Source organism: Dermacentor variabilis, chromosome 1, assembly GCF_050947875.1.
Source record: "Dermacentor variabilis isolate Ectoservices chromosome 1, ASM5094787v1, whole genome shotgun sequence".
Lineage (NCBI taxonomy): Eukaryota > Metazoa > Arthropoda > Arachnida > Ixodida > Ixodidae > Dermacentor > Dermacentor variabilis.
In genome coordinates, this window is record NC_134568.1 from 246,972,230 (window position 1) to 247,079,841 (window position 107,612).

The 107,612-nt window shown below is 44.0% G+C and overlaps 1 protein-coding gene across 1 annotated transcript; it reads right to left on the reverse strand.

The window, feature by feature from the left end:
* Positions 1-24,752: 24,752 nt before the first annotated feature.
* Positions 24,753-105,550, reverse strand: LOC142560555 (nucleolar protein 9). The gene is made up of 11 exons (XM_075672759.1): positions 105,077-105,550; positions 101,516-101,757; positions 93,673-93,843; positions 91,573-91,744; positions 78,273-78,380; positions 71,744-71,882; positions 65,960-66,152; positions 42,050-42,178; positions 41,505-41,681; positions 36,451-36,594; positions 24,753-25,036 (listed from the first exon to the last, which is right to left on the reverse strand). The coding sequence occupies exons 1-11, from the start codon at positions 105,321-105,323 to the stop codon at positions 24,770-24,772; spliced, it is 1,989 nt and encodes a 662-aa protein (XP_075528874.1). The 5' UTR covers positions 105,324-105,550; the 3' UTR covers positions 24,753-24,769.
* Positions 105,551-107,612: the final 2,062 nt, after the last annotated feature.

The window sequence follows — 107,612 nt, forward strand, 5'->3', positions numbered from 1 at the left end:
CCGCATCACTAACAAGGCACTCCGCAACCTAGATACCCCCTCCCTCGGAAGCCCTTACTGACCTCCTCAATACACATTGGCAGGCTGGCACTCTCCCTTCCTCAGTCAGTATAAGCCGCTGGACTCTTCACATTCTAATAAAACATGCTCCATAATTTCCTTAGCTTTACCGCAGCAAGCACATGCTTCTTGTTCCTTCTTATACCTCCACCAACACTTATGGCGCCACCTTCAGGCCCATAACTATCTTACTCCCGCACATCTTGCCCTCCTCCACTTCGGGACACACTCGCCGGCCTGCCGCTTATGTGACAGCTCCCGTGCCGATTTACTCGCGTCTTATTCTCCTGCCCGGCACACTTGCCCCCTGCCTTTTGGCACCTAACCAGTCCACAGCAGTGGGAGGCTGCTTTGTCCAGCGCCGAGACGGATATCCAACTTCAGCTGGTGAACTGGGTGGAGGACGTCGTGACTAGGCGGCCTGGACGCCACAACCGGCAGCCTGATGGCTGCCTGACTACGCTGCTTTTTAATATTTTTTTTTACTTTTGGCCTTCTCATCAATAAAAGTTTTTCACCACCACCACCGGCTATCGCAAAACTTTGGTTCCGTGAAGCTTCACTTACCGTGGGAAGAAGGCACCTCAGGTCACAGTCTCAATGAATCTAAATGCGGAGTCAGAAATGACATTCTGCCTCCTCGCCGGCGCGCTGTCGTAGTGATGCGCGGCCATCCGAAGTTTGTTCAATAAAGCACGATTCCTCAAGCCACAGCAAGAATATGTGTTTGTGCTCATAAACTCCAAATGGATCACAAATGGGTCGGTGTGTCGTACATGTCTCCAGTGCGTTCTTGCAGTGCAGTGAGAATGCGCACTTTTTTTTTGTATCGTCTGACGTCTAGCTCACAAGACCGTCTGAGAGCCCCAGGAAGCCCAAGCAGAGAAAAGCAAGTAGAAGGTAGCGATAAAGGTGAGCTTTCTTTAAAAAACATGCAAGAACTGGGCAGCGGCTTGTACCTGTGGTTGATGAGAACAGTTCAGTTGGCTGGCCTTGTAAGGCATGTTTATATTTTCATAAAAGCCGGTAAAAGCAGCCAATTCGACCTCATGGCCCAATTTGCGAAGTTCATTATGAACTTCTTTTAACACGACTTCGGCAACGGTAATGCAATGAGACATGGCAATTGTTTAGTATTGCTGCGGAGTGTGCGCATCCGAGCAGCTCGGTTGCATGCAGCGCGGCGTGGTTTCACGAGAAATGTAAACAAGAGAGGAGAGCTGGCCCGATAGGCGGAGTAACGCCATGAGCAACGCCAACTTCCGGCTTCTTAGCTTCACAAAGAGTGACGTCAGGGCCTATCCTGAGTTTCCTTCCTCCATGGGGTCGCGTTACAAAAGCAAAATGGGGCCATCAGCGCCATTTTATTCACGTCGCGTCTACGTCACGCATCGAAGAAAATAGCGGAATGTCCAGATAGCGCCCAAGTAGGGTGGCTAGCCACCCTAGCACAGGGGCGCTATTCTGGACCCAAAGGGTGTAAACTTTTTTAAGAGTACACTCTTAAAACAGTTGCGACCTTTGGGGTGTATATTTGTCCCACAACGATAATCGTCATTTGCCTTGCTTGCGTTTCCTTTCTTGAAAACTCTGCGCTCACTACTTTCCTGTCGTGAATGCTAGTGTCACGGTGATAACGCGCAAGCCGTTCATGACTTGGAAGTACTGGACTCGCAGCGTTAAAGAAAGGAAATACACTACACTCTTAAAACACATTACACCCTTTGGGGCTTACCTTATCCCACAACGATAATCAGTGTGACACAGCATTCTGTACAGGAAAGTAGCGAGCGCAGAGTTTTCAAGAAAGGAAATGCAAGCAAGGCAGATGTCGATTATTGTTGTGGGACAAATATACACACCAAAGGGTGTAACTGTAGGTGTTTTAAGAGTGTGTCATGTCTCACAACGATAATCATCATCTGCCTTGCTTGCGTTTCCGTTATTGAAAACCCTGCGCTCGCTATACTTTCCTGTCAAGAATGCTGTAAAGGCAAGAGCCTTTCTGGAATAAAGAGCAGGCTTCGTCATTGGGGACGGACAAGCCTTGAGATAGAAACACAATGCGTCAACTCGATGATCTTCAGGTTTTTCTTTTGCATTTCTTCGATCGTGCCCATCCACCGCATTCCACATCGCACGAGTGCTCCTCCTAACCTCTTTCTCGCTGTGCACCTGGTATTTCATGGTCATGAATGGCATGCTTATTTTTAGTGTGACATGGCTTTCTTGACAGGAAAGTATAGCAAGCGCAGAGCATTACAGAAAATTTTGTTGAAAAACTAATTAAAAATAAATTCTTGGGCGTTACGTATGAGAGCCAACAGTATGAGAGTTTGTTGGCTATGTGTGAGAGCCAACAAACACAGCCGTAGCAACCTTTGTGCCCGTTCCTTATCGTCATTTGCTGGGTGAGCATCACAGAAGCCTGTCTCCATAGGGCTTGTATAAAAGAATGGAAGCTATGATAAATGCTTCACTGCTACATGCTGCTACTATCAAACATTGTCCTTGTGCTTTGGTTCATCACTGATCTTGCACCCAACCCAGAAAACAAAGGAAGCCATGGCCCCAACCAGCCACTACCCCTTGCTTGTGCACAAATCTTTCTTTCTGAGCATCTATACAAGCTATGAATAAACCAATATAGCGAGACTAGATGGTGTCCAAATCCATCCTCTAGTAGAGTTATTGCAAAGGCTCCCTTTGGAGCCACATACAGCAACTCTTGGCAACACATTGAAGCAGTGCCATGCCAGCTCACACTAGCCAAAGAGGAGGAAAGGCTTGCGGTGTGCCCTTTCCTTCTCATCTGATGAAAAGGCCTATAGACCCTTTTGTTGTTTACAAACATAAGCCCTGGACAGCTTCCGGTTTTGCTCACTGACATAGCCCGCTAAATGTAGCAAGCAAGAAAGGCATTGTTGGCGTTATAGAGTAGCAGGAGTGCATTAAAATCTAAGCCTGTACATTTTCAACACTTTTCCTCTGTACATAATGACAATTTTACAAATCAAAGTTGCCATTAGTTATACGAAAAATTTTATGTATTAGTCTTGAGGCGTAATGTGCATGTATTTTATCCCAAACTTAAAAGTAAACTTTCTGCTCAGTGAAACAAATTAAAAACAAGCTTTGTGTTTCAGCGCAGTATACTGCTAAGGCCTGTGACTGGAAGTTTCTTGAGTCTGCACTCTCACTGCTCTTATCGTGTGAGCGAAACCGTCTATAGTCAGGGCAACAATGGCAATTTTTATTAGGACAGTGCAATAGAACTCGTTAGGCAAAGCTTGGCACAGTTGGTACCCGCAGTGGTTGCTCAGTGGCTATGGTGTTAGACTGCTGAGCACGAGGTCGCGGGATCGAATCCCAGCCACGGTGGCCGCATTTCTATGGGGGCAAAGTGTGAAAACACCCGTGCACTTAGATTTAGGTGCACGTTAAAGAACCCCAGGTGGTCGAAATTTCCGGAGTCCTCCACTACGGCGTGCCTCATAATCAGAAGATGGTTTTGGCACGTAAAAACCCCATAATTTAATTAATGCCACAGTTGGTGTCAGATAGAAATCAGTGATAATATTTAACCTCACCAAGTTTGGGCATTGCAAACACACAAGTGCAACTGCCTGCAATGCACAAATAGCTTAGTATCAACATAACAGCTCGGAGATCCCTGTGTAATGAAGGGCACACAAGACCATCACCGGAAGTATGCTGTACAGCAAGATGGAAGAGAGAAAAAAGGAGGCAGGATTTGTGACATTAAGTGGGCCCTCAGCTCTTACATGGGAGATGGCAAGGAAAGAATGTGACTTGCCAGCATCGAGACAATGCGAGAGAGAGAGCCTCTACTGTTGAGAGTGTAGCTCACCTCCTCACCCCATCGCTTCGCAAGATTGAATTTGCTTCCACCTCCAGTATTACTAAACGCATTTCAGAAATCCATAATGCACCTTGGATAGTGCCTTACAACGTCCAGTGTATAAGCAAAATTTCTGACATGGCGTAATGAGGGCCCTGTAGCAGGTGTCAGTTCTTATAGATGTGCAAGTACAAACTTTTCTGGTATAGTACAGTAAAGGAGCCCTGCATTTTAATTTTAACATTAATGTTTTCCTTACCACTAGAAATGGGCTCATTTTTGGTGCTTCAATGTTTTCACATACTATTTCAAGATGCATTAGTCGGAACTTATACTGTGATGCATGAAATTGTATCCTGAACTTCTGTAAGTTAAATAACACAAAAAAAAAGGTTCACATGTAATAGCGCAGAAATCAGCCACCCATGCTATGTGGGAAAGCCGAGGCTTATGTGAAAACAGGTAATTAAGCACCTGTTGTGCAAGGAGCATTTGTTTTTACTAACTGCAGCAAGCACATGTTTTCATTTTTACTGCATTCTTTAGGCTCTCGAAGCACCAGCTGTCAGATTGGGGGGCATTCACAAGCCTTCTCATACATTTATTATGTTCAAACAGTTTTTCTGTGCAAGCAAGCTGGTCTAGTGTGCCTTGAGTTGGCACTGGAGCCTTTTGTATACAGTCTATGCTCGTTACAGTGGACCCGCGTACAACAGTCTTTCGGATATAATGGACCATATATTAGCCTTAGTTTGTTCTACCTATTTTATTAATGCAATGAAGTTTGCTTTTAATGGACCGTGCTACAACGGACTATTGGCTACATCAGACGAAATTAGTGGCAAGAGAGAGAAAGGTTTAATGATGCAAAATGCAGAGAGGTCAGCCTGAGGTACATTCCTCTAGCCAGCTACTCTGCATTGGGGGAAGAGGAAGAGGGAAAGAAAAAGGGAAGAAAAAGGTGTGTGATGGGTGATAATGACGAGGAAAGATGTAAAGAATATAGTAAGCAATTTGGACTACTTAAAGCCTATAGTCCAGGCCTGTGCTTTTCAAAAAATAAAGTAAGGCCTGGATGGCCTTAAAACTTGATTTAACATCTGGCCAAGGGCCTAAAATAACGTCCTCTGACAGCGGCGGGCTGCTGAGGCACGTAAGGACATTGTTCAACTTTTGACGCTCTTCCACGCACTGAGGGCAGTCACACAGCACATGACCTATAGTCTCTTTTGCATTGCACAGCTCACAGCCTCAAAACTTGGTGCATCGCATGACGTGCACGTACCCACGCGCTGGCACAGCAATCGAGGTTGAGGAGCCGCAACGTCTCGGTATCGGAGGACTACTGTCGGGCGACAAGAACCGCACGCAAGATGCTGCACAATTATACCAAATTGTTGCCTGGTAGAATTTCTTTTCGGCTTCGTTATGACAAGCTTATTGTTAACCACAAAAAATATGCTTATGATGCTAGCACAAGGGAGGTTCGTGAAACTACTGCTCATATTCGCGCCGATGGCAGCACAGCCCACAACGAAGATAAGACTCACTCTTTTCCTGGTCACAGCCGCAACCCTCATGCTTGTTGATCTTCTAATGCTGCACCTCTGTCACATGCACCGACATCTAATGCTACTTCTTAACAATCAGCGAAGGGAAGTGGCCGTGGAAAAGCATTGGGTGTTATCTCTGTGCTGTATACTAACATCTGTAGTATCATGAAGAAGCGGGACGCTCTCAAGGATCTTATCGATTCCTGTGACGCCGAAGTGATCGCTATAACCAAGACATGGTTGAATTCTAATATCCGTGACGGTGAAATTTATACTATTTCCAAGTCATTGTAAATTTATCGTCACAATCGAGAAGGAAGACAGGGCAATGGCACTTTGCTTGCCATTTCAAAAAGTTTCAAGTCTTTCATTAACCTGATGTCTACGTTAGAAGTGATATAGGGTGGGCTCATTGCTAACAATAATATTCATGTCTTTGGAGTCTGTTATTGGCCCAGGAGATATGGACATTAGCTTTGTTCACGAGTTTCACGATAACATTAATGCAGTTATAATGCAGCACCCACCAGCATCAGTAACTATTCTAGGTGACTTTAATTATCCTTCCATAATGTGGGCGTCATCCTTAACACAAGTCATGCCATTTTCTTCTAACAGCCAATGTTTCCTTGATACCTGCACCCTTTTCAATTCAGATGGTGACTATTCCAACTCGTGTTACCAGTACTTCATCACACATTCTCGACTTGATCCTCACAACAATGCCCCGAAACTATTCATTCACTATCCTCCCGTCCTGATCTTAGCAATCACTGCCTGTTACACTTTTATATAAACATCAGCACGCCTGTTCCTACCAAGGAACGCAAGGTAATCTACGACTACAATGCCGCAAACTTCGAAGCAATTAACCACAAACTGCCTATCTTTTTTGACACTTACATGATTTTGATCATAGAACCACAAAGGAAAACTAGGACCTCTTTGTTAGCAAAATTTATGAACTTACAAGAATGTTTATTCCTCAGAAGTTCACACCTAAGCTGTTCCACACCCTGGTTAATACATTCTTGAAGCAACTTTCAAACAACAAGAAACAGTTGCTTTGCAGTGCAAAATTTCAAGGTAGTAATGAGTGTTGGCGTGCTAACAAATCTGCTACACAGGTTTATTCATTAACAGTTTCATATGTTAAAGCTAACTTTCTATCAAATACTCTGCCTTCAATGCTTGTCAGTAACCCGAGGAAGTTTTGGAAAACTAACGAATACTAACGGCAGTGAAATTGTGCTTGTTGACACTGATGGCCTTGCCGTACCTGCAGGGATGTGTGCAACACTTTTGAATGAAAACTTTATGCGCAATTTTTCAGTTTTGTCTACTAGCATGCCTGTTTTTTTGCGTATGCACAATTATTTGCCAATGTCTCCAATAAAGATTGAAGCTCCTGGCATTGTAAAACTGATTGAATCACTCCCAATGTCATCTGTTGTGGTGTTGACAGTGTTAATTCAAGATTTCTTAAAGAAGCAAAACTATGCTCCTCTCTTTTCTTGTGCAAATATTTCAACAGTCTTTGGATCAAGGTGTGGCGCCTTGTGCTTGGAAAGAGGCAAAGGTGGTTCCACTACATAAATCAGGAAGCAAACAATCCGTCATTAATTACCGACCTATTTCACTCACTTGTATACCATGTAATATTCTGAAGCATATAATCTTCTCTAATCTGGTCACCTCCCTAGAATCAAACTCCTTCTTTAGCAAGTCACAGCATGGATTTAGGAAATCATTCTAGTGCGAAACGCAGTTGCTCTGCTTTACCCATTCCTTACACACCATTCTAGATTGTGGTTCTTGGGTCGATTGTATGGTTTTGGACTTTTCTGAGGCTTATGACAAGATTAACTACCACCTATTACTCTCCAAGCTTAGGAGCCTAAACATAGACAGCAGAATTCTAACTTGGATTGAGTTATTTTTAACTAATTGCTTACAGTATGTTGTTGCCAATAATTCTACCTCACCGTCATCACCTGTTACCTTCGGCATGCCCCAAGGCTCTGTATTGGGTCCTTTTCCTCCTCTATATTAATAATTTACTCAGTTGTGTAAGCTCTTCAGTTCATCTCTTCGCAGATGACTGTGTTGTTTACCGCAAAATTTCAAGTAACCTAGACGTTAGTTCTCTGTAAACTGATATCTCTAATATTGCTCATTGGTGCAGAACTTGGCACATGGAACTAAACACAAACAAATGCAAAGTTTTACGCGTTTCATGCACTAGCATACCTTCTGTTACCTATACCCTAAATAAAGCTACTCTAGACTCTGGTGCTTCTTATAAATACTTAAAGATTCATATAACATCTGATCTCAGCTGGAACCATCACATTAACACGTTATTAGCAATGGCAACTGCATGCTAAGACACCAACGATGAAACTTTAGTTGTGTTTCTGTAAGTGTGAAACCAATAATGTATAAAACACTGGTGCGCCCAAAACTTGAACACGCATGCTCTATTTGGGACTCCTCTCAATCGCACTTAATTTATTCTCTTGAGATAATACAGAATAACACAGTACGTTTTATATTCACTAACTACCACCGCACTAGTAGTATCACATTGATGAAACACACCCTTTCCTTGCAGTCACTTGTTTCACGTTGCAAAGCATGTCATATTATGCTTTTCCATAAGATATAGTACTATAATCCAGTTTTGAAAGCTAAATTTATTACGACCCCATCTTATCATTCAGTCCACTTGGATCATCACCACAAAGTACACGTTACTACTTGCCGCACTGCACTAACACTTTTTTATTCTTTTGTCCCACACACATCCAATGACTGGAACCACCTTCCCTCCGATTTCGTTTCCATTTCAAATCATGACTTATTTTGAGCAACCATACACAATTACATATATAATGATGCATTAGTGTGTGTGTGTGTGTGTGTGTGTGTGTGTGTGTGTGTGTGTGTGTGTGTGTGTGTGTGTGTGTGTGTGTATGTGTGTGTTAATTTTTTATATATATATACGCTGTTTTTCGCGTTCTACCTTTACTCCAACTTTCTGTTGTGTTAACCTAACATCGTTTCCTTATATGTATTGTAGATGTTATTAGAAGTGACATTTTGTATTGTAATTTCATGTACCTCACTCCCCTCTGTAATACTTTGTGTGCTTGAGGGTAAAATAAATAAATAAATAAATAAATAAATAAATAAATAAATAAAAGACTGTGCATAAGACTGGAAAAGCTGCTTTGAATTTTGGGTGGTAGCCTAAATTTTATGGTAGGGTCCAATATTTGGAGTCGTCTGTGGCGGTTATTCAGATTGTCCCAGTGCTTTTTTGTCTCTGTTTGGATGACACTTGAGAGGAGACAGTTGGCGTCCGCCCTTGAAAAAGGAATCGTAAGCAGTGGCTCTGGTTCTTTGAGCGCCTTCTTCGCTTCGGCATCGGCCAGTTGATTGCCGTGTACAGGCGCAGCCACTGCTAGGGGGAACACAGAGCCCAAGGAATCGCTCCGCAGAGTGCTCCACAAGCGGTGCCTCATGCTGTCTTGCGGCGCAGGCGCAATCAAAGCAATTGGCGAAAAGCCCGGGGAGTCGTCTGCTATGGTGAGTCGTCTGCTAAGACTTCACGGGGCGCCAGTAGTGGCACTTTGCAGAGCGCTGTCACAGGCTCTCACGTTCCCGCTAGCAGTGGCCGCGCCTGTACTTCAGTGAATAGGAACCCGCTGAAATGTAATGTGGTGGCCATTCTCTTCTGCTAGAGTGTATAGCTTGGCAGTCTGAAGAGCCAATACTCTGTAAGAGCTTTCTTTCATTACAACTCTAAATCTGCAGAGCTGATTTCGTGACACGTACTAAAGACTGACCATACTTGAGCAGGCTGTCGCAAAATATAGTGCCTCTCTGATTGCCACTAGTTTTGTGGTTGTTGATGTCTTCTTGTTTTGCAAACGAAACCGCCAAATGACTTCATGCGCAGGCACGATGAAAGCCGCACCAGACGCATATGACGAGACCGATCTGTCTATATATACGTTCACCAATGAGCCATATTCTTTTGAGATATATTCAAGTGTTAGGTGTCCGAGGCCCACGGTAGGTATTTGCGATTTTCTAGAAATTCCTGGAATTGAGAGATGTATTCGTATTTTGGACATTACCCATGGGGACATACGTGGAAGGTCATCAGGGGCAAAGTATGATGGTACAGTAGATTCTTGGCATTTACTGGCTCTTGAAAAAGTGGAGTCCAGCCGTATGTTGGGAAGTGTTGATAAGGGGTGGCGTCGGTGACGGCACAGCAGCCGCAAGAATAGTCGCAGGGGTTCGTATCATCCTCAGTTGTACCATAAATTAAGGTGCAACGTGGAACCCCCAATTATGTTCTTAGCATCTATGCCTGAGCACTTTCCAGCGTACGAAAACATGGCGGGCTCATGCCTGATAAAATTGGGAGACTATACCGAATGTAGCTCATATAGAGAGCCTGGTACAGCCAGTAGCGAATGCTCAGATAGGCCCCACTTCATACCGGCCAGAAAGAGAAAAACTTGAGCAAGTCCAGTTAATTTCTTCTGTAACATTGCCAAATGCTTCAACCACGAAACGCCGCGGTCAGTGACAACGCCCAGGTACCTATGGTAGGTCACATATGGAATGACATTGCCGTTGATAATAATCGGATACTAACACATAAGCTTTTGTGTGAGCGCTATTGCAGCACACTTATATGTGGCCGGTTGCAGTCCTTAGCACTGCAGGTACCGAGTCGCAAAGGAAACAGCTCACTGCAATCTTGCACAAAGTTGCGGTCGTGCGACCCCAGACGCCTATATGCATGTCATCGGTGTAGGTACTGATGCATACTGTATCATGAATTATTTCTGCAAGGCTAATAAGGCCAACATTGAAAAGCGTCGGGCTGAGCACTCCTCCTTGAGGCACTCCGCGGACAACAACGTGCCTTCTCATTTCACCATCATTAGTGGACATGAAGACTGTGCGATTATCTAGGTAGTTTATTACAATCCATATGTAGAGACAGCCGCCGATACCCAAATGAATGAGTGAATCAAGAATCGCTTCGTGCAGTACATTGTCATAGGCACCATTAATATCTAGGAAAACTGCTCCTACAAGTCGGCGCCTCCTTTTTTCGGGTTCGATCGTGGACACGAGATCAATGACCCCATTAGCACTGTGCTCAGACCATCCACGTCTAAATCCTGTCATCATTTCAGGATAAAGCTAATCCTTTTCCATGAGCCACTTTAATCTAGTTAGCACCATCCGTTCCATCACATTACCGACACAGCTAGCTAAAGCCACTGGTTGTTAAGATGACAGTTCATAAGGCGGTTTTCCTGGCTTTAGGTAGGGCCACCAAAAGGCTGGTTTTCTATTGCTTCGAAAATTTACTGGACAACCACATTGCATTATAGTACGACAGCAGGACTTTCCGTCCTTCCATGCCAAGGTGGCGCAGAGGAGTATATGAGATACCATCAGGTCCAGGTGCAGAGGATCATCTCGCAGCAGCAAGTGCAGCGCCCAATTCCGGCATCGTGAAAGGAAGGTCAAGACGAGCATCTTTAGGAGGTGGTGCGGGTCAATCCAATGTGAGATATGTTGAAATATCTGTACTCATAACTCTCTTACAGAAGTCCTCAGTGACCTGCACTTCCATCGCAGATAAGTGAAGTGAGAGCACAGAAAGGATGTTTTTGCTGAGGAGGGGCACAAAGACTTCGTGCTGTCTGCCAGATCCTAGAAAGTGGCTTACGAGGATCCAGCAATGAACAGAAGGTCCTCCATCATTGCTTTCCCATTTTTTTAAGGTGACGCCATATTTTTCGTTGAGCTCGTTGACATAAGAAAAGGTCTAACGAAGATTTAGTTTGCATACACTTCCTTTCCGCTTGATGACGGATCGCGCAGTGCCATCCATACTCGATATCAATTGTAGTTCTTGATGTAGGTGCACTGATAAACTTTGTTGTCTTCTGCACTGACAATGCAATAATCTCCTCTATATCAGATGGTGAGGTGATGTCTCCACAATGCTCTTCTACACTCTGCCCCGGGATACTCTCAGTGGGCATGCCAGCTGGTCATCTGTCAGAGCCATTACCAACCCGTTCATGTTGTTCACACAGATTCTTCTATCTGCTGCAACAGCGATGGCCAGTGCTCTTCAAGACACGACCGGCAGCGTCACCCCTGCACTCCCCCCTTTCTTGCCCTGTGGAGACTGCACAAGCAGACCGCTGCCACACCTGGATTCTTGGTCAAGCCTTCACCGGAAACCAGCGCACCCAACTTCCGTTCCATCCGACTACTTAACACTCTCCTGCCCCAGGATACTTTCAGTGAGCACACCAGCTGGTCATCCGTTAGAGCCATTACCAACCCGTTAATGTTGTTCATGCAGGTTAGTAACACATACTCCTCCGTGAAAACCTCTCACCGCTGTCTTGTCCAGCTGGCATGCCCTTCCAGCATTAGTACTGTATGCATGTACGTGAAAACATTTTTGCTCTGCTAGCTGCTGCTTATTGGGGATAAAATAAAAAAAAAGCAAAAGAATACTACCAACAAATAGCACTAAAAATTTCCTTGTCTCATCCCCAGGAAAGTTCTGGCAGCATTTATTGCCAAAAAAAGAAAGTTGCACCCAAACTCTGCATTGGTGATACCTTTTTAACCGACAGTGCCGAAATCGCAGATGCACTCAACCAATACTTCTGCCCAGTGTTTACGCGTGATGACGGTATCAGCCCATAGTTCCCTAGCTGTGACCACATTCTGCCAATAGGTGACGTCAGATTTACTGAGGAAGGTGTGTTAGCACTTACGCTTAACCTCGATGCTAAAAAATCGGCCAGAGCTGATGGAATCCCGAATGCGTTTCTTTCCCAGTACACCTAGTGGTGTTCAAAGTATTTAACCTTAATATTCGCGAAATCACTGTCATGCGCAGAAATCCTAGCCAATTGGAAGTGGGCAAAAGTCAACCCCATACCAAAAACCGAAAATCCATCTCTCCTCACATCATACAGGCCAATATCTTTACTCTGCACATGCGCAAAATCCCTTGAACACATAATTTTAAAACACATTTGCACCTTTCTAAATGAAAATGCAATAATTGAAGCAAAATAATGGTTTCCGACCAGGCTTATCGAACGTAACTCAGCTCGTAGAAACAGTTCATGACTTAGCAACAGCCCTAGATAGACAAGGCCAAATTGACTTAATATTTTTCGATTTTGAAAAAGCATTTAACCGCATCTCTCACTTCAAATTACTGCTTAAACTAAAACCCATTTTAAAAAACGACACCTTAGTTAACTGGATTGAAGCATACCTCTCATTACGGAAACAATGTGTTCAACAGTGCAAAATGTAGGCGGGACAGGAGAAGAGAAGACAACACAAGTGCTGTTAACACCAGGATGGAAAACCAGCAAGCCCAAGCTGCTATTCTAATATGTTCAAGTCAACGATGCAGCTTTGACACCCGCAACTGTACTCGGGCATTCTACAAGGATCAGTATTAGGGCCACTCTTCTTTCTCGTATTTTTAAATGACGTCATCAATGACACATATGCATCAAGATAAAGCTTTTTGCAGATGACTGCATCTTATATAACGAAATACGCAATTCAAATGATCAGGAAGTCTTAAACACCTAGCTGTCATCATCATCATCATTTATTATTCCCTTAAGGGTCCCTTCGGGGACATTACATAAGGGGGGGGGGGGGTAAGAGCGATGTAAAAGTGCCATACATCAGCTCAAAAAAAAAAAATGCAAACAAAGGCAACAGAAAAATAAATAATAAACTGTAGAAAACATCAGGTATAAACAGAACAATGAAAATATCTCAAACTGAGTAGCAATAAATTAAAAGAAAAGTGTACACATAAGTGTGAAACATGCTAAACATAGGTGGCAAAAAAGAATAGAAGGAAAAATAGGCGATGACACAAGCAAGTCGGATTGCTGGGAGAGGAAACGTGAGGAAAAGTGGCTATTTTGGGTTGAAATGGTCTGATAGTAACTGTCTAAATTTGGAGGGATTTGACTTTAAAACCACGGCTTCGGGAAGATTGTTCCATTCTTTTATGGCGATGGGGAGGAAGGATTTGTTGAAGGCGTTGGAAGAACCATGCAAACGCTGTATGCTAAGGGAGTTAAACAAACGGTGAGATGAGCGTATCGCAGCATGTAATAAGTTCTCGCGCAGTGCAGGAAAGTTAAAGTATAATTTGTGAAAAAGACAGAGCATTGCAAGTTTCCGACGGAGTGCTAGTGGTTCGTGTCCGAGAGTCAATTTCATGTCAGTAACGCTGTGCCAAGGTGAGTACTGGGAAGTTATGAAGCGGGCTGCCCGGTTCTGAATGGCTTCGAGCGACTGAATCAAGTAAACCTGGTGAGGGTTTCATATGGCTGAGGCATACTCCATTTTAGAGTGGACGTATGTTTCGTATGCTAGTTGCCTGATGGATGGAGGGGACATAGCCAGAGATCTTCGGATGAAACCAAGTGTTTTGGAAGTGTTAGCACAGAGTTTCGTGATATGGTCCACCCAAGTTAGCTTGTTAGTTATTTCGACTCCTAGGTACCTGTATGAGTTTGTTACTGATAACGCCGTGGAGTTCAGCGAGTACGGGAAAAGGGTAGTGGAAAGTTTACGTGAAATGTGCATGCATTTACATTTTGAAATCTTAAGCTGCATAAGCCAGTCAGAACACCATTTCTGGATTTTGTTTAGGTCATCTTGTAATGATTCCTGGTCGGTATTATTGGAGATGCGGCGATAAATGACGCAATCGTCCGCAAAAAGATGGACGGATGATGAAATCCCAGATGGCAGGTCGTTGATGAAAATTAGGAAGAGAAGCGGAGCAAGAACGGAACTCTGGGGAACTCCAGAGATAATGTCAGTAGTTTTAGACGCATGGCTGGCGATGACGGCGAACTGTGAGCGCTTAGTTAAAAAGCAGCAAATCCAGGATAAGACATGAGGGTCGAGTGATAAGCATGCAAGTTTACACAATAGACGTTGGTGAGGAACGCGGTCAAATGCTTTTGAAAAATCTAAGTAGATGACGTCTGTTTGGAATGAAGAATCTAAATTAAGGTGAAGATCGGTTGTAAATTCGAAAAGTTGGGTTTCGCACGAGAAGCCTGCCCTGAAACCATGCTGTTTGGGAGAGAAGAAGGAATTGTGATCGAGGTGATTCGCAATATGGGAGTAGAGTACATGTTCGAAGAGCTTGCATGAGATGCATGTTAATGACGTGGGACGATAATTAGAGGGGTCAGCACGGTCGCCAACCTTGCTTGATTTCCAGTCATCCGGAATTTGACTGGTATTGAGGGACTGGGCGAAGATGAGTTGCAGGATTTGGCTTGTGAAATGTTTCGTGCCTTTAAGTATTTTAGCAGGAATGTTATCAAGTCCAGGTGAAGTGGATGACTTGAGGTTATCGATGAGCTTTGAAATTTCTTCAGATGTGATGGTTACGGGTGGCATTGGAATAAAATTTAGGCTCAGTAAAGTAATGCTCTTATCCACTGGCTCGTGGGTGAAAACTGAGGTGAAGTAGGAATTCATCGTGTCTGATCACTCGCAAAGCAGAACGTCTATGCCGTCTTGTCTTTTTAAAGATATGTTATAGGAGCTGTTCTTGTTGGGCTGTAGTAAATTCCAAAATTTCTTGGGGTTAACACGCAATATTTCTAGAAGATCGTGACTGTAGAATTTTCTTTTGGATGACCGCAATAATCTAGTGTATTCGCGAAGGATGCCGAAGTATTTTTCCCATTTTACAGGTGATTTAAAGTTCTTGGCATTACGGAAGAGGCGCTTCTTTTTTCATGATAGCTTACGCAGCGAGTTAGAATACCATGGCTTTGTGGCATCGCTGCGGATGCAGATGAGTGGGACGTAGGCATCTATGAGCGATAAGATTTTGTGCTTAAAAAGACACCAATTTTCGTTCACAGATCTGGTAGCCATGGACGCATGAAAGGTGGTGAAAAAGTGTTCGAGGTCGGAGTTTATGCTCGCGAAGTCAGTCTTACTAGCTGTAATCACGGATGTATTTGATGGACGGTTGATGGGGGGAGACTTCAATCATCAGGTTAAAGAACAAGAGATTGCGGTCACTCAGCCCACTGCAACATGAAAAGGATTGGATTAGCTCAGCACTGGAAACAAGAATGAGGTCAAGAATATTTGAGCCTCGTGTTGGCTTGTTTACTGCTTGGAAAAGGTTTGAAGTGAGGACCATTTCAAGGAAATTTTTAGATTGGCGAGATGACGCAGTAAGAGCCTCCCAGTCGATGTCCGGGTAGTTAAAATCACCGCAAAGTATTAGATTGGCATGAGAAAATTGGGATTACAAGTCTTGGACTACAGAGTGAAGGTCCGTAATAAAAGAATGATCCGTGTCAGGTGCTCGATAACATACAATTAGTATATTGGTACAAGAGGGAAGGAAAATTTTCAGACACATTATTTCACTGTGGCTGCTTATCTCGAGTAAAGTGGATGAATAAGTTGAATTCACAAGAGTAAGAATGCCGCCTCCGCGGCGATCTACTCGATCTTGCCTGTAGATATGAAAGGACCGGTTGCTGTGGAGCAATTCTGAATCGTTAATATCAGGTGTTAGCCAAGATTCAGTAAATAAAGCGATGTCAGTTCTATGGTCTTCGAGGACGGCCTCAACTGTTTCTTTTTTTGGCAGGTAGCTTCTTATATTTGTCAGTAGGACAGAAATTTTGTTAGTTTTAGCTGTGCGCAGGCATTCTGACCTGCGGCAGGGAAGTGTCGCAAGGCACCTGCGTTAACCGCTATGAATGAAGTTCTACAACAGCATCTGTTTCGGCGTTGTAAGTGAAAAGTTTTCTGCCGATAACCAACTTATCAAAGTGGATCTTAAATGAAGCGTTAGTTTGTTGGCCATAAGAAAAAGCTTTTTCCGAGCCAGCCGAACTTTAGCTGAGTAATCCTCACGAACTGAGAATGGGGTTTCTTTAAGTTTCTGTCCTGCAACAAGAATTCTTGATTTATCTTTGAAGTGTGCAAGCTTAACTATGATTGGGCAGTTTTTACCTAACTGGAAACGACCTAGACGGTGTGCACGTTCAATATCTTGGCTACCAATTGTAATACCTAAGTGTTCGGAACAGAAGGAAGTAATGTGGGCCTCAGACTGGTCCCAGCTTTCGCCCAGTTCGTCCTGAAGTCCGAAGAACTATAGGTTTGTGATTTCGGCACTGTCGGTTTCAGCACTGTCTATAATACAAACACGGTGCGCAAAATGGCAGATGACTATTAATCTCAAAAAGACTGTTGCAATGACCATTACTCGAAAAAAAAAAAAAAATCCCTTAACTTTTACTTATAGCATCAACAACCAGTCTTTATCTGTCGTGTCTACATACAAATACTTGGGAGTAATAATTACATCAGATCTTAGGTGGAAAGAGCATGTAACATACATTTATAATAAAGCAATGAAGAAACTAGGCTTTTTAAGGCGGTCAGTAGGAAACGCTTCACCTGAAATAAAACTTTTAGCATATAAAACATTTATCCGACCCATCCTAGAGTATGCTGTGATTGTCTGGGGTCCACACACACAAACCTTCTCAAATATCTCGCTAGAATTGAGAAAGTCCAAAGAAAATCAGCTAGGTTTATTTTCAATTTGTACAGCTGGTGCACGGCCCCATAATCTCTTCTAGAAGCTGCAGAACTGGAAAACCTTGCAACAAGGCATTACCGTGACAGAATGAAATTTTTCTACTTAACCTATAACAGTCACTTAGGAATAGATAAAACATTATATATTCTACCGGCTAGCTACCGCTACACATGGTCTTATCACAACAAAAAGGTTAGAGATCTTTCCTGCAGAACCAACGCACTTAAAAAGTCATTCTTACAGCGCACGGTTTCCAAATGGAATGCATTACCTGCCACAGTTGTTCACTGCCCAACGGTTTTATCATTTCTTCCTGCACTTGTGAATAAACCATAGCATTCATCCCCTATCTCTGCCCGTCAAATCATGTTGATCAAAAGATTTTTCTTGTGCTGTTTATTATGCAGTTTACTGTTCAGTGTCTGCTATCTTGTTTGCCATTTCTGTTCTGTTACAAATGCCCACTCCCGCCTAAAGCCTGGTAACAAGGCTGGCAGTACTTGTAAAATATAATATAATGTAGAGAATGTCAACTAATCAGTGCAGCATACAGCAGACGCAGTTGATTGCACAAACTACTTCATCTGTACATATGTTGGTATATGACTGCTGCCATGTGTTTCTACGTGTGAGCACCAATTAACTGACAGAGGGCAGGAGGCTCCGAGATACAATAGTGAGGCCTAAGCAACTGCCGTAGGAAGTGACGCGGATGTAGGTGGGAGACCCATCGTTGATGACAGTCAGACCTTCAGTGTCTATGAAATCCATCAAGTTCTTACTACTACAGTTCGTTGCAGCACTTCCTCAGTAAGGATGGTGAGCATTGAAGTCTCCAATAACAACTTGAGGGCCTGGAGAATCTTGTAACTCAGTCGATAGGTAGGAGAGGTCAAGTCTTTGTGTAGGAGGTATGTAGGCACCGATGATTGAAAACACCTGTATCTTAAGTTTTAATGTCACACACACATACTCAAAGCTGTCATGTGGAGTGACCATATGCCTAAAAGACGTCATGTCGTTGCGTATACACATCAACACTTTGCTCTTATGCCCATCTTCACGTGACCACAGCTGGACATATCCAAAAAGGCGAAATGGTGATGTGAGATTTGGCTTGCATATCACAATCACTGGAAAGTGGTATATGAAAACCTGTTGCCTAAAGTCAGATATGAGGCCACTTGGACCTCGAGCATTCCATTACATTATAAAAGAATGATGCATCTTCTGTTGCAATGTCCCGTGTTTTATTGTCAGAGCCATGATTGCCACCCTTATTTTAGAGCCGTTAATAGCGGCTCCATAGCATCTAACGCCTTCACGACAGATACTGCAGTTGGCATTGCCAACCCGGAGAGCAATATTCGCATTGTATTTACTAGCTGTTTAAGCATGGGGCCTATCACCTTTTCATTTGCAAGCTTTTTATTACCCTCTTGGCTTTTGGGGAACGCCGAAGAAATATCTCCGCCTGATGCCCTTTGAGGTAGCGAAGGCCACTCAGCTGAAGAGGTTGAACGCATGTTGGAGGACGCTTCATTCCTTGGCAGGCGTGGAGGTACTCGGGGAAACGTACCTTGTGTGTGTAGGCCTTTCTCTGTGGCATGTTTTGCAGCCAAGGACACAAAGGAAGTGCCTCTTTCAACTTGGACTTACTCTGGGAGCAGTGACACCATGGCCGCAACCGGCGCCTTTTCTTGCGGAAGGAATCGGCAACCTCCTCCTGCATGGAGTTCTCTCCGACCATTTCTCTCAGAATTTGTCTTTCCTCTGGCACTTTGGGGCAATCCTTGGATGTCACTTCATGGGCTCCGAAGCAGTTTGCACATTTCAGGGCTTCAGCCTCACAGGATTCTATCTGATGAGTACCACCACATCTTCGGCACGATGCAGGATTCCTACACAGAGCACTTAGGTGGCCCAGTCTGAAACACTTTTGACACTGTACCGGTCGTGGCTCATATGGTCATACAGAGTGCCTCACATACCCTACTTTGATCGATGCTGGCAAAGGGTCCGACTCGAAGAACAACTTTATGCACTGGGAGTGGCTGAATCGGTGGATGTCAAGGATTCGCACTGTCATTGATAGTAGAGATCGCAGGTCTTCATCCTTGATGTCAGTGTCCATGTCTTATACAACACCAGTGCAGGTGTCCTTTCTGTACGCTAGGAATGAGCGAACTGCAATGTTGCTAACCGCTTACAAATAGCTTTCAAAGCCTCCAATACTGCTTGAGAACTGACATCCACCGTCAGAATGTTATTCCAAGCATTAATGCAGATCTCTTTCACATGTCCGGAAGCTATTCGATTGAAATATTCGGTCAGCTATTGCCTGTTCAACAAATTCGTATTTGCTCCTGCTATAGTCGGCGTGTAGCCAACGAAGAAGACCCGTTCGCCACATCTGCTTTTATGAGTGGAATCACTGCCTGTTGATGTCCTGTAAAGCTTGCGCTTCAAGTGGCAAGATTGGACTAGTGTGTAATCACTGTCCGAGTCCATTTCTGCTGCTATTGAGTTGTCAGATGAGTCGGGAAGCCTATAATCTGTTATGTCACGGTTTCCCAAGGGCTGGGCTTATGCCGTAGGACTCACCTTGTCAGAAGGGCGCGGAGGTTCTCCGTTCCCCATCCCGGAGGACGACATCTTCGGTGAAGCTTCTGATAGCTAGAATTCACACAACTTCAAAGAACCACAAAACAAGTACGTTCGTTCCGTGCTTCCAAAATTAGTGGCAATTTTTCCTGTGTCGACACGGCAAAAGGATGTTTTATACGCCCGATTTTGAAATTAGCGGTAATTTTTTAAAAGATCGCCCGTATAAAACATACTTTTGCCATGTCGACACGGGCTGACAACTGACTTGCGAGGGTCAGCCGATGATCGCAGCTCAATATTGCGCGTGTGAGGGAGGAAAGCGGGGCGGAAACATGCCGTCTTCTAATGTGCACGAGGCACAGGGAGGGGGGGTCGAGCGGCTGCTACTTGCGGCCACCATATCTTGAAAGCGATCTGCGATGTGGACGAAGGGTGCACCTGCGCGGGCTTCATTTTCAAAGCGATCTGTGATGTGGTCAAAGTGCGCCCAGTGCCGGTAGCTTTGTATGCTCTGTGCTTTCGAAGCTAGAGAAAGCACGAAGGTCAATGCGCTTGCTGCTGCTGCCGCGCTTATTTTGCTTAATTTGCTATCGCAATCGATGCTTCGCCTTTTGGGCGAAACTGCGACTTTTTTTGCTTGTTTTTTTTTTTTACTTTGTACGTTCGTCACTCACTCTTTGCAATAAAGTTGTGATACATTGCGACGAAAGTTTCGAAAGTGACATGTTTCGGATATTACGGACTTCGGATAAAACAGACGTCTTTTGTCGGATTATCAGGGTCCGTTGTAACGAGAGTCGACTGTAGTGCCTGTAAAGTGCTGTAATGTACAGTGTTGCACAGTATTGTACAGTAATGAATAAGGTCATTTTCACAGGCAGTGTTCAAAAAGTAAGAGATTAGATTGCTAGTCAAGCCTCTGCTGAAGGTCAGTCTTAGATTGACTGCGTGCTCTCGTGCGAGTGAAAACTCCCACACTGGGAAAGGTTGCTCATAAAAGTTGTGCATACATGGTTGACATGCTGGTGGATAAAAGCAACCCATGACGTGAACAAATAAAGTTGTACTTGATATTAGTCGAACACAGTAATCAAGACAACATGCACTCCTGAGCAAGTACTGATGTTTGAGGCATTGTTAGAGCAGTGCAGACATTGGATTGCAAAATTAGACCACCCGACATAAGCTGCTGTGATTTAAAAATTATATCACCGCATCAACCAGACCGCAAATTTTGCATTATCTTATTGCAGAAGTGCTGGAGGCTAGTATCAATGATGCCACCTATAGAAGTTTTATTTTTACAGACTCCTTAATGTTCCAAAAATTGTTAAATGTTAAATCTGACCAATAGTGAAAGTGCAGTTGTCATTTTATATGGTGCACGACATTGCTTGTGAAAGAATTCCAACAGTAATGTTTAACAATGTGTCAAAAGGCTGTTGATCAAATTGATTTCCTCGGGCCCAGTAAGGAAAGGGTTAAAAGAAGATTTTGTGCTTACTGTTTCACTTTGGCTGGATTTCACAGCAGGATCACATCTTTTAGTCTGCACCATTCAATTATGCACTAAGGATCTTTGATATCACCTAGCAGATTCTCAATCTTTGACCAACATTTAATGACAAACATGTATGTTGAGTCTTTAAGCCACGAGCTAGCAAACCACTCCTGGCATACAATTCTTCACACCCGAAGTTGGTCAAGCATGGTATTGTTAACCTGTGTTTCACAAATGCTGTATCAAAGTCCTGTCGTCATGTTGCTGATTCTAGTCTACAAGAACAAGCAGCTCAGCTAATGTTGGCAGGCTACTCACCGCAGGTGCTTGTCTCAGTCGTAAGTAATATATTAAAGAAAGCACAGAACCCAGAAGGCGTCCCTGTGAACACCTTTAGGTCATTGTGAAAGTAATTTTTTTGGCACTGGAAATGCTAAACCGCCTGTGCTGGCTAAATGACCCTGCCTATGAAAAACCAGGAGGGTGCCAGTACAAGCACCAGAGCCTTTTCATTCCTCACACACAAGGAGTGGTTTACAGTGTACCACTGTCATGTAGCCGAAACTAGATCAGCCAGGCCGCTGTGTAAATGATGTTAGAGAGCACAAGCAATACATTATGTATTACACAGGTAGGCACCTGTCAACTCATTGCAATTACTGGTTGCTTACTGCTTTTTTGAAACTGCAGCATGATCAGCTCCATGATCTCCTGCAGCATGATCAGATGAGACAAAAGCCACAATCGGCGAACGTGCCAAGTGTGTCAGTACGCCATCAGCATTGTTGTTGGAAGAAAAATTTGGTCCTTAAACTCCGCATTAAGGTAGATGGTGCATGTCACACGGCTGTACGATGATGTATTACATGAACACATGTAATTTCGAATAAACATCAGTTGCTAGAGCACTCCCATGTGTCCTTGTGTGCCTGTCTTTGTCCTTGTCTTCTAAGTGCACCTTATACAGCAATAAATTTAATATTATTGCGAAGTTTGAGTGAAAACAAAGCAGGGCAAGCACAAAAATATTTTGAAGTTGTTGGACTAAAAATGCAAGTCATTGTACAGCACATTTTGCGAGATGATACAAATCTATTCTGCTGCACATTTCACAGCCACATACCTCTTAAGTTATGCAGGGTTCATACAGGTCTCAGAGACAGAAATTCAAGAACTTTCAAGGCCCTGTCAAAGCTATTTAAAGGGTGCACAGTGGCATCACATGCAGCAATTTTTTACAATAACAACGCTTCTAAAACACTACAGCTAGCTTAGAGATACCGAAGTTGGTAAAATTGGCACTTTGTCATATGGAAACTGAACCTTTTATGCAAATAAGTACAGTCACCAACATATTGTTCTTGCACGGAAGGGGCCGTAAAACTTTTTGCATCATTGTGCAACTGGAAAAATAAATGAATTTCATGATGAAAAAGACTTTTTTTTTTTTTTCATTTGTGAGTCCACAATCAAAGATGTGCTTTCACGCTATGTCGATGGTGTCTTTACATTAACGGTAGGAAACGAAGCCTGACAAGCTTTCAAGTCCACTGTGCCACGGCGGCTGATAGCATCACCTGCACTGGGATGACTTTGCACCTGCCATAGATTAACTTCAAAGGTAAAGCATGGCCGTGTGAAAAAGAAAAAGCGAGCTGCCGCACTCACTTTTGTGACGTACACCCAATGCGGCAGAATTTCACCGCGTCGCCAGCCTCACACGCCTGTCTCCCTTCCACCCTTTTGAAACACAAGTCCAACAGCACCGACAGAGGAATGGTGGAAGGGAAAAAAAAATTAAATTTGAACCTGGAACTGCCAACCAAACAAATGGTAGCCACAGCAGCCTTTTGTTTTCAGGTCAGCTTACAGAAATTATTGTTTAAACATTACTTAAAAGAGAAGGAGTGCACAATGTGAATTTTGATGGGGTGTTTGTCTCAACATATGTCACCAAAACAAGAAATAATATTTACAGTTCTGCAGTGTGGTATAGGCTTAATATGGCAAGTCAGTTCAGTATAAGCCCATGATGTGGAACAAGGTTCAGGTGCAGAAAGGTATTTTCAACTTAGGTTTCATTCAAATGCATATATGTATGTGTATATACAGGGTAACAAATTAAGGGAAAATGAGACATTCACCCAATCGTAGCAATTGCTACAAAGGAAACCCATACGGGTTCCTAAAAAGAAAAGCCTTGCAGCTGAAGAAAAATTTGTCCTGGTCCGGGACTTGAGCCTAGGACCACCGCCTTTCCGGAGCAGCCGCTCTACCATCTGAGCTAACCAGGCGGCTAGCAGATGAAAGGGCCAAGTCGAATCTGTCAACAACTCGAAGCAAAGGCAAGAGTTTGATGTAATAGTTCTACGGAAACCCGCAAAGTGGAGAGAAGTAATTAAGGGAAAATGAGAGATCCACCCAATCGTAGCAAGTGCTACGATTGGGTAGATGTATATATATATATATATATATATATATATATATATATATATATATATATATATATATATATATATATATATATATATATATATATATCCCGTTGCCGCTGTCATGCTATCGACAGTGCATACATGGCCTGCGCTTGGAAGGTTGAAATGTCTCCAGAGATGTGCCTTGCATTTGGCTGCTAAAACAATGAAGTCAAGTTGACACACCATTATGCTTCGCTCAACTGACCCTGCAGTGGAGTTAGAGCAGTCATCTGCCTTCTGCTGCTGGCATGAGTGTTGTAAACAAACATGCATTAGCGCTCCTGCTCAGCAGCTGTGTGCAGTGCATACCACACCTAGGTGCATACACTGGTCCAAGCAGAACGGACACTCAACATCAAGCTAAATATATCTAATCCTTTCAAAGGGCACTGACAGCCGACGACGGTTTTCCGTCGGTCTCAACTCTTGCACTATCTAGAGGTGATGGCTGCAAGGCCATCGCCTTGAACTGGCAACTCATGATGCCAGCATTGAGAGATGCTTAGTATCTGCCGGGGTGCCGTTTCTGCTGCGCAGAAGCAGGTGCCTTGTGTGCTGCATTGCCAACACATTGTCCCCACTTATTGTTCACACCGTTTCAGGAGCTTGACTGCAAGGCTAAACTTTGCTATCACTTTCAGTCTTTTTCCCTTCTAGCAAAACTGCCAATTTTTTTCTTTTACGACTTGTTACAGATCCTCAGAATTAAAGAAAACCAAAGTGTCCCTGGCAAGCAAGGTGGTAACAAAAACTCACACCTGAGCAAAATTTTATTCCCACTATAGCATGTCACCCACAATAACAATGCAAGCACTGACAGTGTTTTCACAGTGCTTATCTACTTTAAGCACAATTAGGGTACTTGTTTTTTTAGAATTTTTATTCTTGCTTACAGTTTTTGCAACCTAACCCAGTGCTTTTGCATGTTATGTTTTAATGACCTATGATTATTGTGTGGGTTTTGATAGTAAGTTGCAAAATATTTTATGATCGACGGGTTTATTTTTCTTTCAGGATGTCTTGGAAAAGAAGAGATGTCTTCTTGCTAGTCTTCTGCAGTTCAGTCCAATCATTTCGGCGATGAATGAAGTGATAAAGACAAAGCTTCTTGGAGACTAATTTCCCACATATGGAGGCTGCAAGGGCACTCTCTTTGTCAGAAAGTTCTTCTGCAATGTCTGTTTTTTGTGCTATATTTGCAATGTCCCATAAGTTCATGACAAAACAACTGCCATACTTGTCCATTGCAAGGCTTGCATATTGACCCTGAAAAAATGCAAAACAGATGTGAACATGCAGTGACAGCACAGAGTGTGTGCGCCTCTGACATGCCATATTATGAATGACTCATATTTATTTGCATAATGATTGCACCCCCCACATTGGCCACCAAAAATACTTTTTTTCCTTCGAGTAATCCCTGCACTTTCAAAAATTGCTGCAGTGGCTGTCGTCTGCTTGTTCCAGCTGGTATAACTGCACATGGCAGCCCTTGACATTTAGCAATTAGTTTAGCAAACAGAGGGTCTTTAACCCGCAGTGGTTGCAAAGTGGATATGGTGTTGGGCTGCTGAGCACAAGGTCGTGGAGTTGAATCCCGGCCACGGTGGCCGCATTTTGATGGGGGCGAAATGCAAAAACACCCGTGTACTTAGATTTAGGTGCACGTTAAAGAACCCCAGGGGGTCAAAATTTCCGGAGTCCTCCACTACGGCGTGCCTCATAATCAGAAAGTGGTCTTGGCACGTAAAACCCCATAATTTTTTTTTTAGAGGGTCTTTACAGTTCCCACTTGTGTAGAACCTTGCTTTACCTATGTAACAGTCCAAAGTGAAAATATAATTTGGGAACATCTTTCATCTCAGCAATAAACTTGTGGATTATTATTTTACACCATTATTACTGCTGTTTCAAGTTGAAGCTGTTTTGTGGCATTTATGGGTTGTTAAGTCTCTGTATTTCTATTAAGGTGATATAAAATATATAATGCGCATACAGCTGAAAACCTTTATAACACATGTAATGTTTGGAACCATAAATATTTCCCTTATACAGTCACTAGTGCACCACTGCAGCCCCTCAGAAGTGCTTCTCTGAACAATGCCAATTTTTGTGTTCCTCGTACAGGGTGAGATGCTGTTTCTTTTGTAGTGGGCTGTGAAAGAACATTGGGGCACGGAATATTTGGGCATGGAAAGTTGTAACTGAAATGCATTGCACAGGAACCAGTGCTAAATAACACAGCTGTACATGAAATGCATAGAGGCAAAATTATAGAATTACAGGCAGCCTGCTTCCACACAATGTCTTTTCTATGCCTTTGGAAGCTGTTGCACATACAGATGTAGAGTGCAGCATCATCACACCGTTGCAAGACTTTCTTGCAGATGCAGTTGTATGCCTATTTAGTGCAAAAATTCAATGAGTGATAATTTTTCTTGGGCACATGTGTTGGAGCTTAATCAGAACAAGTCACAGTCCCAGGCGAAATTTTTTTTTTTTTAAGAATCCAGTTGAGAAGATGATTGTGTAAGAAAAACAGTTTGAGAGCAAGATTGACATGGTAATTCAGACTGCACATTCTGTGCTTATGTATGCACCTTCTTCAGATAGCTAGTGTTTTGCCTTTTTAAGTATGTGTCTGTCTAAGTATGTTAAAAATAAGTTGGCAAAACATGGATGAGACATGCAATTTATTTTGTTAAAGGGACACTAAAGGCAAACACTAAGTCGACATGGGCTGTTTAAATATCATTCCAGAAACGTCGCAATGCTTGTTTCGTTCTAAGAAAGACTCAGTTTCAGAGAACATTGCACTTGAAGGGTCCGGATACCTTTATGGCCATTCAAATCTCCCACCACCCAATTAGGGAGTGGTGATGTTGCATACGCCACTACTGTCCTTTGCTGTCGTCGGTGAGTAAAATGGCGCCTGACAGATGGCGGTAGGGTTTAGTAGACAAAATGTAAATGTGCAGCCAAGCATGGATAACAGAGCCAAGACAGAGCTGTGGATTTACCATTGCATCTGCTTTTGGTGAAGTTGCGTGGACTGTTCGGGCATCCTGCGACATCACATGGAAGTGGAATTCTCTGCTACTTGCAGTTAGTGCGAGTTTCGCGAGCCAGAAAAATCAGCAGAACTGTGCAATTACGAAACTACTGGAACACGAAAGCGCAGGTGGCACAGAGACGAGTGAAAACTAAACCTTTTGACCGCCCACGCCAATGAGTTCTTTGTTCTAAAAATTAAATAGAACTGGACATGTACAATTTTCTTCCGTCTTACAATCCAATACAATGATGTTTTTATAAAGAGTGGTTGAATACTAGTTACAGAATATAAATGAGGAGTGCCTTCATTATCGGGCAAGTACTTGAACATCCTGGGGGAGTCTCTAATCATGTTGCCTCAATTTCTCGATTACTTAGGCTCTGTTCGTGATAATATTGAAGGTTTAGAGATTCTTGAGCACTAGTGCATCACTCTATCTTGACTTACTATTTGCCTTTAGTGTCCCTTTACGCATACAATTCACTGTAAACTTTTCTTTTTAGCAGTGTTCACAATACACGTAGAAGACAGAAAACTGGCCAGGCCATACTTTCCCCTACATTGTGTGGGTCATTTCATAGTACGGTTGCCTGAATGTACACTGGTATGATCCTAAAGTAACAGATGTAAAAATTAAATGATTAGAAAAGTATAGACAGTGTCAAGATGCAATTTACCCAGAAAATCATAGAATCTTTTTGTTTTATAATTAATAATACAACTTCCAAAATATTTACATTGGTGGTGCTTTAGTAGTCCCAAAGCTCTGTCACAGTTTATACACAGTTCGGCCCATTGGTGGCAAATGTAACTGATCTTGCAATAATTTTTTCATTGAAAAAATATCCTGTATTTCTGTGAATTTCTGTGAAAACAGCATCATACTACTTTTTATACTTTTCAAATGAGTGAATTTGTAATTTTTTTGTAATTTTTGGATCACGTGGTACAGTCACACTCCTAAGCTTGGAGTACATGGGAGCGCATGGCTAATTGTATGCACCGTCTGGCGGCGCGGTGGTGCCTGCTGTCGAGAGTGTTGCAGTGTGAATGGACGTCCATCCTTACTCACTGGCCTGCTCATTTGCTCGCTCCGTGTCAACGAGTGTGCCGTTAACCCTAAATTGCGGCAGCTTCTGCCAATAGTGAACGGTGAAGCAGCGGCGTGGCAGCGATTCCTGATGAATGGCACGTGTTGGCGCAGAGTGAGCAAACGAGCAGGCTAGCGAGTAAGGATGGACACACATGTGTACTGCAACATTCCAACACCCTCGACAGCAGGCATCAGGCCACCACGTGGTGCTGCACATGAAATTTGCCCTGCGCTCCCATGGTCTACAAACTTATGTACATGACTGCACATAAGTAATATGTGCAGATAAGTTTTTTGGAATAAGGCGATTCCTTTAGAAGCATGTCAGTAGTGGTGGATGTCAGAGGACAGATGAGATCAAATTAATAAGCAAGTTGACTAACCACCTAATAAATTTTTTAACTTCACATTTAGGTGGCTCATTGTGAGAGGGAAAATGAAGCCAGCTGCCCACACACACTGTATCTCCATTCGTAATCGGTAAAAATGCCACAGCCCTCAGACCTGTGGCATGATGGAGTGTGGCTCACCAAGCTCGTGAAACCAAAACTTTGAGAATGACAAGCGCATAGCTGTACCCTTGAGCAGACATCACTGGGAATATGAATGAATGTTTGGTTTTTATTGGCGCAAGGGCCAGGTATGGCCAAAGAGCGCCAAGCCAGTGTTGATGAATTCGCAATGTGGTTATGAGTTCAATGAGGTTGATGTGACGTGGCTGTAAAGGGGCCTTAAAAATAGTCGCTCTAGAGTGCGTAAAATCTATCTGTTATAAGATTATGTCGATGATAATGACATGTTCTATGAGCAATAAAATCCATCGTGAGAGAATGATGCATTATAAAAGATATGTGAGATAGTAAAATTACCTGGAGCACTACTGCCTCGCCAGAGCCCTTGAAACACAAGGGCCTGGAGGCATGTGCTATACAGTATGACTATCACAGCGGCATCCTCTCAAGAGAGGAAGCGCTACGAATGTATAGGACTAATAACGTGTAGGACAACATCTCTGAGAAAACCTAGGACACTGTTTGTATTAAAAAGCGGTTCTGGACCGAGAAACATTACAGGATGAAGAGGAATCTGTTGGCGGTATGCTAAGGAAAAATGTCTCCTTATCTCAGATTCGGCTTTCCGACACTCCAGGAGGACGTGGAGCACGGTCAGCCTGTCCCCGCATCTGCCACAGGTTGGAGGGTCATTTCCGGTGCGTAGAAAATTATGGGTGCCAAACGTGTGTCCTATTCTGAGACGACAGAATAGGACATCTGTCCGGCGTGATTTTATTGCAGAAGGCCAGAACCCTAATTGTGGCTTTATTACGTGCAGCTTATTATTTGTTTCCCTGTCCCATAGGCGTTGCCAGTAGTTTCGCAGTTTCGTACGCAAGAAGGGCCTTAGATCTGTGACAGGGACTGCAGCAGTAGGATGAACAGAATACGATGCAATTGATGTGGCCATCTGGTCCGCCAGAACGTTACCTTCGATGCCCCTATGACCCGGCACCCAGCATATGATGACATGCTGGTTACATATGTACGCTTTACATAGGACGGAATATAGTTCATTGATTACTGGATTTTTGTGCTTACAAAATGACATCAATGCCTTCACAGCGCTTAGGGAGTCCGTATATATAACAGATTTTTTGAGTTTTGTTTTCCTTATATGCTTTACAGCCGACAGTAGTGCGTAGGCCTCAGCCGTAAAGATGCTTGTTTCCGGATGCATTACATCAGATACCGAGAAGGATGGGCCGACGGCTGCATAGGACACCCCCTCGCGTGACTTCGATGCGTCTGTGTAGAACTCCGTGCAGGAGTGTTTGTATTGGAGTTCCCGGAAATGCATATGGATTTCAATCTCTGCAGCGTGTTTTGTAACTTGCATGAAAGATATGTCGCATTGTATCATCTGCCACTCCCAAGGAGGCAGCAGCTTAGCTGGAGGCATTAGGCGATGTTTGAGGATTGGGACATCCATTTCAACACTAAGCTCCCTCACACGAAGTGAGAAGGGCTGTCTTACAGAGGAACGATTACGAAAGAGTGTATCATATGTCATATCGTTAAGGGTATTAAAACACGGATGTTCAGGGTTAGAGTGGACTTTCAGGAAATATGTTTGGCTGATGTATGTTCTCTGGAGATGGAGTGACCACTCATTTGATTTGACATACAAACTTTCAATGGGACTTGTTCTGAAAGCGCCAGTGGCCAGTCGAATTCCTAAATGGTGAACCGGATCTAGCATCTTTAGCGCGCTCGGGGCTGCAGAATGGTAAATCACGGCACCGTAGTCCAATCGTGACCGAATGAGGCTTTTGTGAAGATTCATCAAACATTTTCTGTCGCTGCCCCATGTTGTATGGGATAAAAGTTTCAGTAAGTTCATTGTTTTTAAGCATTTCACCTTGAGATACTTTATCTGTGGAATAAATGTCAGTTTAGAGTCAAGTATGATACCTAAGAACTTGTGTTCTTTGTACACAGGGATTTGCTGGCCATACATTTCAATATTGGGATCTGCAACGGGGCCTCTCTTTCTTGAGAAAAGCACACAAGAACTTTTGTTTGGGTTCACTTTAAATCTGTTTTCGTCTGCACATTTAGATACTTTGTTCAAGCCCTGTTGTACTTGCCTCTCACACACTGCAAGGTTGCAGGATTTGAAGCCTATTTGTATATCATCTATGTAAACAGAATAAAAAATGGCTGGTGGTAATGAAGCACGAAGGCTGTTCATTTTCATGATAAAGAGTGTGCAACTAAGCACACCTCCTTGGGGTACACCATTTTCTTGTATGAAAGGTCGCGACAGTACATTGCCGATTTTTCACGTGGAAGGTACGTTTGGACAGATAGCTTTCTATTATGTTTAGCATATTTCCACGGATGCCCATCCCCGACAAGTCTCGCAAGATCCCGTATCGCCACGTCGTGTTGTACGCCTTCTCCATGTCGAGGAATATCGGTAAGAAGAACTGTTTATGTACAAATGCATTGCGGATATTTGCTTCAATGCATACAAGGTGATCAGTTGTGGACCGCCCTTCTCTAAAGCCACACTGATAGGGATCAAGCATATTATTCAGTTCAAGGAAATGTATTAGTCTACGATTAATCATTTTTTCGAATAGCTTACAAAGACAACTTGTTAGAGCTATCGGGCGATAACTTGCCACCAAGGAAGGGTCTTTACCCAGCTTCAAGACGGGAATAACAATAGCTTCCTTCCATGAGGATGGGAGGTATCCGGCAGCCCAGATAGAGTTGAAAAGTGCCAGAAGTGTCATTTGTGTGTCTTCATGCAAGTTTTTAATCATGTCATAGATGATTCTGTCAGCTCCCGGTGCAGAGCTTCTACATGTGCTCAATGCAGCTTTAAGCTCGGCAATATTAAAAGGACGGTTATATGGTTCATCTGGATGGCATTTACGATCAAGTGTCTTAAGTTCAGCTAATTGTTTATATTTGAGGAATGATTTTGTGTAATGTGTGGAGCTTGATACTTGTTCGAAGTGTTCGCCCAGAGCGTTCGCCTGGTCCTCCAAGGTAGTCCCTTGGTCGTCCACTAAGGGCAGAGGGTGGATTTGTTGCCCCTTTATCTTTCGTACGCCATTCCATACTTTGGACTCTTGGGTGTAGGAAGTGATGCCCGAGAGAAACCTCTCCCAGCTAGCCCTCCTTGCCTGTCTCCGTGTGCGCCTTCTTTGTGACTTTGCGAGCTTAAATTCTATGAGATTTTCTGCTGTCGGGGAGCGACGCAGCAAACCCCACGCTTTGTTTTGTTTCTTTCGTGCCAGTCTACACTGTTCATTCCACCAGGGTACCAGTCTTTTACAAGAGAGACCTTGTGTTTGGGGAATGAACATTTCAGCTGCGTCGATTATAAAACAAGTAAAATATGCTACTGCATTGTCTAAGTTGAAATCAGTGATAAAATCTCGTGATAAGTAAGTTGCTTCCTTAAAATCATTCCATTCAGCGGAGACTAGTTTCCATCGGGGTGTATGTAGGGGGCATTCATATTGAGGCGTTGACTTTAACATTACAGGGAAGTGGTCACTTCCATAGGGATCTTTTATTACGTGCCATTGCAAGTCCGGGTAAATTGAAGCCGAGCCAATAGACAGGTCTATTGATGAATATGAATTATTATGAATATTATAATAAGTTGGCTCCTTCTTGTTGAAGAGGCATGCACCGGAGTTCACAAGAAAATTTTCGATGAAACGACCTCTCACGTCACATCGCGAGGACCCCCACATGGTGTGGTGTGCATTAAAATCGCCTGCGAGTATATAAGGGTGCGGAAGCTGGTCAATTAGTTTATAAAAATAACTTTTTTTCCCGATGAAAGTTAGGCGGTATGTATATGCAACATACAGTGATCAATTTATTAAAAAGAATCGCCCGAATTGACACTGCCTCAAGGGGCGTCTCAAGGGCGACCTGGTGACAAGCTACGGACTTGTCTACAACTATTGCTACACCGCCAGACGAGGTATTCACCTCGTTGCGGTCTTTACGGTAGATGGCGTAATGACAAAGAAAGTTTGTTTGTGTGCATTTAAGATGTGTCTCCTGAACACACAGCACCTTTGGGTTATGTTTGTGTAAGAGTTCTTTAATGTCATCGAGGTTGTGCATAAGACCTCTAACGTTCCAGTGTATTATTTGTGTAGCCATATTGTTCGTGTTTTTATGCTGTGTGTCAAGAGGAGTTAAGTTGGAGAGATGACTTATGGAGCCGTTTCAGGCCCCGTGATTATGGTACGGGTTTTGTCTTTTTTGGAGTGGTCGCGAGACTCGCGCTGCTCCCGAAGCGCTGGATGCGCCTTCTGGCTCGGGGTTGTGTCCATCGAGTCCTGGGAGCCGCTGGACTTCCACTCACTAGAGCGGGGTGTTTTCAGGGTAGGCCTTGCCTCGAAAAGCAGAGCCTTGGAGGCCACCAACCCAGAGGTCGATGGGCCCTCCTTAAGAGACGGCGCAGCAGCGCTCGCTACTGTCGCCTGGGGGGCTGAGGACACTGCCGTGGCCACACTCTTTGTGGGCCGGGCTGATGCCCCAGTCTGCTGCGGTGCTGCCCCCCTACGCGCCGCACCAGCATACCCTGCGGTATGGAGGAAAGAAATACGCTTTCGCGCTTCTTGAAAAGAAATGTTCTCCTTGATCTTTAATGTGATGATTTCCTTTTCCTTCTTCCAAGAGGGACATGACCGAGAGTATGCAGGGTGGTCACCCTCGCAGTTTGCGCAGCGGTGTGCCTTGGTACAATTATCGGCAGGGCGTTCGTTTGAAGCGCACTTTGCACATGTGGTACGGCCCCGGCAGCTCTGAGAGCCGTGACCAAATCGCTGGCACTTAAAGCAGCGCCGCGGGTTCGGAATGTAGGGTCTTAGTTTTATTTTCATATAGCCTGTTTCAATATACTCTGGTAAAGTGCTTGTGCAGAATGTCAAAATTAGGTGTTTAGTTGGGATCTCTTTGTCATCCCGCCTGATCTTTATTCTTTGGACATTTGTCACGTGCTGTTCCTTCCAGCCTTCAAGCAGCTCGGTTTCACTCAGATCAAGGAGATCTTGTTCAGATACGACTCCGCGTGTGCTGTTCAAAGAACGATGCGGATTTATCGAGACGGGGGTACTATTAATTTCAACAAGTCCAGATAGATTCTCGTACTGTTTCTTGTCATTAACTTCGAGCAACAGATGACTGCTGGCCATTTTCGTGACCTTGTAGCCGGGACCTAGTTTCTCAGTAAGAGACTTTGCGACAACAAATGGTGATAGGGTTCTTGCTGTTTTATCAGGGTTTCCACAACTTAAGACATGGTACTTTGGATAAATTTCTTTGGTCTGCCCAAAAAGTTTCAGGGAGTCATCGGTGCGCCCTCTCTTGGAAAGAGGGCGATCAGGGAGTCGGGGGAATGATGAAAAAGCCATCAAAATAAATATCACTTCGGTAACTATGCCAGCCGCCCACCACCGAGCCCAACAAGGGGACGCTACGAAGTCCAAAAGCTACGAAGACGCCAGCTGTACATAGTCACTATAACCTAATATACGATACCCAAGGTTGGATAACTACACCAGGTTAACCCTCGCCACCTGGAAGTCTGGAAATAAGAAGAAGCGAAGAGAAGACAGGAAAGATTGAAAGTGAGAGAGAAAGACGAAGATTGAAGAGAAGGACAGGAAAAGGTGACTGCCGATTTCCTCCAGGTGGGTCAGTCTGGAGGTGCCGTCTATGTGAAGCCGAGGCCAAAGAGGTGTGTTGCCTCCACCGGGGGGCCTTAAAGGTCCAAACACCCAGCATCGGCTCAACCGCCAGGATCCTCTTTTCCCCAGACACGGCTAAGCCGCGCACGGCTACACGCGGGAGGTTCCAACCCTCGTGTGCTCGGGTACGTGGTGTCGCAACACACCAAACGCCTGCTGATGCAGACGCCCCTGCGGGGCATCACTGGGAGGTGTCACTGAGCAGCCAAAGCCAGCTATAAAACTTGAGATGGCATAGTAGCAACACAGAGAGCTGGACCTGTTAGTGCATGCTTAATTGGAAAAAGCAGCAACCAACACAGTACACAAAGAAAAAGAACATGACAAGCTCGTATCCTTTTCCTCTGTGTGCCGTGTTCACAACTGTTCTTTTTCTTTCTAATTAAATGATACGGCATGTACTGGCAGCTTCTTTGAAATTTCCCAATTGCAACAATGCGCCTTGTTATGATACTTCAAGACTTCTTAGTAAATTTTTTTAGTTGAGTGGCCAATTTACTTAAACACGCAAAAATTGAGCTTTGAGCACATATCTAGATCTGAAGTTGCAATATGAAATCACTGCCTCTCAGCCCATCCCATTAACATTGACCACAATTTTGCCAAGGCTTGCATGACGTGAAAAAAAAAAGTGTAGGGCCAGTGCAGTGTCGCTTGCTCCGAAGCATTCCGAAACAATATGCTGCCACGCCGAGATTGTGCATGCCTACAGCTGTGAGAGTGCCCCAGCAGAAACTTACACCCTGGAAGTAGCTCCTGGATTCTTCAGTCGGCAGGTTTTGTTAGCAATTCTCTCACTCGTGCAATAAAAACAGCACGATCAAGAGCACACCCGCAGAAAATATACCAAGCTAACTACCAAGACGCACATGCAAGAGCGAAACCATGCATGGTGACGTCATATTTCTGGCTCCTGCAATCACTTCTGGCACTTGCAGTACACAAAAGCATGATGTTCAAGATTAGCTTTCATTATTTTGAGGGAGCTGTCACTGGAGGTGTGGCTTCGTTTTGTCACCTATTAGTGTTGCCCGACTGCTGTATGGTATAACCGTGATATAAAAAATGTAAATACAAATTTTCTAATACACAGAGTACACTAAAATTTTTTGCCAACTTACTGTGGGACACATACAGTTCAACATGTAATGCACAATTCAAGCTTAAAAATTTGGTGTCATGGCCCCTTTCTTTGTGTATTATGCCACCAACAGCTCCTAAGAAAGTTATTTCAAAAACCCTATTTTAATATATTACTCAATGTCTTTGTTGAAACACCCTGTACGCACACAAAGACATCACTAATTATAAGCACAGACAGCGCCAATATATTGAAGGGAACACTAGATTTGTAACCCACAGCAACAGTCTAGTGGCTATGGAGTTGTACTGCAGAGCTCGATGTTGCAAGTCCGATCCTGGCTGCAGCAGCTGCATTTCGATGGGGGAAAAATGCAAAAACGTCTGTGTACTGTTCATTGGGTACACATTAAAGAACCCCAGGTGGTCAAAATTAATCAGAAGTCCACCATTACGGTTTGTCTCATAATCAGATGGTGATTTTGGTATGTAAAACTGCTAAATTTTTTTTGCCAGATTTGTGTAATTTCCTCATTATTATGCTGAAATCAGAAAAGTGGCCCGAAGCATATTCTTCATCACAAGAACAAAGTTGAGAGGTGTCAGAGAGTCAGTATCGAACTCGCATGTCTGCAGGAATCTGAAACTAACTGAAAGCAGATCAAGTGTCCCCTTTCACATTTGGTGCACAGTGCACACAGTGAACGAAGAGTGTTAAAGGCCTCTGAACACAGTATCTATGCAGGGCAATAGAATACCACTTGGTATGGGTGAGGGAATATATCTAGTACAGATAAGAGAGAAAAAAGAAGTTAATCCATTTGTCCACCAAAACTGGTATGATAACCTTGTTAACCCTTTACCCTGAAATATAACACAACAGTAACCAACAGTTAAAAAAAAAAGGAAAGCGACTGCCCGCACTGTAGAAGCTTCATAAAGCACAATGCATCGAGGTTATCAGCAACTGTTATAAGGGCTTGTTGCCCTACAAAAGTCTATATGATATAACAAACAGTATTGTTATCAGTGCAATGGTTAAGTATAATACCGGTTATAATGGGTGATGAAAAGCAGCATAGCAGAAACAGCAAGGACAAACAAGGGAGTTGGAATGCAGGAAAGCAGTGGGGAACAAAGCTGATTATTAGGCACAAAATACCCACCTTAAGCATTCTAATAAGTTCTTCCTTGCTTGTTTTCTTCACATGATCACTTTGCACAAATGCATCCAGTACACGGGAGCCACACGGACAACCGGCGATTGCTTTCAACGCTTGGGAGCCCATATTTAACAGACTTTGTGAAACCTGTAGAAATAAGTAAAATTCAAGAGATATTTTTAGCTGATACATTAGCATAAGGACAAGTAAGAGAAAAAAAAACAAGGTCAGAGACATCAGCATCAACCTTTTCTGTGAGTTTTCATGCATTTCTTTTCTTTTTAAAAGGCAACTCTGGCAACATTTGTTATTTTGTCAGAGAAGTGGTTGTTTCTGATTCATTTGTGCCTCCTGTCCCATGTAAGAAAATTAAATTTACATAAAATGCAGAAATGACAAAGTAAAAACACATGCACACACTAAAACCAAAACATGGTCCTACAGAAAGCTGCTTCTCGTGACACAAGCTGTGACATTAAAACAGGTATGCACTGGAAAGAGTGCAAGTTGTGGGATGCTGACAGCGCAACTTAAATACTTTTTAACGGATTCTCCACAGGTTGCTTTCAGATAAGACCAAACAAAGGTGGCCACTCTAGATATATACCATGCTCAATATTTTTGTATGAATGAGGCCTGCAGTTAATGTGACCTTGAAAAAAAAAAAAAATATCATATTCATTACATTACAGAGTACAAAAGATAAAAGTTGCATTTACACATTCTGCTAGGTTTGCAATGTTTGACAATGCATAACTTGAAATGTGCTCTGACAAGAAATTTGGAACATTTTTAAGGGTCTCTATGCGTAGCGCATTCCAATTCAACAAATCTTGAAGGCTGTCGATTACTTACATCTTTGCTGACGCATAGAGTTGTTGACAAAGTGGGCTTAGACAGTTTTTAACTTTCTATCTCTTAAGTATTAGTATTTTTTAGCTTACTGCGGATGCCCGAAAAAAAAAAAAAAAAAACCACGACATACCTGGTTGCGCGCCGTGATTGCAGTGCTCCCAAACTGTGCGCGTACAAATGAACATAGCATTTAGCAGCACGTGCTGCCGCTTAAAAGGTGACAGGGCAGTGACGAAGGCGTTGGCTGCGTGATTTACGCCAGCGATGTGCTTCCCTCGCGGCGGTTCATGATAGTGATAAGCAGATGCAGTGACAGCACACCCCGCTAAATTCTATGTCGTTCGTTTATGTGCGGAAGGCTTGGGAGCAGTGCAATCACGATATGCAAGTAGGCATGTCATGTGGTGTTTTTGTATTTCGTGGGCATCCCACAGTAAGCTGAAAAATACAAATACTTAATAGGTAGAAAGTCAGAAACTGTTTATTCGGACGTTTTGCAAACCGCTCTGCAACTTTCTAATTGGAATTTTTTTTCCTAGTTTTGTTGCTTCAGAAGTTGGTTAATTAATCTTGACCAATGATCTAATTAGGCAAAAAATATAGCATGACACACTACATACAAAAGTGAGCAACAAGCATTTCGTCGCATTGTCTTAGAGTGCATCGGCATATTTTTAAACTCTGGTTAAAGTTAGCTGAAACACCCTGTAGATCTTCATCATCTTAGCACCAAACCATAACTTCGGTTGCCAACATATGGAGAAAAGAAAGCTTGACACCTGATGAAATGGCGCTGCTTAGACCTAAGCTATTATTAAAAGTTTGTTACTGGCTCGTGCAGTAATGGGCGGCAAGCCATCTTGAAAAACCTGCCATTAATATGTTCCTACAAGTGGCTCATCAGCGATTGGTCCTGATCTTCAGACCATCATGTGCATGACTTGGTCTGAAGGCTGTAGGAGCGGTGTTTGGATCCACATATGCCCAGCTGGCAACTACCACAACCATGTATACCAAGTTCATCTGTGCACTTACTATATGATTGCACAGAGTCACTAGCAGACTGCAAAGAACATCAATTCCTTTCGGCAAATATGTTGCACTATTTGTTACCTGCCACTGAATGCAGCATTGCTATATTTATGTAACTCATTATAAGCAAAGTGAACTCCAATGTCAACTTTGCTAATAACCAATCAAACATTTGATTGTTTTCACTATGGGACCTGCTCCTGTACAATATCATACCCACCTTTGTACATGCATTTTACCAGAATAAACTTCAAACTTCAAATCTTTCGATCTGGTTCTCCAGCCTGTTCATCAGCCTTGTATGCATATCGAAAAATGTGAAGCACAAATTTTAAAGGGACACTAAAGTGAAACAATGAATAAGTTTAGGCTGATGAAGTAGTGTTTGAAAACTCTGTTGTCGGTGATTTCGCAATGACAGGTTGATTACTAAAAGTGAAAATGAAGATCACAGTTTCATTATTCAAATTTTGCGCCGCTACCTGCACGCCTGTACGTCTGCGTGACGTCACAAATTTCAAAGTAATTTTTTGCAATCAGGTGGGGTTGGCTCAGTAAAAATTCCCAAAACTTGCCACACTCAGTCTTTTGCTCAGTCAACAGTCAACGTCAGACTTTCCTGAGTCCCTAGGGGCTGCGAAAACGTCCGAAAAAATCGGGCACTCCAAAAAAAAAAAAAATAAATGCATGCCTTTTACTGCCCCCAAGAGCTCAAATCGCCACAGGCACGTTCGAAATAACTCTGAAGGCCTGCCAGTACACTGATTAGGCGTATCGGTGCTCGTACTGTGATAGGAGCCGACGGGTACACGCGCGTATAATTAAGAAATACATACCGTGTCCCGTGACAATTGCCTCTTACCACTCTTGGTATGCTTCACCGCAATACTTCGCGTATGCTTCAACGCGTAACATTGGTGTATTGAGGCAAAGCTTACTTTCGGAAACCGGTATTATGCAACGCGTCGTGCTTTCCGAACTTCGAAGCCATTGGCGAGTATTGCAAAGGCGGATTGCTAACAGCGGCACCGAACAGCAAGAAGCTTGGTAGCGAACGTTGAAGTTGTTAGGCCTAGCGTTGCCGTCCGATTTTCCGGACAAAAGTCCGGAAAATCGGACGGCGAAGGGTTGTTGCGATCAAAATTTCAAACGTTCTTATACATTGATTCTATGGGGTACCGTGGTGGTGCCGCGAAGGCGTCAGAATTATCAGGCATGTCCAAAAATCGGGCGTCCGGAAAATCCGTCGTTGACTAACCCTACTGAAAACATTACATTGCCGTGAAAACGCGAAAATGCCACACTTTTGCGCAGTTGGCGCAAATGGCACTTGAGTAACAATAAAATTCAAACAGCGCTAAACTAACGGGACCAGAAAGAGGAGGAGACAAACACGGCGCTGGTCCCGTTCGTTTAGCGCTGTTCGAATTTTATTGTTACCATGCAACACCAACTCGCCCAATCCGCTGCCCTTCGGCACTTGAGTGGCTGCAGCCAGGAGCAGGCAAGTCTAGCAAAATGGTGCAAATGGCGCATTTGGAGCACCGCTGCACCACTACAACTGCTGAGCGGGGTATGCAATATTTTATTGCTTAGGAGTAATGCTAGTAATTGGAGTAATTGTAATCTTGACAACATGCTACCGCCTATAGCGGTGCAACAACAACGTTGAAATAAGTTGCTAGGCTGGTTATTTTATATACGAAACGCTAGGGAAGTCACTCCCCACGTCGCAGGCTGCCATCGGCGCGGCAGCTTGCGCAACAGTAATCTTTGCCAGGAAACGTATGCGGGGAGCGCTACGTTCTTCTTATTGTTTCAGGAGCACCTTATCAATTTTGTGGTTCTGACGATTGATTGTTTTGTGCTTGTTCTTTATTGAAACTTATGCTGTTATGTATGTTGTAGGCGTGATTCCAAAGAATGCTGACTGCTTGAAGCCTCTGCCTTACGTGGGTACAAGCCACTGTTCCTAGCCCTGCACTGCCGCCGGGATCGGCCCACAATTTTGCTGACGGATGCAGAAACGAAAAATGCCGACCAACTACAGGCTAACAGTTTTGCTGTAAAACACAGCACCGAACAGTAAGAAGCTTAGTAGCGAACGTCTAAGTATATAGGCCCAGCGTTGCCGCGGTGGTGGCTACAACTGCCAGAGGATCTGCGCGCGAGAGCGCCGGTTCGAGGCGGCGAGATAACCAAATTGCAGCGGTCCGGTAAGCAAAAGATCCGGAAATTCTTACGCCGAAATTTTTTCCGTCCGAAACTTCACTTTTTTATACAGACTCTATGAGGGACGCGCCGGTACCACGAAGGCGTCCGAAAAATTGGGTATCCGGAAAAGCGGTCGTTGACTGTACTTGACCTTTACCACTAGATAATTACCTAGGCCATAGCAGACATCGTCAAAATCCATGACGTCATGGCAGGCTGGTGCTGGAACTTCAAGGCGGCGTCGCCACTCACCTTTTGTTTTTACCCCTTTTGTAGCCTACCAAGCAATTTCTCGCGGTAAGAGGTGTTTTTGGAATTGTGGAAGGGCGATTTACTAATACAGAAGAAATCATTTTACAGTGAAGCTGTATATAGCTACCCTCTGGCGGTTGTCAATGTCCGCCCGTCTACACGTCGCGCCGACACTAAAAAATTTTCGTCTCTAGTTACTCGCGAATGCTCTGTAGCTCTCAATCTAATATAGGTATCTTGGAAAAAATTATATTGAAATTGGTTGCTAAGACGACTATCATTACACCGAGTTTCCTTTACTTGTCATAATTAGTTAGTTCACAGTAAAATTGTAAATGTTACAGAGTGAGTATGGTTACAGAAAACAGCCGTAACTCCCGTTTTATCAAAACTATCCTGAAACAACTTATATGACAATTAGCCACTAAGACGACTGTAACGTTACGCCAAGTTTCATCTACTTTTCATAATTACGTAGTTCACAGTGAAGTTGTAAATATTGTGGAATTCCCGTCTGCTGTCAATACGTGGGCTCCTACATGAGGGAAATAGACAGCCCCATCTTTGTAATAAATAATAATAATAATATACATAGATACGGCAATTGAGGTAAAACACATGACAGCTTGCTGGTCGTCCTTCATCACAGAGTGGAAAGGCTGATGAATTTTTCTATTTAGTGTCCCTTTAAATCAAGAGAATACCTTTTGAGTCTTCCCAAAACGAAGTAAATGCTGCAACAGCAGGCTCCCCTGGTAGACTACTGATGTCCCTTGCTGTGCCTTATCAAACTCTTCATATCTCTTCATATAAAGAATGAGAGGTGTCAGGAAGGGGTGCCGGTCCTCTGGATCCGCACAGTGCAGAGTTGTCATCAAAGCCTGAATGCAGCATAAGGACAGAGCAGGGACAACAAAAGTTCGTACATAGGTTGGTACAGTTAATAATTTGCAATACTCTTAGCATAAAAGACACAAGCTTTAAATGAGTAGTAATGCTGGTAAATGACAGTTGCAAAAGCCAAGAGTCAAGGTAGTCTAGTATGCATTCAAAAATTGCTAGCCCAGACCATCTGTCCCCACATGGCAGTGAGAGCTAAGTGCACAAAGAAACATAAATGCCAAGTGACATTTCTATCATAAAAAATGTTATACAAAGTGGTGTATGCACTTGTATGAGCAGGTTACTGCTACATGAAGTGGCCTTAGCACCTGCATCACACAACATGAAATTTAATATCTTCTCTTACCTTAACAAACCTTGCTTGGTTCACAGAGTGAGTTTTGCAGGCAGCAGCAATGCACACTAGCATTGACATTTGACCATGGTCAAAGAGTGAATCAAATCCTGGTTCCAATTCTTCATACATTTCTTGAAACTGCAACACAAACATTGTAAGCAATTAGGTGTTGCACAATGCACATACACTTAGCACTTCAATTCCAGTTTGTATGTACTGTACAATGATTTAAGTTGCTATATGATAAAGGCCTGCTCCATTTCTTATGGCACCACAGTTCTGCTTGATGCTACTGGCAATCATGAGTGAGGTTAACATTTTCTCAACAGCACAGTGTTAAAAAAAAAAGGGTGTGATCATCTCTGTAAAATGTTTGGAAACCAATGCAGACCTCATTAAAATTCCACTATACATGTCATAAAACCATTAACTTTTTCAGCATCAGTGACATGCGAGTACGTTTCCGTGTTTCTGTCCCCGCCACGATTCTGACGTACCCTTACGTTGGTCACTCTCTCCTCTCGGATGTGCGCTGTACACGAAGCTGGCAAGCTCTGAGGTGGTTTCACCTCTCTGTTGCATATTTTCTCCTCTCTCTGGCTTTGCTCGGCATGGGTTTTTGTTAGAGGCTCTGGAACGCACCCCATGTGGGCATGGTTGTGCCATGCGGAGAGCGTCCGCAGATGGGAGGGTTGGCTCCCTGACTTAGTATGACGATACGATGACGATTCTCTGTTCAAATATTCACGCTATAGTGCAAGGCCACTACTCTTGCACGTTTCTGCCAACTTTCGTATGTTTACCCAGTCGACTTCCGTTAATCTGACCTGGACGGTACCAACAAAATTGATTGAATTCTATGGCGAGTCGAATTAAACAAGGAAACGCCAAAATACACACCTGATGTATTTCTCAGTATTTGCCCTATTCTAACACATCCTCAAATCAAATGCGTGCCCACTTTATATGTGTATTAAGTATAAAATAACATAGGAATTACATCAAAGCTCCTAAACGAGGTAAAAATCTAATGCACACCAGACTTTTTAGCGAGAAATATTGTTGCACAACGGTGGCTTATTTTTTAAAAGTCGGCTCCGCCGCAATACACTTCTGTTATATGGTAAGGTATACAACCATTGCAAAGGTGGTTTTGGTCTCGTGTCCGATTGCACTGCGCAGGCAATTTTCTGCCCAATTTTCTTTTAAAAAATATTTTGAAACAATGAAAGAAAGACAGGCATCAGAATCAGGTAAATACCGTAACAAGACATTGTACGCTATGGTTATTGCTTGAAAATCTTCGTAGGGAGGGCAGAAAATAGGTGTTTTTGACGGGAGATCATGTGTATTCAATGTATTCCCTGTCCCCTAAGCTTCGCCGAGACAGACACTCCCACTAAAGGGGTCACTAAAGGGGTCAGGTGCATGTGTACTGGCTGGTCAAGTTCAACTTATCCAGCGAAGGCCAATTTTAGGCTCGAAATATATTACCGAAAAATTCACTGATGTCATAATCTCGGCCACAGAATACGCAATACCCCAGTCATCCGGTATTGTGCGCAAAAAGCTAAATCCTTGGTGGACAAACGAGTGTACTTGTTCAAAATAGGCGCTGGCTGAGACCTTCAAACGGGATCGAATTAACCGAAAAATCAAATTAACCAGAGTTGAATTAACGGAAGTCTACTGTAGAAGGCTTTTCTCTCTCTCCCACTGTCCTCGCTACGGTGCGCCTCCTTTCCAGTCACAAGAATGCTCTTTTCGTCTTTTTCTAGGATGGCCCTGCCCTCTGTCATCGCTTTCATCTGTTGCCTTCTTTGCGTTGTTTGATCACTTTCAAATAAACAAAAGCACTTCTTCCTTGACCATGGCAACATGACCTCTTTGATATGGCTGCTTGCGCATTACCTTCAACTGTTGACTGTTGCGGCAGTTCTTCAGACTCTGAATACAGAAAGCTCGGACTGAAGAGGTCTCAGCGCGTTGTCCAAGGAAGAAGAAACTTGACTGCTTCCAATTCTGACACTCGGACCGTAAAAAAGTACCGAGAACAATGATGTTTTTGAGCCTGCAGCGCATTTCATTTCTTTTGTTAGATAGGAATGTGAAGACCACACCATGAGATCATTTGCCATTATTCGTGTCATTTTTTCCCTTCTGTATGACCAAAAATAAACCGTTGTGTTTGTATGACAATATCTGAGGGAGAGGAAAAAAAAAAAAGAAAATGCAACACTCAGGGTGCAATACCTCTGAAAAAGCTAACATTGAAAGGGTTAAAGTGTTTTGGGGTGGCTTTGATATGAGAGGTCACGCAAGCCAAGGGGAAAAAATAAGAGTAAAGACGTTTTCATTATGAAGAGCTGATAGGGACAATGCATTGCATCAGTGCACAACTAAATTATAGAATATTGAGTTGCACTGGCACTGCAGCCTTTATTTTGTATGTCACGATTTAGTATACATATGCATACTAGATGTTGTTCCTTAAATCAAAACAGACAGTAAAAATCGCCTGAAGCATATAGCACAATTCCTTTACATCAGACAGATTACTTGAAGCTGGAAATTACAATGCAACAAATGACACTGTGATGTTAGTGCATGCCCAATTACAAAATTGAAGTGGAGTAGTAATAAGGCCACATTTATAGTATAATCTCAGTGATACATCACGCCTGACACAAATTTCAGGATGATCATCTTTCAAAAGTCCCGGCCCAAGTCCATTAGCTTACAATGTGCTAAATTTCTAATGTTGTGAGCCACTTTTCTGGCAACACTAGTCGTTGTCAGACCATCAGAACGACCCCGCAGATGTGCTGGTTGCACTCCTGTTGCCAGGGCGATCATCACTGCACCTTGACTCAACCCCTGTGCAATCGCCCGCCCACCTCTTTCTCTCCCCCCAGCCAAAAAGATTTTGCTTGGTGCAGTATCATAAAACTTGTTGGCCATTTTCAGACACCTTGCAACTTTATGAGGAGCTGACAATCACACACAACCCAGTCTTGCCACATCAGCAAGATCGATGGCCTTATCTCTCTATTTCATGCCTTCTGTCTTTGGTGCCCAATGACAATTCGAAAAATTTTAACCTTTGCACCTGTTTTCCCTCAAGATTGGTCATATGACATCTAACCCCTACCTACAACAGCAAAGGGGCATCCTACAAGCAGCAGTGCTATACCCAACACTGTTCAACTTAGCAATGTGTCGCCTACACAGAGCTCTACTACCAGATATATGTTACGCACTGTACGCTGATTAAATAACCATATGGATCAGCAAAGGCTCTCCGGGGCAAATAAAGGACACTTTGCTACATGCACTCAATACAGCTCAAGTGGGTGCTGCGAGCATTGGCTTGGAGTGCTCCCCAGAGAAGCCGAGCTGCTGCTTGGCCACAACATGTGCTGGAGAACCCCACTCCACCATGCTACACAACAAAGGACATTACATTCCACAAAGATATCAAATCAAAGTATTAAGCCTACATGTGCAGCGAGATGTAGGGGATGTAGAGACTATTCACTTGCTACAGCAGGATGAGCGAAGCATTTCCAATTGCCACCGAGGGCTTCATGAGACAGAGATGTTGCAGCTGCATGATGCCTTACTCGCATCTTGCCTACACTATCCCATGCCGTACATTACATCACAAAGGCACATCACAACAAGTTGGACACCCACATTTGTAAGGCCACCAAATTTGCAATGGGGTGCCGACCAACACAAGTTCTGTGCTGCTAGACAAGGCAGGTAACCATAACACTCTAGATGTACAGCACCCACAAACACAGGCAGGAAATTAGACTGAACAGGACATCAGGCAGGAGAATCCTGCAGACACTGGGTTTCGAACCTGACAACACCCCACTGCACGCTACAAGCACGCTCGGCAAAAATGCCCGAGCACTTCTCACAATAGGCCCCATACGAAAGCACATGGAGCCCCAATAAAAGAAAGAACGCAGAGGACAGTGCACTACGTACTGCAGCAAGTACATTCAATGAGCCAACACCCGTACATACCTATACACTGATGCTGCCATCAACAGATCAGCAGCCTTAGCCGTTATCGATCACCACCATACAATCAAATGCAGACCATTAAGAAGACGGAACCACAGTGTGCCGAGCTGGCCGCCATCATTAAGGCAACTGAATTCACCCCAATCACCGTAAAGAAATCCATCATATATTTACAGATTCAATGAAAGCCTGCCAGATATTTCAGAGTGGACAACTTCCCAAAGGTTACTGTCAGGCAATCCACAAACACCTGCACCTTCCTAATGAAGTGATCTCAATACCGGGGTATGCGGGAATGAAGGGGCTAACCTGCTCTCCTGAGAAGCACTGCATCGGGTGAGCAGGCTCCCGCAATGCACACACTAGCAACATAGAGAGAAGTCAGAAGATGATTTCGAACTCTCAGCCCACACCTCACCAGACAACAGGGCACAGTCATTCACCAAGCACAAACACCCTACATACACCAGCTAGACAACATCTTATATGGACAAGAACGGCACCGAGAGCGGCGCTGCTGCGCCGGCGTTGAGAGCGCCGCACGCGAAGCAAAATTCTATTAGCGGTGGGTTCCCCTCTCCCATCTCTCGTTCGCACCGCCTTGATTGCCTCCTGCACCGCGCGTGTTTGGGCACGCTTCGTGCCGCGCGCGGTGTGTGCCTGCGTGTGTGCGCGTGGACATTTGATTCGAAGGGCGATGTACAGTCTGTTTCACATTTAGGGGGAAACTCGGAGCGCATTGCATCGCGATGCGGCGAGCGCTTGAGTCAGGCAGCGGCAGTAGCTCGCGCAGGTGCTCGAGGGGCGGGATCTTGAACGGCGTCGTCTGCTACGGCGGCGCGCGCTGGCTGCATTGTCGGGAAACCGTCTGCTGTCAGTTGCAGGGCGCCGATCTCATCGTTACCGCGTGAAATGAGCCGGTATTCTTTACTCAGCGTTGTGCGACGCCCACTGATACGCCTCGAAGGTAAGTTCATCGCTGCAGGGCAGTCATAGACGACGTACTCATTCCATACATTCTTGACGGCCCGTTTCTGGAGGGCGACTATATATCCTAACGCGATAGGTCGCCGATCCACACTGCTCGTGTTGTGCAAGAACTGCTGGAAGAGCGCGCAGTCACTCTCTTGGAGTGGTCGCCTCAATCCCCGGGCGCCAACATTTAAAATGCCTGGGGCTCGTTGAAAGTATCGCTGCCGTACCACCCCTCTATCAGTCGCCCGAGGATAGGCTTCAATCCACCATCGTAAGCGACTGAGACGTGCTGCGAAAGAACACATCTCTGATCAAGTCATTTTTCACTTCACTGCCTTCCAGGATGAGCGCTGTCATCGCTGTCGCTGGGGACATGACGAGATACTAACTGAAGTTCCGAGCGTGAAGTGTCCGATTCCCCGCCGGCGGGCAGGGTCTGTCTGGTGTAGTGAATGATTGTAGAGAAAAATCACATCCAGCTCATTGTCTTAACCTAAAACGTTCCTTTAATAGTATCCGATTGTTTCATCGCGTTCGACCCCCATAGTTATCACTGTTGAGTGCTTTGTTTTCCTTTCAAGTCAAACAAAGACTCAGCACGTTGCGCGCACATCTTGGTGCATCTTGTCGCTGCTTATTATGGTAGCACACACAGTGAAGAAATATACGTGCATGCGCTCAGTACCCCACCCTTTCGAAAGAAAAAAACGAAGCATGCTGTCAAAAGAAGTTTGTGGAACTCCATTATCGGTAATGAAGGCTCAGAGTTCGGCGCCCTACAACGTTTAGTAAAGAATATCAGCTCAGTTCCCGCAGTACCGATGAAATCGGTACATTGCCCCTCACGCTTCCCGACAATGCGGCCAGCGCGCGCCGCCGTAGCAGACGACGCAGATCACGACTCCGCCCCTCGAGCGTCTGCGCCTTCTCGAGCTGCTGCCGCCGGACGACTTCATTGCTTGCCGCATCGCGATGCAATACGTTCCGAGTTTTCCCCTAAGTGTGAAACAGACTGTAGACTCTTCTATTTGCCTTTAAGAAGATCGGTACGCTTGAAGATTATTTTTATGGCTGCAATGCGGCGAAAGGGCAGCGTCTGCTTAACCATGTAAGTGACGCTGAGCAGGTAATTGGAAACGACATCGTATGTGCCGCCGGAAAAATCGTCAGCACATACGATGCGGCACACACGAGCTAAAGTCATTTTTGCAGTTTCTAACAATATGTTTGCTACAAATCCGTGTTGTCTCTGATGGCGACAACGGACTTCCATCGACACTGTGCGGAAATAAACAAAATATATCGCTGCATAGCACAAGCACGACATGCGCACACAACTTGAACTAGTACGTCCCCTACAATATGGAATAGAGACAGCAATGTAGACAGCTTGGCCATATTTTAACAGTGCTCAAGAGACGGAAGTTGAAAGTATTAGTAATCATTCCTGCTTCAGCAATGCCGGCGCGGCCAAGACGCGGGCGTTTATCGCCCAGTAACTCGATCGACCGGTGCAGTGGTGAAGCGGGAATGAACTCCGGTCATGTTCAATGCATCGTGCACACCTTCAATTCCTCAGCACACGTGAACTTCGGCCACTGCTAGCGCATACAACAAAAGTGGTTTCCATTCTTGAGCAGCGCACACACAAACGAAACACGAGAAAGAAGACAGGACAAGCGCTCGTCGAACAACTTAAAGTTTTTATATGAATAAAAGGATTATGTACCGAGTAATTCTTAAATTCATGTAGGTTACATATAAAAACCGTCATACACTCAGGAGTGATCAATGAACGAGCTCGCTTCGTTTGCCAGTTGTTTACTTCGCTCGGCGCACCGCAGTAATCCATGTCTGTCGTCTGCTTTTCTCGTACCATTTTCTTGTGAATCGGCAGAATTTCACTGGTGACATCAACCCTTTCATGTTTACATTGCTGTCGCGACAGTTAACAACACAATAATAATTTCCGGTCATCCGAAGAGGCGCCGTCGAAAACAAGAGACGTCTCGCGCGCAGCGCGAACTGAACGCGCGCGCGATCGTGAAGGGAAGCGACGGCGGAAACCTACACCCGTTGGAGGTGAAATCGTTCCGCCAGGGGAGAAACGAGCGCTGGCGTCTAGGATGAAACTTGGCGTGCGGTCGTCCATGGGGACAAGTAACACAGCCTCTGCAACAGTGCAGAGTCCAGCGGGCTCCTGGACTGAGGGGGCCCAGTTCATGACAAACATCTTTTTTTATAAATGAAGTTAACTACTACTAGTACTGATACAGTAGAGCCTCACCGACACGTTCCGGTTATGTACATTTTCCCGGTGCCAACGTTTGCAATCGAGAACACAAAAAATCACCCAATAGAGTTCCACTCATATTTTTACAGGTTCACACGTTCCCAGAAAACACGATTTTCGGCACCAACGCTCAGTACATTGCCAAACTGTGATCGTACGATACGTTTTCCGGCTGCTAGATCCCATGTGAAAAGAAAATGCGTGTGGTGCGCGCACAATCGAGAACAGTCGTGCACTAACTTTCTCATTTCGGTACAGTAAAACCTGAAACAGATCATAATGGCGAAGTATTCTTTCGCCGTTTGCCTCCGTTCTGTGACAAATATTTATGTAAATAATTGAATTAATGAAGATACAACTTTGTTTACTGAATTACCCATTGAGACCTCAGTGTCTCTGCATGTGGCCGCACGAATCCAGAATTTTATCCTAGTATTTGAGTCATTTTGGCTTCCGATAAGTTCACAAAACTTATGACTTCGGACAAACGAGAGGATAACTCCATCAAAACAAGCCGACACCAGCAGCGCAGCATCAACGTCAAAACAAGGTGAATATTTCATCTAAACAATTTATTAATGAATGCCACTGACTTAAACTGAAAAAAAAATATTTTACATGATATCTTTCTTCGTGTTTATAAGGAAAGGGGGCTGAAGGTATTAATTTTTTAAAAGAAAACACGGTCTAAAATCGGTCCTTCTTCTGGATTGCGATGTTCCCTTGCGATAACTTGAAAATGACGAGCCGCTGCTTTTGAGTTGGCCCTGTACGTTCTCAACGAGAGTTATTGTATGCTCCTTGCTAAGGTCAGGTGAAAATGACAACGCAAAAAGTGACTCATGAATCCGAGAATATAACTGAAAAGTCATTTTTCGCCGTTCAAAAAACCATACCCGCTTAAACAGTAGTTTCGTTTTAAAAGTAGTAAAATCAAATTCCCGACTCAGCGGCCATTGAAAATAATGTGTTTTGTATCCGCATAAACTGTACCAGCTTATTGCGTACGTATCGGTTAACATGTAATGTTTCCACTTTTCGGCGCGCAAACATGGCAGTGCGTCGTCTCCATCGGGCGGCCCAGCAGAACAACAAGCCTCATAGTCGGAACAACGGCCTCCAAGCGTCCTGTGCGTTTGCGCGTGAAGCCACATCAACATCGTGTCGGCGCCGTGCCAGAGGGTGTTGTGGCATTGTGAAACCAAGGGCTCGCGTCATGCCGAAGCTCGGATAAAAAAGACGCCGGGTGCCCAGCATAGAAGAAAAATTAGGCATTGTTCGTGCCATCGAACGCAACACTAAGAAGTCGGCGCTGGCACGTGGCAGGGATCTGCTGTTGACTACGGTGTGTGGCATTTGGAATACGAAGAAGTTGCTCGGCAGCACTGCTGTGACCGCGAAGAGATGTCGGCTATGAGGTTCGACTTTTCACCATCGTTGCAGAAGTGTCGACTAGCGTCAGTGATGAGGACGACACAGAAAGCGACAGCACGGGCAATTCAGACCTAACAGTGGCATATGCTGCGCGTTATGTCAGCCTCACGAATGCAATCGTCGCGACGAGAACAGCACCCCGCAATGAAACCGGCGCCCCATGACTTCTGCAGCACTACCGCACACATGCATGGAGAATATGTAACGCCAACGAGGAATCTTCCATGCGAGTGTTTGCCGAGAAGAGGAGGCTGGCTGAAAAGCTGGCTTGCAGCTTCAGTAAGTTTGAGGCCACTGTCGTCGCTGCTAGGTTGCCGCGGCATCAAACGAAAATAACACTTTTGTCGCGCCAAGTTAATAAATACTGCATGTTTTTTTTTTCCCTTTCATCGCACTTTCTCTGAGTTCCATTTTTGACAGGTAAGTGGGCGATCTCATGCTATTTTGGTTAAGCAGTACCAGCGTTTAGTACATACTTTTTCCAAGCTCCAGTCAACTACGGTTTAACGAGATTTCACTGTATCAGCAAATTTTCTCCGGGGTCATCACACGTAGAAGTGACAGCTATCACTACCAATCCTATTGTGATAAGCATTTTCGCCTATCTGTTTAACAGCGCAGGGTGCTGTCTGGAGCGTAGTGCGCTTTTAATAGGCGATAACCGAAACACGCCGCTATTCCCTGCTGCAGACTGCGATCGTATACGTTTTCCGGCCGCTAGATCCCATGTGAACAAGAAAAGGTGCAAGGCGCGCGATCGAGAACGGTATATAGCCGCCAGTCTCTGTGAAAACGACGGTGTGCAGTTTCTTATTCCGGTACCAGCAAATCTCCTCCTGGATTGTCGCACACCGCATTCACTGCTATCGCCACCAAACCTATTGCGATAAGCCATTGGTAACGTACTGCATGCTTTTAGTAGGCGATAATCCAAATGCGCCTCCGTTCCCTGCTGCAGGCGGCATGATTTGGGCATTGCATTTCACTTCGGTGGCATCCGGCGTCGCCCACCAGCTCGATTTCGTTTCGGTTTCCCATCGCCCTCTCAAAACACCACGCAATAGGAAAACAACAAAACGCGTCTCAGGCCGCCGGAGCACCACCAGGCCAACGCGCCAGCGTTTTCTGCCGCAACGATACGCGCGACGCATTACGTAGATGTCAACAGTAGATGAGTGTCAAATTTTTTTTTATCCGGATCGTATGTTTTTCTTGCGGTTTTTTCCCAAAACGTATAAATGTGGTTCTACTGTGCTACTTTGCACCCGTCAGATCGCATGATATGAAGTAGCTTCCCTACTACAAAGAAAAGTAAACATATTCCCTTATCTTGCGCAAATCATGTCCTTACCACCATCGAGCAGCAGCAAGGATGCAGCAACGAAAGAAACTCGAGATAACCAGGCAGATCTTGAAATGCTGGCCTCGGAACATACAAAGTGCACAGCTTGCTGCTGCCAAAATGTGCACGAAACAAGTGCACCAGTGATTCAATTCAGGTCAGCCAATAAGAGCGATCCCTGTGCGCCAAGTGAATGCCACAATGAATTGCGACACTAGCTTTCCCTATGCATGTTCACTTTTGTTGCTTTTAATTCTGGATAGAGAAATACAGTGCTGCGACTATTTGAGTCTCTGATCTCTCGTGTCTACGGCGATACCAAGATGGCAGCACTGTGTCATCGGAAAGCAGCACTCACACTATCAGTGGTGCAATAGCACCTCCCGAAGCCCGATTTTCTTCCCAATTTCAAAGACAACACACTAAAAATGTGCAATTTTCTCAAATACTGGTACACGTTCCTTCAAAATATTTCAGCACGAGATAAAGGAAGGTTTTAGAATTGCAGAGGAAAAAAAATATGTTGAGCAAGCAGCCATTTCATTGCCGCATTCTCCCTTAGTTTCCCTATCTTAAAATTTTTTTGGGGTTATGTGAATCTTTGCACAGTTTTGAGAGATCTGTATCTCAAAGAATCTGTATTTAGCAGAAGTCCTGTGCTCAGCACCAGTTTTAAGAAACATAGCATCGGTTCTCGCCACAAGTGCATTGATATTGCAGTTTTAACTTGACAGGACTGTGGAAGAATGCAGCACTGATAAGTGCATGTAATGAAATTCCAGCTTTGAAGAAGCCCTTCTCTAGGAAAATCAGGTATCAAATGAACTAGACAAATAGATTACTTTCATGAAGGCTTCAGCCTGCTTGAAAGTGAAGCCTCCCTTCTACACATAGCGCACTCAATGCTGCACAAGCACATTTATCTGCACCAGCATCCACAAGTCCTTTCAATTAACTCTCTCAGCTACAGCTTTGTCCTGCCGTGTACCCTAGTAGGACAGGGGTGCCATAATACCTTTTCTCACTTTGCTATCTCAATAGCAGCTGTAGGTCACTGTCATGCAACATTTTGCAGCACTCTCTCCCTCCTTCAGTCCTGCTTGCCCCTCTCATAAAGAGCTGCACACTAACATCTGGTTAAACTGCCAGTCTTCAATATTACAAGTGAGTTATGAGTGCACCACTAACCAGCTCTTTTCGAGCTTCTGCAGTTAGACATCTTTTACAAAGTAAACAATGACTACATTGATAGGAGTGATTGCATGTAATCCCCTATTTCTGCTCTGCTACCGGGCACCTGCTGTCACACATGTAAGAAACTTAACCCGATCTCCAAGTCCCACTTACTACAGAAATAAGCACAGGCTTCAGAGCTTTTCTGTCTTGTTTAACATCTGGTACACCATTCTAGGTACCCGTAATTTACATGTGAAAGGTCTGCTACATACAAATATAAAATCCACTTACCGTGATAAACTACATTCCTCAATATTTCTCACCTTTTATTTTGCACCAGAAAATCACTCTATCCCTGAGTGAAGACTGCACACTGCCCACATGCAACCAATATAAGGTTAGTGGGTGCTAGAATGAGCCAGCTAGCATACAGAAATGGGGCTAAAACACCGCAACTGAGAACCTGCCCAACTGTAAAGACTATGAGATACAGTCTCCAAGATTACAGATACAAATGAAGAAATCACTGCAACTTCTTCAATCACTGCACAGACATCTCCAAGCTACATCACACATTCCACAGCATGGAAAGAAAATGAAAATGGCAGACAGCTGCAGAGAACATCCCTCTGGTGCTCTAAATAACGTCTGATAAAATGGCAATACTAGCTGGTGAAATGTTTTCACTGCAACCACTGCAAATAACATACAGGGTGTCTACCAAGTTGACATTGCCAAATTTTCTGAGTTTTCCAGGTTTTCCCTGAGTGCCTTTGTAAAATTCGCGAATGACAGATAACTTTGTTTTATGTCAAGACGGGCTGGACACGCATGTTAAAAAATAAAAAAAAGACTTCATCCAGTTTGAATACTAAGGAGTAGTGTTTATTTTATCCAAAAAGAAAACAGAAGGAACGGGTTAATAAAATGCGCAGTGAATAAAATATCTTCGAAAAAATGGTAAAGCCCATTGCAAATTGAGTTGAACATTTGCAAATACAAATAAAAAAAGATGCATAGAAAAGCAAATATTTTGAATATGAGCTGCTTCTATCAAGTGATAGCAAGCTCATTGGTATGAGACGAACTTTGTCACATGTGAGATTCTCTCTCAGCAGCTGGAAAGTCAACCTCAACTGTTCTGACATACTCTCAGCCTGCGCACAATGCCTCAGTGTTGCATTTCACTGCTTTAAAGAGTTTATTTTGGTTTGAATGAGGGACACCTGCATCTCGGCATCAGCCAACACTTTGTTTCTTGAGCTCAAGCTCCTTCACAGAAGCGGCAGCACACTTCCTTTTCTGTTCATCCCTCAATGCGTCTGTCCTTCGGGTTCTCGTCGTCCTTCCGCCGCGCGTTCACCCCGCAGACCATTTGAAGCATCCTCTTGCCTCTTGGTCTGTTGTACAATCGACGTCCAATTATTCGGACTTCCTACTGGCAGCGAAAACGCCCGAAAATATGAATGCATCTCTTTTACTGCCCTTAAAGGGACAATAAAGACAAATACTGAGTCAAGCTAAAATGATAGATTAGGGCTCGAGAATCTGCAAGGCGTCAATATTATCGCTAACAGAACCTTAATAATCGGGAAATCGAAGTAAATGCAGGACATGATTAGAGACTCCCCCGGGACATTCAAGCACTTGCCCGATGACTAAAGCACTCCCGAGTTAAATTCTGTCACTAGCACCCAACTACTCGTTGCAAAAAAACGTCGTATTGTATTATGAGATAAAATATAATGCTACTTGTCCAGTCCCATTTTATGTTTAGGCACAGAACGTCAAAAAGCTTAATCGCGAACGTCAAAGCAGCTAGGCCTAGTGTTGCGGCGTTAGTGGCTACGGCTGCCAGCGGATCTGCGTGCGAGAGCACCGGTTCGAGGCAGCGAGATAATCAAAATGGTGGCAGTGGTGGCTTTGATTAATGCCATTTCGGACCTGCGGTCACGGCAAAAAGTCCGGAAAATCTGACAGCAAATGGTTTTTGCGTCCGAATTTTCAGACATTCTTATATGTTGACTCTATGAGGTATGTGGTGGTGCCGCGACGCCATCCAAGTTATCGGGCATGTCCCAAAAATCAGGCGCCGACTGTACACACTGCTAACTCATCCAGCCGACGACATGGCGTCAAAGTCGATTCGTTACAATTCCTCTCTGTTACCCGAGCGAGCATTAGTGCGACTTCCGTTCCCTTTCAATAACGACTAATTTTCCCTGATAGAAGCAGAAATTCCCAGAGTTTTCGTCGAGTACTTCAAGACTATTCAAAATCCCCGAGAATTCCCGGTTGGTAGACACCCTGAACATAACTCTCCAACTCCAAAGATGAAGTGACCATGGATCCAATTTATCAAAGCAGAACTGAGAACAGCTATCTTCAACTTAAAGACAAACAGTGCCCCACGACCTGATGGCATTGGATACACAGCAATACAATTCCAGAACAGCAGAAGGATTAACTTCTCGTTAGAATAAGCAGATATGGACCACTGGCAATATTATGGATGATTGGAGACTTTCGTGAGTAATTCCCATTCCAAAACCTGGCAATAAACCTGAACAGTTCATGAGCCTAAGACCCATCTTTTTAATGTCAAACCTCTGCACAGTCATGGTACTCTGGTGCATCGAGTGGACACTCAAGTCAACCAATACACTGCGTTATATGCTATTGGGTTTCCTAAGGCTCCTTAGCCTCCAAGGAGCACTGCTGTTAATTTCTGAACAGGCTGTCAAAGCCAAAGACAGTGGTGGGACAGCCATTTCACCTATCGGTGCAGGTCCTGGCACAGGGAAAAAGCCGATTTCGTGCAGCAGCAAGCACATTTGGCACAGGGTTCAATGCACATGTGCTTACCATATACCATGCAAATTTTAACTGATATAGTCGACATGTTGTGGAGACAGGTTTGACAGAGGCTTACCCTGCAAGCACAGTGAAGCAGGGACGTGATGCTCTTCCGCACCGCGACGCATGGCCAGGTTTGTTGATATGGCGCAGAGAAGGCACCACAGACAGATTGTCAACAAACACGTGTTTAATAATCTAGCATACAACACAGTGCGTCAGCCACTGCTTGTGGGCAAAGGCTCACCACAAGACCGATCGAGTATGCGCGCCTGCACCGAACATGACCTCATGCAATATACTCATGTCATGCCGGGCACATTAGGGAGCTTTAGAATAAGAAAAAAAAAAAAGCTTGAGTGCCACTGCACATGCGCAGTGGTGTGTCAGCGACGCTATTTCACCAAAATAGCGCAGTGACCCAAGCTCGACACGAAAGCTTCACGTCAACGAACATGGCAATACTCATCGAAGTGCGGGCTCTCACAGTGTACCGTATTTACACGATTGTAAGTCGACCCCTTTTTTAAAATTTGAAAGTCTGAAGTTGGGGGGTCGACTTACAATCGAAACCAAAACATGGCCCCGCCAAAAAAAGCCATATTAACGAGGGCTACAACGTAGTTACAATTTTATGTTTGCTCTATGGCCCTACCCGTATCTTTTCGCTATCCCGCGTGTTTGTTCGCTTTTCGGAAGGGTTTTTCAACATTTTTGAGAGTCTTACAGTGCATGCAACACTCATGAGGGGGTGTCGATAGGTGATAAAAGCGCCGCTGTTCCCATTTGCGGCGGCACCCTCAGAACGGCGGCGCTTGCGGGGAGTATCGGTAATTCATGGAAGAGCATACACCGCTCGCGGGTTTCTCTTTCTTTGTTTAAAAGCATTGGTTTGACTAACTTCTTGACGCGCTCCACTTCGGCTACTTCTACGCTTCCCCAGTCGTCACGAGTGCTGCAGGCCCACCAATCTTTCGGCACTCGTTCACAGCAGCGTTCAAGAGGGCTGCCATCCTTTACGCCAAAGAAACAAATCACTGCGCAGCGGGCCGCAATTTCGATGTTTCTAAACGGGTGGTGCGAGAGTGGCGACTGCAGCGAAGCGAAATTTTCACCCTGTGGCGGCAAGTGAGAAATTTCCCACGTGCCGAAGTCTAGACGCTTTCCGGAGCTGTAGGCTAAGCTTGCGGCGTACGTCGCTGAAATGCATGATCGGTCCCTGCCAGTGAAGTGCGACGTGGTCATGAAATAAGCCCGGACCTCCGCCTGAATTTTAAGGTTCTGCTCCGCCGTGAGTACAACGAGTGGCTGGCGGCAGAAGACTGCGAAATTACGCCAACCGGACCTGTCAAAAGAGCCTCCCTGACGGCTGCGTGTGGTTGGGTGCATTTGGCGTGGGCTGCTGTTCTGCACGATGACCTGGTGCGGTCGTTTGCCAAATTTGAAATTTCGCTGGACCACGACGCGCTGTGGGACCGCAGCAACGATGACGATGGCAGCACTAGTGAAGACGAGTAGTCCAATGACCATGTCAGCTACTAATAAATTTTCGTTATCGAATGCGCTCTCGGGTTTTTTTTTTTTTTTTTCCGGTCTAGCGTTATGGGGGGGTCGACTTACATTCGAGTCGACTTACAGTCGTGTAAATACGGTACGTACCACATTCAACCTCATTCGACAATATCATTGTTAACTATGCACCACACGCGATTCTGATCACAGAGACTATTTTGCAAAACCCTGTTATCACCCATAAACATTACATGCTTGGGCGCAGGCTCGGTGCAAATTTTCGCCAAAATGCCGTTTGGTGCAGGATCGTGCAAAGGCCCATGCTCGGTGCAATTTGGTGTACCGTATTTACTCGAATCTAACGTTTGGTGTACTGCATTTACTCGAATCTAACGTGCACTTCTTTTTCTGATAAAACAGGTCCAAAAATTGCATGCTCGTTAGAATCGAGCACAACCCTGAATCTGCGTTACCATATTGCTATCGGCATTTCAAAATGGCTGCCTTATACGCGCTTCGAGCCTAGCTGCCGTAACTTTTTCCATGTGCTGCAGTACATGTGCTTAGGCAATGCTTCCTTTGGCTTAGGTTAGTGCACCGTCTGTCTTCCCATTTTCTGCAATTGCTCTAACAGCATGGAAGTGCCGACTGCAAAGACATGCCAAGTTGATCACAATGCTGCAATTAAAATGAAAGCAATCACATGAGCGGAGACGGACGGATATCGGGCCGCATCACGGGCGTTCGGAGTTCCCGAAACTTGCGTGCAGGACTGGCGCAAACAGGAGAGGCGTTCTACACCAGCGGCTGTTACGTACGGCACGGCCGCGCGGCCCCTATCTTGAAAGCGATCTGCGGTGGAGACAAGAATCTACGCATCTAGGCACACTGCACTGAGGGTAAATTCCCTCACTCCTGCTACCGCACTTGCTCACACCAGTGTTTAAAGAGTTTCCGCAGTCATTGAGTGAGACGTGTTCATGCTTGTGTGCGTGTGACACCATGCTTGTTAATTTAGTTACTAGTAAGCAAATGTTTAAAAGATTATACGTATAGCTGTCTACTAATTTGCTATCGTAATCGATGCTTCACCTTACGCACGAAACTGCGACTTTTTTTATTTATTGCAACTTTAGTGCATAGGGAGTAAATCTTCGTTTTTTTTTTCCAAATGAGAGAAAGTAGCATTTCTGTATGAAAGAGTGAGGTGGGTGGTACTGTAAACGACTTTTCTTTGTTTAGGTCACTGCAAACGGGTGTGCGCTACAATCGAGGAAGGTTTTTTCCCCTTTTTTTGGTCACAAAAACGGGTGCATGTTACAATCGAGGGCGCATTAGAATCGAGTAAATACAATAGTTGGTGCAGCTGTTCCACCACTGTAACGATCATCGTGGCAATCAATCCCAAGAAGGCTTTTGATGTAGGTGCTCATGCTATGGCCATAAAATGGGCAAAAAGCTAAGTAATCACTGTAAAACACTACATTTCATTCGCAACTTCCTGAAGGATAGGAAATTTTAGGTGAAGGTCGGAAATACTCTAGGCACACTAACACGAAATAATACAGGTGTGCCACAAGGCTCTGTCTTGTCACCAACTCAATTCATTCTGGTAATAACAGACCTTCCATTTCAAATGGCCCAAGCAGAAGACAGAATTTGCAATCTACGTAGATGATATCACCATCTGGACAACCCAAAGCTCCCTCACACAACATGCAGAATAAACACAAGAGGCTCTGGACATAAATAAAATTCCTCAGCCAGTCAGGTATGGCACGGAAACCAGAGAAATTGGCCAGCATTATCATAGGAGACAAGATCGACATCACAAACTATAAAAGATTGCAAGCCCCCCTCTGACTAGCACGACAAACAAGGACATGAATGGGCAGCCCTCGTGTCCTTGACCTGCTTATTGAATAAGACAGAGCCAACGCATGGGCCAAGCAAACGTAGCATGACTGAACCAGAGAAATAAATACAGTAAAAGCTCGTTAATTTGAAATTTCGGATAATTCAAAGTAGCCGCTGCGGTCCGTCCAACAATGTATTGAAAGCAATATGTAATGCATCCCACTAATTCCCCACTGAAATCCACACCGCTACCGATAATTCGAACTCCCCGCCATAGTAGATAAGGAGAGTGCTAGTGCGTGGAAGCACGTTGGCGATGCTGGCGTCGCCACACAGTTTCGCTCTTTCCATCTGCGGCCCTTTGTTTAGCCACAAATGGAGAGACACGTTTGTGCCTGGCCAGGCATGGTCAACACCTCTGTTGCAGGTCGCTTCTTTCCCTCTCTCAAGACCTCCAAGATAAAAACACGGACGTGGCACTGCATGCATTTTTTCTTCGTCTTTTTCATGTTACATCTTGGAAGCTATGCTCTTTCTCTACAAGGTGTTCTGCCAAGATGTGGCACCAGGTAATGTCTGAAATATAGCGGCCATGACGTTTATCAGCACCTTGCAGTACCAAAAAGCATTTCCTGAGTACATTTTAGAGCCAAGCTCTTGTTCCTGTGGCGAACACTGGCGACGTACAGGCACGTTTAAGTCCAACGTCTCAGGCGCGTGTCGCTTGTGGCCAATTGCACTACACTGCTTGCGCTGCACCAGCCGAAATACTGTCCCCTCTAGACTTCGGCGTGTGAGCCGTCAGCTGCTCTCTTCGGAGCATGCATAGAACGATCCCCAACCTGCGCGCCGCTTTGAACACTGTGAATGGCACTTTGCGACCGTTGGCGAAGCGGCTTGAGCACCTTTTTTCTCAGCGCCATTCATTGATGGTCGGCGCGATGAACACGCGGATGGAGCAAGAATCAACTCGACGTCAAACTATGTTGGTCGCGTCCGGTTACATTGGCAGCACCAGTGCTTCAAACTATAGACGTAGCATGTGCTCACGCTACGTCGGACCTTAACTGAGCGATTTTTTCTGACTTTTATTTGTTAGAATTTCGTATAATTCGAATTTTCGTAGCATTTTCACGGAATTCGAATTAACGAGCTTTTACTGTACAGTTAAACCTCAATATGATGAAGTAGGTAAAGTCAGCAATTTGCTTCATTATACTGAAATTTCACTGTATTGAAATTTGCCCTTTTATGTAAATAGCACAGTCATCAATAGATTTTTCTTAAATGGAAAGGGGCCGCAGAATTTTCCGAATTATCAGGCAATCAAAAAAAGCAAATTTGAATGAGAAAACAATTCATTTTGATGAATTTGGAATCGTCGACCAATGGTACGGTTTCATGCTACATCAACGATATTTTCACATCGGCGGTACGAATTAAGCGAAGACAGCCACACTTTCGCATGCACTCTGCCCTCGCGACTGATAGTGTCGCCCGCACTGGGACAACACTATCGTTAAAAGCGCTGGCAGCGAATGCTCCATCTGCCTCTTGCTCCAACGAGGCACCGAAACTAGATTACGCAACCTCCAATACAAAATGCGCGAGACGACAGCTTACATGATACTGTGCCATCTCGACACGCCCACTCTGCACACACGGCAGTTTACCTCTGAAGCAGGGTGCACGGCTGCATATACACTCAGCTGCACTTACAGCCATGCACAGCCACGGCCGAGACGCACGCCAGAAATTACAATGTGCGCCAACTACCCCCCCCACTCCCCCAATCAGTCCCTCACATGCGCTTGATTGCGTTACCACGAGCTCACTCCCCTCCCCCTCGTTCCCTTTGCTCGCGCGGGAAGGCGGGACTTGTGAAGCCATCATCATTCTTGCCTCACTCTCGTACACTTTCACTAGCACCTAAAGCTCAAAGCGTACGGGCAGCGATAGGATGTTATCGCACTTGGATTTTATACGGAATACTACATGATGCGGCTCCACTTCGGCAGTTGCTCTTGTCGCGCCGTGCGCAATTTGAGAGGTGTGTTTGCAAGCAGTCGCTTGTAATTCAATCATTTTCCCATGTGCGCCCGAGGAAGTTTCCATTAATTGTCTCGGAATTCCTTTGAGGCAGAAGTGAAATTTCGTTATATTGGAATCTTTGTTATATCGAGGTTCTAAATACATGGTTTTCTATGGACAAGAGGTTATGAAAAGCTAAATACTTCGTTATATCGAGAATTTCGTTATATTGAAGTTCGTTATATCAAGGTCTACCTGTAATGCCAAAATCTTCGGGAACGAATGAAGACATACTCCTAACTATCATGAATGCAGTGCAGTAAAGCCTCGTTAACCTGTACCCGCTTTAACAGTAGTTTCGTTTTAAAAGTAGTAAAGTCAAATCCATGACTCAGCAGCCATTGAATGTAAGGCATTTTGTATCGGCATAAACCGTATCAGCTTATTGTGTACATATTGGTTAACACGTAGTGTTTCCACTTTTCATTGCGCAATCACGGTGGTGCGTCGTCCCCATTGGGTGGCCCATCAGAACAAGCCTCAGAGATCGGAGCAATGGCCTCTAAGCGCCCTGTGCATCTGCGCATGAAGCCACATCAACATCATTTCGGCATCGTGCAAGCAAGGACTGGCCTCATGAAGAAGCTGGGATAAAAAAAACACTGGGTGCTCAGCATAGAAAATTAGGCATCGTTCGTGCCATTGAACGTGGCACGAAAAAGTCGGTGCTGGCACACGGCAGGGACCTATCGTTGACTACAGTGTGTGGCATTTGGAATGCGAAGAAGTTGCATGGCAGCGCTGTTGTGACCGCAGAAAAATGTTCGCTACGAGGTTCGACTTTTCGTCATCATTGCCTCTGTTGCCGAAGTGTGGCCTAACGACAGTGATGAGGATGACACGGAAAGCGACAGCACACAGCAATAGCTGTGCGTTACGTCCGCCACATGAATGCAATCGTGACGACAACAGCACCCTACAATGAAAAAGGCGCTCCACCCTACGGCGTTAGTGCATGGAGAATATGCAACACCAGCGAGGAATCCGCCATGCGAGTGTTTGCCAACAAGAGGGGGCTAGCTGAAAAGGTGGGTCGCAGCTGCTAGGTTGCGGCGGCATCAAATGAAAATAACGAGACTTTTGTCGCACAAAGTGAATGAATCACAACCTCCTATATAAACTTTATAGAGGAGGTCGTGGGATACATTTTTGCATTTTCATCACACTCTCTCTGAGTTCCATTTTTGACAGGTAAGTGGGTGATCTCATGCTATTTCGATTAAGCAGTACTACCATTTAGTACATACTTTTCAGAGCTCCAGTCAACTACGGTTTAACAAGGTTTCACTGTACTTGTGTCTAAGGTGCTTATCGTATGAACTAGCAAAGGCTCACCGCAAGCCAGCACAGGGTTCGCACAGGTTTCAGCGACAAAAATTCAAAGATATTCAAAGATTTTCAATGCCCCGGCAAAATTTTTTAGATGATGCAGACCGGCATCTCATGTAGCAATTTTTTTTACTACTACAACGTTTCCAGAACATTATACATTGCTTTATTGCACTAGAGATACAAAATTATATTGCAAATGTTTAGCATTCAGCCTTGATCACTTCAAGTTTCTAACAACGTGCAAAGGAAGCAGCATGAACATTAGAAGGGAACCAGCACCAAGAGCCAGTGTTTCCCTCTTGCCCACCATGGTGTTTTCCAGTTCTGCACAAGTTGTATGAAGAAGCGGAAGGCGCATACACTCGCGCCAGCTTTAAGTTTTTATTGTGATGGCAATTATATGGACACTCCAAGCGCACTTTTGCCATCACCTTGATGTTCTGTATAAATTCCAAGGGCGATAATACCATCGCCGTGCATTGTATGCTGTATGTGCGAGTCAAAGCACATGAGGGAAACTGACGATTGCGGCTAAATCTAGCGTGCATGTGGGCACGAAGAAAGCGGAGAGCAAACACATCGTTTTCCATCATGCAGAAGGCCGTGGGGAGATGGGCGGGAGGGAGGGGCGGCATTGTGCTCCAGTAGCAACTGCGTATTTCACGACCAGGCGCTAGGGGAACTGACGATCGCGGCTCAATCTCGTGCGCCATGTATGAAGGCAAGCAGGGAGGCAGTGTGGGAGAGAGGGATGGCTTCGACTCCGCCAACAAGTGTGTACTCTGGATGGTCGCGCGTACCGTATCTCGAAAGTGATGTGCAGATGGATCATACCTTCATGCACGCTGTGTTCTCACCGCTCCTGCGTTGAAGTGATGCACCACACGAAGGTCACTTCACTCAGTGCTGCTTCCGTGCTTGCTCACACCAGCATTTTGACAGCAAGTGCCCATGCTCATCAAGTGTAATGTTTTTGTGTTTGCTTGTGGGAGCTGACACCATGGTTGTTAATTCAGTTAGTAAGCCAATGTTTCCAGGTTTATACAGCTGATAAAACTACTATCCTTATTTCGTATAGATGTGTGCTAATTTGCTGTCGCAATCGATGCTTCACCTTGCGAGTGAAACTGCGACTTTTTTATAGATACCATTCTTACTAAAATGAGAAGTTTGCCAGGTCCACATTAATCCACAATAGAAAGCGGGTCACATAATCAATCTTAGGCTGTATTACTCAAGAAATTCAAGGGGGGAAAAAAATTCAGGACTTTAAAAACCTTGAAAACATACTTTTCAATTTCAAGGGTTTCCAATGGTTTCAAGAACCTGTGCGCATCTGAAGCAGCTTACCATAAAACGTCTGAACAGACAGGCAACAGGAGTACTAATGGACCTGTTGAGCTTTCCCATGCCTGAACATTTTTATCAGCAGGACAAACGAACAAGCTCCACGACAGAGCAGAAACAACACACAAAGCCCAAATCCTTCAGGAAAGCACTGCACCAGGTTGATAGACACTCTGAAGCCTAGGATATGACCTTTTCAGACATCTGCTTCCTACAAAAATTCCACCTTGGGACCACCAAAACTTGACTGGTCACTGGCCCATGCGATGAAACATGGAAGTGAATAATCTATCCATAAGAAGCCATAAGATGACATGCAGCTGCCAAGCACGCGAAGGAGATTGCCAATTACTGAGACACGAAAAAAATTGTTAAAGCTACAGTCAAACCTCGATATAACGAAATCAGTAAAATTGGAACATAACTTCGTTATAACGAAATTTCATTATATTGAAGGTCGACCTCTTACGCAAATAAGTAGTCGCTGACGGATTTTACTTACACAAAAGGGGCTGTAAAATTTTCTGAATTATTGGGCAGTTGGAAAAAACTAATTTCAATGAGAGAAAGAACTAATTTTATTGAACCTGAGAGTCAGTGACCAAAGCTACGGTTTCATGCCATGTCAATATGTTCACAATGGCGGTACAAAGCAAAGCCTGCAAAGCTTTCGCGGAGGTAAAGGGGAGTGAACGTTTCATCTGCCTCTCGCTTCAACGCGTCTTCGAAATTCGTTTACGCGACATTCTGTACTAAATGGGCGAGAAGGCAGCACACATGAAACCATGGCTCTCTCAGCTCGCCCTTAGCCTTGGCACCCGCCGCAGACTACCTCCAAGCCGCCAAGATAGGGAGCGTGGGCCGCACATGCACTCAGCGATAACCACGGCCAGGCTAGAGGAGGAGACGCGTGCTCCTCCGTGCACTTGTCTGGCACAGCTCTGCTCAAAGAATATAACCATGAAGAGTACAGCAAAAAGGCAAAAGCACAATGAAACACAACAAAGCCTGCTACCAGAAGAGTCAAATCTGATTCCACAAGGATACGAAAAGGCAGTTAGGATACTGTGCAGACTGAAAATGGGCATGGCCCTCACTCTGGCAAGGTCAGCACTCTTCTACAAAAGCAAAAGCTCCACAATAGCTTCCTCACAGACAGTTACATAGTACAATTCAAGATGCAGCAGTGGAGCACAAGCTGACACTTTCCACCTCTCTGGGATTGCCTATAGTTCATGAGGCATCAAGAGGAAAGCACGCTGAAGCTTCTTGCATCACTATGGCCAGCAAATTTTCAGCAGTAGATAAGGCCCAGTGGGGAACCACAGCACAGAAAATTAATCTTAGATTCCTGTATGGAATATTTCCAAGAACCACCACTGCTGATGTGCTTTTAACTGCAACCCCTCCCGAGAATCCCATCCCATTCCCTTTCTCCCCAAATACCAGCAGGGAGAGTACCAACAGGGGAAAGTTGTACCCATATGTAAAAAAATAAAACGTTTTGACCACCACCATGGAGTTGTCATTAGGCACAATAAAGGTGATTTCATAATGAAAAGGCAATGAGTCTTTTGTGTTTCATGGACTGAACTGAAGTTTAAAAAACAAAAAAGAGAAATGACTGATTCTCTTCACTGTCTTGCATATATGGTGTTCAACAAACCTGCTCTGATGATGTAGCATACTCGATGACACGCTGTGCACAAAATGTAGATACAGGATGAAGTGACATCTGAAGTAGGATGCCGGAAATGTGATTGTTCCATAATTTAGTAAAAGTCTTAGCAGAGCAACGCTTCAGCAGTTCCTCCACTGTGAATGAAGCACTTGGGTCCAAAAATGCAGGTGGTAACACCCTACAAATGAAAAAAAAGACAGGCTGGTCAGCACTCTCCATTTAGTTGCACTGCAATGCGTCACTGGCAGCACCACAAAAATAAAACCTTGCAAGCATGCACAAAGGAGTGCATTCCGAAATCTGAACTGATGAGAAGGAATCACTGCAGCAATCATTTGTATGTAACCTTATTTTCTTCATACAACCAACAGCAACTGTAATTAATCAGTTTAAGAGACCGGTTAATTAACTTAACACACCTTCATTACCGCAGCATCAAACATTAAATTTTTCTGTCCCTACACTTTTGCTGCAACCATCTCTGAACTCTGCTAGAAGGCAAACATCAGAAATGCCTTTAAAATCTGTCAAGGAGTAAATGCATTAACAGAATGCAGTTATAAATCACTTATCTACACTTGATCTTTGAAACGACAATCAAATTACACGCCATCAAGCGTCAAATAATTAGGGCTGTGTGAATAGTCTATATTTTTTAAGATTCAATTGATTATTATGCTATCTGATTATCACTTCGGTTCAGACATCAGTACTAGGAATTTTCGAAGTATTCAAAGCAAATATAAATTTTAAAAGAATATAAATTGTAAAACGTGCAACCGACACTTTTTGCATCAGTGAGCAAGTCGCATGTTTGTAAAAGCTCATAGCCAGGAGAAGCCAACAACAGAGACTTCGTTTACAGTTGGAAATTTATTTTAAGAACTTGCTCACTTATTCAAACATCCCTGCAGCACCTCCACCTTCTTTATTGAACCAATGTATAATGGTGACAAACGTTTTGAATGCCGTACAGTGTCTTGCTAGATTTGTCAAACTTATCTGCGTGCATTTGGTCAGAAATATGGCAGCTGTTCAACTACAACAACATCTTCAACCAGGTGATAAGCCCAGTTTCAAATGATTTCGACATACGGTAGCCTCTGTGCAAAATTTTCTGCTTGAAATACAGGTCAATGCGTCACAAAGAGCTAGCAAAAACTTTTTCATATGGAAACTGACAAAAAAAAAGCGCTGCCATTATTGCCCGGTGGAAGTGACGTACAGTGAAGAATGTGGAGAACCAGTGCCCGTGCTGTCTGCTTTCCTTGCTCGTACAGTAACAGCTTGTTTATTCGAATTCTGTGGGGATGCTACAAAAATTCGAATTATACAAAATTCGAACAAATGAAAGTTGGAAAAAAAATCACTCAGTTAGGGTGCATATATAGTCAGACGTGGCATGAGCACGCGCGCACACATGCTACATCACGTTGGTGTGAACAACATCTATACTTCGAATCACTGGCGCAGCCAACGTAACCGGACGCAGCCAACGTGGTCCGACGTGCCCGACATCGAGATGGCTCTTGATCTATCCGCGTGTTCGTTGCGCTGACTGGCGTGGAGAAAAAAAAAATGTTGCAGTTATGGCTGAAAAGCGAAGCATCGATTGCAATAGCAAATTAGTAGATAGCTATACATAGTAAAGATAGTAGCTTTATTGGCCATATAAACTTGTAAACATTCCCTTACTAACTTAATTGACAAGCACAATGCCACGCGCCTACAAGTAAGCATAGACACATCTCGCTCGATGACCGCGGAAACTCGCTGAAAAACGCAGGAGGAAACGCAGCAGTGGCAGCGAGTGAATTGACCTTCGTACGGCTCTCGCTTCAACACGAACTAAATGTAGAAAGTACATCGAATACGAAGCTACCCGCACAATGAGCACTCTGCAAACATTGCAGATCGCTTTGAATATGAGGCCCATGCGGGCGTGTACTTTGGCCACGCCATAAGCAGCAGCCACAGCAGCCGCCGGAGAAGAACGCCCCCCCTCCTTCGCCTCACCCCGTGCCTCGCGCGCAACAGGAGAGGGTGCACTCCGCGCAGCCTTCCTCACTCACACAAGCGAGATTGACCTGCATTTGCTGGCTCACCCCCGCACGCTTTCGCTCGTATACAAAGTACCCGGCGCGCAGTGACAGTGTTATCGTCCTTGCCACTGATGGAAAAATCAAAGCTGCACGGCCCACGCAGCAATGCCAACGTCACCAACGTGCTCCTGCGCACTAGCACTTTCCCCATCCACGACGGCGCAGAGTTCGAATTATCGGTGGCGGTGCGAATTTCAGTGTGAATTAGTGGGATGCATTACATATTCGTTTCAATACAGTATTGAACAGACTGCGACGGCTACTTCAAGTTATCCAAAATTTCAAATTAACGAGTTGTGAATTAACTAGCTTTACTGTATTCCATTCCGGTGTATCAGTTAGCACATCTCGCACGTCTGCTAGCCACAGAGAATGTGAAGTATTCTCCGAGTCCAGCTGGTTTTCTACGCTCAACAGCAGGGCCTCGATGCATTCTGCCTCCACTCAAAGAAGAGCGCATTGGGGTGGCCAAGCTAGGCTGGCTTAAGGCGAATGCAATCCACGCATGGCGCAGTTACGTTACATGGGCGAAAATTGGATGCTCTAGTCTAGTGTGGCTGGTGCGGGAATAGAACATGTCCTACCGCACGCAGGAGCAGCTGGAACCAGATGCATCGCGCGCTAGCTTGGCTGACCAGCAGCATGCTGTTCGGATTCACTGAAGAGAGCGTGTTGCGTTTGCGCCTTCGACAAAGAAGCACTCGCCGCACACTTGTCCGCTAGCGTTGCAGCAACAACTGATCGCTGTGCTGCTGCAGGTCACGTTTAAAGCACAACATAAAATTCTAGCAATCTTAGCATTTCCGGCACGACGTATCTGACTTCACCAGCCGCTACCTGACACGCTGGAAGTGCCGGACTCATTGACCGATCAAACCAATCAGACAACTACCACCATCTGTAGCAAAGGATGATAAGTAGCTGAGGCTTGTCATAGCCGGGCTAGAGGGGCTCGGTGTTAAGTGCGCACAAACTCATGGGCAGACAGGCCGGACTGCGGCTGCGACGAAGGTCGGCCCATTTCGTTCTGGCGGCATTGCCAGTTGGTTCATTATCCTATGGCAGTGCATTCCTGCATCGCTTGCTGGCCCATCTACACCATGGCTGCCGCATCGCGTTCTCCTTCATGACAAATGTAGCACGCAATTCCTGTTAGTTTCTGGCGCTATGTCAGAAAGGCTTTTGTTCGTCTACTTCAACGCATCCGATGAGAGATGCGCGAAGTGCTGAAGATGATGCACTATCGGAAATGACCGTTCGAGAATATCGACCCTGAATACAACTTCCCTTTGGTTTTCATGCGCCTTTGCGGCTTATAGCACTCATAGTCATCCCGAGAAAGAATTTGCCAAGCAGATCTTGATGGGTAAGTGACTGCTGCTGAAATGTAGCTTGTGCAGCTTTGTCAACCGCAGTTTGCGTGCTTCGTGTGCGTTGGCTGGTCTGCGTCGCACTTGCCTGCTGCACCGCAGTGCAAACTTGCACTCTGAAAGCTGGGACAGAAAAGATGTGTTCGGCCTTCCTCTACTCGGATGTTGTGCATACTGCACAGCCATCACTTGTGTTCGAGTACACATTCGAGCACCCGATGGCCACAAAACACATTGGCATTCTTGCAACAGCTCAAATCATGAGCGCAACAGGGAGAGCGCACATACAGAGAAACGTCCGTCAACTTGCAAATGGTGACTAAGCAATGCGCCTGGCTGCCTAGGCACAACATGGCGCAACAGAGGGATGAACAGTTGCGTACGGTTTTTAAATATTTGCCATATCCGCATCACTACTGCTTTGCCACGAGGTGTATGCCTCGTCTCCATAGGCACTATTTAATAGCTGCTAATAACAAAATTAGGCAATTACCAGCCCTGTGGATTTGCCAAGATTACTTTGAGAGTATACGCTAGACATTTATAGTCAATTTAGCCGAGGTGAAATTCCGTCACAGTTGGCCTTTAAGTAAGTTTGCACCATTCAGGTTGACCTTCGTATTCTTTCTTTTGTTGGTCAAGTGGTTCCTTTGCTTTCCATGAGCCATATGGCTGAAGCAAATAGATTGCTTCGACTTGGAACCAAGCTGCAACTTTAACTGCTGACACACAGTGAAGTAGTGCTGGTTAAGCCTCAGCATATAGCCAACGGAGTGTGGCCGAACTGAAAATTCATCACTGGCCAGTGTGTGGTGGGTTGCAAACCATCACAAGAATTTTGCCACTCATTGAATGAGTCATCAACGATTGGGCCGTGAGATCATATGCACGTGCAAATGAGGGCCATAGAAGTGCTTGGGTCCGCGACTGACAATTACAGTGACCATGCTTACCAACTTTGTCTGTGTGCTTCCTGAATAAAATGAGTTAAGCTCACATGTAGGCAGAAAGCACTGAGAAGAATTTGCAAAATACAGCCTCAACTGCTGCCATTGCAGTCAAGGTCACACATCTTTGCAATGTGATGATGCACAAATGCAAGACGCACCCACAGCCTGAAGTACCACAAAATTGAAAGTAAACTGAACCACAAAAAATTTGTAAATTCATTTTCTGTATTGCTGGCACTGTAAAAAAAGTTGAACTTGCATTTTTGCATAAAAATATCAGAAGCAGCACTATGAAAATAAATTGATTCAGCAATGAAAATGCTTTCACTTTTGCTAGTGAAGAGCCCTTTTTTTTTTTTATTTGGAAACTTCCGACTGTTGCATCAAAGTTTTATGCAAATACCACAACTATTAAAACTATCTGCCACCACTATTACTATTTGCTTCAACTTTAGTTTTAACCAAAAATTTGACATTGCACAAGTCTACAAGTAATGAACGCCACAGATCACAAATGTGTCACGCTCTGCAGAATAGTGTAAAACAACAGCTCAATAAAATGCTTTCATTCAAAACTTCAATTTTTTTAATAAGCAAATAAGTGAAAAATAGCAAGAATAGAATGCCAAGAAAGCCCATATTTCAACACAAATATGGTAAACTACCCTTGGTGATGCCATTCTTGCCTTTACTTGCTCTCAGAGAATAGAAAAGGCAGTACACATCTCAACAGTTTACTAAATCTGGTTGTTGTAAACTGAGCACATGTCTAAGTTCAAATGCAAGTGACAAATTTTATACCCTATGCCCACCCACCCCATCTATTGCAAATCTCTAAAACCAACAATTATATTTCCAATGATTTATCTTATTCAACCCTTAGTGCGAGAGATGTTAAAGGGGGATGGGTTACAAGATGAAAAATGTGAAACAAAAATGTGGCGAGTCTGACTCACTGCATTTTAACTCGAATTTGCTACTAAGATTTTTTACTGTTCGTCAGTAAATGCCAAGAACTTCCCTTGAAGCTTTAAAGCCTTGCAACTAAGTTGATGCACCTGAGTTGCCTTGCCAAGTCACCTCAGCATAATATGTTTTGAAAAGCCAGCTTTCTGTAAGTTGAATAAAGAGTGCAAACCTTGCGTTGTATCAACATAAGCAAAACTTCCAAAAATTTTCTCCCTGAGCTGTAACTGCTTGATCAAGCATGTAAGCACATATTAACGTTTCAAAGCAAATGTTTTCAGCCACACTATGTACACCATCCAGCTGTACAACACAAGACAAAGACACAAATGTTGTTTCACTGAATGCAGTCAAGTAAATGTAGAATAACAAAATGTATACCTTTCATCATTTGGTACTTGTGAGAAAACAGCCTTGGCAATATGCTTCACAAATACAGATAGCAATTTTGGATTCTTCAATTGTAGTATCATAATCAAGGCTTGCAAAATCATTGACGCTACGTTGTTGGCCATGATATCTGTAAGATAAAGTAATTATTACCATCTTCTAACGAAAGCACATAAACATAAAAGCACAAAGGAAATATCTTGATCATAGTTCTTTGCCATATTCTTAGCAAATTAATTCAGCTGCTCAATAAGGTTGGTTCCCCGCAGAGTCAATGGCAATCACAACTGTCCGTGCAAGGCTGAAAAGGAACAAGAAAGTCTGATTCTTCCATAATGTGCTGTTCCACTGATTACTAACACTGACGTCTATTCAGTGTGGCATTTGCTGTGAATTATAAGTATTTAGAAGTAATTGCATGGTCCTGTGTTGAGAAGCTAAGTCTTGAGGTCCAGTAGAGTAAAGAAAAAGAAAGAAGATGCGTTAATGTAGATTCAGTCATGCCCTTCTGCCTGTCCTGCTTCAGTGCAGTGTTCACAAGTCTGTAGAAGATGGATAATTACACCAGTGAACCATGCTGGGACTTTTCAAAATATGGAAGCTTCAGCATGTCAACCGGTAATTTGTCAAAATGTGCATTATTCTAAAGAGGCATTTTGCATACAACCTGAAATCCAACCGTGCCAGTAGTGCCAGTTTGTGGGAATGTAGCACACAAAAGGTACAATGACATTTATACAACTTTTCCAGCGCATTCTACTTCATACAACATGGAACACTTTTCAGAAATCATTCAGCAACCTCCTAGTATTTATTTACATTAAAAGATGCCACACTCAGATACATGTGGGTTTTTAGCATCTTGTGGTTCAGCTATAATGGATTCTTGTACCACCAAAAAACTGCCAGTTTACAACTCTTTTTTGCAAATTCATGAGTCTTTAGCACAATTTTTGGCATAACTATGGCAACACCAACTACCATTTGAAAATTCAACTACTCTACTGAATGCTTTATGAGGCATTTGTACTAGACATTATTTCTGTACAAGTGAACAATTGCAACTATGGCATCGCTCATGCATGAGAGTGTTGAAGTTTTGTGCAAGGTATGCTTACTACAATGGTTTCAACATGGCTAAGGACACAGAGGCCACATGCAATGTTGTCTGCATTGTGCTGTGAAATGCAGGATCAGCTTCCTGAGGCTTAATGACTTAAAATGGCAGTCAAAACAATGTATAAAGTCAAAACAATGTATAACAATCCAAAGAGAAACAACCTATTGGTTATAACAACAATGTTTCACTCATACTACTAATTAAAGAAGCACCCCACTGAAATCAAGTCCAGATATATTGACTACCTTTCAAAGCATTGTACTGATACAACGAACGATTCTTCACTGGTTCTTAGAAAACAGATGAGGCCATTGGAAAACAAAAGTGCAAGGAATTTCCTCAGGAGCTCCAGAAAAACTCGCATGACACTAGGTCATTTAATAATCAGTGCAAGAATTGCAGAAGAGAGAAACATAGCCCCAAATTCTGTCCCCTGTGTAAGTTTTGCACTGTTCATCAAAAGTTTAGCTATACCAGCAAGCCCAAACTTCCACCTTTTAAGCCATTTGCTCAATGAACACATTTCATGAAGTACGAGGAAATGAACAAGGTGAGGGTTTAAAACAAATAAAATACAAGGGTAAAAAAACATTCCTGCCATATTTTACAACATGAAAGTATGAGCCTTAATGGCAGTGAATTACTTGATGCAGACCTATTACCTTTCATTCACATATAAACCATTATTGGGTCACAAATGTGAGCACTGAGAGAAGTTTCTTTAACCTTCATAGCATTGCCTACTACACATGAAACAGAGTTACAATGTACTGACACTGTGACTGTGAAGTAAAAAATCAAAAAGTTATTTAATTGACCCTTACTAATCAATAAAACATATTAAATACTACAGGCTGCTTCAGAAGGTTGCCAACATGCAGCTAGTTTCATCCCCCTCTCCCTTAACCTCCCCCTTTTCTTCCCCCTCTCTCTGGCTTCATTCACACAAAAGGCTTCCCTTATATATATATATATATATATATATATATATATATATATATATATATATATATATATCGCTCTGTGTTAGTTAGGACACACCGTGCACAGAGGCATGACATACACCAATGAAAGTTCTTAATGAAAGTTCTCTCGCAACCAAAACCTAAAATTTGTGGTGCGTCCTCCCACGACTACTGCTATTCACTTCTCAACAACACTGAGACATAAACTAGGTGTTGTAGGCATCAGGGGCGTACCCCCCCCTCCCCCCCCAATTTTTTCGTGCTCTCATGCGCCGCCGACCAAAACAACCCCTGGCGAAGGAAATCATGCTGGATTTTGTCTAAAATGTCCTTTTCATGCTTGAAAAGACATTTCAGAGCGAACATTGCGAAATCGGGCTGGATTTCGCGGCAACGCCCATGCACCAGGAGCCTTATATCGTAACGCAAGGACCCCCATCCGAGCACAGTTTCAAGGGCATTTTGATGGCGAGCGGGCTTGTTGCGACATCTCGCGGAGGCCGCGGAATCTACGGAACACATGGATTTCAATTCCATAACTTTATGGCCATAAAGTTCCCATAAACATTTGATGTGAAAGTGCATTGACATTTCCAAAGTCGTGCTTTACATTTTCAATTACGTAACTTTGTAGGTTTAATGTTGTTATAAACATTTAACGCCAAAAGTGCACTGACTTTTCTAAAGTCATACGTTGAACCATACAATGAGATAAGCCAAATCAAAACACTACCAGACAAGTTGACAAAGCACGCAGCGAGGTCTGATGAGACGAAGCGTTGTGGTGGTTCATTTGTGCCATCATGTAACAGAAAAGAATATCAACATTTTTTTTCACCTGCACCAAAGCAACCATGTCAAGACACTACAGCCAGCAGAGGGTAACTACGTTGTTATTTATTTTTCTACTTTTACTTTTATTCGTGAGCACACATTGAGCCTCTTCATTTTTCTTCTCATTTTTTTTTTCTCGCTACCCGCGGGCTGCCGGAACCAGTCAGAGCGCTTGCATTTTTGTCGTGTTGCCCCGACGACCGCGTGGCATACTTCAATGCGTGTTCATTTTTCTCTGGCCGAATGGATTTTTGCCTGAAAGAGTTTTGGACACTTTCTGGCTAGCAGACGAGAAAAAGAAACAATGCATTGGTGCTCGCCACCATCATTGCGGGGACTCGACGAATTGCGACGTGTTCACTTGAGCGCAACCTCTCAGGAAAGTCTTGTCTCGCTGGTGTAGGATAACTGAGCAGTATGCTTATGGTTCTCTGTGGACCAGGCATCTCCCTTTGTCTTTGACATCCCTTTGGTAGCCACATCAGGTGCCCAACATAGGCATTCGATTGTGGCCAACAAGCTTTCCTATGCATTTTTTTCATTTCGGTGCCTCCACCCACAAAAGAAAAAAAAAAAAGACATTGTTGCGGCGGAGCGAGTTGTCACGTGGTGAAAGTTCGATTTTGTTACTTCTTCATCTGCAGAAACTAATGGGCCATGGGACGCTTCAGTTGCCGGATACTCTTATTATATTATTGCGATAGAAATTATATGGACACTCCAGGCGCATTCCTGCCGTCGCCGTCATGTTCCGTATAAAGTTCAAGGGCGATAACTTTGTGACCACGCGCCACATGCTGCATATGCGAGTGAAAACGTTGGGGGGGGGCATGGGTGAGCCGACGATGGTGGCTGTCTTGTGTGCACAAGGGAGAAAAGCGAGGAGAAAGCGCGCCACTTCCTGTTGCACGCAGTACATCAGGGGGAGTGGAGGGAGGGGGGGGGGGGCTGTGATCTGTGTTTGCATAACGTTTATTTGCCTTGTTTGACACATTACATACAGTGACTTTTTCTTATATAAGTAGATTTATTGGAGATTCATACGTATATTTAAATATCTTGTTGCGAAGTTTTGTGTATACGCGTGCAGTGAACTTTGTTTCCAGTGACACTTTTTTGCCCTTTATCAAGCTGTATCTTCGCATTTGTAGATTCCATTGATTCCATGTCCTTTAATGCTCTCATATGCTGGGTTGAACATGGTTGCATGACATAATGGGTGCTCCAAAAGTTGAACAGTGTGGCGTCATGAGGTTTTTGACAACTGAAGCTGTTTCCTAAAAAGAAATTAGTTGCCGTATGGCTGCCGTGTACATTGAACATTGCATTTCATTGGCCACTGTGAGGCATTGGAGGAAACGGTTCAAAGGACATGAAAGTTTAAAAGACGATCCAAGACCAAGCCAAAGCCATTGTGCAATAACCCCAACACAATTGCAAAGGCTGATTAGACAAGAATAGGGGATAAGCATCGATGAATTGGCAGGGCGTGTGAACATCAGTCACGGTCCGGGTCACACCATAATTCATGAACATCTCGGTTATTGGCTCTTGTGTGCTCAACGGATACCCAAGACTTAGAACCACTGCCAGAAGACCACCATGGCGCTGCTTTGACTGATATGATCCGCTATCACAATGAGGGTGACAACTTCTTGTCTGCAATTATCAGCAGGGACGAATCATGGTGCCACTATTACGAGCCTGAAACACGACGGCAATGCTTACAGTGGAAACATTCCCCAGTGAAAGCAAAGGCCGTCATTTCCGCCGGAAAGGTGTTGTTGACTTTTTTTTTCGATTGTCAGAGGCCATTTTTGATCGAATTTGCTAAACCTGGAGAAACTATCAATTGTTTCCGATATTGCAAAACATCGGATCAGCTGCATGTCACAATCAAGAACAAACGAAGTGGAAAATTGAGGAATGGAATCATTTCGCTCCACAACAATGCCCGTCCCCATGTCGCTGAAGTGGTTAACACAACACTAGCAAAGTTTCAGTGAGAAACGCAGCAACATCTGCCATACAGTCCAGACATGTCGCCTTGAGACTTCCATATTTTGGGTCATTTGAAAACACAGCTCAAGGGAACCAGATTCGTGTCAGACGATGATGTGAAAGGGTCAGTCAGACTTTTTGAAGCAGCAACCCAAAGAGTTTTATCAGACGGGAATCACACAACTCGTTAATCAGTGTGACAAATGTCTAAATGCTCATGTAGATTACTTTTAAATAAAGTACCCCATTTGTCATATATTTGCAATGGCTCACTTTCATTTGACTCGCCTTCGTATATTTTGCAGAACTCCTGCTTTTTATATGTGCTCTTTGTTGCGACTATAATTTTGGCGTAATTACTCACAATACACGATCTATGACAGCTGCTCCTGTGAAATACATTGTAACAAAGCACAGCGTCATTGAGATTTTTCCCTGGTCGTTGTATATGTACAAAAATGTAAACAAGGTTTTTGAATGAGAGAGAGGCAGGGAGGTTAACAACATTGCTTTAAAATATTTGTCCTCAACTTCTTCCTTTCATGGCCTTTACATTTTCCATATCAGCGGCAAGCACTGCTTTGCTGGTTTCAAAGTGATATAGTTCTTAAGTTCGAGTGATACTTTCTCATTAAATAGACAGAAAACATGTAAGCACTAATATAGGTTATTTCGGGCCCAATTTTTGAGACATACTAGTATATTCTTTTATGAAAAATACATATTTTACTTGTCTTGAAAGTGCATAGCGTTCAAGAATTCGTTTGCAGCATCTTTGGCAATGACAATGCAGTTATTATTAACGTATTTCAATCCTCAACAAATTCTATAAGGAGGAGGCAGAGCTGAAACATGAGCCCCCCCCCCCCCCCACACACACACAATTTCTGGCTACGCCACTGGTAGGCAGGCATGAAAGATTTTATTTCACAAGTAGAGATGTGGCTTATAGTTATCATGCACACAGCAATTGAAAGCAATCACATTCGTACTTAGGCTTAAATACCTGAATGATTACGTACAGGATGTTGGGCAGTCTGTAGGAAATATTCAGAAGACATTCTGAAACAAGTCTCCCGCAATAAGAAATTATTGCAGTTATATTGTACGGCATCAACATGAAATAATAGCTAAGAGAAAACATTTTATTCAGGAACAACCCCACATGTATCTTAAAGGTGTCCCACACTTCAGCTAAACTTTAAAAATATGCCAATGCCACGTAGCTGGACAGAACCCGGGCAATGTTGTCTGCCGTCGCTTGGAGATACTCAGATTACTTTTTGCACCCTGCCTAATTACATAATTAGATTAAAAGTTTCAATGAGAAAATTGTAGAGCAACATGATAAACTCCCAACACAGCTGTCTGTTGCTCAATATACATGCTACATAAAAGAGTTTTTCTGAGCGTGAAAGAAGCCCGCGAATACACGCAAAGCGCCTCGAGCAGTAAGTCACGAGGCAATTTTTCATTCATTTTCTTTTCCACCTCTGTAACCACTCCTGCAAGGGCCGGTTGGGCCTGCAGTATGTTCAAATAAAATAAAAATCACAAGAAATACAGAAGGCACCACTGTTTATATATAAAATGCACTTACCTAACATGTCAAACTGTGTTTTTATAGTTTCAACATATATTCCAAAGAGTTCATCATATTCTTCAGGAACATCAACAACTTCAACTGCATTCTTTTGTGCCTCTGTTCCTAAGCAAAAAAAAGCCAAAGAAAAATGCATTCCATAAATCCTACTGCATTCTTTACATTAGGCCTGGTTCACTGCAACAGCTAAAACAAATTCCAGGTACTATTAAAAGCAGAATAACATTGAAATATGATAACGAAATTCTTTGTTTAATCTTAGGTATTGCTACATGGTCAATAGCATACTCACGAGATGAACAGTGTTTGCTTTAAAAAGCCCCTCACCAGGTCTGGCCATTTTGAGACAACAAGCACCGTGTATGCAATGCGTGCTAACGATCGTGTCTACTAAGTATTACATCCCTATGTGTCGCGGAAAGAACTTAAATTTAAAACCAAACGCCATTTGCTCTTCTCCTCACTGGTGCCGCGCTCCCAGCCAGAGAGTCGATGTCTATCATGCAAGTGCACCTATGTATGTGGCAGTGCTGTGACGTCAGTCATAATGACATGTGACTTCGAGAATTATTCAAGGCAACACCAGTTATTTGTTTAATCTGTTGCTTGAATATATGAAATACAATTTAGATAAGTAACAAAACATACAAACCAAATGTCTGCATGTTTTTGTTTTCCTTTATACCGTGCCAAGAGAGATGTACTTCCGTTCCGTCTGCTTGTTCCCATGTCGTGCAGTCGCGTCCGCAGAGAATGAAACTGTCATTTTCTACTCTGTTTCTAGCGCCGCAATCGTGCCCTTTCATCCTCTCACGCCTGTCTCACTGCTCGTGATTGTGACACTAACTTATACAGCTAATCAGGTGCTCTCGTGCAGAGCGTGCAAAATTGTTTGCAGTGCGAATCGAGCAACCACAACAGCTCGCGCGCAAGACTGTCACCAGAAGTGTGCCACTCAGCAAAAACACGAAAGAGAGAGAGAAAAAAAAGAAGGCAGGGCCCGTGACGTATTCATCACACAATGCTCCAGCTCTAGTGTGGGAGAGCGCAGGGAAGGAATTTCACTTGCGGAGGCAGGCTAGGCGGGGCAAGTGGAGAGAGTCTATGTTGGAGGTGACGCTCGCCCCTTGAAATCATGGTTTCCTGGTACTTCATACATTTATATCTCTGCTATTAATGAACTAATCTTAAATATTCTCGGAGTAAAACACTCCTTAGAGGGCACATAATTTCCAGCATATAACCAAAATTTGCTATGAGGCCTGGTGATGGGCCCTTAAAGTGAACATTTGATAAACTGAATAATGGTCAACTCTTAAACCAGTGCGAATTTTTATTACACTTTTGAGAACCACTTAACTCACTGCAATTAAGATACTCTGTGATTACCATAGTGTAAATGGAAAGAAAGTTATGCTTATCATATTGAGCAAATGAGTGACACTTCAAGAAAACTACCATTTCAGATATACTTTATATATATATTTATTCTTTGTTAATACATATCCATAGTATAAGTTAGGAAAACTGCTATTTGAAAAGTAACTTACATATATTGTTACATGGTTAAAAACAGTCAGACGTATATTTACAGGATATTTACAATAACTGTAGCAGCTGACAAGATGGTAGATAGTACGTGAAGTCCAGAGCGTCGTCTTCTTCCGACCAAGCTGAAAACATCTTCTTCGTCAGCGTGTCACATGACCCCCGGCGGCTGATGCATCGGCTCGGTGCTGGTTAGAAGGTGGGCGAGTGATACAACTTAAGACGCGCAACGTGGACCGGGTCGGAGCGATGCTGAGCCATGGTTGGCTCAAGAGGGGCGATTTCGTTCATGACGTCAGTTACTTGATGCAAGACATGGTAAGGGCCAGAGTAGCGTGAAAGTAACTTCTCCGGGAGGCCAACGCGTTGCGACGGTGACCAAAGGAGAACCAGGGCGCTCGGTGTGTAATGCACGTCATGATGGCAGGCATCATATAAGTGCCACTGATTGTCCTGCGACTCCGCAACTCGACGTCGGGCAATATGGCGTGCTTCTTGTGCTTTGAGAATGGCTTCACTGGCGTACTCGAATGTGGAATACAGACTAGCAGACAGAACGATGTCGAAAGGTAGCGTAGGGTTGCGGCCACACAAGAGGAAGAATGGAGAGAAGCCTGTGGTATTATGGCGAGACGAATTATAGGTGAAAGTAACGAATGGCAGCGCAACGTCCCAGTCGCGATAGTCAGCAGAGACATACATGGACAGCATGTCAGTAAGGGTGCAGTTAAGATGCTCGGTTAGACCGTTCGTTTGTGGATGGTAAGCAGTAGCAAGTTTGTGTTTAGTCACGCACGAGTGTAGAATGTCATTGACAACTTTAGAAAGAAAGTAGCAGCCTCGGTCGGTGGGGAGCTGTCGAGGGGCACCGTGGTGAAGGATGACATTCTCCAGGAGGAAGTAGGCGACATCAGTTGCACAGCTTGTCGGAAGAGCCTGTGTGATTGCATATCGGGTGGCGTAGTCTGTTGCTACAGCAATCCACTTGTTTCCCAAAGCAGGCGTAGGAAAAGGGCGTAAAAGGAATGGTTCTGATGGTACGTCAAGTGGTTGAAGGCGACCAGCAGGGAGTGTGGTCGGCTTTTTGCGTCATTGACAAAGGTCACACGCAGCGACATAACGGCAGACGTCACGGTATAGACCAGGTCAAAAGAAGCGCCACAGAATGCGGTCATAAGTCCGTGACACACCAAGGTGACCAGCAGTCGGTACATCATGAAGCTGGGCGGGTACGGTCTGACGCAGATGCTCAGGCAAAACGAAGAGTCGGGCAGGGCCATCCGGGTGCATGTTAGAGCGGTTCAATATACCATCTTGGAGTTCAAACATGCGAAGAGAAGGATCGGGCGTCATTAAAGTGAGCCGTTGAATAAGGTCTTGTAAGGAGGCGTCCTGACGTTGTTCGGCTCCAATATCGCGAAAAGCAGCCAGAGAGAGAACGGTGACAGGTATGCCAGCCGCAGAAACGTCAGGAGGGTCGACAGGATGGCACGACAAGCAGTCCGCATCTTGATGTAACCTGCCAGTCTTGTGTACAACTGAATAGTTGTATTCTTGAAGGCACAGAGCCCAGCGGCCAAGGCGCCCTGAAGGATCTTTGAGGGACGAAAGCCAACACAGAGTGTGGTGATCAGTGATGACGGTGAATTGGCGGCCGTACAAATAGGGGCAAAATTTACCCACTGCCCAAATGAGTGCCAGACACTTGCGTTCGGTGATAGAATAATTGTGCTCAGCAGAGGAAAGAAGGCGGCTGGCGTAGGCAATAACATGCTCTCGCCCTTGTTGTTTCTGTGCCAAGATAGCTCTAATACCGTGACCACTGGCATCGGTACGGACTTCTGTTGGAGCTGAAGAATCAAAGTGAGTGAGAATGGGCGGGGACGTAAGCAGCCCAATCAGCTCGGTGAAAGCACCAGCTTGCTCAGGGCCCCAAATTAATGCAGTGTCTTTCTTGAGGAGCTGATTGACAGGGCGCGCAACATTCGCAAAATTTCAGACAAACCGAAGGAAGTAGGAGCAAAGGCCCAAGAAGCTGCGAACATCCTTGGCACATGTTGGCACGGGAAAGTCTTGAACTGCCCGTATTTTATCATGATCAGGGCATACACCAGAAGAATCGACGAGATGCCCGAACACAGAAATTTCACGACGACCGAAGTGGCTCTTGGACGAATTTATTTGTAGCCCCGCCAGGTGGAAAACAAATAGGATCGTCAAGAGGCGTTCGAGGTGTGTTGCAAAAGTCGGAGAAAAAACTATCACGTCGTCCAGGTAACAGAGGCAGATGGACCACTTGAAACCATGTAGGAGGGCGTCCATCATTCGTTCAAATGTGGCCGGGGCATTACATAAACCAAAAGGCATCACTTTGAACTGATACAGGCCATCGGGAGTAATAAAAGCTGTCTTCTCGCGGTCCATGGTATCGACGGCAATTTGCCAGTAGCCGGAGCGAAGGTCGATGGATGAAAAATATTGTGCTCCATGCAGGCAATCCAGCGCATCGTCAATGTGTGGTCGTGGATAGACGTCCCTCTTTGTTACCTTGTTGAGGTGTCGATAATCCACACAAAATCGCCAACTGTTGTCCTTCTTTTTAACTAGTACAACATGGGATGCCCATGGGCTGCAAGAAGGTTCGATGATGTCTCAAGAAAGCATCTTGTCAACTTTATGTTGGATGATGTGTCGCAGTAGGCGAGATGCGGTAGGGTCGCCAATGGATTGGGCTCGCATCACCGGTGTTTATTCAATGTTTTACAACAGATGTTTGTCCTAGAGGGCACTCTCCAAGGTTGAATATGTCCCAGTATGAGGCAAGGAGGCAACGCAGTTCTTGAGCCCGCTGGGGCGGAAGGTTGGGAGCAATCATTTTTGTTAGGGCATTAAAGTCTGAAGGGATGGGAGCGAAGCAAGAGTTGAACACGAGCAGCTGTCACAAGTTAAAGCCGAAATGTGGTAGTCTCTGACTGGCGTTATTTGCACCAGGGATATTCCGCGTGGGAGTAATTGTGTGTAAAGTCCAAAGTTCACAAGCGGAAGGCAGGACATGTTGTCCGAAATGGTAATGACGGTGTGAGGAAAAGCGACATTATGCGAGAGCAGGACATCCGGATTAGGGGATACGATGTAGTCACTGTCTAGTACAGGTGGAACGGGTGAAACACCTACATAGGTAACAGCACAGTGAGGGAGGTGAACATGCTTTGTGGAACACAGCCGTATCGGAGCACTATCGGGAGGTTCAACAGCAGCAGGTAGAGCGAGTTGCACAACACCAGCACAACAGTCTATCAAAGCGGAATATGTAGACAGAAAGTCGAAGCCCAGGATGAGGTTGTGAGGGTAGTGCTCTAGAACATAAAATAAAACAAAGTATGATGTCCGGCGGCACTCACGCGAACCGGACACATGCCAATAACGGCTGGTGTTCCACCGTCGGCGACTAGGACCACAGGTGACGGGGCAGGAGTGAGGACTTTCTTGAGACGATTCCGAAGCTGAGCATTCATCACAGATACGTGCGCGCCAGTGTCAATCAGAGCCGTAACAGGTACACCATCCACGTTCACTTTAATGAGGTTCCGATGTGTGGGCAAGGTCAGAAGAAGATTTTGACATCGGGCCCGTTTGGCAGCATCACCTCCAGGTGCTGCACCCATTAGTTTTCCGGAAGGGTGCGCCAGAAGGAGCTGGGGTACGGTGATCGATGAAATGGGGGCGATCAGGGTAGCGGTGACGTGGCGAAGGAGAGCGGCTGGAGTGGATAGGAAGAGAAGTGTCGCCAGAATTTACTGGCTGCGTTTGTGGGGGGGAACTGAGAAGCAGCATGAGGGCCGTGGGATGGGAGGTAGGGCCAGGGGGTCGAATTCCACAAAAACCGGCAGTGACGTGAAATATGGCCGATACGGCCACAAGTGAAGCATAGAGGCTTGTCATCAGGAGTGCGCCATTCGGCCGGGTTGCAATACTGCGTTGGGGCATTCAGGCTGCGGGTGTGTATGGCAGTGCTGAGTGGAGTGTAGTCAGGCCGTTTAACTGAGCAGACGTTGGTCAAGCCAACGTTGGCCAATTCTTGGCGCATGATGGACTGGATCAATGAGACGGTCGCCTGGCAATTGTCGGGGCCATGGGTTGGGGTTGTGACAGGAGATGCGGCTTCTATTTCACGTCGGATGATATGTAGGATGTCATGAGAGCAATTGGGCTGGGCAGACTGCGGAGGTCTTCGCAGGTGGACATAGCAGCCGTGTTGGGAAGGCGGTGAAATGGCTGGGCAATGTGACGACTCTTGGCTTCTTCAAACCGCCAGCATTCGATAATAACGGCTTGCACAGTGGAAGAATTCTTGAAAACAAGGAGGTGGAAGGCATCATCTACTATGCCCTTAATGATGTGTGCAACCTTATCAGGTTCGGACATCTTCGGGTCCACTTTGCGGCACGTCTTGATGTACGTGAGGTAGGATTCAGTGCACGTCTGGACATGCAAAGCGAGGCCTTTTTGGGCGGCGCGCTGACGTCCAACACGCTTGCCAAACAAATCCTTGAGCTTCTGTTTACAAATGCCCCAGCTAGTAAGTTCCTCCTCGTGGGTCTGAAACCAAACGCGTGCCATGCCGTGAGGTAAAATACTAATTTAGTGAGCATGATGGTCTCATCCCAGTGGTTGCTGGCACTCACCCGCTCATATAGTTGAAGCCAGTCTTCAACATCAGTGTCGCTGGTGCCAGAAAAGGTTCCTGGGTCGTGGGGTTGTGCTAGAATGATGGTGGGCATGGGTGCCGACAGGCCCGAAGCATCCTCACCTTCAGCTGGCATTGTAGATGCAGCCAAGGAGCGCCCGTTGCGTATATCCGTCTTGATAATGATCCCACAACCTCCACTAAAAATGTTACGGGGTTAAAAACAGTCAGACGTATATTTACAGTATATTTACAATAACTGTAGCAGCTGACAAGATGGTAGACAGCGCACTAAGTCCAGAGCGTCGTCTTCTTCCGACCAAGCTGAAAACATCTTCTTCGTCAGCCTGTCACAATATGTATATTTTTTGTTAACAGATGTCCTTAGCAGCAGATGTCCTTAGCATGGTAAAGGGCACCCAAATGCCAGTTTGTGCCTTTTTTATTTTGTATAAGTTGCATCACTTGATAACTGAGTGTCTTCTTTCATTGTATTACAGAGATCTGGATTTTGTTTTTCTCTTTTATATGTACTTCAATTTCTGAATTGAAGTACATAGTCTTATTCCTCACAATACTTTAGTCTGTAAGCAAGCTTGAAAGGAGGCTCTGGCAATGCAGTATGGAAACTATAGTATTCCTAGAGACTTAGTTTGACCAAACAGTGCAAATGCCCCCTAAATAATGAAGTACTATTTATAGACTGCACAGCACATCATTTTATTTTCAGGGTAATACTGAACCATCTGAGGCCCCTGCTGCATAGGGTGGGTCACCTTCAACCATGGAGAAAGAACAACAACGGGTAATACTATTGGCCAGCGCCAGTGTGAGCGGGAGTCATAATAATGTCACACTGGGTTAAGAGGAGGCGTGCAGCTTCAGACGTGCTATCGCCGGTTGGGGAACGGAGGCGTGGCCGCTCCTTGCAGCACCCCAAGGAACTAGTTTTGTTGTCCCTCATCTGTTAATGGCCACTTGCACTAGGTTGTCGGATGCCGCCAATAAAGCTTTACGCCAGCTGGGTTTCATCATCATCATCATCATCATCATCAGCAGCAGCAGCAGCATCAGCCTGGCTACGCCCACAGCAGGGCAAAGGCCTCTCCCATACTTCTCCAACTACCCCGGTCATGTACTAATTGTGGCCTAACTTTCTGCCGCCCTCTGCTACGCTTCCCTTCCCTTGGAATCCATTCCGTAACTCTTAATGACCATTGGTTATCTTCCCTCCTCATTACGTGTCCTGCCCGTGCCCATTTCTTTTTCTTAATTTCAACTAAGATATCATTAACTCGCGTTTGTTCCCTCACCCAATCTGCTCTTTTCTTATCCCTTAACATTACACCTATCATTCTTCTTTCCATAGCTCATTGTGTCGTCCTCAATTTAAGTAGAACCCTTTTCGTAAGCCTCCAGGTTTCTGCCCCGTACGTGATTACTGGTAAGACACAGCTGTTATAAACTTCTCTCTTGAGGGATAATGGCAACCTGCTGTTCATGATCTGAGAATGCCTGCCAAACGCACCCCAGCCCATTCTTATTCTTCTGATTATTTCAGTCTCATGATCCGGATCCGCAGTCACTACCTGTCCTAAGTAGATGTATTCCCTTACCACTTCCAGTGCCTCACTACCTGTCGTAAACTGCTGTTCTCTTCCGAGACTGTTAAATATTACTTTAGTTTTCTGCAGATTAATTTTTAGACCCACCCTTCGGCTTTGCCTCTCGAGGTCAGTGAGCATGCATTGCATTTGGCCCCCTGAGTTACTAAGCAAGGCAATATCATCAGCAAATCGGAAGTTCCTAAGGTATTCTCCATTAACTCTTATCCCCAATTCTTCCCAATCCAGGTCTCTGAATACCTCCTGTAAACACGCTATAAATAGCATTGGAGAGATCGTATCTCCCTGCCTGACGCCTTTCTTTATTGGGATTTTGTTGCTTTCTTTATGGAGGACTACGGTGGCTGTGGAGCCGCTATAGATATCTTTAAGTATTTTTACATACGGCTCGTCTACACCCTGATTCCGCAATGCCTCCATGACTGCTGAGGTTTCGACTGAATCAAACGCTTTCTCGTAATCAATGAAAGCTATATATAAAGGTTGGTTATATTCTGCACATTTTTCTATCACCTGATTGATAGTGTGAATATGGTCTATTGTTGAGTAGTCTTTACGGAATCCTGCCTGGTCCTTTGGTTGACAGAAGTCTAAGGTGTTCCTGATTCTATTTGCAATTACCTTAGTAAGTACTTTGTAGGCAACGGACAGTAAGCTGATCGGTCTATAATTTTTCAAGACTTTGGCATCCCCTTTCTTATGGATTAGGATTATGTTAGCATTTTTCCAAGATTCCGGTACGCTCGAAGTCAAGAGGCATTGCGTATACAGGGTGGCCAGTTTCTCTAGAACAATCTGCCCACCATCCTTCAACAAATCTGCTGTTACCTGATCCTCCCCAGCTGCCTTCCCCCTTTGCATAGCTCCTGAGGCTTTCTTTACTTCTTCTGGCGTTACCTGTGGGATTTCGAATTCCTCTAGACTATTCTCTCTTCTACTATCGTCGTGGGTGCCACTGGTACTGTATAAATCTCTATAGAACTCCTCAGCCACTTGAACTATCTCATCCATATAAGTAATGATATCGCCGGTTTTGTCTCTTAACGCATACATCTGATTCTTGCCAATTCCTAGTTTCTTCTTCACTGCTTTTAGGCATCCTCCGTTCCTGAGAGCATGTTCAATTCTATCCATATTATACTTCCTTATGTCAGCTGTCTTATGCTTGTTGATTAACTTCGAAAGTTCTGCCAGTTCTCTTCTAGCTGTAGGGTTAGAGGCTTTCATACATTGGCGTTTCTTGATCAGCTCTTTCGTCTGCTGTGATAGCTTACTGGTATCCTGTCTAACGGAGTTACCACTGACTTCTATCGCACACTCCTTAATGATGCCCACAAGATTGTTGTTCATTGCTTCAACACTAAGGTCGTCTTCCTGAGTTAAAGCTGAATACCTGTTCTGTAGCTTGATCTGGAATTCCTCTATTTTCCCTCTTACCGCTAACTAATTTATCGGCTTCTTATGTACCAGTTTCTTCCGTTCCCTCCTCAGGTGTAGGCTAATTCGAGTTCTTACCATCCTATGGTCACTGCAGCGCACCTTGCTGAGCACGTCCACATCTTGTATGATGCCAGGGTTAGCGCAGAGTATGAAGTCTATTTCATTTCTAGTCTCGCCGTTCGAGCTCCTCCACGTCCACTTTCGGCTATCCCGCTTGCGGAAGAAGGTATTCATTATCTGCATATTATTCTGCTCCGCAAACTCTACTAATAACTCTCTCCTGCTATTCGTAGAGCCTATGCCATATTCCCCCACTGACTTGTCTGCAGCCTGCTTCTTGCCTACCCTGGCATTGCAGTCGCCCATCAGTATAGTGTATTTTGTTTTGACTTTACCCATCGCCGATTCCACGTCTTCATAGAAGCTTTTGACTTCCTGGTCATCATCATGACTGGATGTAGGGGCGTAGACCTGTACAACCTTCATTTTGTACCTCTTATTAAGTTTCACAACAAGACCTGCCACCCTCTCGTTAATGCTATAGAATTCCTGCTGGTTACGAGCTATATTCTTATTAATCAGGAATCCTACTCCTAGTTCTCGTCTCTCCGCTAAGCCCCGGTAGCACAGGACGTGCCCGCTTATTAGCACTGTATACACTTCTTTTGGCCTCCTAACTTCACTGAGCCCTATTATATCCCATTTACTGCCCTCTAATTCCTCCAATAGCACTGCTAGGAAAAAAAAAACCTGTCGACAATTTTAGTACCAATGTTTGTTCCAAGATATATATTTAGGATCACATGCTTTTTATGCACCAATGAGAGCAAGGAACTAGCATACTTGAAAGAGCAGAAGATCTGCATTTGTAGCCAGGTGCGTATAGAAAACTGCGCTTGGTGCTTTTCAAATTTTTAGACATAACAAAAGACAAGAATTTGTTCTATTTTATTAACATGCACCATAAAAAATTTCGATCAGACTATGCGATACCTAGCTACTGTGCGGGGAAGCAATATTTAATATTCCTGCAGCACATTTGGGCAGACATCAGAGCGAACGGAGTCTGCCACTCACTTCGAGCAGTCACAATCATCACCTAAGTTCTGTAGTTCCTCTATTGTTCCTCTGCATGTAAGTGTTCACTATGTAAGCATTCTCTAATAATCGACGATGGGGCGCCCATGCTTTGTCTCAAAGTTTAGCAATGGATAAAAGTCCTGCGCAGAAAACGTTCAAGTTTTCACATCTTCAAATAACCCTCAACGTCTGCAAGAATGGACGTGAGTATTGGAAGAGAATCGAAAACTGAGAACAAGCGACTACGTCTGCGAAGAGCATTTCCCAGCAAAATGGTCAGCAAGTGTAAATACTACACTGAGCTTGAAGGCGCAGTCCTTCCTAACCAGCTGAAAAAGTCCTTGTTGCTCCCTAGGGCAGTATCTTCCCTTTTTCCAAAAGTGTCACCTGACTTGTGCCCAGCAAAGAAACCAAGCGGGCTGCAAGATCCTTAAGATTACCGGTAAAAGCAGTGCCAAACGAGTGAAGGTGGACAGTACTCGTTACGAGTACTGTTACGAGTTAGCGTACTCGAGCTATAGCTACCTAATGCAAGGGCAGCGCTCTGGCATCAAGGAGTTGTGTAAGAGCAGACAACAAGAGTGGGACCTGCGCTTCCTGCATCACACGGATCCACTGCATCGCTTTGACGAACCGTCAAGTGACCATACGTCAGGTGTCCGCCGCATCACAGTTCTGTTGCCGTTTGGTAGGTGGCGTTGTCACGGCGTCCGCCATCATGCTCCTGCGTTACACCATGGCTGCTGATATGAAAAAAAGGTGCTGCCTGCCACATGCATCGAAAACGCTGTCATCTGCTGCGGTGCCCCCAGTGTCTGGGATCAGCATAGAAAATGCATAAGGAACTGGCTTCGAACGTCATCACCTATGGAAACCGATGCATCCCGTCCCCCCGACCGCTAGCGCCGTTCGGCCCAGCCAAGCGACCAAGAATACAACTAAGGCTAAGACATTCGCTCCTATTGCAGCCCGCCTGACGTGACAGGCCGCATCTTTCTTTTTTTTTATCCAGTGGCCATGGTGACACTATGAGGACGCTGGTAAGAGTTGAGTTACGCCTCTTAAGTTATTCTTTCCCTATGCCTTCAACACAGCTAGGCTCAGTAGCAAATGGTTTGAGCTTTCACCTCTCTTATCAACTTTGCAGCTGTCAAATGCCATTGCCTGTGTTCATAATTTGCTTGCTTTAGTTGCTTGTTCAAGAGGATTTCTGGACATCCTAGCTCGAAGTTCTAAAGTACTCTCTTGATGTTGCATGCATTGTTGGTAAACTATATCTGGCAAAGCCAAGGCTACTGCCAAGGTCTCCATCGTTATCAGAGATGCAAATGTAGATTTCAGCCACCTCTTCAGTATTAAAGCATTGATTGACTTGGTATTTCCATTTCGTGTCTCTAGGCAAGAGCAACATGTAAAGAGTTATTTATTCAGACCAAAAGTTACTTCATTTTGCTTATTTTATGGCTTATTTTTACACTTCACTCCATTGATAACCCTTCTAAAGCTTTTTCAACCAATTTGCTTTATGTTTTAAGTGTGAAAACGTAGAACCATTGCCGGGCCAAGTCAATGTCATCTTCACTTTCCGAATCATCGCTTTCAGTAGAAGAAGTGATGAGAAGGCTATCATCATCCTCTTCACTCGAAGGACAAAAGTCTAGTGCAACACTTTCACTCTCACTGTCAGAGTCGAGAAGCCGCTTTCCTTTGCACAAGCGACTCATGTGCATGCTGTCAGTGGCAGACGCCATCATTCTAAATGTGCCAAAAGGTTCAAAAAGCTGGTGATTCCAAAAATGCAGCCTTTGAATGCTGACAAAATGCTGCCATCTATGTAGTAAAACAAAAAACGTATATGCAGACAAGCGAAATAATATATGATCACCATGGTGGGCAGTAACTGACATATACATGTTGCCACATGACTTTGCAATGAGACATTAACATGCAAACAATGAAGTCGCACTCAGAGGACAAGCTGTTTGTAATGCAATACAGGCCATGGCAGTCACTCCAGTGACAATTTAGAAATTGCACACTGCTGACTGTGTGTCACATATGGAGAAGTATAGCAGCAGCAGCAGCACTACCTTCTTCAAGTCTACCGGTCTACAAATTCACTGGATCGTATATTATTTAACAGATATGTCATGCAAAGGTGGGGTTGAGAAAACAGTCTTTCCTAGCCCACTAGCAAAATAGGTATTAACACTTTGGGTGCTGAGTGCTTTTCCAAAGTGCAAGGAATTCAATTTCTGTCCAAGCAACATATTAGTAGGCTTTAAATTTAAATGTTATTTATTGGCAGCATGTTGCTAAGCATTTTGTGCTTTTTTATTCTGAAAATTAAAGAAGAATTAAGGCATGCTAATGAACAATTTTAATTAGGATAAGTGTTTCTTGGGCAACATGCCAATGTGGTCTTCTAATTGTCGTCACTGTCCATTAAAGACACCTTGTAATCAACACCAAGTACCTTTAAATCAGAGTTCATAAGAAGTTCTTGAATTTCTGAATTGTTAAAAACATGCTGGCTTTTTGTACTGGTCCACAATGTCATAAAATGAAAGAGGCAAGTCAGACTGACAGTCGATAAGCTTTGTAACACCATCTGTTGAACAAAAAGAAAACCTACCATAAAATTTCAGTTTAACCAACTTCTGAGTAGATGACACAACCAGTCTACAGATGTTTCACATTCGTGAATTATCTCAGGTGCAGCCAGCGGTGTGCACCAGCAGTCAGACGAGTATACTTTGGCACAGCACTTAAAGGGTTAATACTATGCCTTAGCTAATAATTTTATTTAATTCTACAGTTTCTACAACTAAATGAAACCAATGAATGTAGAAAAAGAGTCTTCAAACTAGCAGCAGCTAAATGTCAGGATATTGGAGATAAGAAAAAGTCAGCATACTTGTCCTCCGTCTCTTTTGGCTGGTTTGGTGTCGTGAAAGATGTCGCTCCACATAGCATCCTCCCAAAACTTGAACAACGCTGCGAGTTACATGTGCAGGCATCCCACTGAAGAGAAACTCTTTAATATTTTCTAAGCAGAAGCGTCCTATAGCAAGTACCCAAGATACAACCTGAAAATAGTAAAAGCGGCAGTGTTTCTTAAAGTACATGTAGAAGTGAATTCACTATGCAGTCAAGGTCAGAGTGCTGCTGAAAGACATATGGGCAAAAACAGGGAAGCAAATGATCAGGGTGGGATTCTTCCTTGTGAGGTTAAAAATAAAAACAGGCAGAGTATGATTTCATTCTTAAGTTGTAGTTGTAGTCATAGTCTACCTGGTTCAAAAAGGGCAAGCCTAATCTTTAACAGTCTTTCCACCACAGAGTTGGCACAATGGTCACAGAGCAAGAACAATTATATTAGGAGGAGATGACACTTATTACTGCCAAGCAAAAGATAAAAAAAAAAGATTGTTTTCAGAGTTTTCAACACCGTGGCAGTGTACTTTTTAAGGGGGCTCTGTAAAACCCCTGCTTGCCTTTAAATTTCAGTATCTTGTGACTTTCCACCATCTATATTGAATCACAATGGCTGCTATGGCACCACTGACTATGGGAGTGACAAATGGCAAAATGTGTTTGCAGATGGCTAGGTGAGTTTTGCAGCTATATTGCATGTGCTGTGCTGGGCCTGACTGAGCATTTTTCCAAAAAAGAAAGGAGAGGGATAATGGGGTGGAGCCAAGAAACAGCTGTGTTGGTAAAAGGCATAGCAGAACCACTTTAAGATTCCAAACAGTGCAAATAAACTTCCTGGTGAGCCACAGAAGCTGCATTTTCATCCCAGCAGGATGTTGTGCTGGCAAACTGCAAAGTCAGTTTTCTCCTAACTTGGATAAACAATTCCCGAGACAGGGTGCCTACCAAGTTGACATCTCTAAAAGCACTTCTTGTTGGGCTAGTTGGTAGCTATTCATTATAAAATATGAAGACGCCAAATAAACAGACACACACAAGAGAAGAAAACGGAACAGAACGCCACTCGCAACTGTTTTATTTACAGAACGCAGGCACATATATACTATCAGTCAACACATGCGCACAGAGCAAACATTCATTCACGCATCTAATCAAACATTCATGACGCACCACGCTCAAGAAACCTCATCTCAGCCTTATATAATGATATCGAAGTATCGCTAACGCACAAGCTGCCTTTCTTGCCTATGTGATAGGCTTCAACCAGTTCCCTTGCTCTAGTATCTTTACTTCGGACAAGAATCCGCACATCTGAAAAACGTGGTTCACAAGAGTGTGTTGAATTGTTGAGCAAATGAAAGAGGGCCCAAATTTGCCTAAGCACATCGGGACCTGTCCCTCACGCTCTTGTGAACCACGTTTTTCAGATGTGCGGATTCTTCATGTAGGGCTTCAAACAAGAACACAGCCTTGTTTGATGCCTTATATTCACAGAATAACACGTCGAAAAATGTGTTATTTTTTTTTTTCTACTTGCAAGCAATATTTACATGGAAATTTTTTGGAATTGTACAAAACGTGGGCACTTGACATTCCTTAGAGAATGTGACAGTGTCAGAGCAGTGTGCCACTTCATGACACCAATATAAAGGGTGTGGAATAAATGTTTATTGTATGCCGCAAACTTAACTGCACGTCTACATAACTGACTTGCTCGTCGAGAGTAATTTGCAATGAGAGAACTCATCACAAATCAAATATATAGTAAATACTATAAGTCGTAGGAGTCAGTTGTAATTCAAGTTGCGACTGACTTGCTCAACAGGCATCATCTGTGATGGGGGCACTGCTGCGCTACAGTGGGCAACCCATGAATCACCTAGATTCTGAGCATACCTAAGGCTCCCATAATAATTGTTTGCCATGTCATGTAGATGTGTCACACCACAACAGTATGTAATAATCTGTGATAAGCCCCAATACTTAAGTGCAAATGAGAACAAGGCCTGATAGATAATAAATTTCAATTTCTGCAGCTCTCATTATAACACGTGTAGTACACTTGACATAATGAACATACCATGTCATGACCGCTTGCCAGACTCTTCATATTTGAATTGTCAATGTCCAGCAAGTTGTCTTGAGAAGTACCCAAGCATTTCTTGCCTCCTACAGCCCCGTTCTTTGCAGTATTGTCACCATGTTTACTGATAGCTTCAGTATACTTGAACTCCTCCTCAAATGCAGTGTACTGCAAGGCCAAACATTAAATAAGCCATGTTATTGGAAAGCAAGCAAACAAGTGAAGTTAAATGCCAAAGAAAGAAAGGCCACCACTAGACTTCCTTGGCATTTGAAGTCTTTTTCATTCAATTAGCACTGGCTATTAACTGCACTGAGAAGTATGACCTTACTTTCAGGATCACCCCCCATGGTGGCATAGTGGCTTTGGAGTTGCACAGCTGAGCCCGAGGGCGCCAGATTGAATCCCGGCAGTGGTGGTTGCATTTTGATGGGGGCAAAATGCAATAACACCTGTGCATTGGGGTGCACGTTAAAAACTCCAGGTGGTCAAAATTAATCCAGAGCCCCCAACTACAGTGTGCATCATAATCATATCGTGGTTTTGGCATGTAATCCCAGAATCTATTTATTTTATTTACTTCCAGGATCCTTGACACTGAAAGTATCCACTACAATTACATATGACAACTAATTCTCCAGGTGATATTTTATTTTTTAAATCATGCCTCGGCAAAATATAGCAAGTAAAGGTAGGCAACAGCACTGATTCATTTAGCCACTCCATTTTTCACTCTGCTGGCCATGCACTGGTACTGAACTTCTGAATGTCAACAACACTGCATGACTACCAGTGAGCCAATATAATGCAACAATTCTTGTTGCCCAATTATACTCCATTCCGGTCAACCACTGCTCCAGAGTAACCAACTATGGTAGTTAATAACATAGGTAGTACACTGCTGAGGCTAATATGACACATGAAAAGGAATAGAGTGGGAACAGAATCCCTATGATGATCTGGCCCTGCTCATGCCACATGTACACCTGCCCACATAATTTTTCAGAATGCAAAAGCTGCTAAAAAAGCTTGAATACTACTTTGTTAGATAAATGTGCACCCTGTACACAACTCATGGCTGCATTCTGTCTGCACTTGAGTGCATGGCCTATGAAGTGGACTTTTTAACTGCAGGCTTTACACTTAGACCATGAAATGCCTGAGCAGTTTCCATGTTCCAAAAACTTTTGTTTCGGCAGGTGTACAACTGGCCAAATCTGTAACTAAGCTACACAAGCGCCAAGTTTTCTGTGTTCCAGCACGTTACAACAGGGATCTGGCTGTTGTACCTGTGCAGTGAACGTAAATGTTAGAGAGAGGAGTATAATGATAACAAAAGTATAAAAAACAATGGCTTGGTCACAGCTGTAATTTTTACAATTGCCCCACTTTCTATTTTGCCACAACTTCCAATATACAAACTTGGTCATGTGTACTATGACAAAAGCTACAATGTTATTTGACTATTGTTTGAGTTACACAGAATATATTTGAGCAAAACGTGAACAAGGTGAATGCAGGAGCCAATGTTTCGACAAGTGGACTTGTCTTCATCAAGGCAACGTATGCCTTCCTCACCACAGTATATATAGGTGGGATTCTTCTAAAGAGGAGAGGGTGTAAGGCGGGAGGGTGCGGCAACGAGGGAAGGTGTGAAGGAAGGGAAGACATGCTAACACACCTTCCCACGTTGCGACACGCTAACAATAACAAAATACATTTTCATTACTGCATTACTTCTAGTCCTAAGATGATTGTCGTAACTGCCATTTTCCTGCTAATTGCTTGCCTAGATTTCCTTTTTTTTCCTTTCGCTCTCAAAGTGTATATGTTTAAGCGTATCTCTTCACACAACTTTAAAATTTCTTGACGCGTTAAGTGTTATCTTTCAGTTCGCTCCTATTTCATGTATAACTGGTTACTTACATGTTCTTCACTGCTAGTATCGTGTTAATTAACTGTCATGTGAAAAATTGCATTTTTCTTCCTAATCTCAGCTTCCTTCTTATATTGACATTCTTGGGCAATTGTTTTCTTTTTCTTCCTTTTTTTTTCAATTAACTGTTCTGCCTAGATGCGTACTGATATACATGTATACTGTATCGCCCAACTGCCACACTCTCAAATGAGAGTAGCAGTATTGTAAATACATAAAAATAAATATACATTAGATGAGTGTATCTCTATAGATGATCAAGGTGTTTTAAACACATACAATAAGAGCAGACGAATTCACGAAGACTTTTTCCCCAACATCTCGGCCGAAATTTAGCCTTCGTCATATATATACACACACACACACACACAAACACACACACACACACAGTCGAATTTCGATAATTTGAACTCGTGAAAGAAGTTCGAATTAAAGGAAGCTAATTTAATGGAGGACTTTCCTGCATTACCGCATGTGCACTGAGCTAACACATAAGTGAGAAGTTCACAAGATTAGTTCACACGTATCTACAAATTACAGTCTCTTATTAGACGTATCGGTGCTCGTACTGTAATAGGAGGCGGCGGATGCATGCGCGTATAATAAAAGGAAACGTATGTCCCATGAAAATTGCCCCTTCGAACTTTTGGTATGCTTCACCGCTTACGATGCTGTATTGGGGCGAAGTTGACTTTCGGGAACCAACATTATGCATTGCGCTGTGCTTTCCGCACTCCGAAGACATTGGCGAAAATTACAAAGGCGGAGACGGCGCTATTGCTAACAGCGGCGAATTGTTTCAATGAAAAACACGGCACCGAACAGCAAGAAGCTTGGTAGCGAACGTCGAAGTAGCTAAGGCCTAGTGTTGCCGTGGTGTGGCTACGGCTATGGTGCCTAGAAGGGGGCAGTGTGACGGGCGGGAGCCGGCGGGGCGCACAGAGGAGCGATAAAAGTTGTAGATGGCGCTACTTGCAGCTGGTGTGCAGCTTTCGCGGCTTTTGAAGGGGGTGGCACGCAGCAGCTAGCACGCACGTCAGTTCACTTTGCGTCGCGTTTGAATTTTTAATGTGATGCGCGATGCAAACAGAGATGCATTATTCGCAACAGAGAATGCATTATTCGCAACAGGGAGGAGAGAATGAAAAGATGCGTTATTCGCAACACCGGAACGCACAAATGTTTAGCCATGCGATTTAAAAAAGGAGGAAGATCAGATTTGAAGACCACTCTCGACGAGTTGGTTCTTACTAAAACACTTCGTGTTAGTGCAAGCGAATGTGAACCACGAACACAAACAACCCGAAACGCCGACTTTCATTCTTTTTTTCATTCGCTCATCTGCCGCAAATATAGTCATTGGGCGCAGAGAATATCGTGCACGCAAACGGACAAAAACAACGCTGGGTCTGCGTGCAATAAACCGAGGAATAGCATCACCACGTTGTTCAGTTCACCATTAAAAGGTATCTGTATAGCGCAAAAAAAAAAAAATCAAGGACACAAGAAGAAACGAAGACGTCTTCGTTTTTTCTTGTGTCCTTGTTTTGTTGCGCTATACAGATACCTTTCAATGATGACTGACCAACAAGCCTATATAGCTACCCTCGTCGAGTTCAGTTCACCCTCCGCGTCCACATGCGCCAGAAACATGTTCTTTACAAAACTTTACATTGTAAAAAAAATTAGGTAGATATGTGGGCGCTTTTGCGAACCTCAACACACCCTAACTATTGTTACAGGGATGTTGGGAGTATATAAAGACTGTATTTACAATATATATACAGGATGAGTCGGAGTAGTTAAGATGGTTGACCACCAACAACACGTAGCAGTCACCGTCTCACGATCTTCTTCCTCCTCTTTCTTCTTTCATCCTTCTGTAACACTATTTTCTATCCCTGCGTTTGTTGTACAGGTCCACAAGAAGAGAGGAAACACTTAATTACATAGTACAGTAATCCATATGCACGCATCAGACTGAGTTCAGCAGTAGGCTCTACTTCATTTTCCTTAACTTCAAATCTTCCTGGCGCTACCCTTGAAGAGCCTTGTCCTTGTTCCGCCAAAAGTGCCACCTAGTTAACACCACAAACTGTATAATTTTTGCAGTGAGCTCTTTGAAATGTAGCTCGCATCCCACTTGGCGGAATGTTAAACTGATCAAGAACTGCATAAAATTATGCACACTGAAAGCATAAAGCTTCTCTGTTGAAAAAAGTAATGTGAATGCATCCTCTAGCACATTAATGTGTTCCAGGGTACAATAGGCCTCCCTGTCAAATTTTTTGCATGAACGCGCTGTCTGCATTGCATTCAGCTGCTTCTCCGGTGAATGTGAGGCCAGAAGCACAGCGTTGGCAAGAAATTTTGCTATTCAACTAAACTTTACAAAACATGTTTGTGCATTCGACGCATTGAGGGGACACCACATTATCTAATACATAACATATGAACAGCACATCACGCACTACGCACCTCAATATAATACCAGTGGCACCATGTGCGACGCTTCCCAGCTTCCATGTGCTCACGACTGATGGGCAAAGAAGTGCACTCTAGACGCCTAGGCTAGCCTGGCAGACCTCGCTGGTGCTACACTGGCAAGGGATGCGCTGCGGCTTGTTCTTGCATGATGGATGGATGGATGGATGTTATGAGCGCCCCCTTTGGAACAGGGCGGTGGGTTACGCCACCAAGCTCATGCTATTATACTGCCTAATGTGCTACCTAGGTTAAAAAAGAAAAAAATATATAAAAGAAAAAAAAAACCCCACAGTGAATCCTCATAACCAAATTTTCTGACCCCCTATTATGAAATTTGTTTTTGTATGTCCCCGTTTTTTGTCATTTCCCCACTTTTCTTCCACCAATCTCCGAATTGCATCTTACTAATCTCTATTCTAGACGTTTCCTTTCCCTCTACTCTCACTGAACCCAGGGGCTTCAAGGAGGCCAGTGGTGCCTAAATCGACCGCTGGGCAGATATCTTCACATTCTAATAGAACATGCTCCATCGTTTCCCTAGCTTTACCGCAGCAAGCAGATGCTTTTTCTTCCTTCTTATATCTCGCTTTATAGGTGCGCGTTCTAAGGCATCCTGATCTCGCTTCGAAACGTAAATGAGCTTCCCTTTGAGTTATCATAAATTGTTTCTTTCCTGATTTCATTTCTTCCTCTTAAGTAGTTATTCATGGCAGATTTCTTTTCCATTGCCGCCACCCATGAGATTATTTCAGCCTCTCTGACTTCCCGCTTGACGTTCTTTGTTGCTGTTTTTCTCACCCTACAGGCGGCATACTTGCTGGTAAGCTTCCTAGTTCTTTTCCTCCACTGTGAAGCAATGTTTTTCTTGTACAGATACCTCAACATTCTCCCAGCCCGTTTACTTTCTTCCATATTCCTCAGTCATTCTTCATGATTGATCAATTTTACTGTGAGCTTCCCTCACTTCAAAACTAGTCCAGCCCATATCACCCTGCACAGCTTCATTTGTAGTCTTCCTGTGAGCACTCAGCACGAGGCGTCCCACTGACCTTTGGTTGCCATCTAGTCCTGACGACACCCCTGATTTCAAGCAAACAACCGCATTTCCAAATGTAAGTCCTGGAAGCATTACACCTTTACACATACCCCGGAGCAGCTCGTACCTATTCTATCCCCACAGCGCTATGTGTGTCATTATGGCTGCATTTCCCTTCCCGTTTACTGCTGTTGTTTTTTCCTGTGATTCCATATATATATATATATATATATATATATATATATATATATATATATATATATATATATATATATATATTGCCTTCGTTTATCCATATACCAAAGTATTTATATTCTTTTACCCGAGGTATTTCCTGGCCCTCTATTGCCACTGTCTGTTCACTGTTTTCATTGAATACCGTAACACCTGATTTCTTAAAGCTAAATTTCAAACCTAAATTCTCACCTTCTTTTCCACAGATATTAGCCAGACGTTGCAAATCACTTTGCTTGTTAACTAGCAACACAATTTCATGCGCATAAAATAAACCTGGAAGCTGCTGTTCTACTACTGTACCCGTCTGTTTGTATGAGAGATTAAACCCGATATTACTTCCTTCTAGCGCCCTCTCTATCTTCACCATGTACATCATAAACAGTAGTGGGGATAAAGGGCACCCCTGACTCAGACTTGTTGATATCAACTTTCTCTTCACTCCTCATCCCTTCCCATTCAAAGCAAATGGTATTTCCTAGGTAAATCTCTCTCAAAAGCTGTAGACAATTGTCGCCTAAGCCTCCCCCTTTCAGAATATCCCACAAAATGTTGCGGTCTACGTTGTCATACGCTCCTGTAATGTCTAAAAAGGCCACATATAAGGGTCTGCTTTCTACTCTTGATATTTCAATACAATGAGTAAGAACAAATATGTTATCATTCAAACGCCTACCTATTCTGAAGCCATTCTGAAGTTCTCCCAAAATGCGATTATTCTCTGCCCATGCTTGCAGCTTTAATTTAATTGCTTGCATTGCTAACCTGCTAACACCCGTGTACCTAAATTTAGGTGCACGTTAAAGAACCCCAGATGGTCAAAATTTCCAGAGTACTCCACTACAGTGTGCCTCATAATCAGAAAGTGGTTTTGGCACGTAAAACCCCATAATTGATTTATTCATTCTACTTTGTCGCCAACTGTCTGGTATTTGTCTATCTTTTGAAGTTTTTTCCACTGCTTTCGCCATAGAATTCCTTACTTTTTGGTCCTAGTTCATTAATCAGCTTAACGAGAACCTCGTCTAGCCCTGTAACTGTGCGCTTAGCAATTTTCTCTTCGGCTTTCTTCCAGTTGAAATTTGTCAACACCAGCTCCTTTTCCATCTGGTTCTCTTTCATGCTCTTTTTTTCTTCAAGTATAACCTCGTGCACACTAGCGCGCTTCAGTGCCCCTAGCGCCACCAGGAAATTTCATAGCTCATTGCGCCTCTCCCTTGCATGGCACAGATAAGCCGCCTGTCACACTGCCCCCTTCTAGCCACCATACAACGGCTGCCAGCGGACCTGCATGCGAGAGCGCCGGCTTGAGATGGTGCAATAATCGAAATAGCGGTTGTGGTGGCTTCAATTAATGCCATTTCGGACCTGTAGTCTTGGAAAAAAGTACAGGAAGTCGGACGGCGAAGGTTTTTTGCATCTGAAATTTCAGATATTCTTATACATTGACTCTATGGGGTTCATGGCGGTGCCGCGACACTTTAAGAGAAGTCACTAACCCATCACGAACAGAAGTAATCGGTGATGCACATAATCGATGATGTGCAGCAGTAACTGCTGAAGCATCAAATTCATTGGGTACCCATCCTGCTGTAAAATGCATGCACTTACATGCTGTGTGCGTCACACAATGCATCCAGAAAACTACATGCACAATTCATCCCTTGTGTGTGCACCCAGTGGTTGTTCACAAGTATGCAGCACATCACTGCCATATATTGCACCAATGATAGGAACTATCGGCTGGTGAAGGGCAGCGAGTTTGTCTACCACTACTCACCATGAAGAAAACCCTGGCCAACAGAATTAGTTTAATTCTTCCACAATTAAAGCAAAAAAGTATGGTTAATACAAACAACAGGAAAACCCAGACAAAGGGTGGGTTCCCGTAAATTAGCACTAGCTGTGCAGACAATGGTGGTCTGGGCCAAGAAAGTGGTTAATGCAATCCAGAATAATTTTGAGATTTTCATGTTCGCTAATTAGCGATAACAAAAGTTATAATTGACATGGTATATTTGCCTAATAATGCTGCATAATTTAATTGGGCTGCTTTCATGGTAATTCTGAAATGGTGACAATGAAAGGCAGCCTATTTATATTCAGAACATGCACAACATATAGTGTGATATAGATGTCCAACTTACAGTGGTGGGTGACTGTAGATACCTCAAAGAAGCTTCAAGAAGAGTCTGTATCACGAAGGCCCCACTGTGATTGGTACACATTAAATTTACATTGTCCAAGAATGAGGACATGAAACGAGTCAGTACACTGGTGCTTCTTGTATTAATAAGCAGCATTTGCACACAGCGGCTTGTTGAGTCATCACACGAGAGCGGCACCTCCTTTCCACAGGTCTGGTCTGCTACATTTTCCAAGAAGAGCGCTAGTTATGGGGAGAGAACCACAGTGAATTAAAAATTGGTGCATAGGAGCACAAGTGCCAAGAAAAAAAGACATCTAAGAATCATAAAGCCATATTTCAAAATGGAAACTTCTTTTTTATCATACTATATATCCAAAGGTTTTAACCTAAACAAGTTCCCCACAGAGAGCATTAGCAGTAAAAATTAACACGGACAGCAAGGAGCAGCGGGGGCCAGCTATTCAATAAATGTAGCTGCAGATCTCGTATTTACTTTTTATTTATTTACGCAGAATTTCCTACAAAAACAAGTATCATCCAGGAACCTATGTGACCCTTGTACATATCTGAAAGTCTTGCCATATAAAAACACAAAAGAGAACATTACTGCTTCTACATTGGCAGACCCAATCTGAACTGCCAACAAAAGAATACACTGTGTATTGTTAAGTAAATTAATGACCACTCAAGCATTGTATTCAAGTTCAATCAGTATGAAAGGGAGGGTGGTGTTACTAAAATACCACAGAACCCCCCATATTATACAAGGTATTGTTTCAAATTTTGGCGTGGCGAATTTGCCTCTGATATTATATTTTGATACCTAAGACTTTAAATCCAAGTGTTTTTCATTGCACTATATATGGATAAATTTATTAGTGATGTATGTACTTCATGGCCCCAAAATTGCTCCCTCATGTACAGAATTTAAAAGCAAGCGCCAAAGTAACTGTTTTGTGTTTTCCACAGAAAAAGTCAATAAGAATACCTGCCAACCTGTGAACTTTAATATTTGTAAACATATATGACAGGCATGACGGGGGGGGGGGGGGGGGGGGGGGGGGGGGAGCCTGCATTTCTTAAAGTAATATATTTGCCCTCAGCACACATTTTGTGGGATACATAAGCACATTATTAAGGATGATTTATCTTTATACACAGCACACAAGCAGCAGCAAACATGGAACATCAGAGACGGACTAACAACACAATTTTTCAAGATCATAATGGCTTTGCTGCTACCAATTTGGCCTGCTCCAAGGACTTAACTGAATAAACACTTTCAAAGCAAGTACGCCTCTGGTATATGGCGTCTTAGAGCAGCTACCAGCACTATTTTTTTATGCATTTTTTTTAAATCTTGTACTGCCCCATTGGCCAACACATTATATTTTTGTAACTTGACACAACCCTTCATAAACTCCTAGAATGAGCCCAAATATGTGAACATTAAAAAATAATAATAAAAGAAAATTGGGAAAGTTTGCAGGTGTGAACACCCAAGGTGCGGCTCCACGACATCAGAGACATGTCTTGGACCAAGGTAGTGAAAAGTGTCAGGCAGCCCTGGCAGTGAATTCAGAGCAGCAGGTTTCAAAATACTTCATCAATAACCCGCTTCTCTACAGCTGCAGAGACAGCGAACTGCTTATGCAAGTTTTTGGAACAGAAAAGCCAGAACCAAAGTTAATTCCTCCAAAGTTTGGTCGCACACTTGCAACTTGTTCCTGCCAGACAACCAGGAACAATACCAGAGCTGGTTGCATGTCCTGAAAAGGGTGGAGGATTTGCCCGATAGAGGATTTGCCTGATAAAGCCATGATGTATGTCAGTCTAAACTGCAGTGCAGTAGACTTTCGTGTTCATGCAAGGCAGATTTAGTAGCATGCACTGTAAATTGCAAACAGACAAAAATGCTGTGCAAGATATGTATATATCTTAGATACAGTTTTGCCAAGCTCCCACTGTTGAGCACAGCTGAAGTCGCACATCACGCGGCAACTAACTACTGAAACGCATGTCCACTCACTTCGAGTGCAACAACTCAGAATCACAGCCCCAAAACAATGATGCAATAAACTAATCAAGCTAATAAATACATAATTAATTATAATATAATTATAATTACAATATAATAAATAAATAACTGAGAGTCAGACTGGCTTTAAGTCCAGTATTGAAAAAAAAATATGATATTTATCGTAACACAAGCACAGTGCGAAAAACGGGGTCTTGACAGAAAACACACATGGTGCCGACTTTTGGCGCCGCATGTCTATCTTGTCCCTGTCTTTTGCGCTGTGCTTGTGTTACAATGAATTACAAATATGCCCAAGCCTCTGCCTTTGTATGATATAGTTGTTTCCTGAGAGAATATCATTACCTACGTTTCTAAGCTATTAAGAGCCATTCTTTTTTTCAATTATGTTAAACAGGGTGTGTACTGCTGCACTCAAAGGGACATAGATGGATAACATTTTGTTTATTTATGGTGCCATAAAGCTCCACTTTCCACTTTGTTCATAGCACTCACTGTTGCCTGCATTTTCAAGTTTGTGTGAGAGTGGACGTGTGTGCACTTTCTTCCTCATTTTTTGATCAGTTGCAATTTATTAAACGAGCAATACCACGCTAAACATTTCACTCGGCTAACTTTTCCAGCTATCATTGAGTTTTCTTTCACCAGTGCGCATATATATTCACATACTAATTGTTTTCTTTTTTTTTTTCAGTTTCCTTGTGACACATTCTTGGAATACGCAAGTTGTGTGCACAATGGGTGGGCTACGTGGTGTGAACAACATAACAAAGCAGTAAGTGTTCAAGGGGCTCAAAAGAATGGAAAAATTGGGCGAGTTGGTTGGTGTTGACTCATGGTAACAGGTACTGCGAACAACTAGGATGAAGAAGGAACTACACAGAACAATAAACAAACAAAGACACCAAGGACAACACAAGAGAAATTACTTCTACTTACTACTTGAAATAAAGAAATTATGAATTAATGGAACTGAAAGTGGATGAAAAAACAACTTGCAGCAGGCGGGGAACGATCCCACGTCTTTGCATTACGTGTGCAATGCTCTGCCAATTGAGCTACTGTAGCACCGTCTTCCCATCCACTTTCTGGGGTATTTATGTGTTACTACTAGAACTAACCCTGGAAGTGTTAGCCAGCTGTGGTTGTACTGTGCCAACTATGGTTTGTGCCAGCTGTGATTTGTACTGTCATGTCCACCTATATTTTTTTACTGAAATGCATGGAAGCCACTGGTCCACTTTGGTAGACCCACATTCCCAGACATTTTATCCCTGTCATAGCTTGAATATGGACAACGTTCATTCGGCGCTGTCACCGTTCCACCCTTTTTGCATGCATGTGCAGAAAGGCAGTTGACGTCATCCATCACGGCTTACAAGACCACCGACAGTACACAGCTTGTGTTTGCAGCATTAGAGTGCAGCACTTCAAGTTATTCCACGATTGAAATGACACGTGCCGACAAGGGTGCTTTGTATGGATCGGAATCGCAAGTGCACAAAATATCAAAGAAACTACCTTTATCTTCGTCGTCCTCGAACTCTTCCTGAAATCTCTCACACGCCATCGTAAAGTACGATTTGGTGTCCTTGTCAACGTGGTGTGCTTGTGAAAACTGCGCATGGTTGCTGCTGTCATGAGTCGAACCTTGGCCGGCGTATGCACGTACGGAAGCATCAACATTGTAGACGTTTGGGCGCAGCGCTCTTTTTTCACCACTACAGGATTGCCCTGATCGGCGTAGAGCGTGTTTCGCAGCTTTCATTCTTGTACTTTACAAGCACGTAGTCGGTAAGCACTCTGAACTCTCTGAACCATTTAACACAGACACCTATCACTAAGCACGTTCTGCTGCGCACTTCTTCACTGTGGATAAGCGATGCATTAATGCAAGAGATAGGAAAAACTAAAAGCCTACACAACTCGAGAAGACCTCAGATTCCAGCTTGACCTAACAGACAAACACGCTTGAATTCATGGATAGCTGTAGGATCACGTGAGCAGTTTCCTTCCTCCGTGGCTCCGATGGCACGTGCTCCGATACGTACGCTACGCGTGCTGATGTGCTCACAGAACACCTATACAAACTTAGAGAAGGCAAACTGTACCTTTCACAGTGCTACGGAAATAAACGTAGCGGTGGCGTCGTGAACTAAAGTATGTGACCACAGGTGGCGCTGTAACAAGGAAACGAAAACGGGGTTTTGCACAGTAAGGTCGCTTTAGCTACTGGGTTCTGGCTGCTGCGCATCGATCGTGCTCTCGCCATAGAGTTTCCTACAGTAATTTTGTAGGAAACTCTATGGCTCCCGCCACAGAACACCTATACAAATTTAGAGAAGGGAAACTGAACCTTCCACAGTGCTACGGAAATAAGCGTAGCGGTGGCGTTGTGAACTAAAGTATGCGACCACAGGTGGCGCTGTACAACAGGAAACGGAATGGGAAGGGATGAGGAGCGCGGAGAAAGTTCATATCAACAAGGGACTGAGGCAGGGGTGCCCTTTATCCCCGCTGCTGTTTATGATGTACATGGTGAGGATGGAGAGGGCGCTAGAAGGAAGTAATATCGGGTTTAATCTATCATACAAACAGGCAGGTACAGTAATAGAGCAGCAACTCCCAGGTTTATTTTATGCGGACGACATTGTGTTGCTCGCAAACAAGCAAAGTGATTTGCAACGTCTGGCTAATATCTGTGGACAGGAAGGCAACAATTTAGGTTTGAAATTTAGTGTTAGAAAATCAGGTGTTATTGTATTCAATGAAAACAGTGAACAGACAGTGGAGATACAGGGCCAAGAAATACCTCGGGTAACAGAATATAAATACCTTGGTATATGGATAAACGAAGGCAACGGATATATGGAAACACAGGAAAAAACCATAACAGTCAAGGGGAAGAGAAATGCAGCCATAATGAAGCACAGAGCGCTATGGGGATACAATAGGTACGAGGTCCTCCGAGGTATGTGGAAAGGGGTAATGGTTCCAGGACTTACTTTTGGAAATGCGGTTGTTTGCTTTAAATCAGGGGTACAATCAGGACTCGACGGGAACCAAAGGTCAGTGGGTCGCCTCGCATTGGGCGCTCACGGGAAGACTACAAATGAAGCTGTGCAAGGGGATATGGGCTGGACTAGTTTTGAAGTGAGGGAAGCTCGCAGTAAAATTGAGTATGAAGAACGGCTGAGGAATATGGAGGAAAGTAAATGGGCTGGGAGAGTGTTCAGGTATCTGTACAGGCAAAACATTGATTCACAGTGGAGGAAAAGAACTAGGAAGCTTACCAGCAAGTATGCGGCCTGTGGGGTGGGCAACACAGCAACAAAGAAGGTCAAGCGGAAAGTCAGAGAGGCTGAATTAATCTCATGGGTGGCGGCAATGGAAAAGAAACCTGCCATGAGTAACTACTTAAGGGGAAAAAACGAAATTAGGAAAGAAACCATTTATGATAACTCAAAGGGAAGCTCATTACTTTTCGAAGCGAGATCGGGATGCCTTAGAACACGTACCTATAAGGCGAGATATAAGAAGGAAGAAGAAGCATGTGCTTGCTGCGGTAAAGCTAGGGAAACGACGGAGCATATTTTATTAGAATGTGAAGACGTCTATCCAGCGGTCGATTTAGGCACCACTGGCCTCCTTGAAGCCCTTGGGTTCAGCGGGAGCAATGGTAAAGCAAACAGGTCCGCAATAGACATCAGTAAGAGGCGATTGGAGGATTGGTGGAAGAAAAGTAGGGAAACGACAAAAGACGGAGACGTACGAAAGCACAGTTCGCAATAGGGTATCAGAAAATTTGGACGTGGTAGTTCATAGTGTCTTTTTTTTTGTTTCTCATTGGTTAACCTAGGTAGAATATTAGGCAGCATAGTAGCAAGAGCTTGGTGGCGCAAGCCACCGTCCCGTTCCAAAGGGGACGCTCATAACATCCATCCATCCATCCGGAAACGGGGTTTTGCACAGTATGGCCCTTGGCTTTACCAGGTGTTCTGTGGCTTTACTGGGTTTCTGGCTGCTGCGCCTCGATCGTGCACCCGCCAGTTTAGTT

Coding starts and splice junctions, on each gene's coding strand:
- LOC142560555 (XM_075672759.1), bottom strand. CDS start 105,323: ATGAAAGCTGCGAAACACGCTCTACGCCGATCAGGGCAATCCTGTAGT. Junction 93,844..101,515: donor ATCTACAGTCACCCACCACT/GTAAGTTGGACA, acceptor TTGGCCTTGCAG/TACACTGCATTTGAGGAGGA. Junction 25,037..36,450: donor AACTTATTAGAATGCTTAAG/GTGGGTATTTTG, acceptor GCATTTTTTCAG/GGTCAATATGCAAGCCTTGC.